The sequence below is a fragment of the Sparus aurata genome, chromosome 6 (genome assembly GCF_900880675.1).
Source record: "Sparus aurata chromosome 6, fSpaAur1.1, whole genome shotgun sequence".
In the NCBI taxonomy this organism is placed as follows: Eukaryota; Metazoa; Chordata; class Actinopteri; order Spariformes; family Sparidae; genus Sparus; species Sparus aurata.
The window spans coordinates 15836296-15948628 of NC_044192.1; the positions used below are offsets into that span (position 1 = coordinate 15836296).

At 40.4% G+C, this 112333-nt stretch overlaps 1 protein-coding gene across 11 annotated transcripts; it reads left to right on the forward strand.

Moving 5' to 3' along the window:
- The first annotated feature begins 16812 nt into the window (after positions 1-16812).
- Positions 16813-103619, forward strand: atp2b2 (ATPase plasma membrane Ca2+ transporting 2). 11 transcript variants are annotated; one of them, XM_030419535.1, is made up of 25 exons: positions 16813-17049; positions 33008-33755; positions 58245-58448; positions 62200-62457; positions 63064-63189; positions 64435-64560; positions 64998-65030; positions 67020-67112; positions 69706-69747; positions 72129-72293; positions 74132-74346; positions 74648-74890; positions 85200-85441; positions 86801-87035; positions 90947-91126; positions 91232-91319; positions 91560-91666; positions 93208-93399; positions 93601-93814; positions 93907-94118; positions 94251-94358; positions 94517-94699; positions 96087-96276; positions 96593-96645; positions 99610-99748. In XM_030419535.1, the coding sequence occupies exons 2-24, from the start codon at positions 33557-33559 to the stop codon at positions 96598-96600; spliced, it is 3663 nt and encodes a 1220-aa protein (XP_030275395.1). In that variant the 5' UTR covers positions 16813-17049; positions 33008-33556; the 3' UTR covers positions 96601-96645; positions 99610-99748. The 11 variants fall into 11 exon arrangements, with proteins under 11 accessions (XP_030275395.1, XP_030275394.1, XP_030275389.1 ...); XM_030419534.1 differs by having other exon boundaries at positions 96593-96642; positions 99610-99745; XM_030419529.1 differs by lacking the exons at positions 96087-96276; positions 96593-96645 and having other exon boundaries at positions 99610-103619.
- Positions 103620-112333: the final 8714 nt, after the last annotated feature.

The following is a 112333-nucleotide window of genomic DNA, read 5'->3' on the forward strand; positions in this document are numbered from 1 at the left end:
AGGACTTGAAGGTGACATCAACATGTCACTATTTTTGAGACTTAGGTATTTGTGAAGTTTAAGGAAAAAGACTGAAATTAAACTAAATTCTCTTTAGCTAATTTTAACTAGCACCACTTACATTTGTGTGTGATATCTGCACGTAAATGGTGGCCATCTTGAATTGTGAGGACAAAGGAAGATTCTGGGTTTATTACACATCGCAGATTTTATTTCTGCATGATAAAATGTATAATTATTTATGGAGATCGACCATTTGATACCAGTGTTTCCCCTAGGTTTTTTTGTTGGCGGGGTGGTATCCGCGGGGGGGGGCTCGTCTGGCTGAAAATGTTTTACATTGAAAATTTACATTCAGCAACTCCTCAAATCTCAAGGTAATGAATAGAACTATTTAATTCAATTGAAACACAACAGAACAACATTAACAAAACAGAAACACTCAAACACTTCATTGAAGGGCTGGGCTGTGCGGGGCTGAGCTGGACAGGTTAGGTAGGGGCTGGGATTTTTTGTGAGTCTGGCAGATCCTACAGAACATTCCTGAATTAAAAAATAAAATAAAATATTTATATATAATATATATATATTATAATCTATATAAAAATTTAGCCATCAATACAAGGCCAGCTGACTTGCTATCCTGCAAGGATCATACAAGCTGGCTTACATAACATAATAATAACAGCTGTTTAAAGTTTTGTTCCGATGAATTCGGCACTACCCAAGCCAGCCGTAGTAAGTAACGCACTTCTGGTCATTTTCACAAAAATAAAACACCCGTTGTCCTTTAATTATAAAGAAAACCATAAGGATAGAATTTGCGCTTTTATTTTATAAACAGGAAGCGAACCTCCCCTCGCTATGGCTAACTTGAAACCGCTGTAACTCTGTTTTAAATTCCGCCGGTAACATAAGGTCTTAAAGCTTTTTCGTGTGAGAAAGTAGCCGTTTAGTTCCCCGTGGTGCCGCCAGTTTATCCAAATAACGCTTGTTTGCACATTTGCTCCAACGTGGTCGGACCAGACCAGCCCAGCCGCACCTGTAGCGGAGCGGCGGAGCAGCCCAGCCCGGGTCTGCTGAGGTGATCTGCGGTCAAAACTTCACCGTCATACCGGTAGAAGAACACGAGCCGATTAATTTACCTGCAGCTTTTTGGAGATTAAACACAGGCTGGATAGCTTCATTTCAGAAGATAAATGTAGGTCTCATAGATGAAAATAAACATCTGTGGCAGCTACGTTAGCTTATTTGAATGAAAAGTGTAAAATGTAAATAGCATCCGACAGTGTGCAGAGAAACAGACAACAAGCGCGGGTTGGCGCCTAGATTTTCACGTTTTTCAAGGGGGGCGGGGGCCCGCGTTGGCAGGCCGGGCCGCCCCTCCAACAGAATGGTAGGGGAAACACTGGATGCTGATCTTGGCAATTATCTTGAATTTTTATTGATTTATATGTATTCTTCATGTATAAACTTCCTTAAGCTAGGTATGGTAAATAAATGTAACTAACAAGATCATCAACATCATATTTTATACCATGCAAATAAGAAAATCTATCTAAATACTGTTGTCAGTGGCGGCCATTTTTGAAATGGCCACCACGGCCGCCATGTTGAAAATTCACGATGGCCCGATATCCAATTTTTTTCAGACTGCCTTTGGCCTTAACTGTACCAAATTTCATGCTTTTATCACAAAGTGCACAATTTTTCAGCTAAGCCGCCCCACTATACTTGTTCCTCATCTATCTATCTATCTATCTATCTATCTATCTATCTATCTATCTATCTATCTATCTAATCTCTTTTCCAAATGTCTGCTTTCTGCCGTACTAGTATTCTCACTCTCACTTACATATCTTGTATTTCCCGACATTTTTGTAGTTGGTCCTTGCACCAGATGTTTGTGTTGGTTTGTAACATCAGTCTACTTTACTGAGATGCTTAATTTGAATTCATATGTCCTGAACAATTCAGAGTGCTGGGAGAGGGACATTGCCACATAAGCAGCGTTTACATCCTTTTTATGAAGGATGAAGACGCTGTTACTGCTGATGGCACTGGAGCACAAAAACATGGTTGGGAGTAGCAGTCAGTTTTCTTTCTTCTTCTATGAAGCATGTTGAAGATTGTCAGTAATTCAACAACTGTGTTGTTTTCACAAGTTTTAATCTTTCATTACAGCCATGCAGAACAGAACCTATTCTGCCAACTTCTGACAAAACTATGCATTATGTAGCCTAGTTTATTCCCTCCAAACAAGTGCATGGAAACATGCCTGATTTACATTTTCTGTTTCCCCCATTTTTGCTGCATTTCAAAAGTTTACTTCAAATTCACTTGACAGTGAGATGGATGCGCGACCAATATCGGCAACTCTTTCTTGTCAGTGGCTGGATGCAGCACAGCAGCCTAAATAGTGCTGTCTCCCCCTTTACTCTGCTGCCTCTGCATCAGAGTGTAATTACAAGTCATGAGTAATTTGATTTCAAATAAAACACTGTTTATAAAAAAAATATGAGATGAAATGAGCATATTTAGAGAAAATGTGTACAGGGGTGTTTTGGTGTTTTCTCAAAACTGCACGTCATTCTCTTGTAGCTTGCAGATGAGGACACCTGTATTATAACTGTGATAACTGTTTCTTGATAGGTAATGTGGCATGGCCATAACGTGCACTGGCATAGTTTCACACTTAATTTTCAGTGATGTATTATACAATTTTGACATCCTAGGTATATATCACATATGTTTGTCATATGTGTCAAAGCTTGACATGTTGTGTACAGTTTTATGGTACTTAAGGTTTTTTTTTCCACTGTTAAATACAATACCAAGGCACACCACATTAATGATACTGCAGTAGAATCTAGTTGACCCCACACTGAAATGGGGGGTGGTACTATAGATTGATTCGTCTGCTCATTAATCTGTCACACACAAAGCTGACATGCCTGTAATCAAATTTAAAGACACCTCTGGGGAATAATGCATGCTATTATTCATTTCTGGCATTCGTTGAATTACACTGATTGGCCAAAGGGAGCGCTGCAATGCTTGTCTAATTCTCTATATATCATGCCAGGGTTCTCCCTAGACCGTGGAACAGCGGCGCTGCGCCGCTCTACCGCTCGGTCAGCGCCGCTATACTCCGCGCGTGACAGTGTCGAGCGTCCGTCCGTCCGTCCGTCCGCCGTCCCCCGGTTGACGGCTAGGAGCTCCCGGCTGACGGCGATGAGCGTCCGTCCGTCCCCCGGCTGACGGAGTTGATGACCGGCTGTCCGTACGTCCGTGTCTCCCCCCCCGGACTGACGTTGACGAGCGGTCCCCCCCCCCCCGGACTGACATTGACGAGCGGTCGCCCCCCCCCCCCCCCCCGGACAGACGGTGCGCCGCTATACTAAGAATTTCTGGGGAGAACCCTGCATGCTCAGTATATTGGATACAGCTAATCTGATTCAAGTGCAGCGTTTGAAACGAAAGTTTAACATTTGCTGAATTTTCTCACTGGATATTCAGTTTCACAGGGAATAAGGCATGGATCTTGATGTAAAAAAATCAGGTGTATTTAGGTGGCTGTCTATTGTATGAGTGAGTACAAAAGTGGACTGTTGCATTCTACTCACTAGTGTTCTTGTTGCCTTGTAAATGCAATTTCTTTTAATCTTAAACTATTTATCTGCAATTTTTGCACCGTCTACAGCTTCTTTCCGATTCAAGGTTGAATACATTCTGTAAAGGAGAGCGTTGTTTCTCTGTATGTTGGGTTCCATCTCTGCTGCCCTGTCCTGCAGTGGAGAGAGCTGGCAATCATTCAGTGTAACAACTTGGCTCTGATTAATCGACTGTTAAAAAAAAAAAACATGGTCCTTGAAAAGTTCCCCTCACTTAAAAGTAACTAATTTTAGATGGAGTTTGAAGTGTGAAAGTGCATTTGTGTTTACTCGTGGATAGAGAGCACAGTGAGTTCTCCTGCCAATTGTATTGGACAGTGAGGTTGAGGCATTTCCAAAGTGTCGTACTCTGTCTGTACTCAACATACTCTTTAAACCTCCTCGCTGTCAATTGTGTGTAGCACTAGAACACCCCAGAGATTAGTTGGAAAATGCTGATCCCTATTTAAACAAACCCAAACCACTCTGGTGTCTGTTTAGCAAATGCATCTGACAAAAATGCATTCAGCATCATATTCAAGACACATCACCTCATGAATAAAGCATGTGTTTACACTTAGTAGTTGTCTGCCAGTGGTTGGGTTCCAAACACTTGGGAAATAAGGTTGTCCTTTTTACAGATGACAAAGTCAAGCCAAATTTTGTTTCAGTAGTTGAAACTGTCAAACAAGTGGTTCTTTTGGCAGTAGTCTCAACCCAAGTAGTTATTGTTAGTTGGCGAAGCTTATGCTTAAACATCTAAGTGAAGATCTAATTGTCCTTGTAAAAACTTGGTTCTGGCTAAGCCAAACTTGTGTGAACTGATCTTTCTATTCATGAATACACTTATTATAAGTTAAAAGTATTTTTGTGACTTAAGTTACATCAAAACCAGCAGTTTACAGCCAGCCATGCTAGCGAACTGTGAGGCTGGAGATTGACACAGCAGTGTTTTGGCGAGATCAACACTCCATCATGCTCAGGGTGACAGTGCTAACCTGCTGATGTATGCATGGATGATGTTTACCTTGTTCATCATAGTAGTTTACATTATAACACTTGATTATCTGCACTCCAGGAATTTTCTCACGCTGAAGTATTGGTGCAATGTAAATTTTGATGGAAAGTCAAGGGATCACCAAACTCACCAAAACAAAACAGTTCATCATGACATTACACTCAAACCCCAGATGTCAATCTCAGACCATAAATATGCGGAACCATCTTGTAGATGTCGAGATATTTATCTGGATAACTAAATACAAAGCTAGTCAATGGCTAAACTCAGTAAGATTCATCTTATACATATACTGCAATCAAGCCCGGATCCCGAACCAGGCCGTCTGGGCCGCGGCCCGGGGTCCTCGAGTTACTAGAGGCCTCCATCACTTAGTGTTTTTTTTTTTTTTTTTTTTTTTTTTTTTTTTGTGAGTGGACCTCATTGAGTGTGTGATGAATTACAAAGTTATAGCCTACCCGATTTATTTGCAAATAAAAATATGACTGATTGTTTGTTTTGCTGTCTGTGTCCGGGCGATGATGAGGGAAGGAAAAACATTGGAAAAAAAATTAAAGCGGTGGGTTAGGGGTGGGCCACTAAATTAAAAGCAAAACAGGAGAGGGATAAAAGACATTCATAACTCCGGCAGGGCATTCCAAACATCTCAAGCTTTTTCACCGCATCTAACTTTAACCAGTAGCGTAACATCATGGTGATAGGAACCGGTGCAAATATTTTTTGTGTGCCCCGAAACACAAGCGCATGCACACACGCGCGCACACACAGCCAATTTTTTCCTGCTGGGCCGATCAATAATTGGCCGATGGATGGCCTTTTATTTATTTATTTGTTTGTTTGTTTGTTTGTTCTGCTGCGCCTATACGTTTCTCTGTCGACCCCAAGAGAGTGAGAGATTGGCGAAAAAAATCTAACAGAGCTTCAGCGTCTGTCCGAGGAGGACAGCAACAGGACCAGGCTGCCTGCTGGAGGGAGGAAGAAGGCTAGCGAGGAGCCTGAGATAAACATGCGGGGATGAGTTATCAGCAAACGGGCACGCCACGAGAGAGTGTCCCGCAAAATGATCAGGGTGATGGAGAAACAGAGTGACAGCAGAGACGAGGAGTTTGCAGCGAGTGCTGGTCGGCTGAATCGTTTCCTCCGCCGCAACAACTTCACCTGCAGAGCAGGATGCCGGAAAATTCACAGAGAAGCTGGAGAAGTTTGTGACATTTTCATCCCGGATTTTTAAGAGGAAGGAATTAAACATCTGTCCCAAATAAACGCCTGGTCTGTTCAGTGATTGAAACAAATAAACACCCCGGCTATTATTTAGTATTGTACCGTATAATAACTCTCCCGGCCGGGGAGAGAGACGCATCACAGTGCTCAGCTGCAGACACAGCAGAGAGGTGACGAGACGCGACTCATCATGACTGACAGGTATCAAGGCCACTCAGCCTTACCTTACCGACCCGCCCCCAGATATTTCATTCACAAAAACAGGGCCTGTGGCAATTCTGGACAGCTGTTTTTTGTTTTGGTTTTTTTTTTTCTTCGTTTTTTTGTCTTTCTCCCTTCATGAGCCACTGATGACGTCTGGGCCCCGGTGCAGCTGCAGCGGTTACACCGCCGATACTTAGGCCACTGACTTTAACGGCATCAGCGTCAGTGAAGAACAGGACCGCTACCCGGCAGATGCCTCCACTTCACCAGCTCATCCACAGCGGGGTGCCTCGCCCTCGACTGAGACAGTGTGACAGTAACCTGTTCATCGGCGGCCCCACCTGCATCTTTGACCAGCCTGGATGGCCCGCCTGACGGCCATGGTGAGGCCACTGATGCCGCGGATGATCCCGTGATTGATCCCGCAGACAATGCTGCGGATGATGCCAGGGATGACGGCAGGGACCTGCCAGTGACAATGCTGCTGGGACCGGCGGCCCCCGAAGGTGAACCGGAAATGCAGGAGTGGTACGAGACGACTACGGATCCGGCATTGTGGAAAGACACACGCAGCGATACGATAAAGACCATTCTTATTCAGAGGGGCGCTGCAGAATTACATAATTGCAGGTCGACCTACCCAGCTTCTACCAGGGACAGAACTATTGGAGGTAAAAATAATAATACACACATACACTGTATGTGCTGAGAGTCATGTGTTTAATTTATCTACAGTTGTAGATTTTTTGCTAGGAGAAATGCCAGAAAAAAGGTCATTGCATAAGGTAGCGACTCTAATGTGTGTGTGTATTCTTCCCTCCCAAGTGTTGTTAATGTGCATTGTTTTTTTTATAACTTGGAAAACATTTTTTAATGGGATGTTTGATATTGTGGCGATTCTAAAAACAGGTTGTTTGCTATTCCTTTAAGTGTTTCTGCATATCTGAGACTGTTTTGATAATACACACATACACTGCATGTGCTGAGAGTCTTGTGTTGAATTTATCAGTCAGTGTGAATCCTGTTTAAGTACAGGAGTTTCCAACACTACATCCACACTTGTGCACTAGTAAAGCAGTTGTCTGTTGTGTTGGTGCACATACAAGTGTGTGTGTGTGTGCGCGCGCGCACACGAGCGAGCACGTATAAGGGCCTCTAAGAGTCTGGCCCAAGGGCCTCTGAATTCTTAATCCAGCCTTGACTGCAATCCATCTAGTAGTTCGTAGTATTTACTAGTAGTAGCAGTTGTTTGGACCAACATGGTCGACTGACATTGCCAACCCTCTAAAGAAACCTCAATTGATGTGAGAACTGTCTCTCAATGCACTGATCCTCACCAGTTCACTGAGGTACTGAACTGAAATATAGAAAGACTATATTGCCTACAAGAGTTCACTGACCTCGTTAGGAGTGGTGTTTTCACTCCTCAACCAGAAAGGGAAGCCAGGGTGCTCATTTGGCTATATGCATCTGACACAGGAAATGGTAAATATTTAGTGCCTATGGCTATATTGTAGGTAGGGGGATTAAAGTCTGGTTTGAGGTCATTTACTTAGTGGTGAAAGAGGGGGGTAAAACACATTTATTTTAAAATTCTTGACAATAGACTAATGTTTGCTTCAATTCCAGTGAGTCCCCTTGTGTAAGCAGTAGGTTTATCTTCTCAGTGCACCTCTGAAAATGTACTTTGTCTCATATTTGCAAAGTAACTTCTGTCCTTCCTTGTCTCTGGCTAAACTGACAGCCTGTTTGATGCAATATTGACTATTGCGCATATTTCCCCTCGAGAAATTATTGCATTTACTCTTCAGAGCCCTTGAGTCATAATCACCATTACTCAGCAAATAGTCCATATCCGTAACTGACAACGTGTTTTAATATTAATTCACAAGTACAAGGATGGAAGTAACAAGAAATTACTCCTTATAATGAAAATAATATACAAAAGTACAAAAAGAAAATACATTTCCAATCTTGCTGGAAAGACTATTGTGTTCAGCTGAAAATTAACTATATTCACTCACAATTGGCCCTGTCTATTCATATGCGTGTTCCAGTCTTTTTATAAACTATCTGGAATTGTCCAGCTTACAGACATGCAAGACTGATTAATCCTCTGCCACAGCTTAATCCTCACACCTCACCTCAACCAGGCATTAATTTCCCCTGGAAATGGGGGAATAAGAATTGAATATATGGCTATTTAGGAGGGAGTGTATGTGTCGAGAGGGAGAGGAGATAAATGTAAAAGGGGGAAAAAAAAGAAAAAACTAGGAAGCCAGGGTAGATTAATGGCTTTGGACACCCAGCTTTTCTCGTCTGTACCTCAATGAATCTCCAACCGCCTGAGCAGATTTCAGAGGCAGGCAGCTTTGTTAGATTATCAGTACAACAATGTGTGTGTGTGTGTGTGTGTGTGTATACATATATATATATGTATATATATATATATATATATATATATATATATATATATATGTATATATATATATGTGTATATATATATATATATATATAATAATAATTATTATTATTATTATTATTATTATTATTTTAACTCTGCTCCCAGGGGTCAGCCAATCCAGAACAAAGACCCCCATCAGCAAGGTTGATGGGTTTCCCCTGCAAGGATTAGGTAGCTGAATTTTACTGTACACAGTGGAATAAAAGATAAAAACAAAACCTTCCTTTTGTGTCTCCTCCTGAGTATAGTTTAGCACTGTTATTAATGATAATTTTCGTTATCACTCATTCTGACGATTATTTTTTACAATCAGTCATCTAGTCTACAAAATCCAACAATACAAATCCAAGCAACTCTTACTCTTAGTTACTATAATATTTGACAAATTACATTTAAGAAGCTTACAAAAAAAATTAAAAAAAAAATTCATTTTGTTTTGATTGACCAACTGATTAATCAAGTCATCTTTACTGCTCTTATTATTTATCAACTTAATGACTTAATCCAAAAACTAGGAAAGGTTTACAAGTTGTGTTTTTTTTGCCAATCCAATTTTTAAAATTAATTTTTAATTCCAGATGTAAGTAGAGAGCTTGTTTCTCAAATCCCAGCCTCCATGTGCAATTTAACTGTGCTCTTTGTCTGAAGTCCATTACCGACATTGGGTCGAGGAAAACTAAAAGCTCTGTTTGACATGGATGTCTCAAAAGTAAGCATTAGTCATCTTCCCACACATACAATTACTCCTCACCAGACTTTTACAACCTTCTAAAACCTCTGCGTTTGCACTTGTTGTTAGGTGTTAAGAATGGACCATGTTGTAATTCATTAATATTTCAGTGCCAGCACAACTGCTGAGCTGCCAACCTCTCTGCACATTTTCTGCACTGCCTTTAAGCCTGTGAACATTTTGTTCAGATTTAACAAGGGACATACTGACGAGATAAAATAAAGTGCCCTTACTGAATCCAGTGAAGTAAGGACTAGTTAATTATTGCATTTATATAGCTACATTAGCCCGGCGATGTTTGAGTTCAGCTTGTCACTGATTTGCTATAATGGCCAAGGCAGAGATGTGGAACATTTTAGTTGAATTAAATTTACTTTATCTTATATTGACAGTGGACATGCAATAAATAGGACATTATTTCATCTGTAAAGCAATCTAAAATGTAGTAAATCAAATTAAATTGTCAAGTGTTTTTAATGATGTGCCATCAACGCTTAGATGTATAGATTTATGCAGTGCTAGTAGGATCAAAAGCTACAGTACACATGTATATAATTGGTCTTTTATTTTTCTCACGCTTATATAATTGGAATATTGCATAGTGTAAATAGTGTATCAGATGAATTTGGAAGTTGATACCTGTCAGATTGCCAGGCGAGTTTCCAGCAACATCTTGTCTCCTTTTTTTCTTGTCATGTCATCAAGGTACTGTGCAAGCCATTTGTTTGTAAGGACACACACTTCCTATTAAAAGTTTGAAAACCTGCTTAGATTTTGAAGCAGCTTTCCATATTAATGTAAAAATGTAAAAAAAAAAAAAAAAAAAAAAAAGACAGACTGCTGTGTCTTCCTATTGCGTTTAATTACTGAGTTTGTGTCAAGACCAATTGTGTGTTGAGAAAACAAATATTTTGACATATCTTAATCAATCATAAATGCCTTAAAGAGGATTTTGAATTCAAGTAACAATAAAGAAAAACCACAAACATAAGGGATCGCAATTGCATGACAACAGCCTCATATAGGACTCAGACCAGGGTTGCTGTGCTACTCTGCAGAAACCATAGACTGCTGGCCCATCCAAGCAGACAAATTCCAACTTTTTCTCTCTGACACAACTCCTATATAAATGACAGCGTCAATTCAAAACGGTAAAGTGAGTGAATGCTGCTGTTTTTATGTACTGCCTGCACTATTTGTCATTGTGTAATGTCCCCTTCTCCTCTACCTACCCTTGCCTCTAGGTTTGGTATGCAGGAAGCCTAGCTAAAGAGAATTTGACTGAGTTCACCCCAACTGTCGGACGGTGTCTCCCTGTCTGCTAGCTCTGTGTGTACGTGGATGAAGGTGTCTGAGTTCTTGTGCGGCCATCAGGCTTGTGTGTGTTTTTCCATTAGTCTTATGGCTTATAGTTGTCCTTGGGGAGTTAGATGAAGCTCTCCATCACTCTTGGAACAAGGACTGAGAAAAGAGAAAAGGGACACAGCAGTGTAGAGAGGTATAAGAGAGGAAAATGGGATGGTATGATGAGGCCCTCACAGTAGCGTTTTGCCTGTCATGCTGGTTGATTGTATGAGTCACAGTTTGATTGCCCACATATCAAACACCCAGCTTCTTTTGTTTGTCTTCTCTGTTTCAAAGCGACGAGTAGACACAGGACTCTCGCATACAATTCTGAGTGGGATGGTGCTATCAATATTCACTGACAAATTTTGTATATTTTATGCTAAAACCGCATCATAATCTAGAGCAGATCTTAAACAGAATTGGCTCTTTTATGTATCTTTTCTTCTCAAATGTGGAGATATGCTGTATTTATTCCTCCAACAGGATTGTAAACTGAATATCTCTTGGTTTTGGACTATTGTTCCCATACAAAAAAACCTTTTGAAGATGTCACTTTGGGCCACTGGATATTTTGATGGACATTGGTCATTATTTCTAACATTCCATTGATCAAGTAATTGATTAATTGCAAAAATAATAGATTGATCAGTAATGAAAATTATCATTAGTTGAGGTCCTTACACGTATGTGGATTGGTGGTTGTAATGTGGAGTATGAGTATGCATCACCAGAACAAAATTCCTGTATTCTGGTTTAAACATAGTCTTTGATGAACCAAAAACATAAATGGTCTATTATTATTTATTTTATTTATTATTAATGCTCACCAAAAGGCACAGGGACAAATGAATGATTGTGGAGCACAAATCAACTAATGTCATCATGCAGGTCGGAAAGGGGGGAGGAAAAATATGATTGCGTTTGAGATTTATATGGTGGACATGCAATAAATCACATTCAGAGTATGTAGTTTGCATACTAATCTGTTGGTAGCGCCAACAGCTTTATTGTGTACAGTCAGTTCAGTGTATTGTACAATCAAGATTAGCAGCTTTTCTATTATAGAATACATGGCTTTTTATGGCTGCAGTAACATTCACATTAATTGCCTCCTGTTTCCAAAATATCCCTTCAACTTTCAGATGCTTTTGTATGCAAACTAGTGTCCCAGTTCTGTTCTGTGCCATCAGGATACTCGAAAAGCTTATTATACAAGGATGGTAGTGCGCATGTGAATATTTTTTATTCTTTTAAACATTCTTGTGTTTTCAAGGGTTGTTTTTCCAAGTTGCACATTAATTTATGTGTTCTACATGGGTCACATGTATAGAAGAAGTCTTGATTCGTAAAACATGTCAAAATGATCAGAAATGAAAGTTATCTCATATTGCAATTTGCAGCGTGCATGTTGCATCCCAAGACACACACAGATGTTTATCGACTCAAGGGGACAAAATATTGATACAGTAATGTATTGTTTTACTTCCTCTTGGAATACATTTTAGATCCACAGGCACCCAATATTGATATTCTTTTCTTCAAACATACCAGTGGTCTAAACGAAATTTCCTGCCAATTTGACTTACATGAGTCACTATTTCATGACTCCCCCTGGTGTAAGTGATGTCGTGATGACATCGTGATGATAAATGTTGAAGTGGGCAACGTATCGTGACAGTACTGCATTGTAAGTTACTCTATAATTTCAACCCCCACTCGGCACAGGGCTTTCATGTGTCATAACTGTCTAAGATTATTGCTACAAGGAAGTCCAGACATGCAGTGTGTGAGTAATGTATTAGATAAGAGAGAGTGTGTTTGCTGGTGACCTCTCATAGAGAAAGGTTAGAGACCTTTGGGACTCATCTCATTAACTGCTGGTGTGCATTGCCGCCAACAGACACCATCCATGGCCATATTTTACCACAGCACTCAGGAGATGGTCTAACGCTTCCGCAATTAATAAAGCTAATGGTTATTGGCTGGTGGCAAGTGACCAGGATATGAGTTGTCTGATTGACCCGTGGTAAACATGCGACTTTATGGATTAACAGATCCCTTCTGAAAGGAAATGGAGCTTTTATGTGAAGAAGAGAAGAGGCCATTTATAGAGAGAAGGACAAAGAGGATGAGTAGCCATATACTAATGTGTCTAATAGGCTTCTTGAATGACTGTCATTTAATTAAGATGGATGGCATCAATTTCTCTTAGGCTAGATACATATTTGTGTGTGTATGTGTGTGTTTTCTTGAGTGCAAAGGCGTGCCTGCAGCATCTATTTGAAATTGGTCTACCTGCAGAATTTGGGTGGGGAAAAGCTGACTTTGATATTAATGAGAAAAGTCAAATGGCTCGAGTTTTATCCACTGAAACGAGGTGTGGTATTGTCTTTTTTAGCAGCATGCTATACAACGGTATATCTCCAAACATCTGAGGTCACAAACTATCCAGTCTATCTTCCTCTTTATTAAAACCTAAAATAACAATCACAATTTTGCACTACAAGTCAAATTGAAAATCCAGGTGAGGGGTATGTCATGGCGGCAGTATGATTCATATGGGTGGAGTGGCATGGTGTCTTTGTACGGGTGGTCTTGACTCTGCAGGACTGGTACCTCCAGCTCTGGCTGCCTGTGATGCTATTGTCCTCTTGTGCTCTTTCTCCCAGGTTTTGGTGCACTGCAGCCCTGAATTCTCTGAGACATGCTGCATTGATATTCAGGGCCTGTTTCTGATCCCCATCACTGCTCTCTCTCTCTCTTTCTGTCTCTCTCTCTCTCTTTCTCTTTCTCTCTCTCTCTCTCTCTCTCTCTCTCTCTCTCTCTCTCTCTCTCTCTCTCCCCCTCCTTCAGAAACTCTCTACCCTTTTCACTACCCTTTTCAAGGTAAATGGTCGTAACAGTTGTTCCCCCCCACAATAAGTTTCCACACGTAAGACGTCCAACACTTAAGAGCTAAATTGTGCAAAGTTGGTACCAAGTTATCTTAACATAACATTAACAAAAAAAGCTAATTTCTGGCCTGCCAAACACCTGCATCTGGTTTCTGTTCAGTTCTTCTCTATTCTGTCCATCCCCTGCATTGCTGCAGCTGCTGTGGCAACTTTTTTCCTGGTCATGCTGAAGCCAAGGTGTTTTGTTTTTTTGTCCAGATAACCCAAATTTATTGAATTGATTTTTTCTTTTTTTATCTGATCAGATTGGATCAGAAAAGTGCACGGTGCCCCCCCAAATATATTTTTTGGCCTTTTCATTGTTTGGTTTATCGCATAGCTGAAAGTCACAGTAAATGGGATGACATGCAGCAAATGACCATAGGTCAGAATTGAACCCTGAGCCAAACAAACTGAGTGTGCATTGCTAGCTATGTAACATTACACTTGCTGATGATAGAACAACTTGTTTGATCATTACCCTTAAGGAGAAAACAGCATAGACACCTCATTTGCTAGCAGCATAAGGACATGTTTTTTGTGATGTCACCAGGACAGAGGTGATTAGCCAGCTCATCATGAAAATGGTGCCTTTGGAAAATGCTCTGGTTAAGATTTGTAGAACAGGGTAATGGCGTTTGTTGAGCAGAGGTACAAGCTACCATTGTGGTGAACAAACTCTACGAGAGTGGAGCAGATGTAGGAGAAAAGCACACTGAATTTGAGGATTGATCTGCAAGTGCCAACAACATAGCTATTAATGCTGACAGTGGTGTTTAAGATGTAACGCTAACCTTAACCCCTTCCACACTTTCACTTGGCTGTTCATTTCAGACCCTATTCTTATGTTTAATAATATGAGTACTTCAATATGGAAATCCCTACCTGCTTTAATGTGACCAGTGCAAGACATTGAGTCTTAATTAATGCCAGACACAACGGGATGTTTGCAGTAGTTTGAGATCAAGTTAGCAGACCGCTAATTTACAGAGTTTTATCAACCTCAGAAACAACTGCACGACAACAATACACTGCAGTAAATGGATCCAAATATAAACCGCCACCAAAAAGCCACAAATAATGCTCAGAACAGCACCAAACTTCAGCAACAGTACAAATAGGGTCTCAGCACATAGTCCGGGGCATTAAAACTCTACTGGCTTAGCTGGATTTCTACTGAAAAGCTGACAAAATTAACACTCTTCTGCAGCAGCTTCCTGTTGACGGGAAGTCCCGACGACTCGATTACCGAGTGCAGTAGAGTTCCGCGGCTCATGGATGAAAATGTATGATTATGACTCCATGGAAAAGCAATCATATGTGTCTTACCTGCCAGTTTATAACAGTTATTATCGAAAGCGGACAGGGAAAGGAACGGAATTGAGCATCTCTAACCACACTCGGTTATCGTCGCGTCGGAACTTCCCCGACCCGGAAGCTGATGGAGGAGAGTTGAAATCTGTTTTTAGTTTCCCAATAGAAATCCAGCTAAGCTAGCGGAGGTTAGATGCCCCAGATTGTGTGCTGAGACCCTATTTGTACTGTTGCTGAAGTTTGGTGCTGTTCTGAGCATTATTTGTGGCTTTTTGGTGGCGGTTTATATTTGGATCCATTTACTGCAATGTATTGTTGTTGTGCGGTCGTTTCTGAGGTTGATAAAACTCGGGAAATTAGCGGTCTGCTAACTTGATCTCTCGAGAGGGAGTCTAACACAGTTTCACGGTGTGTTAGACCATGGATTAAGCTTACACCGGAATATCCCTTTAAGGCCTGCTAAGCAAGAAAACCTGACAGCTTGACATTAACCATGACAGAATCCAGTCTTTTATCTGAACAGCCACACAGTAGCCCCCTTTTTCCTCTCTTATTTGCAAACAGTTTGCTGAATGCTCCATTTTGTGACTCAAAACTTGTCAGATAATCAAGGATGAACCCCCTTCAAAGAAGAACATTTTTGCAGAGGTACATTTACTGTACAGTATGAAAAAACTGAGACCTCTACAATACTGTAGGTATGTCAGGTATTAGCTGTCCCAGCCAAGCCTGGATGTGCACTGCTCAGCTTTGTTTAACATGTATTCATGTAAGTGGGAATAACCTCAAGTGGGGGAGTGCCACTAGAGATGCTTGTGCTATCCAACATATGATATTTACATAATACACCTGTGACACAACATGGGAGAGAGAGTGTTACAGAGTGGGAGAAAGACCTGGAGAATAATAGACACTGACAAATAAAAAAGAGAGAGGAAAAAACAGAAGACAAATAAGAGTGAGGGGGTTTGGGGGTAAGAGTTTGACACAGTAAGTTTCTTTCTCCCCTCCTACCCCCTCTTCTCCCTGCATGCTGTGACAGGATGAGATGTGGAGTAGTGACGTGACGGCAACATGACACAAAGCTGTTATCCCCCTCTGCTGTGGCTGGCTTGCTGGATAGCCAGATGACTGTCTGGGGCAGAACAGGTGCATTTGTGCATGAGTGAGACACACACACAGACACTTGCACACACAAGCAGGGGCACACCAAAGCAGTATGTCCTGCAGCTATCATGTCCACTAGGGTGAGCTTAAATGCAAGTTTGCGTGTGTCGTATGGGTTTCCCGATCTGCAGAAGACAAGAATGAGCCTGACAATGGTCCATGTCCCTGAAAGTTACCATCCCCTCCTCCTCTTTCCTCTCTTCCATCTCTGTTTTCCCTCATGCAGTTGCTACCTTTTTACCTTAACATCTTTAATTCTTCTTTCTGCCTTTGCCTCCCCCCCCCCCCCCCATTTCTCCTTTCTATCCCTCCTTCTCTTGGTCCATTTACCTTTCTGCTCCAGTGCCTCTCTTCATCTACCCCTCCTCTACATCATCTATGTTGTCTCTCTACCTCCCTCTTTTTTCTCCATCTCTCTTCCTTCTCCACTCATTTCTGGAATGAGGTTGCGTGCATATCTACAGCAGACCTCCTCCTCTACTTTGAGGGCAAAATGTCACACAGAGGGAGTAAGAGAGAGCCATAGAGAAAGAGAGAATCTCTATCTGGTCCCTTCCTTCTTTTCTTTCATGCTGCCAGCCTCTCATCCATCAATCTATCCATCAATTTATCCTCCGATCTTTCTATATCAGTCCCTCTATCCAGCCAAGGGACAGCATTTGTCAAAAGAAGAGCAGCCTCTCTGCTATGCAGCACTGATCATACACACACACAGGAACACACAAATACACACACACACACACGCCCACCCCTGCTGCCTGCCGACATGGTACAGGCTGTGCATTGAGACAGCCCCAGCTGAAGCAGTAGCAGTGAGTGTGCAGCTTAGCAAGTCTCCACACACACACGCACACCTACACTCACTCACACACACATACACACACACATACTGCACACAGCCGTGGTGGTTAGTTCACTGCTGCATGTGCCGTTGCGTTATCGTTTTAAGGTGGGAGGATTTTCACATCACAGTGATGCGGTGATAACCTTGCTGCCATGTAAGTATACACTGCTCTTGTGTAAAGTGTGAATGAATGAATGAACAGCTTATATGTTTTGTCTGGTTCTGTTTTTTTCATTCTGTTGGCGTAAACTGATTGCATGCCCGGAGGCTGTGATGTGTGAATATGGATCTGTACACGTTGGTCTGTGTGCGTGTTTTATGGATACGGAACATGATATTGTAACCCTCTGTCAGCAGGCAATGTAGCTGAGAAGCAGGTGATCTGCCACAGAGGGAGGGGAGAAACAAGGGAAATCCGTTGTTGAAATAGTTCTCCTGCAGAATAGATTCATGTTTGAAGATCTGATTCATCTCTGTGAATCTATCTGCATATAGATGATATGTTGTTGCACATTCAAATGTTATATCTGCATGAACATGTATTTCATGCATGTTGTGTAGGTCCATGCTCTATTTAAACAGATTTTTGGGAGAAATCAAATCCTCATGTCGTGTAATTGCTCTAGATAAAGATGTTCTATGTCACACCTTCTCACTCAGGCAGGCCATCTGTTGGCAGCATGAAGTCTGCGGTCGCTCTTCTCTGTCACACTTACGGACTGGTTCTGTCATAGCAGCAGGCTTCGCTGCCGTAACTGATCATGTGTGTTTGCTGGCTAGCTGTCTTCGCCGCATTAGCTAACTGACTACTTGGCATGGTGACTGGATTAATGGGGAACATTATCACCTCTCCTCCTTGATCAGTCTGCTGTCTGCTTTTCTGGTTGGTTGGTTATCTGGCTGATCACAGTCAACGATGAATCAGTAATTGCACTGGGTGGTTAGTTGAATGTTTTTGTGCGTGTCCGATCAGCTAACTGATCATGACATCAAGTGACTGATGGGGTCACTTGCTTGTTGTCTGTTTGGTTGACTTAAGTCAGATCAGTAGACAGCTAGTTAGTCAGTCTGTGCACCCCCCCTCTGCAAAAAAAGGGGAAATCCATTCGGAGAGTAGTCGTAGGCAGTCACTCAAACAACCAGTCGGCCATCTACTTAGCCACCAAGTTGTTCAGTCATTCATACATTCCTTCAGTCAGCAATTCGGTCGTTCAGTCATACATTTAGTCAGTCAGCCACACTGTTAGACAGGCTGTCATAGGAAATTGATTGTGCCTCTGTTGGGGCTGGGATGACTGTGTGACCTCAAGCATCAGCTCCACTGCACCAAGACAGCCAGACAGCTCAGAAGCAGTGTGTCAGTCCTCTTTATGTCCCTCACTCTTTCTCTCACTCCATTTCTTCATGTCCCATGGTAAAGCACACAATATATTCCGTACATGTGATGAGACATTCATATTCACTAAAGTGCACACAGAGGAATGATGAAAATGAGCTGCAAAAAAGCAGTGGAAACAATTCTATACCATCTTTCCCAGTATCCTCTAATACATCATGATCTTAACTCAGTTTTAGATATGAAAACCACACAATTATGGTGTTATAGGATAGTGGTATATTCCAGTACTCTTTCTAACCTCAGGATGGGTAAAACAGCCACCACGTGTAGTTTACATTTCCCCTGTATAACTGTATTAGTACTGTATAATGAACTTTAACCAGCTGACCTCCTGCAGTTTTGAAATACCAAGGTCCCTTTTTCCATGCAAAAGCATACTATGCACACACACAAAAATGTACGTCTCCAGCATGTGATGCTCCTGAAATGCGTCATGATATTTTAAATGTGATTTAACAGTCATTACAAGAACAACAGATGTTGACATGAAAAACCAACAGCCTACAAAGAAAATCCATACCTTGCTCTGCTCTGTCATATCTCATATTGTCACGAGAGAATCTGTTGGCGTCGCAGTACATTAAAATTTGCTGTGTCATCATCACTTCTGTGTAGCATAGCGACAAACATCGTACTAAGGCAGACTTGACAGTCAGTTTTCCACCCCAAAAAATCTTTAAATAGAAGACTTGAGCCAAGGACAGATTCAGTAAGTATTGATTTATTTCTTCTCGTCTTGTTGGTAATAACAAATGACAGGATGAGAATGATAGATGATGCATGGTATCATTTTGAATAGCTCATTTTGATTTTGTTAGCCTGTAGGTAGAAAATAGGAGGGGAAAGAAAAGGAGAGGTGTGGAGGGGGAGGGGGGGGGGGTATAGTTAGCATCTGAGAGGGAGAAGGCTGTCGTGCTGTTTAAATTCAATTCTCGCTCCTAATTCAACCTGATGTTCAAATGTAATGAGGTGGACCTTGATTCTTTTTTACTGACCTGAATCACTAAAGATAATGGCTGGTTATGTGCTGTTCAGATTTTACAGTCCAATTGAGGAAAATGTAAGATTTAGGGCTTTATAAATAAAAATGACTTAAAACATGTAATGTGCTTACCAATACCCTCAAAACCTAAAATTACCAAGTGGATTGCCTGCACTCCCCCAAGAGTCATCTGGACTAATGTTATATGTATTTTACTGTATGTGCAACTTATAAACACCAAGTTATATAGTGTATATACTTTTAGTTTCAATGCTCAGACATTTTGCTCTGACACCAACCTGTCAAAAAGAGGTTTCCTGTTCTCTTAGGAGATAAAATATTTTGGATTTTAGAAAACCTTAGAAAATGTTACTCAGATAAACTCAGCTGGGTTGAAAGGTAGCATGTGAGCAACTGTTGGCATGGAATTGACATTGATACTCACTTGCTTTGAGTGTAATGTCACATTGTTAACCATAATTTACAATAATAGGGATCTCTGTTTCTCGTTAATGTTATCCAGCTGACTTGAAGTCACACACACCTGTTATGTCTGAATCTGACAGCATAGAGTGTGTTTGTGCATGTGTGACACAGACACAGTGACTAACAGCTCTATAGAATTATATTTTTTGTGTGCTACCTGGCGAATGGCTGAGGAGGTTTTTAGAGTCGTCATAAGTTTGAGTTGCTCCTTAACACATTTATACTTTTCAGTGTGTGAGGGTAAACACATTCACTTTTTTGTAGAAGTTGGTTTAAAACATTTTTTTCCTTTCTGTTCATGCAGTGTGATGGGAAATGAGAACATGGGTGGTTAACCTTATTGGGCATGTTTGATGAGCAGGTGTAAATGGCATAGTGCTAGTTGGATTCTCAATTTCATCATGAAATTAATTTCAAATTAACCTGGAAGAGCAGTACATACCATTGTCTCTTCAATTGTCATTTTTCACCTGTTAACATTGAAATACACATCAGATACAACTATTATTGAGATAAAGGGGTTGTTGGAGTTGAGCAGCCTGTTTTCTGACACAGTTTCTCTTTTTATACTACCACTGGGGACACCAGAGTCAGAAATGTTCAAATCATACAAGCAGTTGTTGATTGGATGTGCTACACTTTCACAATAGAAGATGTGTTTTGACATGCGTTTCAGCGTCACTGTTTGCATTTGGTTCCTGCCTAGAGCAAGTGGTAAATCCAGTAAAAACTGATGATATCAGCTTGTTTTACATCACCACCAGCTCATACTTTGACAACATGTGACACATTATAGCTATATTTGCACTGCAATAAAAACAAACCTGTGTTACTGTGCTGTACTTTTTTGTTTGCCATTCAGTCATAGAGATTTTTCCACCTACAGTGTAATTGCAAATGTTAACTGATGTTTCTAAAATGGTGGTTTAAAAAGGTAGATACATTTTCATGTTAACAATCCGTGATACAACATGGGCTGATTACATGACACTTGTGATAAGTGTGATGACATGTGGTGTGAAAAATACTGATTTGATACAATGATACCAAACCATAAGGGTACCATTAATCTTAAGGTTTGCTGTCTTTATGTAAGGAGCACCTAGGCAAGATATAAAATGACTAGTTACCTGCTCACTCCTTTCAAGTTATTTTTTGTACTCCTCTGCTCTCCTCCTTGTGTCTTTAGCCCCCTCCTAGCAGACTTAACCTGCATGTGTTGAATTTAATTAGACCAATGATTCCCTCATGATTTGAACAGGCTCATCTGGAGCAAGGAGAGGGCCTCAGCAGTCTTTTTTTTCCTTCTGTCTTTCATTGACCTTGCTGCAGAAAGTTAATGTGTGTGCACACGCGTGTGTCGGTTTGTGTCTGGGTTAGTATTAAAAAGCAGAGATGTGTGATCTCCCTTAGTAAATAGATTGAAATAAATGCATGGATGGGTGTATGGCTGAAATGTTTGATATATTATATAGCCTTTACCTGTATACTCAATCTACTGAAAAGACAAAAGAGTTCACTGTTAGTCAGTCCTCTAATTTGTGACGTGGATGATACTTAATTAAGACATTCAAACTGTGTGACACTTAGTCATATGCTTATCCATTACTGCTTTGGAACATCTGAAAAATAACAGAGTGCAGCTGTTGCTAATTCAGGATGAAATGGGATAAATGTGTTCTGGTGGACTAAAATGCCTACTGGTGAGTCTTTTGTAAGCCCTCTCTTTTGTTCTATTAACAGCAGATAGACGTGCTGTACTGTGTGCATACTGCAGCCTATATTACACCATTTCAGTTCCTCCTTATCTCCCTGTAGACAGCTGAATTCAAAGCTAGTTTATCTTTCTAGGCCTTATGCCTGTTGTCCTATTTTTCAAAGGGACCTCGAACATCACTATCAGTCCTTTTCTTCCCATGTCTGAACCAACGCTTCTCCTCCAAAAAACAATGACACAAATTCTTCACAAGGGCCGGGAGTTTGGTTGGTCCTGTATGCTAGGGGGCAGCATCACACAGAAAGTTTACGGATGCCAAATCACTAACACGTCAACCCCCACCCAGCATAGGATCCTAACACTCCAAATGTTGCCCTGTAGGAAGAATCGGGCATTATATAATGAACCACTTGCAGGCAAAGCGGCGGGCAGGCATACAAGAGGCAAAAATTTCAAAGCAAGAACAGGCAGACAGGCAGGGTTGTTTATTTAAATGCAAGTAGGGAAAGTGGTTAAAATAAAAGAAGTCAATGTAGACAGTAAGAGAGGGACAGAAACAAACAGATCAATAGGGCAAAAATGCTACGAAGGTATCAAGTTAGAATGGTGAGAAATGTGCTGATTTAGTGACCGTCCTTCTGGTATGACTGATGTTACAACCCAAAGCAGATGATGTAAATGTTATCTGATTTGTTAGGCCAATTCTGGCCACTTTTTGCTTATTGTGGCTGATGTTCAGGATCAGACAGAGCCGGCGTTAGTTTGGAACGATGTCAGACCGTTGGCACAAATTACCTCGTAGTGTTGAGGATTAGAGGCTTTATTCACTTGCCTTCCAGTCCATCTGAGAGCATCAGTATTATTTTGTTTAGTATCAATATTGTTTTGGGCAAGTCTTAACAGCTTGATGTAATGGATATTCTAAAATCCTAAAGGAGACAGTCAAGGAGAGCTCAGGGTGAGAAAGGGGGAAAAGTAGAAAAATAGAGCCGACTGATATTTCACCTCTTTGTTTGTTTGTGTTATATTTTTTTCACTGCACCACAAGTGTGTGTTTTTTGTGATGCTTAGGAGATGATGAAGGGGTTGGAACTCGAGTAGTGTGTTATCGCCATCTTCACCTTGTCATCGGTTGTGTGCTTTCCACATCAAACTGTGTTTGTGTGCTATTTCTGCTCGTGTGTGCTGTTTCTGCTCATGTTTGACAGCTGAAACGTATCAATGTCAGTCAAAAAGTGTGAAATTTAAAGTGTGTGATCCAGTCATTTCAGTTGATTTTATTTCGGTACCTTAGTAAATGGTCTGCGAACGACAAGTCAAAGCGCTGTACAATACATGCCACATTCACCCATTCATACACTGATGACGGAGGCTGCCATGCAAGGCGCCAACTGCTCATCAGGAGCAATTTGGGGTTCAGTATCTTGCTCAAGGACACTTTGACATGCAACTAGGGGGAGCCGGGATTTGAACTGGTGACCTTCCAATCACTAGACGACCCGCTCTACCCACTGAGCCACAGCCGAGAGTATCTCGAGACTCAAAATTTAATCTGCAAATATGGATGTACTTTTCTGTTGTTTTCTTTTTAAATGCCTTTCCATGAGTGCCCAATTAGTTGCACAAGTTGGACTTCTTCTGTAAGAGGCTGTATCATGCGTTTTGATCCCTGGGTGTTTTTACGAACACAGATTAAGCACCTTGTCATGCTAAAAAGCAAGAGACTGCTTAAATTTAAAAAAAAAAGTTCACGTTCTAGGAACAGATGAGTAATCTGAGGTCAGGACCGTGGCCCAGGGGGAAATGAAATGGAAGACGATGGGGGTCAAACTCATTTAGTTTTTAACAAGTGGGTTTTGTTTTTGCTGACACAGATAATTGCTCTGGCTAATTGGTATACATGTAGGTAGAACCATCATGAGTAATCTTGTTATACAGTAAGTGGATAAGTGCTCACCAAACCACAAATATTATCATCATAATTATGATAAGTGATTAGCAAGCTCTTGACATTGGAAACATTTCTGAAGGTAGCCTGAAAACACACACGTATTTTGTTTTGTATGCAAATGTGCGGGCTTGTGCATGCCAGCACTCTTGTGCGTGACTTTGCAGATTTCTTTTTCAGTGACATTTACAGAGGGAAGAACATGGCTTCCCAATAGAAAAATTGTTGTGGGCCAGACCAGGTCCACACCAGCTACATTTGTCTGGCCCACATACCATGTGGAATGATGGTGCTTGGGTGGTCTGCTCCTGGCCACATATCAGCCAAGAGTGATCTGAATTAACCAGCAGTGGCCCAAATCTGGGCCATCATGCGAGTGAGCCAGATGAGGATGTCTGGTACAGTTTTGCTATGTGGGTTAAGTTCTTCCCCTCCCTTTCATCAGCGCATACTGTTCGTAACCTCTTCTGACCATTTTTCCAGCTGCCCAAAAGACAGTGTGGCAGAAGTTACATGACTGAAACAAAATGAACTGTGTTTGACATTAATCACTTTTCATCTAAATTCCCTATATACATGCTATGCTTAGTCCAAACCTAGATGGAATTAGTGTTGGAAGAAAAACAAAATCAGTCAGTCTGTGTGTTAATACTCATGCTCATATGAGTATTCAGAGCTGTTTGTATACCATTACTATTAGATCATGGATTCAACCCAAAACCTGGACTTGAGATTCAGTCTCTGCCTCATTACACACAGGCTTTGAGCATTCAACCTCGAAAATGATGATGAGTCAGTCTGTTTTGCAGGACTATTCTTGGTTAGAAACCCTCTTAAGCAAGTGTCACACTCAGTGCCATTACTATGCTGTGAGCCATATTACATGTGGACTGCACCATGTGTCACGCTGTGTGTGGATTAGTAAAATCCCCATGAGCACATTTGTCATCCACTTGTTTGATGCATTATTCACTGAAGGTAGTGACTGTGGTGGGGAAACAGACTCAGGTTTTAGGTTTGACTAGGATGCAAGTGGTTATGATACAGAGGCTGGATGGGACTGCGGAGTACAAAGGGACAACAGGGGAAAAGGTAGACCCTTGTGCATTTTTCTTACGTTTTTTGTGCGCAGTGTTTTAGCTGAGTCTGCCAGACATTGTGCTGATGACATTTTTTTCTGGCTCTAAGGTAGAGATATGTATTTCACCGGGTAAGTGATAACACTGACCTGCTGGTGGTTCCTTGTCAGAATTCTTACTCAGGCCACCATGAATTTCTGTACCAAATTTTCTGGAGATATTTTGTTCTAGTCTTAAGTAGTAGACTGTAAAACCAAGTGACCTAATTGGACATCGTCATTCCTTTTTATCTGCTTGTATGACTCAAAAGGCAGACTGCTCTCTAAATGAGTCAATATTAAAAGGTATACCATACGTTAAGTTTTATCACACTGTATTCTGTCAGAGGAGACAGCATGGAGTCCCACCAATTTAGCTCTCTGAACAAGAGTCCCGTCTTGTTCCCCTTTACCTGTTATGTACTTGGCTCTGATTCATGAGTACTTTAATGCTTTACTGCGCTGTTTGGAGTGTAAACAGTGAAATAATTTTTTTATCTTCTTGGCTTTCGTTACAGGAGTTTCAGGAAAGACTTACAGTACCTGTTTCTTTTCCCCCCCAAAGACGAGATCAATGTTATTGATATTTTTTCTGAAAAGATAAACTCATCCTCTTTATCCTGTAGTTTCTGATATCAAGTTTAATTCTTCTGCTTCTATTACTGTTTATTGTTCATGCCTTTCTTTCACCATACACACATAAAAAAAACTAATAAAACTACTGAACAGCCAAGCTTTAGAGAAAGACATTAAAGATGGAAAATGTTTTTCTTCATTCCTCTCCCCTCATCTTAAAACCAGGGCTCCACTCCCCTGAGTTACTGTGCGTGGTGATCGACAGCTAGATGACATGGCCTGGAGGGAAATTGGCCCAGGAGTCTAGTGTGATTTGAGAATTCAATAACAGATAGAAAAACTGCTACTCCTCATTTACAGGATCATCTCTTACAGAGCCTGTTAAAGCACCAAAGCATCCTCAATACTATTAAACTAACAATACACCACTATTCATTATTAGATCATTATGCTCTGACAACATTTGGGTTAACTAGTTTTTCAATAATTATCTCTCTTTCATGCTACATTTGCTTCTTACATTTCAATATGCATGGCTATAAAATGCCCATATTTATTCGGTAACAGTTGTTATTGTGCATCCACATCGCCGCTCCAGGCAGGATTGCACTCTCCATATCTGACTCCACAGCCTGACAATCTTGCTTACGCTGTATAATGCCATTTATACCCAGGACAAGTATTCAGGTGGCCATGAATACAGTAGAGCTTCTTATGACAGCAACAAGGACAGGACAATCAAAGGTGGTTAATTGATGCAAATTATCAAACAATAAAGCACTTTTAATAAAAAGATGTTTCATTGAAAGGAAAAGAGACAGGTTACAAGCTAATTTGCAGGGGAATGTTAAGCAACGAAACAAAGAGCAAGGTGACATGCGCGTTCTAGCCAGGATCAGTGTTGTGCGCTGCAGAGGCAGAAAAGCAAAGGAGGCAGGTGGAAGTATGGAGAGTGAGGGAGAGATGAGTTGCCCACAGTGGCACAACTTAACACATGATCTAAGCACTACTTGTCCTCTTCAGGAAAGGATTTTTCATAGATGTGAAACATGGGGTCCATTAGGGCTTCTCTATTTAGACCAAAGGCGTGTATCGCTCAGTGTCTTGTCCTCCATCCTGTAACCCAGTCAGCTCACAGCTATAGCATATCATCACCAGCTCTCACTTTCTCGCTTACAGATCTCACTCTGCAGTGACACACAGCAAACCCCGCAGCTATCAGGGTTGCCTGGCTTTTCTTTAAAACTACCCTCACAATCTATAAGCCAACATAGGCTAAGCACACATACACATGGATGTATGTATTTGTACTTGTCTCTTTTTCTCTCTCCTTCTCTCTGACTCATCCCTCTCTCTCCTTTTTTTCCTTCTCCTTAGTCTGATATGAGTTGGAGCCGCAGTCCTTTTTCAAGCTCCTTCATTCGTTTCCAAAATAACCTTTTTACTCGTCAGAGTCTGTCTGCTGCGCTTAGTTAGCATGACAACTGCTTTCAACCCAATTACAGAGCACTGATGGTGGCTGAAAGGAGGCACTCCATGTGGTTGTTATATAACAATTCACCTCAGAGACAATGTCAGTTAACGCGCCTTTGGATAATGTATTGCAGTGCAGCTGCTATCTAGTGTGTCTGCGTGTGCTTGGGGATTCCCTTCACATTGTCCAACTGCTCCTGCTGCATAGCTGATATTTATTATTTTATTTCCCATGTGTTTTTTGTAGCCTTAGACAAATTTAGTATATCAATATATCAAAAGAATAGAGAAAGAGAGAAATATACAAAGACAGCTTATCCAGTTTATTTGACTTCCCAGGCATCACTGAAACATACACAGTATGTGCTCCGACACACTGTTGTCAGGTCATGCACAAAGTAAGCCTTCATTTTTTATTATCTCTGCCTTCTGCACCAAGAACCAATCAGGGATCATGGACTTCACTAACATACACAGGCAGCAAGGAGAGGACAGACAATAATCAGCACATTCACAATCTAATCTACTGTAAATGCTGTTATTGTGAAGCTTCTATTTTTAATATAACAGTTAGCTGGCGATTTCCATTTCTGAGGCTGTAGTTTGTGGTGATTTTGTGAAGATTTCATTACATCATAAGCTGTCATAAGATGTTATTTTGTCCCTCCCACATGAATACCTTGTGCAAATAAGAATGTGATCACTGCCTTTGAACATGTTCTGAAATGAAGCCCTTCATGTCATGACACAAACCCATGAGCATTGGCAAACCTGTCACCAGAAATTATCATGTGCAGGTGTGCAGAGCAGCAGTGAAGTATCCTGTATTATTATTTGTCACAGGCAGGGGGGGCTGTTTGCCAGTGCTGCTGCTGCTGCTGCTGCTGCTGCTGGTGGTGCAGTGGGCACAGCTCATACCTCAGCTCTGCCTCTCTGTGCTCAAGGACATTTTGAGACAGACAGACGGAGAGTGCGCATGGATTCGCTGTGGAGGACAGAAAGCTACCCACTGCATGTCAGACCAGGAACTTTTCATCAAAGAGAAAGCAGCAATTATGCTAGAGCCCCATTTCATCATTAACACATGTTCATTATAAACAGAACGCAGAACATAGGGATCCAGCAGACAAATCTCTAGACACAATACACAGAGAAATACAAACGAAAGGTAAAATCAGTGCTAACGCAGAAGACACAATATTGAATTGCGCATAATGTATAAATATGTTCAAGCCTTTTCTGAAGATGAATATAGAGACTGTGATGATGATGTCAGAAAGACACAATTATGTAAAGCTGCCTGATGGTATTTTTTTGCTGTAAAACATTATAGAATATATTGATATTAAAAGGGAACCTCAAGCTAATGACTTAAAAGTATACCACGGGAAAATAGTCAAGGTGACATCTGTGTACATCAGTGTACTGTATACACCTGTGTTTTTAGAAATATCAACTGAGGCTGCCAATGTAACACTAACAGAATACAATCTGCAGGGTTTCTCTGTGGCATTTAGAATGACTGATTTCCGTTTAATAACTAAAAATATACCATTAAAATGAAAAAAGCAATTATTTAAAAGTCTGAAAAAAGCAATAGTTGGAAACGATTCCACAACATATTGTTTTGTACAGACGACAACTGTTTGGTAATGCTGCATTGGCTTTATGTCAGCAGCCCATTTTGTTGATCCCTTTGTATTTTTTTCAATAGTTTCGTCATGCGTCAAACGCTGTACAGTATGGTGGTCAGATGGTCTTAACATCTGGCCACAGAGCGTCACAATTTGATATGGCTAGATCCCATATGGTGCTCAAGTTCATAAAGTCCAATTAAGTGTTTGTACACTTGAGGTAAAAAGCTGTTAATTATTGCAAAATCTTCACTTTTTCCTTGAGTGTTTGATCATGTGTCACTCATTGCTCACTGTCAAGCCATGGGGAGCATGCCAACAATTACGATGACAGACTGGCAAGTAGGCATCGAGGTAGACAGCAGGGAAGTGTTTTACTCAGCTACAGATAGACAGATAAGCAGGATGACCACACAGAGATTGATGGGACAGTATACAGACGGATAGACAGCTACAAAGGCAGGTATGGGAGCAGTAGTTATGGAAATACTGGACACAGAATGTTTTTGTTTTTTTGCAAGATGCTAACAAAATCATGAAGAGCTCCATAACCTCAACACTTGCTCACCCTTTGATGTTGATTTTTTTCAACAGTGAGGAGGAACCCGTTTTGACACACTGGCTTCATCATGGTTTTGTCTGTGAATGCATACAAAACACCAACAATAGCACTACTTAGAGCTGCCCTCCTTCTCCGAGGAAGGAAGAAATCAATTTTGTGTGTACATATATGCATGTTAGTGTGTCTGTATATGTGTGTGTGTGTGTGTGTGTGCATGTGCATATTTGTGTGTTTGCACTGTATGAAAAGGAGAACATCATTTGCTTTGAAGTTACTGCAGCTCAGTCTTCAGCAGTGCTTTTCACCTCTATTTTACCCTTTCCCTGGCTCTCTCTTTGCTTTCCCCTCCTTTCGTCTCCGCCTTTCTCCATCTTTCATCTTTTGTCTTTTGCTTTCTACGTTCCTTCCCCCCCTCCCATTTTCTTCTCTCCTTATTTCCCTCCGACATCTCAATCTATCTCACTCCTGCGCATGTCATCGTAATTTAAAGATAGGCAGCTGCATGCATGCAGAATATAACACCACTGCCGCCAGTCACTTACATCACTAACATGATAATGTGAAGCTGGAAACACACCACCTTACCTTTTTTGTGTGTTTGTAATAATGGTAAACAATACATAAGGGAGGTATCTTGGCGTATAATTATGTATTTATTTAATTATGACTTTTATGATCACCAGCGTTATTGGTTTGCAGCCAATCTGTGTCAGTGCTTCTGTGCAATCCCAGCTCAGATATTCAACAGTCTCAACTGTCTAGGCTTTCCAGTCTTGTATCTCCAGGACCCAGAGCCCTGCTGGTTTCCATTTTGCCCAGTAATATGCTCGATTAGCTGCAAAAAACAAGCTAGTAGGACAGAAAACCAGCATTACTCAGTACAGGTATATCAGTATAACGAGTGATAGATGCTTGTCCCTCTGGTGTAGTTCCTCTCCTCAGCCAGCCACTTGATTAACCATTCAGGCACACAAATACAAGTACACACACACACGTACACATTATTTCCTGGGAGAGCATTTGTTTGCTTTCATTTGACGGTTTTGGAGGATCTGGCCGGCACAGATGTCTGCCTTGGCACACAAAGAGTTCCACCAACATTGATTGGACCTGATCGGAAGGAAAGGGGGACAGCATAAAAGGTTGGAGAAAAAACAGAGAGGAAGATGCAGTCTTGCCACATGCTTTTCTCTCAGGCTTAATAAATGGAGAAACTATCCAAAACCAATTGAGCTGAAATAGATGAAGGCTTACTTACTGTTTGATTGAGTAATTATCAGATCTATTACATTTGTAAAGTTAGCAATACAGTAGAAATACTCTGGTATAAGTAAAAGTAAAAGTATTCATTATGCAGATTTGCCCATTTTCATAATCATATTGTATCTGTGTACTTTGGATGCGTTAACTTAGTTTAATGTTGCAGCTGTTAAGCTAGGCCTACGTAAGTAACTACCTACCTTAATTTGAAATAATCTATCATAAGTAATTAATTCACCACATTTGGTGTTTAATAATTACAGTCCTCCATATCCATACATAAGTCCATCAAATACATGTTGTGGAGTGAAAGGTAAAATATTTGCCTTCAGAAATATCTCTCAAGTATAGTGACTGAGTCGATTTGGTAGCTATCTATAACTGCCTTATCTGCTTTACAGAACTATTTAGCAGGTTTGTTAGGTCGCACCTGTCCAGGTGACATTGGTAGTTCTGTCTAACTTTCTCACCTCAGTAAGAGCTGGAGCTCATTAGCAGCCAGGACTGATTCCTGCGGAGCTACAGATGTGTATTCACATGTTGGCAGGATCTTTCACCACCCTGCTGTGACAAGGTCGGTGCCCCACTGTTCCTGAGTGCACAATTGTGTCTGGTACTAGTCCCATCTGTTTCTTCCCGCTTGATATTTGCCACCAGACACGATTGCTGATTGTGTCAATGTGGTTGATTTAAGGAGTACGTGCCACCAGTACTAAGAATTTAAGTATGCTCAGTACCTTAGTGCTGCTGAGTTTCATCAGCTGCCAGGTGAACTTTCTCTTATTTCCCAATGCTATTTCCAAACAGGAAGCAACAGCATCATTGTGTCTTCTAGTCTCTGGGAATAGTGGTACAACAAACATCTCCTAGCCATGAGAGACAAAAAAAATATTAGTATTTGTGTTACTTGCCCATTCTGTGACTCTTTTAGTGAACACCAACAAAGTGCAACCACTTGCAAACATACCATTGGGTAGGTCTATTATCTTTTCTGCAGTCTGGACATGTAGCAATCTTCAGGAACATGTTACAGGTTCACACAAGCAAGTCACAACAATGTAGCTGCTTGCTAAAGCTTGGTTTGACTTTTGATTTACCATGTGCTATACTTACCACAGATAATCTTGAACCCCTCAGTGTAATCTGTACACAAAAACCATCCAAAGAGTGAATAACCAAATCACTCGTTGTATGATATAGTTAACGACTCGTATGGCTTTAACTGAATATACCGTGATTCAGAGTCCATAGGTGGACCCCTACTTCATAGGTTCATTCTATCTTTGATGGCCTCCATAGAAAATATATTTTAGGTATCAATATTGTGCATTTCAGATGACACAGAGATAGTATAGCCAGCCAGCTTTTGTGCTTTACTGTTGATTTACTGTTGCATTAAGCATGATGCAATACACTGGGGCTTTGATTTCGGGTCTGAGTGGGTGGGTAGGGATGAAGGGCAGCAGTGCGGATGCAGAGGTTTCCTTTGGACATCACTGATGCCAGTGCTTGAAAATGGATGCAACCATGCAAATTAGTGGTGACGGATCAATAGGGTTTTGGTTTTTTGTATTGCAATTTTACTTACATGTGTTTTTGTTGAGGTGGGTCTATTGTGAGAAATTGGTGACTTAAAGGTCTTACTGATGACATTTGTGTGTAGACAAGGAGGAGTGCCACATTTAGCGGCAACAGAAAGACGATGCTAATGTTTCTCCATTGTCAACTAATTTTGTTGAAAGACTAACAGACAATAAATTGTTCCATTTAGCATAGAATTGAAGGATTGAAGGATGAATTGAAAAGCAAGCCCGTGGAAAGAGGCTGTGCTGTGCTCTGGTTGTTTAGCAACAAATACTTCTGTATCTTTTGCAGATGCTTTACTTGATTCAAATTTTATTACAAATATCCTGATCACTGGTTTTCATTTTGAGTCGTGATTCTTCAAATACTCCAAATGTCTATCAACCATGTTTGAGTAATAACTATTCATATTATAGTATCTATAACACTGATAACTATAGTGCCCAGCTGTTTTAGGAAATTAGATAACCTTTATTATGTAAAACTACAATGGTTTTAAATATTTAAATCTTCAGTAAGGGCAATTGTCACAGAGAGGGTGGGGAAGCCTGAAAATGATCCATAACCCTAACCCTTGGTATTGGTCTTTTCATAGAAGTTGTCAACAATTGAAAAAAAAAAAACACGCCTCACCAAGATATTTTATCCATGTTGGTAACTTACTTACAATTAATGTAAACTGCAGTAAATTGCAGTGCAACACATTAACACCGTAGAAGTCTCTTCTCTGAGCTGAGCGTAGTCCTCAGGTGAGAGGGTGGGAGACACTGAGTGAAATCATTAATGCAAAGCATTACAACACAACAGGCAGAGAGCAATGGATTACTGAGATAGAGTGACTGCATAGGATAGGTCACTTACTGTAGAACGAGAGAGGACTAGTGGTGAGATAGCAGCAGCAGCAGCAGCAGCAGCAGCAGCACCTCCACGGCTCAGCCCATCCTCCCTGTGACAGCGCAGCGTTACGTGCTGCCTCTCCGCTCTGTCGTCAGAGCAGCCCCAGCCTCCCGCCCGCGCACAACTCCTCTCCGCTCTGCACCAGAAAGGAGCATCCTCTTCTCTCCACCCTCCCTCTTTTTCGTATCCTCTCTCCCTCTCTCCTCTGTCAGTCGGTGTGTCCTCAGAATGAGGTTAGCAGCAGCAGCAGTAGATAGAGACAGCAGAGCCACAGTTACTGCAGCAGCCGGGAGAGGCTGTCCTTCAGCCGTGCACCATCTACCGCTGCATTCACCCCTGCCCTGAGAACGCAATGCTCATCCTTGTGCTCTCTCTCTGTGTTTTTCTCTCCTCCTCCCTTACCTTCTGTCCTCTTTGAATTCATCTCTTGGATTCATCTCTCTCTCTATCTCTCTCTCTCTCTCTCTCTCTCTGTAGCAGTGATGGGGAAGACCACCATGTAGAGACAGAGAGGCAGCGGAGGCAACAGCAGAAAAGCAGCAATGGGAAACCACACATGGAGCGGGTCTGGACTGCAGCCGTGGTGAGCCTGAGACCTACAGGACTTGCAACCACCATCATTGCCCTTCTCAGGACCTGACCACTGGGGCTGTCCAACGCTCACCTGGATGACCCCCACTTGTATTTCGTCATCCCCTCCTCTCCTTGTTCTCTGCTGCTCTTTCTCCTCTTTTTCTGTTTCTTCTCGTTGATGGTTTTTAGTCTACTGATATCTGACAGCCTCTCCTGACACAGCGAAGCTGCTCATCGATTTATCCCCGCGGATTTTTCCCCCCTTTTTAATCTCTCTATCTGCCTACAAGTGGCATTTTTTTCCCCCTTTTTTGGTTGTTGTTGCCTGCATGATACCTATTTTGGATTTTCTTTTTGGATGAGACTAAGCTCATCTCTCTATTGTGCAAGATTTTTTGATTGATCTCTAAGCAATAACAAACACTAACCTAACTGACTTGACAAGCTGACATCATGGGGGACATGTCCAACAGTGATTTTTATGCCAAGAACCAAAGAAATGAGGAGAACCATGCAGCAGGCTTCGGCTGCTCGCTCATGGAGCTGCGCTCACTCATGGAGCTGCGTGGCACAGAGGCGACGGTCAAGCTCCAGGAGGACTACGGGGGCGTTGAGGGACTGTGCAAACGACTGAAAACCTCACCCACAGAAGGTGAGTCTGTGTATGTGTTTGAGTGGTGTGTGTGTGTAATTTGTGCACTGGTGTGTATTGTATGAAGGATCTCATGTTGAGGAATGTGATCTCCTACTGTATGTTGAACAGATCATAAGACTGATGGCAGATCTTCATCATATTTAATTTTGCCTATGCAAAGCACCTGGACAAATGTGTAAGCACAGCATCAGAACAGCAGAGAGGGGGACTAATGAAAATTATTCTTTGCCAGCTAGTCTTAGACCTCTTTAGTATGCATAGAAATCTCTCCGGACAGTTTAACCCCCCTCACTCATTCCCCCTCCCCCATGCAAAGCCCCCCTCCCTCCCCTGTCATTCTCACATCCTGTCAGCCAATCAGCCATAGCCTTAATAAGGAGCAGGTCTCTGGGGCAACATGGTGGAGGTTTTGGCCACGTGCTGTTGTGCAAATGTGGACTGGGCATGAGTGGAATGAGAAAGCACAAAATGATAAATAGGAAACAGGTACAGCACCTGCTTCCATTTTTTTTCAGTTAAACAACTGGAGAAGATGAACATGGCGGGTATTTTCTGCTTTTTATCCTAACAGGTGAACGTTGGTGTAGTTATAACACTGCTTTTCTTCACACAGCCAACCTTTACTTTATCTACATATTGCATTAAAGTAGGATTTTCTATTGCTTCATCCCAAGCTGCATCACAAGGAGCAGATAGAAAACAGACATTTCTAATAGCTTCATCCATTTATTGAATATTTATAACAGTGGTGAAGTCATTCACCTCCCCTGATGTAGGGATCATTGATCAGTATTCATGTAGTGTCACCTGTTTGACATCAGAGGTAACCTGTAACCTTATAGGCTGATAGTCACAAAAGATCTTGTTCCCTGGTCTTCTCATCCAATAGCACCACTTCTAGCTCGGCTGGTGGTAATACCTGCAGTTACCTAAGACAACAGCAGAGTAAACTACATAATTTAAGAGAATCTCAGAGTTGAATAAAGAGCAAAACAAATGGGAGGAAAAAGAAGCAAAGCACTTATGAACCTTGAGTAGGATAGGAGATGTGGTGCCTATTGCTCTTCCCCATATTTGCAACATTAGTGCGAAACAATGCCTGCAGTGTTACAGCAATACTGAAATGAACTTGAATTTGAACTAGCAATAAAATTATCATAACAGACATAAAATTATAATTTCATTTTCCCATTCTCATGAGCATCCTGATTAGATGCAGCAACATTACGTTTTCTCAGTGCGCTAAATGCTAATCCAAAATCACAGCCTGCAGACTTGCAATAAAACTTCCATCAAAGTAATTAAATGTAGAACATATAAACAGGACTATTGTAATTATTAAAATGCTTTCTGTCACTGGTAATCTGGTTTGTTTAACCCAGCATTTCGCCAGTACTACATTACATAATAGCAAACTCAATGAATAGCATATGAACATTTACTTTCTTTAAACATTAAGAAACATTTTTTTAAACATTAAACAGTCTAATATTAAATGTTAGCCAGTGGGTTTTCGTATTTTGATTTAAAACAACCGCACTCACATAATTCTGGATCACATTGCAAAATTATTGTTCCCTCTTGTTGATATGCCCAGTGGGTAAACTAAAGATAATAATCACAAAAAGAAGGAAAGAAATGAAAAAATATTTCTCTGAGAAGCAATTCAAAACGTATGTAAATGTATCGCTCTGTCGGCTGTGTTATTCAAAACACCCCGATCTCAAATGTGTGTGTGCCATTAATTATTTTGGCATTTATTGGCTTTTGAGAATGCTTTGCGTATTTTGTGCAGTACTCCCTTGAATAAATCAGGTGTTTTCATATCATAGTTTGTCATCATTTAACAAGTCCCCTGGTTTTGGATGAGATCTTGTAAAGGCTTCTCTCCTCTCATCTCTGGCTATAATTATCAATTGTTATAATGAAGCTCTCACTGGAACATTCATAAAGTGGAAACTGAGTAATGGTAACTGGTGCTATTTGCATTAGTGATCCCAGGTGTTTGTTTTTATGCTTTGTGAGTCCCCTTGTGTGTTATGTAGTTGCTCCACACAACATATGTTACCTCAGAAATATGATCATGGTAATTATCCCTGAGGGTATTCTGTATTGCTTGCTGTCATCATGTGTGGTGTGTGTAAGGTATATGTGTCCTAGGGGCCTGCGTTTGATGGTAAGAGGCCCTGAATATGGTTGACCCATTAACCCCATATACTGTCGCTCATACTAGCCCTTGCACATGATACTAACAGTTCATGAATGGTTATAGGCCATTATGCAGCATCAATGCATAATGGCTCTATAAGTATAGAAATGCAACCAGTGAAGGGGTTGCGCCCCTGGCCGCATGCATTTAGAGTCAGCAGGATGTAGGCTCCTGCTGACTCTACAGTACATAAAACTTGGCCAATGTTGGTATTGTGATATTAGACTATATATCAATATAAAATATTATTTTTTTTTTTTCTGGATTAAAGACTGCATTATAGTAAAGTGAAGTAATTTTAACTGATCTGAACTGTTCTACTTGTTCTAATACTCGCTTTACCCACTGGTTATATTTACAGGACAAATTATTTAAAAAAAATCTCATCAAGTTAATATTTCAAGTACCAGTAGTCATCCCTACGGTATAGAATAGAACAGAACTGAAAATCGATGTTGAGGTATTTGGTCAAAAATACTGGGATATTTACAGCTCAGTTGTAGTATATGGCAATCACTGTGTTTCCAAGCAGAGTAGTTGGTGAATGCAAGAGATTGAGTGCTACGCTAGCTCCCGCATGTGATTCACATTATACACATGACTGCTATGAAGTCAGAGAATAACACGGACAAAACAGTAGCCCTGATTTTGAAAATACATCTGTTTACATTATTAATGATGTAAACATTTCTAGATCCTAAAGAAGCTTCCTTTCTTCCTTCCTTTCACACATTTCTTCAGGCATTACTACAACCACCAAGGATGTTATGTTTTTACCAGTGTCAGTTTTTGTGGTTGATTGGCTTGTCAGCAGGATTACACAAAACTACTGAACGGATTTCCACGAAACTCCGATCTCATTCAAAAATTGTGAGTTAGGGTGTTTTTTTATATGTTTAATGCATGAAATGCAAGGATCTTGATGAAAGAAAAATCAGGTGAATTTGGGTAGCTGGCATCTATAGGTGAGTACAGGAGACTGTAGGCTCAGTGGAGGTATGCGCTGTACTGAGTGCCTTTCTAATTATGTTGTTCAGTCCAAGTGTTTCATGACCCCAATGGATGAACAATTTTCTACACTCAAAGAGGTGAAATCTAATACATACATTTATGTTAAAACATAATATGGAATTAAAATTCAATTTTTAGATCAAAATTAAAAAAACATATTATGACGATGATGATGATGATGATGATGATGATGGAATGAATGGCAATTAAGGGGCACATGTAATTCTATAACATGTTTGGATTCACTGTTTCTTACCCTTTAGTTTCTCAGTAGCCTGCTCTCTTGCACTATATACCTGCCCCCAGGATGTAGTTACCTATGTGATGCCTTGTAGGTGACTGTGGGGTGAAGAAGCTAGCATTTCCCTCAGGCATTCAGCGGGTTGATGGCATGAGTCATTCAGAAGCCAGATGGGATGTCAAGCTACAGCTAAGTTTCAGAGAACCGACGGCAGGAAGCTGCTCGATGTATGACCTGCTTCTCTTGATTTGGGAGAAAAGACAGTTGGTGGGTGCTCCCAGTGCAGCTGTGTTCTTATGAGACTGTACAGAGTTGCAGCACATCGGTAGGTCATCCTCAGTGGGGGGGCAAGAAAATGGGAGAGAGTGCTCAGGGCAGAGCCGTTTCTTGAGGGTTGGGAGGATGAAGAGGTGCTTAGGGCATCGATAGTCTATGATGTTGTCAGAAAGTGAGGGCAGGAGGGTACTTAGTGAGCTTGTGCGGGAAAGGAGGAGTAAATATAGATACATGTGGAAACCACATTATAACAAAAAGTCCATCCACTTCACAAAACTGTGGCGATATTTTCATGCAGTGTAGGCATGACTGCAAGTTTGTATAAAATAAAGTTGTATTGAAAATGAAGTAGTGAATGTTTTTAATGTGTCACTACAAGCTTACACTACATTTTAAATTATGACAATCAATTCTGAGATTGTGTTAGCCATATGCTGTACTGTATGCATAATAGTGTTATCATCCCACCAGCACCTCTAAAAGACTGGCCTCATTACTGTCTTTTTTTTAGACCTTTTTTATAGTTCACTCTCTGCAGACCTGCACATCAGTGTGACTTAACACGCAAAGTTGATGGAATGACGGACTATCTCATGCATGCTGAAAGGAGATAGCACTATACTTATTATTACTGCAAGAACTGATTAGGCAATATGAATTCAAACTATGGTAAAATTCAGCAATTTTTGTAATAACTTATAGTGAGCCTAGGACTGTGCTATTTTATTTCCAACCAACTAAGATTTCCTAAGTTTCATATCCTCACACTGGGCCCTTTTGGTATTCAGTACATTTTCTTTGCCCTTTACAATATCAACAATTTTCATCTCAGTCTTCTTACTACCTCCACCCTCTTTCCAACTGCCCTTGGCCCCCATGTTCCCCTGATCCGACTCCCACACAACATATTGTACACATACCTCCACCACCACCGAGAACATCACCTTCCCCCAACCTCCAAAGGCAGTTGCACTTCAACACCACCAACTTTGATTGATTTTGAAGTCCATAAAAGACGCTTACCAATGTTGTGACCTCACCAAAACATTAATAACATTTACATCTCCACCTCTACTAGTCTCACATCCGCCATTTTCTTTTCTTCTTCACACCAAAGATGAAGTGAGAACGGTTATTTCAGGCTTGCATAGCTCTGAAAGTCTCTATCTCTGTGTATTCAGTGGCATGTTGTTTGGGTTTGGATGGCTATATACTCACATAGTTGATGAATGATCAGTACACAAGATGAGCACCTCGAAAATATCTGCTTAATACATGTAAAATGTATGGACAGCAGTCACCTATGACGATGCATTCTGCAAATGGGATGGGAATTGTTGTAAACTCTTTGTAGAAACCATTCATATATATTTATATACATAAAGCAGCTTCAGTTGGTTTCACAGTGTGATGTTTGTTCTAAAGGTCTTCTCCAGGTGTGATTCACGAATGACTGATCATCCTGCTACAGCAGCAGCTGAGGCTAAATGGGTGTTTTGAAAGCAGAAAATAACACGATTACTAAGAAAAATTGAATCAGTTAAACTATTGGCCAAAACCTATAGAACTGTTCAATGATTGTATCTGGAATAGTGAAAGATTTTTGGAAATGTACTTTTTCAGCGTAAGAAATTTTACGGCAAATAAACCCCTAGTAGATGCAAAATTGCCATTTTAGCACTTTGATTTTTGCATGAATTATGTAAGTAAGTGAGCCTCAGATGCTGGGAGGTAGATTTTGTTAACCTTGGTCAGAACCAGTCCACCATTTGGTGGCATCTATCCTCTCCTCTAACTCCGTATTTAATCTTTATTTGTCAAATGAATTTCTACAAATAAATCTTAAAATGTAAAATGGGAAAAATGTTTCCTCCCATTTTGCAGCTCTACTACAGATATCGTCTCACTTAAATCATATCACTGCCGACCTACCTTTGTCCTGCCATACCTCTCATTCCTGTCCCCTCTAGACCTCCTCCTCATCAACCCATCCACCTGCCCCTACTCTTTCTCTCTACCTTCAATCCCACTGTCTCACCACACCTTACCCCTCCTCTGTATCTCTCCTTTGCTCCCATTTCTATTTTGGTGTGTTGGTCGGTCGCTGGTATCCCAGCGGGCCAGTGTACAGCGTAGCCTAAATAGACCTGCTCTACATCTATAACCTTCATCATCTCTCTTTTCTACTCTCACTCTAACAATGTAACACTGCTGGAAAAAGTAGCACACTGTTTCTAAACTTATGTCAGTCCCTAAACTATATAGAAAAAAAGATATGATCAGAATAAAGACTTAATATTTGTTTGATTTTGATTAAATATTCTTTGTTGAGATGAAGACAATACGTAACATCGACTTTCATAAGACAACAAATGTGACACAGCAGTTACTTTGACAATAAGATGACTCACCTCTAGTCACCGAGCACAGCAGGCTCTGAGAAGTGTGAAAAATATCTTGCAGAAATGCCGGTGACAATCAGTTGATTGAGGACAGTTGTATTTACAGCAGATCCCTGAGGGCAATGCACCTGAATTGCTTTATATGGCAGTAACAATGGGTGGATGGTGGCCCGATGATACATCATATGTGCTGCCTGTTTTCTCATGGGAGGATGTTGTTGATGGTTCCTGTGCTAACAGCTGTCATTGAGGTGAACACTTGACTTGTTTATACAAATGTGACTCGATACCACACATACACACACACACACACACACACACACACACACACCAACTACAGGCCCTAAATGTCCGCACAAACTCAGACACATCATCGTGACTCACATACTGTGCAACTCTATTGATCTGTAAACAGCGGTTTAGATGTTTGCATCAATTTTGTCTTTTGTGACATTGATGTCAAGGACACAGATGAAGTGATTTGTATGTGTGTGTGCGGATGGCAGAAAAATAGGCAGAGAACAATAAGGGAAACATTTGACACATTGGGAAGCAGTTTTTCAACTTTATTTTTTTCTATTCCACTGTTACCCCCTCCTGCAGGTATAGTTGTCCTATCTACATATAATTGTAGTTCCTCCTGTAATATAAAGACTGTGCTACGATTACTCTTCTCATTCCTCCTACATATCTCACTCGCTGCATTTTGTACTGCTCTCATGACGAGGCCTTTATGAAATCTATACATAACTCAGGAAACTGTTTGCCCCACGCTTCTGTCATCCGCCTCTTCACTCCCTCCCTCTTCTCCTTTCCTTCTCCCTCTACCCTCTCTGTGACTACAGAGTCTGGTTGAAACACCTCTCCTGCTCCCCCAATTTCTCTTTCCTTTCCTTTTAATTTGTCTTCATTCTCACCCAGCGTCTGCCTGTGTTCCCCATAATATTTTGTTTATCCCTCCCTTGAAATAAAGTCCACATTCCCATCTGGGTGCTTCTGCATTTCTGTACCTTTCTTTCCTCTTCCTCTCCTCCATTCTGTTCATCTGTTTGTCCCTCATCCCACGTCTCCTCCTTGCTCTCTTTCTTTTCCTGCCGCCTTCCATCCCTCCCTCCCTGATGATCATACTTATCGCGTCCTCCAGTCGCAGCACCACGAGCGCGTTCCCTTCTGACGCAGTCTATTTAATCTCTGTCCCACAAGGGATCTCTCACATGGAGCAGCCATCTCTTTAATAAGGACAATTTCTCCTTCTCTGCAACTCCACTCTTCCTCTTCCTCCTTCTCCTCCTACTCCTCCTCTCCTTCTCTCCTCTCTGCCCTCCCCTCTCCTCCCTTCCCCTAGTGACTCTGTAAAAGGGATGGAAGAGGTAGAAAAGAGAGAGCGAGTGAAATAGGAGGCAGCGAAGAAGAGAGAGAGAAATGGCTCTCAGAGGACAGATTATAAATGATACACAGCCATTTTGCTCTGTGAAGGAGCAAAACCACATCGTGGGCAGAGAGACACACACACAAATACACACCACTACTCACACAGGTGACTCCTCTGTAGTGTAGTAGCAATGACCTTGAGGCAGGCTTAAGCAGGGTTGTGGCACAGTAGTCAATCACTCTGCAATAGCACTCTATCTGCAATATTAAGAAGATTAAGCAGGGAAAGGAATGTGAATGAAGCGGTTCAGCTAATAATGTACGTGTCTTTGGTATGTCTTTAAAAAAGCCTGACTTTATAAATGGTTAACAAATGTTTTCTTAATGCCTCTATGTCAGTAATAACCACTAATCAGATGGAATGAACTCACATTTTGAGTTGTTACATGTACAAACAAATGTAACATAATGATCTCTGGTTGGTGCATATCTTGTGCCAAGGGTCTTCTACCATTGATCTTTACATACAATCCACAGCACTCTGAAACTATAGCAATGGTGACAAAGCATTTAGTGTCCTGTGTATATGTGTTTTCACCTGCTGCTGATGTCTGACTCTCTGTCAGGCTGCACGCCTCTCGTGTCGCCTGCCGTGTCCTGTCATCGCTGAAGTCGTGGTCTTGGTCAGAGCCCCTGTATCACCTCTACTCTGCATCCCCTGTTGTCAAACTGACATCCGTCAGTCTTGGAGGCTGTATCCAATCCCTCTGATCTACTTAAAGTTCACTGAAAACATGAAGACAAATGCCCTTTTAAGAATAATTTACTGTACTTACGTTTGAATCTGCGAGCTTGATAGCCTAGTGCATAAAGGCCCCCACCCTTCATCAATGATGTGCAGAATTGATTTAAATAGGAAGTCATGAAAGCATGCACTGGCTGCCAATCCACTAGGTTATTTAGGCCATGCTGCATCCGGTTAAGCATTAAAAAAACAAAAAAACATTCATAAAGTTGTTAATGACAACAGACAAACCCTTTGTATGCCTTACTACAAAGTATGCCTTGTTGGGAAGCAGTGCCAATTTCTTAATGCGGCATAATACAAAAAGATGAGCAGGTGTAGGGAAAAAAATTATAATGGCTCGCGAACATTTCCACTGGGAAGTGTTTTGAAGTGCAATCACTTCTCAGATGCTTAGGCTTTTATACCAGGGTTTGATTACTGTCTCTGGAGAAGTACACTGTGGGCTGGTTTCCCAGACAGGAATTAAACAAGGTCTTGGACTAAAACAAAATTTATATCCATTAGATGTCCACGGAAATGCATCCTAGTCTAGAACAAGCCTAATTTCTGTTTGAGAATTTGGCCTTTAATGCACAAATTATCTGAATCATGTACCACTCTTCATCAGTAGTGGTATTTTTGCAGTACATTAAGTGCATTTTTTTTCCTTATTTTTTTTTTTAGAAGACATCAGTCCAAACAGTAATTGAAATGTGCTTATTCATGTACTGTTTCGTAGCAGTTTTATTGAGGCAGTGCAAACTTTCTTCTATTAAATCACATCTTGTCAGAAAGGCTGTCACACATGCACATGCACAGACACATACACAAATCACACACGCAGATTGTGGACATGGCCGGCAGTGAAGTCAGCTGTCCCAAGAGATGCCTGACTGAATTAAGAGGACAGATGCCAAAAACCAGACTCTATTGGCCTGCTACCATGGAGCCTGGTGCTGACTCACAACAGTACACAGTATGTCTGCCCATGTGAGTGTATAGTACAATGTAGAGAGTACACACTACATGTGGTTGCCATGGTAGATTCCAGAAATGAAACTGAGTGTAAAGCAACCCAGTGCTGACAAAAATATATATGTACTCAGTGGACTTTCCCTGGGAGTCAAAGGGTGTAAAGAAACATCAACCTCCACCAAGACAGAACGGGCTAGAAATTTAAGATACTGTTGAATTTTACGTTTTCAGTGTAGTGATCCCCCCCTTTTCTCATTGTTTTTATATCGGACTACTCTTTCTTTGAATTTGGAGATTGTAAAGCATTGTTTTCAAGACTAGATATTAAAGATGTTCATCCTTGAAATTTAGTGTTTTTCAGTTGGGGAATAGCATTTTACTCAAGGGATCTTGAGGGACAGGATAGGTCTCCCCCACCACCACAAGCCCTACTTCTCCACCAAGTTTTCTGTGGCCATCTCATTATTTTAGCTCCTGCCTGCCTGATAATACATTCCTTCAGTGAATAGTGAATAGCTCAAAAATACAGTGCCATAGACTGACATCTCGAAAAGCTCCTTAGTCCCAGGTTGCTGTCACACATCTAAATCCAGTTCTTGTCCTCTGAAATGTCCTGTATCTGAACTGGCTGCTGGAAGCCACAACTATGGATAGCGAGTTGACAGGCGTGGTGATGCTTTTAGCTGAATATGCAGAGTCCCAGGCTATAACCGGCTTGTTTCTCTCCATGTCAGCTCTTTTCCTGAGTTGACCCCTCTCCTTTCTCTTCTCCCGCTGTGGGGCAGAACAAGGGTGGTACCACTGCTGCCAACACAGACAGACAGCATTTCCTTCTCAAGGGCACATATTCCAAACAGTCTTGGACCAGATCCAGCCCTGTGTTGCTCAAGGGGGCAAAACAGCTATCTCTCAACTTTGAGTTTCAGCATACTGTAGAGGAAAATAATCCATAACATCACAGCGGAACTGTGATCTGTTCCGAAAGAAAAACAGAGACATGGATACTGCCTTGTTCTTATGGAAAATGTTACTGTTTTTGTTTTTTGTATCCACTAAATACACACAGAATAGTCAGTTCAGATATGAAGACATCCTCACTGGGAAATTTTACCCACAACCCTTGATTAAAGTAATTAAGTATTTCCTCAAAAATACCTCATAATTGGACTCTAATTATAATGAAACCCTATAATTCTGGATGCATATATCTATGTTGGGGTTTTCAACAGGTGAAATATGCATTCTGTATGTTCTAAGCGCTGGATTGTAGGCAACTGGACTTGCTTCAGTTTCTTGAAGGCATTTCACCTCTCATTCAAGAGGCTTCTTCAGTTCTAACTAGCTGGTGGGTAGTTGCAGGCTTTAAACCTTGTGTGGGTGTGTCCTTACAGAGTTGTTAAGGTCGCATGTTAGCCGTTGACCCGACCGGCATTCATGTAGGTTGTTGGGGCCTGGTGGGACCAGGTGTGAATGGGTGTTAAGCTGTCTGGGGAATGAACTCAGGACAGCATTGTAAGTGGATGGGAAGAAGTGTTGTAGGCCGCCTCTGCTCAATGATGGTAATTTGATGTAGATGGATTCTTTCAAAGGAATGTCCCATCTTCTTCAGATGTAACTGGACAGCAGAGTCGTGACCTGAGGAGTTGTGCCATTCACTTATAGAGGGGTTGTTTTGTTTCCCATATGTGCAAATCTGTGCAATCCTGGCTCTATTGAGCAGCATAAACTACATTACTCTGCTAATGCCAGGGTGTTTTGTCCTTAGGGTGGAAAAGCTTCCTCCTTGGTGTGTTACTGGGTTTAAAGTGAACAGAGATGTGGTGTTTATTGAAATTCTTGAGTTTCTCAGATATTCCTGGGACATGAGGAATGTCAAAACAATGTTTTTCCGTTCTCTTCCTCTCTGCCTGCTCTGAATCTGGACGCAGGGTTTAAACCCTGCAACTCCCCACCAGTTAGTTAAAACTGAAGAAGCCTCTTATATGTGAGGTGAAACGTCTTCAGTTGCCTATCATATTGCACTTATAATGACCATGACTGGCAAGACTGAGAATCTTCACCAACATGTTGTATTCTGAGGTAATATTCTTGAGGTAGTATTACAGAAACAGTCAACAGAATATTGTCCTTGTGATGGGAATTGTTTTAACTATTTTCAGACATCTTTTATAGCAAATGATACAGAGATGAATTACATAATCCAGTAGTCTTCCAGTCTATCGCAAATATTGCACCATTGCAACGAGCACAAGTATTTACAGGGCATTAATATGACCCTGCAAACACCGACTGACTACTTTAGCCTTAAATGAGTGGCATACGGAAAAATCAATTGTGCTGAACGCCATGTAAGTACATCTGGTTCATGTCAGGAATATTAAAGGAGATGCATCCATTTGTTCAGCAGATGGAACTTGGTCAGACGGGGTTTCATGGGCTCAGTCACATTACAGTTCAGTCAAAATGCTTGGCACATGCATGGATCAATAAAGCTTTAGCTCTCCACTGTAATTTCCCTGCAGTGTTAGCGTTTGTAAACTCTGTTTGCAAGAATGTGTTGAATGATTGAAAGATAATTTTTATTCTATGATACACAACGGGCATTAATGTTCAAATATGTTGACAAACTTACATTCAATGATGCTGAATTTCTATTGTAATTACTGTTATATATAAAATTTACCACACAGTGATCAGCACCTCTCTTGCTGTTCCCCAAACAGTGTATTCTCCTTGCAGTTCCAAGCAGACAGACAATAAGGGGCACATTAGTGTGTAGATTTCCCTTACCTGTCATGACTATTTCATGACTCTCTCTGGTAGTTTGAATTTTAATAGCTGTCCTTATTGTGTCCGGAGCTTATCTGAGCCCCTGGGCGAAACCAGAGACTGACACCCAGATGGGAGACAGCAGATAGAGCACTGTCACTCTCCCTTTCAGCCTCTTGGCCCTGAACGCTCTCCCTTTTCATTCCCAAGGGGGGGAGGGTTGGCTGAGCATCTACTGAGCAGTTGGAAAATGTTTGTGTGCAGGCATGAGGGAAAATACAAGCTTCTAATCGAAATGTTTGGCACAAGCCACAGAGCCACAATGTCAGGTTTATGTTAATTGCATTCTTAAAATTTAGATTTTTACTTTTCAATGAACACCTAAGTGGGGAATTATTTAGCTTGAACCAATAACTTTTGATTCAGATTCAGTGATTGAGTTAATTGGAATGTACATTAATTTATCAGCTCTAAATCTTTGGCGTTAAACTATTCTTTTATTCCTGCTACTGGACTGCTAGACAAAAATACTTGTATGTAGGTTTGATTTGTAGCCTTGAATTGGGAATTCAGATATACAGTTGAGTTCTGTGTGACCACTTTCACTCACAAACACATAGATGTATAACTGGAACCTTTTTTTTGTAACTGCAAACCTTTGTACAAGTCTTCGCTATGCACTCAGACATTAAAAATAGTTGGCGCAAATATTTTTGTTCACAAAATGACAGCTACAGATGTCTTTAGTGAATAAAAAACATTTGTATTAATTCTCATATTTTGATTCCATACCAATCTATTTTCCATCACAGCTTCTATGAAGTAAACCCTAACCCAAAATTTTATATCAGTGACATTTCATCTCTGGTTAGAAGGACTGGCTGTAAATCAATAGGAATTGGAATAGGAATAGGAATCAAATAGGAATTGACTGAATTTATGTTTACTGGGCACTGAGTTGAATAACATTGATGACTAGGGGGCGGCTGTGGCTCAGTGGGGGGTGGCTGTGGCTCAGTGGGTAGAGCGGGTCGTCTAGTGATGAGTAGGTCACCAGTTCGAATCCCAGCTCCCCCTAGTTGCATGTCGAAGTGTCCTTGAGCATGATACTGAACCCCAAATTGCTCCTGATGAGCAGTTGGTGCCTTGCATGGCAGCCTCCGTCATCAGTGTATGAATGTGTGTGTGAATGGGTGAATGTGGCATGTGTTGTACAGCGCTTTGAGCTGTCGTTAGACTGGAAAAGCGCTATAAAAATGCAGACCATTTACCATTTACTAGATGAATGAGAGTATGTATGGTCAGATTGGTTGATTGATTGAGTGAATGGTTGAACAGGCTGGAATTACAGGGTGAGGTAACTGACCCGGTTACACTTTGCCCTTATCACCAAGCAGCTGTGTCTAAACACGCTCGCCACTCTCACTATCTCTTTCTCTTTCACACATACACACACACACGCACACACACACACACACACAGAGGCTGTAAACAGATGTCTCATTAATGTTGTGTCCACATCTAGGGCAGTTGGGCCAGCTAACATTACAGTGTTTGAGGCTCAGATGGTGGAGGAGATAAAACTAAGTGACTCATAAGTTCAGTAAGAGAGTCATATTTTCTCCATTGTTTTTCACTTTAGACTACTTGCAGTAGGTTGAATAAGCACATTTAAACACACACACAGATGCGTGAGCTCAGTTGTTTCCACAAATGATTCTGACACAATTTTCTAGGGACAGCATCTCTTACGGACACCATTTCTTGTCAAGACTCCTGCTAACCCATTTTTGACTGGTCAGGTGACGGGAATTTTAACTTCAAGAGAAAATGGGAGTGCTTGGTTTGATGCAATAGATCTCCCCACTACATTACATTACAAACATAACAGAATTGTTGTCAGAAAAGAATGACATGGCAAAGAGGCTTGATCTTAATATGATTCATTGTGCAGCCCTAAAGCACACACGCATGGTATATTTAAATGTGGGTCACATGCACCCACACAGGCACCCTGGACGTCACCTATGCACACAGTTTTAACACGATGATAGCTGTTTCATGAATTTTGATAAGGACCATATGCACCAAAGCCTTTGCTCTAAATGAGTCACTGCCAGATTGTTTCTGATTTTCTCTTCCGTGCTGCTCTTGATGTGCTACTTGCCAGGCCTCCAAAAAAGATTTCTAAGAGGTGTAAATTAACCCTTTGGGGATTCAAACTCTGTCATGAGCAGCACACACCAACCACATCTATGAGTTTTTGTGTCGCTGCGTGTTTCTTGCATAACATTACATAATCAGCTTTTTTTCCCACAACATTATAAAATGCAAGAAGAATCGCCATAGAAACAAAAGAGCATGTGTACTTAAGGTCAGAACATAATAGCTTGTAAATTTAAGTGGGATGCATTTCTTAGTGTTTTAGACCTAAAGTCTTCATCTAGCCGTCTCTGCACATATATGTTTGCCAGTACATAAGTATACTTTATATACAGTATATAATCTAAAGTATGAATAATAAGTAATAATCAGTTATCCTGTGGAGAGAGTGGCATGTGTGTTTGTGTGTGTGTGAGAGAGAGAGCTGTGAGCTGTGTTCTCTCACTCCACTCTCTCGCATGAGTCAGACTCAAAGAGCACAGTGCGTGACAGCAAAACTCACCCACTTGTACAGCTGCCCACACAAACTTACACACACACACACACACACACACACACACACACACACACACACACACACACACGCACACAATTGCATATATTATTTTCAGCATTGCCACATACATTTAATTTAGGCTGTTGGGAGACGATTAAAAACTGCAAAGCATTTCAGCCTTTTTATAGAAAACACCAATTATGCGGCATCTCAAAAGAGTTCAATGTAGGTTCTTGTTTTGATAAAGAAAGACCTAAAAAAAAATGAGACCAAATGTTGCTCTAAGTGGTCAGCTGGTTGTCAAAATAAAAATGATTAAGCTTTGGATGTTCGCCATGTTCAAATGTGACAAAATCCTCATGCCTGCCTGGCAATGGTTGATAATAATGAAGCCCAGGCTACTTTACAACACCATCAAACTACTTTTTTTGTTTTCATTGTTTTGCTTGACAGACACCAAGAAATGACTTGTTTTACATTTAAACCCAAACACAATCTCCATCCTACTTAGACTTTCTCCCTCTTTATACTAGGTCATCTGACATTTATTCGTGCTATTTGTATGCATCGATTTTTCTTACAACTTAATTGGAAGGATGGAAATTTGAAATGCTGAAGTCAGGTTTTTTGTGCGCAGATTATAGTGACTGGGCTGCTGAAATAGTCAAACGATTTGATACTATATGATGGGGTTATCTGCAAGGAGTATTTCTTAGCCTGGACCCCACTCATGTACAGACACGAGAGTGGTGTCAACTCTCTGCAACATACACAGATGAGTATATTTTCCAATATGTTTAAATATTACTTTGGGTAATTTTCCTGTAAAAGCAGCAACCTTGCCACTGATTCTGTTTCCAGTGTTTGATTGTCTTAAATATAGCACAGCACATCTGCAATATTATGTGACAGTAGTCATTTTTTTGCGATAAGCAGAAAGCATAATAGGTTGCAATATGGTGTCATACACATATGAACATTCACACACATAGAGTACATGCATGATGGGAAGGACATGGTGTCAGAAATTGCTCAGTGTCACTTTCCAGTCCATTACCTCTTAGATGGGCCTGTCCGTAGGGGAATAAATGATAGATCCGTGTGTTTGTGTGTGTGAGCATGCATTTGTGAGCACAACCCTATGACTTCTCATGAGATGAGATTTTCTCAGTTGTTTGTTTACATACAGTACAGTATTTTTTGCTACACTGATGTAAAATTAGCTCGTCCTCATAGACAGAGCATGCGTGCCCTCGTGTAATTTCAGTCCTGATGGGATGTGGAACGTATTGAGAGTCAGCACGCAAAACCACATTGTAAGCTGAGCGAAGCAATTCATCTTCAAAGTAAAGACAACACCAAATAAGACAGTGCTAAAATTACACTAGAATAACCCTCCATGAACACGTGACAGAGGTTGAAACACCCCTTTCATGCTGTTTTAAATGCTGCAATAACATCAACCCCCTGCTGTGTCCCCCAAAACATCCAGCCCAACCATGATTAAGTGAGAAAAGGGGCTTCCTTTGTTTAATTAGGCCTTCATCTAACAGTGAGTGGACCTGCTGTACTGCTGGGTGTGCCCACCCACCCCCATCACCCAAAGATTAAGTTACATTCCCCACCATCTTCTTCAAATAAAGCTGTTCGTATAAAACAGCATGTTTAAGCGGCTTCAACCTAAACTCCAATCCAGTGACTTATATTCAGTTTTCTCCAGACGTTGCCCCACCTCGTTAATTGCAATCAAATGTGTGTAAAATTTGTATGATACGTTTGTATGCGACCTGGCTTTAAGTTAACCTGACGTGCCAGATGGTTTGTTTCACACAACCATCTGGGAAGTTGTCTTTGGAAATTGCTTGGAAAAGGGAAGGTAAAAAAGGGAAGATTATCTGACAAATATGATCTAGCAAATCCTGGTGCCTCACAATGCCTCACAAGGTGAGTTCAGAATGCCATTGATGTGGATGTCACAGAGTCCTCTGCTGGAAGCAGAGGCTGTAGTTTTTTTACACAGAGATCACGCAAATACTGCTGCAACGAAAACCCCTCTGTACACAACACAGGCCAAATTAATGCTGCAGAGGTACCACCCCAGTGTGTGGGTTTAGATGACATCTCTTAAACAAAAGAGGACTGACAAGCTGAACCTCAAAGGTTGATAATGAAATGATTTCCTCAAATGGCCACTTCAAGCTGGCTCTAAAAGTGAATCAATCCTCATTAGATCCCATGTTAAAATGCCTAACTGAACTGCATAAACAAACATCTTTACAGCCTGGTACAAAAACAGTTATGGTTAGTTATTCCCTGTTCATGACAAGTATACAAGGGGTGAATGTGTATGCGTTTTAATAATTTAGATAAAATGGAAGTTTCCCCTTAGCCAGTTCGAGTCACTGATCCTGACCCCTGGGCCATAGCTGTAGTACTGATGCCTTTTGGAGAATTTGGTCTGGCAAATACTGGACAAATGATGTGGTTTGCTCAGCGGTTAAGTAGACTTACTGACTGGAGTTGAGGGACAGATGCTGGTGTTTTGGATTCACAAGCAACCCTGTTAGCATTAACCAGCAGACAGCTGCTGGAGGGTATAGGTGGGTGCAGACATCTGGAAGAATGATCAACCTGAGTCGAGTTTATTTTTCAAACTTTTGGGGTGTGCACAGCGAGCTCCAGAGCTGCTGAAATCCTCTGTAATGTACAGTAGCCCATTCCCATTTCAGTAACTACTTTCTATCTGTGTACTTTATGAATGTACAGAGGTGATGGGGGGAACAAAAAGACACTGGAGGATAACATGAAAAGCCAGAGTCTCCGGTGGGGCTGACTTTAGTTGGAAGCAAAACCGAATACAAACACAGACACATAAATCCTTGCTGCCTGCTTGTACTCACTATCTCAGGCAAATCTTGCTTTTTGGATTCAATAAACTGCAGTCAAAATCGCCTTTGTAAATCAAAGAAACACAAATGATCCCAAGATCACTCCAGTAAGGGTAATGCAAAGTGAAATTTGCCCCTCTTTCTGTGTGAACAGAAAAATTAGCCTTGTAGATTCCAACTAGGTGGTTTTGTTTCAGGCTTTATCAGGCACTGCCAAGATGACGACAGCTGGAGCCAGTCACTTTAATATTCACTGGCTCTTCAAAAAACCAATGAGTGACACGTAAAACAACATTGTCGACCTCAAGGTTGAAGTTAGCGTCAGGCAGCACTTGCCCAACAATAACAATGGCATAAAAATGCAATGACAATCATTTACCGTCCCTGTTACATGGCAGATGATTGGATCCTTGGAGGGTTAATTTGCTGACATGTTAATTTACCGTTCTTCCTCTGTGAGTTAGATGATAACTGCAGAACAACAGTGGTACAATCCTTCCTTGAATAGGTTATGTAAAAGGGGCAAGGGGGGGAGTGCCTTGTCATACATGGGTAAGCAAATCTAAACTTTGTAGTTGACGTGAGTGGACCTAAATCTGTTTTTTACCTTCCTCTCTCTCTCTCCCAGGTGTTATGAATGCCCTGACATTTTTTTCTATGCTCTGTAGTTGTTGTAAGGCATTAGCATTGCAGTTATATCTGTTCTATGTAACAAACACAAACCCTCCACTTGCATAGCATATCTCAAAATGCACAAGAAGGTTTTAGTTTTTACTGTTTATTTCCCTCTCTTGTCTTTGTTAGCACCTTCCTGTTATTGTCTGAATCTTTTCACACTCCTCTCATCCCACTCCCCTCCCTATCCATGTCATTTACTTATAACTTATACTTTTAACATCATTCTTAACAACATCTGCCCTTCTCTACTATATTCTGCCTTGTTCGCACAGTTACAAAGCTCCGAGTCTTTTATGGGATAAAATGGTGTCATTATGATGGAGGTCATTCTCAAGGACACTGTGACACATTTCTCCATCACTCCATCTTCTAATAAGAGCTTGATAATTATCCACCTTTTAGCTGCTGATGGGTTATTATTCATAGAGTTACTCTACATCCAGCATCCCCTCTTTCTCTGCTTCGGTCCATGTCTTCCTTTCTCTTTTTCTCACTCTCTTGTGCTCTCAGAGTCACTCCTCAACACCCTCTGTCTTCCCTCTTTATTCTCTTTCTCTTTTAAAATGGTGAATGCTGAGACTACATATTGAGGCTATTGATTTGCTGCTGGAAAAGCATCAATAGTTAGCGTCATTATGATGTTGATCATCATCATCATCGTAGAACCCTGTTGCCATGGTGACTTGTTTTGGACACTGTGGCACACAGGATTGTAAGGGTGGAAAATAAGTTCAGACAGGCAGGCAAGAAGACGTAAAGCCAAACGGAAAATACAGATGCTGTTTGTAACAAGCTTGACATGTTAGAATGTTGTTCACACCATTATGTGAAGATTTTCTTTGAAAAATATAAATGTGATGTGTTTGCTGCTCCATAATGACGCATATATTTTACAAGGACATTTGAAGGTCATCACATCATTTCCTTCTTTTCTGTCTTTTCTTTGTTGGTACATACATACATACCTGTGTGCACAAACATACACATGCATGTAGGCTCTTGGACACAAAACACACACACACGCGCGCACGCACACACACTTACTTCCATATTCACACATTCTCCAAGGTTCAGAGTCTCCGGTATTTCCACTCAACGAGTGGGATGCATAGTGTTTCCATGGAGATCTATTTTTAGCCGTGGACAAAAAAGGGCCAACTGTTAAAATATGCCATCATGTTCCCTCTGACAGAAAAAAATCCATTTCCTCTCATGCAGAAAGGATGCAATAAAGTTTTTTTTTTTCCTTTTTTTTTAATGTCCCTGTCTATTTGGAAACAGGATGTTGGGCAGGTACCATTTATCAAAGCCGATTTGGATCACAGATCCTGCTGTGTTTGACAGATCAGAGCATTACCAGTCATACATTATAGAGTAAGAAGAGTGAGGAAGAGGAGGAGGAAATGTCTTAAGATAAATAAATAATAATAATTCTAAAAATCTCATTAAAACATTTCACAAGGTTAAAACATTATTTGTGAGGAAGTTAGTTGACAGCAGTTTTGATGATCAGTTAAGAGTATATTCAAAAAATTACAAATATTTGCTGATCGTAGCTTCTCAGTGTGTGTATATGTTTAGAAATGTTTATTTTTTTCTTTTATCTTATATAATTAAAAAACTTTCATTGAATTGTTTTGAATAGTTTTTCCTACAAAACAAATAATAAAAAAATGCCACTACAACTGATAAATCAGACAAATGATTGACAAATTAAACAATCAATCCTGAGTTGCATCCCAAATTCCAATCTTTGTATTTGTATATGATATAGTGCCTTATCATCTTTATATTAGTTTTGTCACTATGCCAAACTTCAGAGTGGTTTTTCTTGGCCCTGAACCCAGACAGCCATTTGGGAGTCTTAGCACCGATAAATGTCATAATCATAAGTTTTTTAATGAGCATTGGAAATTCAATCTTTATCCATCTAATACTCACAACCAAATATGGCCAAATGTGGTTTATCATCGAGCATGTCTAATTAGCTAGAATTCAGTGGAAAGTGGAAATTATAGAAGAGTGATATGATGGCATGCAACCAGATTCATAAAGTAGATTGAAACGTGGGATGCATTTCTGATACACTAAATGGCTTTTACTTCATCTGCTGAGTCACCAGGATGCCCACTGTTTGTTTTAAACCCATCAGCTGACAATTTAAAAGGGAACTGCAATCTAACGCTAATGTTAGTGCACTCATTTTTATAGGTTGACTCAAATTACCTCTCCAAAAGGCTTTTACCATTTGAACCTTCATTACAACACTTACAATAAGCTTTGATAAAATACATTACGTGTTATACCGTAACGGGAGTTCGTTATCCGTTCCCATCTTTCGCTCCTGTACATTTGCTACGTGTAGTGTACTTGTTCAGGCTTCACTACTTGCTAATGGACCTTAAAACACAGACTTCTTCTGCAGCCGGCCTTAATCCTCTGTGAGATTTTGGTGACTCATCTGTGTATCGCCACAGTGTTTCTGTCCTCTCTCTCTACCTCCTCAAAAGGCTCTGCCAGAGCTGTTAGGTGGGCTGACAATATTTAGCATACAATATTTCATAATCTGGCAAATGAATCTTAAGCAGCCTTGCAATCAGCGATCCAGGAAGGAATGATAATGTAGCAAAGGATTTTCCAGGAAGCACAGAGTATTTAATGATTTGGGAGATTGATTACAGCATAGCTAACATCTCAAGGGCATTTATAGTGAACAGAGTTAAAACATTTAACAAGGTTAAATGTCATGCTGAACTGATGCACCAGCTCACGCACAGGCTTACATATCGCATGGCAGGAATGGCTAGGAGTGTGAAGTAGGTTGTATTTCAGTGTGAAATGATTGCAGCCATTATGCAGAATGATGCATTTGCAAGATAGTACTGGGTACTTGCCTCTGGACAGACGCAAGAAATGTGGATTATCATATGTATTTGTTTTCAAGATAAATATGTGGATGCAGTATTGGGTAGAAATACTGTATGAGTAAATGTTGTATTTGATGTGCACCTGACCTAGCTAAATATGTATGTATAAATTTGTGCCCCTGCACTTCTGTGTGCATATACTGTAAATGAGTGTTGGTATATATCTGACAAACTGGAACTGGCTAAAGCCTGATCATAAGAGCTCCAGTTTTACTGTGTGATAGTGCAAGCAACCACAGGCATGCTTGGCCAGCTTTATTACACACACACACATACAGACACACAAAGCACTTGCAGATGGTCACGACTCACAGATCCATACACACATGCACATGCACACACACACTGACACACACAGACATGTTTGTGTGTGATGTGATGCAGGGTGCTGTGGAGATCAATGGGAGAGCATGCTATGTCCTCACACAGAGACAATTAAAAGAGAATGGATAATGAGGCTATTTATAGACTGATCTATTTGTAACCAGGGCATTCTCCTACGTAGGAGCTGGGATTTTTTTTTTCTTCTTTTGAGCTTGTCCTCCTTCTGTCCTCTCCTTCTCCCTCCCTACTGCGTTATCTCTCTTTTACAAGCAAGTGAAACAAGTCACTTTTCTCTATTTTATCTAATTTCCTTCTGAACATTAATTTATTACACAACTCTGTCATTCTCTTTTCTTTACTACACTTTCTCTGATGCCAAACGCAGATGGATCATCGGTTGTTTCCTGCAGAAGTCATCTCATAGTCATAAGCATGCGAACCAGTGTCATGCAGCAGTGATGTTATCAGGTGCAATCCAGGGCCACTCCTGGGAGACCCAGTGACGCACCATGCATGACATAATGCTGTGGTAATGTCTGTGGTTGTAAGGGGGAGAGAGAGAGAGAGAGAGAGAGAGAGAGATACGGTGAATAGACACTGTGCTTGTGTGTGCACTCAGCAGCCAGATAATGGTGCCACAGTGAAAAGCAGCTAGACAGAAACCAATAATGTAGCTTGATAGAACTCTTCGATGAATAATTATTTTTCTAAGGATAAAGAGCATACATTTACGTTGCTGTTATTACACTTAATGCTACCTTGAATGGATGAATATTTGATGTAGATTCAGTGATGATTCTGATTCGCTGATTCTCAGATTCTCAGTGCAGCTGTAATAAATGTGTTTTAGTACGTGAACATTTAATAAGTAAAATAGCTGGAATTTGAGATAAGGCCCATTATTGCAAGATTGTGCAAATAAGATCTATAAAATCAACATATTATATACTCGGAGGTTCTAATTTGATTTCTTGAAAAAATTATCCAGACTCAACCCTTTTTGCTCAGAACATAATTTCCTGGGATTTTAAATTGTCCCCATCACAATCTTGCATAATGCAACTGTTCATCATCATCATCGAGTAATGAGATGGTCACTTACCAAGCAAAAATGTCAGACATTTGCCAGTAACATTTCCAAATGTGAGAATTAACTTAATTTCTTGGTTTAATAGAAAAAGAAATTTAATATCTTTTACATTTTGTGCTCTTTGATCACATTAAAGAAGCAAATTTAAGATGTCACCTCAAGTGCTGGAAAATGTGTAGTGCAATTTTATGATATCATACATCACCAAATAAATGTTTAATCAGTTAATCTGAAAAAGAGAAATCAATATAATTTTACTGCTGTGACAAATCAGATTTAATACATGAACGTGTCTTAGTATAGTAAGAACAGTTGTTGCGGAAAAGTAGCCTCAATTTTGAACGTTAAAGATACAGGATCAACCAGACTCATTCTTACATTATGTCTGTATTCAACATAATGTTGAATGTAATTATCAAACGACTGGGGATTTATATTTTTCCAACAAACCACGAGATCAGGGCACAGTATATCGGGAATCCCAGGAACTGCACATTCAGAAGGCATTTCCATATTTGCCACTAATTGCAACAAGGATAAATATGCATTAACCGATGGATTCCTATCCTGACCGTTTTAGTGTAGTGTTTGGTAGTATTATAAAGAATGTTACATAATGGTTATCAACATGAAGTTAAAATTTTACAATAGCTGCACGTGAGAGGAATATTAAATGGCATTTTAAATTCAGTAGAAGCAGATAAGCGCACAGAGGCTGCTGGTGCAAGGCTGTAATTTTGTGCTTTGGTGATAGTTTTAAACAGGTCAGTTTTTCTCCCTCCCTCTTGAGCTGGTTTGTCATCAGTGAGATGGCCTGCTGCAGGTTGACTGCCAGGTTATCGTCAGTTTGACATTTTGAAGCTGTGCCCTTGTGCACACTCAGTGTGCCCCATTTGTGTTGCGCACTTGCTCTCTCCCGCAACTGAGGATAGACCAGTTTGCTCTTGTTCGTCTCTTGCCTTGTCATGCCAATGGCTGGCAAGCAGTTGTTTAACAAGTCCTTTCCCAGCCCTTAGGACACGGTCTGAATTTAGGCTGCTTTGTGTTACAGTGCAATACAATGTATTCAATGTGTGCTTTTTCCACAGGCGCCAGCCTATGCAGCTGTTGCATTTTTTTTTAAACAATGTACTATGAAGGTAACTGTAGGCTTATATATTGTCTAAACATATTCCAATACGTTCTTCAATATGTTGTTCCTGTTGTTTTGTGATAATATTTCTCAAGAAATGGGATATCAGGAAATCTGCTGTCCTGGGATTAAGCCTTACTACCTTCAATAATGCATATCTGAAAGAAATGAAATGAAGGACAATTATACATAGTTAGCTACTCATTTGTGGTTATGTCATTTAGATTACAATGTTTAACCTATTGCGAAAGCACTACATCTGATGTAATTGAACCTTTTGCATCATTTTATGCGTAACAGTATAAGAATAATTTTCTGGACAGGAGTCTAAAAGTAAATTGTGCCTGAGGCCAGTGCTAAATTCTACAGATAAAAGAGCCAAAGATATTTGTGCACAGTGGTTCATGGTGTATGAGGAGGTGGATGAGGTCAAAGCACCAGGCCCTCATCTCTGGAGCAGAATTATATAAGGAACGCAGAGCCGCGGCCCACAATGACTCAAACTGATAATTAGAGATGGTTTGTGTGTGGTGTGAGAGTGAGGAAGAGAGATGAAGAAAGTATGGAAATAAAGTCTGAATACAAAGCTGCAGAGTTTTGAAACTGTAAAAGGAAAGGTTTCCACCTGTGCTTTTTGAATACTTTTTGTGATTTGGATTAGATATGTTGATTTTCTTCAGTCAATTGTCGAAATAAAGTGTTCTGATCTAACTCTTGTCCTCTTCTGTCTGTGTCCTCCTCTCTTAGGACTGGCAGGTGCCCAACCTGACCTGGACAAGAGAAAAGAACTGTATGGTGCAAACCTGATACCTCCAAAAAAGCCAAAAACCTTCCTGCAGCTGGTATGGGAGGCCCTGCAGGACGTCACCCTTATCATCCTAGAGCTCGCTGCTCTGATCTCCCTGGGCCTCTCTTTCTACCACCCTCCCGGAGATAAAGGCGGAGGAGAATGTGAGTGACATCACTGTGACATCACACGCTCTCTTTTGACTCATTTCGAAGTCATGAGACAGACTCAGGAGCACAGTTATGTCTGGTATCTGCACTATTGCTGAGGCAAATGGCTATAATTGGCACTGGTCCACTGACATCACTTCCTCTGACATAACTGAAACTAGCTGACACACTTACATGTTCATGTATGCACACATACTTTTTAATTGGTGAGGCAGGTCACACTTGGTTTGTGACCTGCCGCAAGAAACCAAGTGACTCATGGGGCATAGGAATATTTTGTGTGTGATTGTGTGTGTGTGCACATTGTGATGGTGTTAAAAGTGTGTATTAAAGGTTAATGAAGTGTTGAGTAGAGAAATAACCTTGAGCTCCCAGTGCCCATACATCAGCCTTGTGAGCCGTGAAACAGGAAATGAAGACAGAGACCATAACGAGCTGCTGACTCAGCAACATCAGTCACTGCTCCCAGCATTATCACAGTAATGGAATTCAGCTGCGCAGCCGAAGGGACCAGTCATCAGTTAAAGGGGCTTAAAAAGGTAGAAATACCTGAGAAAGAAGAAGTAGTTACCTCTGCCCTCTTTGCATGGGTAGTTAATCAAATAATTCCCAAGTTAGAATTCCCAATTCAGCAGTTAGGTGGCTGGTTAAGAGTCAGTGAGTAAATAGAGGATGCACTCAGCCAAGTAGTTAGGTAAATGTATTGTTTAATTGGCCAGTGCTTTTCCCTTTATACCTAATTTTCTTTGCATCTTCTGAGCTGTAGTCACCAAGTTGAAGTAAAGCAGAGAAAGGCCAAAAAGATTGTTATGCTGATAACTGCTTCCATGTACAGACACTTACGGCCGAAAAGGTGCTAAGATGAAAGTCTCTGCTCATATGAATGCATACAAATAGATGTGAGTAGCAGTGTGATTCGGAGAGATTTGAATGCATACCACTTAAATCACCTTATTCAGGAAAAGAACCAGGGAGGAGAGATGGATATGAGGTTACAGGGATGTAAGGATGCTTTCAGAGTGGCTCCAAGAAACAAAAGAGCCCAACTGAAGTACATTTTTTCAAGACCGATAAGAGAATAAATGAGTTAAAGAAGGACGATAATGATATAGTGATCAATAGTCATAAATTATATAATGAAACATTTATAGCAATGATCATTCAAATATTGCTTTTAAAGAGCAACACTGATGTAAACTATAGTAAGATGTTTTACGGCTGACTTCGAAGTCATGAGACGGCCTAAAAAATGGAACAACACATCTCAAAGGGTTTTTTCCAAAATGACAGTAAATCTTACCGGAAAATCCTTTAAAAAGTGACTATAAATTTAATACAACAATAATACAATAATAAGTATTTAAGCTTAAGGTAGAAGCAAAATGGAAATGAAAAATCATCAAATTGGAGCTTATAAAATCTATATAATGAAATGTCTTTTTAGCAAAAAATCACAGCATCAACACATACATGCATACACAAGCACACATCTCTCACTCACTCTTTTGCTGTTCTGTTTATTAATAGGTCAAAAAAAAGAAGCTGGGTCCAGAAATAGACGGTGGTGGGATGACTTAATTCTCATTTACATATGAATCAGCGCGGCTGTAGTTGGATGAGGAGGCTCTTAATTGCGTCTGTATCAAACACACGACATGCAAATGAACAAAACCCTGAAAAACACAAAGAAAATACTGAAAGTAGACACAGAAACCAACATGGTTTGGCAGTGTGTCCAAACCAATTTGTTGAACTGCCTTTGAAGCTTATAGACATGTATTCAGGCATTTACAAGGCACCCAGTTGTGGAAGTTACTCAGTCAGCTGCATTAATTATAATATTTTGTGCTTTGTATGGCCTGGGTGTTTGAGAGCACAATGCTGGCACTTCAGCACCACGGACAGCTACAGAATCGCTACATGGTTGTGTGTGTGTTTTGTCTGTGAGAGAGCAGAGTTTGTGCACACATTTGCATTTACTTGTCTGAATACTAAGAGGTGTATAATTAGAACCATGGACAGCATTTACTGTGCTACTATCAATATGCTGCAGTGACCAAGCAGGACAGGCTGAACTCCTGTCAAATGATTTACTCCCTAAATTACTAGTCTTTGGCTCTTTCGGTTAAAAGAAACCAAAAAATTATCTTAATGGAAGTAGATTAGTTGTAAATCTCTAAATAATGAGCTGTCCCTTATCGAAATCAGGAACTCCCTGACAAAACACGATTAACTAAGGAAAATGCCATTTAAAAATTAAAGACTTGGATATTGGACAATGTAATATAACTAATGGCATATAAATAGGCATATACATACATTGTAAGGAACAACATTAAGTACATAATATGAAATAAATTGTGAAATTAATGTGTGTACTGCTGGTCTTCCAGAACAAGGAGGGTGTGTTACTTGTTTCAGTGTATCCACTAACTAAACATCATACTGATAGTAAAGCTTCTATAGTTCACCAGAAAGTCCAAAGTGTTTCTTGGAGTCTAGTTCATGGTTAAACCAGACCATGCATATGTAATGTCTATTATATGAGGTCTGCACTAGTTCCCTTGCGAGCTGCAAGTGTTTTATAGTCCAAAGCAAATCACCCCACTGTGGGCTTTTGAAGTCGGCTAGCCAGGAGGGCACAATGGCTCCTAGAGTAATATATGAAGCAGCACGAGGAGGACTGGGAATAGGCCTTGTTTCATTCCCAAATATATCCCAGTCTGTGAGTGAACAGCCAGTAAACTGCAGGGCTTTCATTTGAAGTAGAGCAAATGATTCAAGAGGCGAGAGGAAGTGAATTCTCTGAAGGTCATTTCAGCCAGAGTTCATTGGATTTCAGAGTTGTCTTTCATAATGCACCCATTGTTCATAGGCAGAGAAATTGCACATATGCTTGTATTTGTACAATACACACATGCACACTTTTGGCACACACAGTCACAGTCGTGTTCGTCCACATCTTTTCAGACCCTAGTTTGAGTGTGTACTTTGATTACTTTCCCTATGTCTCTTTATTAGGCAGAGTTCACACTTCACATCAGTAACAAGTATATATACCTGTGTATTATATTTTTGATTTAATATCTAATGTGTTAGTGTGTGTTGACAGAATACTAGGGGTGAGACGATACGCTCAGCTCATGAGACAAGACGAGACATGGTATTGGGTTCACGAGAACGAGACGAGATTTTAAGAAAACTACAGCGTTGTCTGGTTTGTTAGTGTTTTCTTCACAGGTGCAGTTGATGATTTGAGTACCGAGCTGTGGTGGTGCTGTATATGTCTCTGCATCGTGCTCGTATTAGCCGCGGTGTACGGCATTATTTTCATACAATGCTTGCATATTGTCCGTGTCTTATCAGTCATTCTACTGCCATTTATCAGTGGTAATACCAGTATTTTCCAACGTCATTCTGGCTGCTTGCTGCTTCCCCTCCTTCTCCTCCTCTTCTTCTTTTCCTTCTCCTTCTTTAGGTTCTGGCAGGCTAGACATAGCAAAGGCGCATTACTGCCCCCACAGGTCACAAATAGAAGTTTGGATAGCTCACAAATCTCGCGAGACAGATTTTTAACGCGACAAGAAATATCGTTTAGTTTAATCTCCTGAGATCTCGTGGCACAAGATCTCGTCACACCCCTACAGAATACTATGTGCATGTATGAAAACACAGTGTGTTTGCAAATGTATGACATGTAAATGTTTTTCCCCCCCTTCTTCCTGTCACTGTCACCACCGTGTAGCGTGTGGTGTGGCAGCAGGTGGGGTAGAGGATGAGGGCGAGGCGGATGCCGGCTGGATCGAGGGTGCAGCTATCCTGTTGTCGGTAGTGTGTGTGGTGCTGGTGACAGCCTTCAATGACTGGTCGAAGGAGAAGCAGTTCCGTGGGCTGCAGAGCCGCATCGAGCAGGAACAGAAATTCCAGGTTGTCCGTGGCAGCCAGGTCATACAGCTGCCTGTGGCTGACATAGTGGTGGGGGACATCGCACAAATCAAATATGGTAGGTGCGAGGAGATTGTCAAACTGTGTGTGTTCGAGAGAGTTTACTCAGTTTAATTAAATATCTTCTCGGTGAAAATTTGTAGCTCACAGAAGTTTGAAAAATGAACTGTAAGATGCAAAATACCATGGAGCTATGAGCTCCCCAGAAAGTCTCATTTGACACAAAACCTTATGCATTAACTCATTTTTAATTTCAACCATGGCCTTGATTGAAACATCTGAGAGTTATTTGTTTCTTCTTCTGCCTTGATTGGCTTGTCCATTGTTCTGACTAAAGTCATTTTCATGGTTCAGTAGCTGAAAATAGACTTCCACCTCATTTCCATTGGGGGATTAAAGTTAAAAAGTCTACCATAAGCAATTAAAGATATTTAAGCCACAGTGTGTTAATGTTAAGAAATGAATTAGCTGCAGACAGACACTTACAGACGGTAACATGTGCACATCCCGTCTATACCAAAAATATACCACAGTGGTCATTAGCTAAAACTCTTATGAGTCGTTAAAGTTTACTGAACTGTTTTGCTATGTGAGGTGATATCAGTCAATCCCACAAATGTAGATACATCTTCTGAAGATAGAAACTGTATTTCTATTTTTGCAGGTGATCTTCTTCCTGCTGATGGAGTGCTGATCCAGGGCAATGACCTGAAGATTGATGAGTCATCACTGACCGGAGAGTCCGACCATGTCAGGAAGGCTGCAGACAAGGATCCCATGCTGTTGTCTGGTATGTTGCTGTGATATCTATCATGTTATGTTAAGGTGGGGGAAAAAAATGAGGAGACTCGACTGCAGACTCTACACATTTCCTCTTACGATTCACATGTTCACCGCCTCTATCAAAATGGCTTACTTGAGATTGAAGTTAGCAACTTCAAAAGTCCCATTAAACACACCGGCATTTCTTTACATCTTAAACAATACATGCCAATTTTCACGGAAACTCAATACAAGCAAAAAAAGCGAGTTGGTTTGTTACACCTTCTAGTCCTACTGCCACAACCCTGCATTTACATCCACTGCCTTCAAAATAAACTACAGAAATAGAAATACTAAATATTTGCATAATAATCAGAATCTGCTGTGAAAGTCATGGTGTAACCTCAGACAAAAGACAAAAGGTTGTTACTTATAATCTGAATTTCAATACAGAGGACAGCCTCGAAGACACTGTTTTTATCTGCTTTGCCACTTTATTGCTTTAGTGTGTAGTATGCTGCAGCAGAGACTAGAATTTGCAGCTGTAGGATTCTTAGAAATGAAGAATATCACAGATAACAGAAACATGGGTTAATCTGATCTCACATCTTAGTGTTTTTTTCCTGTGGATAATTAGCTGTGTGCCTTTTTGCTGCCTTCTTTAATTAGCCTCTCACATTCACCCACAATGACTTGCTCTCTCAAAGGTTAATAATGTTCTGTATGTGTGTGTGTGTGTGTGTGTGTGTATTCTGTACATATACACAAGCATAAAATTGGAGCACAGTGTGCACATCTCTGTGTGACACATTTTTACAGCTTTTGGCTCACTACTCCATTGGATTTAAAATAAAACTGTCCATTAGAATAAAGTGCTGACTTTTGGCTTTCATAATGTTTGAGGAACTCTCTTTGCAGGGTCGATTGTTGGAATTGTTGCCTTTATGATATATGCAGTAGTTTCCCAAATTTATGTTGGTGTGCCAGGACAAGGATCATACATGTTGAGTGAATATAGAACCAAAGAAAATGTTTTCTCGAGAAATACGGTACTATACTTTACCATGACACTTAAACACATTGCTAGCAAATAAATAATTACACTACCCACAAAAATTATTGTGTGTAATTTCACCCATTATTCATAGGAATGATGAGTTTGGATTGTTTTTCGGAACCAAATAGGTCAATTCACTAATCTCAGTATTAATTCAGTTCCTCTAAGAGCATTTTGAGATGGAGGCTGTAACATAACACTGTGCCCTTTTTTTAGGCACCCATGTGATGGAGGGTTCAGGGCGCATGGTGGTTACTGCCGTCGGTGTCAACTCTCAGACCGGAATCATCTTCACCCTGCTGGGGGCTGGCCCAGAGGAGGAAGAGAAGAAAGAAAAGAAAGGTCAGATCATTACTTTATTAAATCATCACCTTTTACAAACATGCCCCATAAAATCTTTCTGCTGTGGCTTCAGGAGTACTTAGGTAATTTGTTTTTTGTCAGCGTTGCTTGGCAACGTACCCTTGAAAAAGCTTTTGTCGTTTCATTACCTTATGTCCTGAAAGTCAAACTGCGTATGTTCATTGCATAATATCAATGTTTTTAACTGTCGTTATCAGAAGGGTTTTAAACACTAAGCACACAAACGTCCACATGCTTAACTCATGAGCTGTATGAACCTTTTGTAGGTATTTGTAGTACAGTGCTTTGCTGAATGTGTGTTAATAATGTATGAAAAGAGTATTGGTGGAACACTTGTAAGCTGCAGTATCCAGGTTGTCTGTAGTTCAGGTGCATCATTGAACTTACTCTCTTATCCTTACAAATTCACCTCGAAGGAGGGGCAGTAGAAGACGGACACCAGAATACAGGTAGAGTATCACCTTTCTCTGACCCGTGGGATTGGTACTTGATCCTTTTCTACCTTTAACCCCCAATGATCTCCAGTAAACCACCGTTACGCCTCACCCCTTTTCTGTAGCCAAGCACCCTCGCTCCAGTTTAATTCCTCACTTAAAAAGAGAAGCCCCATCATCACAACACTGCATCTTTTTAAGTGTTGACAGATGACACATTTCACATGCATAATCCTCTCCCTGTTATAACGAGCACTGCACTCATCAAACTAACTAGCCAGCATTCAACATCGGTCGTGTTTCATAGACGTATTGAATTCTATGAATAAACAAAGCCTGTCAGACTCATCTCATTTCTGTGTTACAGAACAATGACATGAGAGCGACAGCCTTGCAGGTATACAGCACATGTACCAGAAGTAGAGAGCTGACACTATAAGCTTTTGTAAGATGTAAGAACATCTCACATATGTACATACACATATTTAACAGCAGTAGTAATGTGTTGCCGCTATTACCAGTGCCTCTTGTGACAACTCTGTAAGTTTCCCAGCAGCTTGCATGGATAGCATCCTATATGTTTTGAGGCATTTTGCTTAAGTGCCATCTCAGAATTGTCACATTATACAAGGTAATAGTAACAGGTCATCGTATGTGGACGACGCTTTCTTCCTCTGATCTAAACTCTAACAAATGCTTCATGTGTTCTTGTTTAGACTTGTAAGTTGAGTCATTCAACAGGATATGATTGATCTGGTGGCAATTATTTTGTTGTAAGTTTAATAAATCTGATTCTTGATTCATGATTTAGAGTTTAACTCCAAATTGGAATGGAATATGTTTAACTGGTATTTTCTTACAAAATGGATCATATCATACAACCTACACTCAATACTTCACGTATGACTGGTCTAATTAGGGCAACTTAAACAATTGAGAGATACAATTACCCATAGGCAGCTGATAGTTTCGGCTAACTGCAGTCATATAAGTCTCCAGGACTAAAATCGTCAGGATGCTGTGTGAATGCAATTGCTTTTCAAATTGTGATAAAACTTTTAAACCATTATGAATCATGTTTTCGTTGATAATGAACTCAGGACACAACTCAGAAGGAAAAATGAAAAGCAGTTTCTGACCTTTGGTTACAGTTTTTTCTCCACAATTAATCACAGTTTATGTGACTGCTGTCTAAAACATGAACAAATGATTGCGTGATTTGCTTTTGAAAACCATAACAGACTTTATGATTTTCACTAGTAAAGGACATTAGCCTCATCACTTAAGCGGTTGGCACATGTGTATTTTCCTGGCTAATACGTTTTTGTTTACTTTGCAGGAGAGTTTACTTTCAGATTGGCTATGCAACACCTTTTAGCTTATTTGTTTCAGATTTTCTGCTCAAATTATGATTTTGTGATGCTATATGATATTACATGAATAACATGGTTTGAACGAACTCCACATTGCAGCAAATTAATAAAAACTACAACGAATATCAATGCAGTATATCACATAGAACATAATATGATTTACTCTGTATTGTTAACTATACATGCAAAATTACATACAGCACATTACATTTAGTATATCGTAACAGATATGTATAAACAAAAGGTGGCATTTTCAACCGACTTACAGTTGGTTTGTCTATTTTGTAGCTCTGGTTGCACATTTTTGGTTATATTTCCATATATGTTATATTCAGATTTCATGTTTCATGTCTGTTCAATGTCACAGTTGTTTATTTGATTGACACAACACTCAGTAAATCACTTTAATGACATACATAAGGTGACATCGATAAAAATACATCACTAATTTCACAAACTAGACTTGAGTATTCAGATACATATGCTGAATCTCTTAAATGTGCTATAACCATGTTATTTCTGTTCATTGTCTTTTGTGTGCATGTGCGCGTGTATGTTTGTGCGTGGACGCCTGTGTGCGTGCGTGTGCGTTTTTGTTCATTTGTGTTCGGCCTTCATTGTTACTGGCTAGACTGCTCCCATCCCCCTATCCACCCCATCGCAACTATAGCCACGGATGGGGCTGCAGGCATTAATGCCCCTGGCAGTGCCAGCCTAATTAATGGTAGGTTGACAAAACCTCTGATCTCTGACCTCTTTCTGTCATGACTTTTCACTCCTCTTACCTTCTCCATCCTCCAACTGCCTCCAATCATGGGAGCTCACCTTCTGCTCTACCTTTTTTGTTCAGTTTTTGGACCCTTTTGTACCCATGCTGTCACTGCATGTCCTCTGTAGTCGTAGAAATTAGTCTGGTGTTTCTTTTTCTTCTCTTCATGCTATCTTTTGTCTTGTAACCTTTTAACGTACAAGCTACATAGCTGTCTCGGAAACGTTTGTAATTACTTTAGATATATGTATTTTTTGGTTCATCTTTAAACTCATTATTCTTAAAAGTAGTCAAAACCTTTTGAGCCTTTTAAGCACATTATTCATAGAATGATATTTTGTGGAGGTGTGTAAGGTTAACACTTATGAAGTCTTGCAACATTTGAAGTGGGTTGTCTTTTAAGGAATTTTTCTACATTTTGGGAAATACTATCATTCTGTTTCTTGCTGAGAGTTAAAATGAGAAATAGCTTGGCTCATTTTCCTATTTAATAAATCAAACTAGAACAAACAAGATGTAATCAGTTAAGTAGTGAACTTTAGAGGCCCTGGTAGGTGGATTTTGTTGCCAGTCTACAGAGGTAGGTTCTATTTCCAGTCTTAATGCAAAGCTAAGCAAACCAACTGCTGGTGGTAGCTTCATATTTTTGTGGTATCAATCTTCTCATTTATCTCTTGGCAAGAAAGCAGATAAAGAAGCCTCTCAAAATGTATTAATACTCCCTTAAATCGTGCCTATAGTGGCTATTGTGTTCTATAATGATTGTCATATTAATTCATATTTCTGACAGTAGATAAGACCTTAGCTGAAGAATGGTGGCCAATCGCACTGCAGGGCCATCTCTTTCGTTGGGTGTCCTCTGAGATCACTTAGTGCAAATCTTCCATTTCTGTGTTCGCTGGACAAGATGCAAAAAGATTAGCTTCATTCATCGAAGCACTGGGTTCTCTCTTATCTTATCTTTTTTTCCCTTGGGGAGCAGCCGCAAAATGTTTGTACTCAAGGCAGGAGGGGCGTGATTTGCACTGTAATGATGACCTTGTGCTGTCCTGGGCTGGAACAGAGCAATTTGTCATCTTCAGCTTTATTGTGACTCCAGGGAACTGACTAATGTGGAAGTGGAGGTGAAATGAGTCATTTATTCTCCACATACATGCCGAAGATTCTGGAAAAATTCTGCTCTTTCAGCTCTACCTGAGTCTTTTTATCTGTGACATTTAAGTACAAAGCACTTAAAAAGACACATTCTGTGCAATTTCTAGCCTGCCTACCACTGAGACAAACAGAGCATATCTCTATAATTATAGCCTGGGCAGATAATGGGATCAACACTGCAGTGTATGATAAATGGTTTCTTAATCATGATGTCTTGTTTTGGAATTATTGTGTGTACATTTGGTTTGAAAGCACATGAATCTTGTAACTTTTAGTTTTATGTTATTATCAGCTGACAGGACGATATATACTGTATTATATATGATATACACTGTATGTGTGCTTCAGCTCTCAGTAGCTCGAATAAACTAACCAACAAGTTGATTCTATAATTTAAAACTTTGTTTGAATGAAACACACATTTAAATTAAGTTCCATCGTCGTCTAAGCAGAATCCAACAGCATCATAAATTCACTGTCCCCGAACTTAGATTTCGATTTTCTTCCAGTTGTTCTTATGTAACTTCGCAATGTGGGAGGCTTTTCCTTCAGGCTCTGTCTCTCTCTCTCTCTCTCTCTCTCTCTCTCTCTCTCTCTCTCTCTCTCTATCCTTCCCCTCTCTCTCCTTCTATTTGTCTCTCTCTTTATTGTTCACATCTCCAATCTGTCTTTCTCTAAGTATGTTATCTTGCATGTGCTTTCTGAATTTTTTCCTCTTATGCATGCTGTCTCTTGTTTGTTTGTAATGTGTGTGCGTGTGGTGTGTGTCCGTGGTGTTCTCTCCTTCACCGTCAGTGTTCAATGTAATGCTCTATCTACTGTATGTCTTGATATCACATTTTATACCCTGACAATTTGACTCGTATTGTTGATAATGTGTGTGGAATTACCTGTGCTCATATCAGTCAGGATAATATATATTTTTTTAAAGTGTGTGTAGTTTTAGTTTTTTTTGTTGTAATTATTCAGCATAATATAAATGTTACACACGATAAATTTTGGTGTCAAAATATTTTTGTTTCAGAAAGAACCCATTAAGCATTTTTAATAACTTGATTAGTTGCTTGTGCAATAAAATAAAGTCTATTAAAAACTCATTCCCTCCCACTTCATAGAAGAAAATCTGCACACTAAGTATTCGTCGTTGACTCTTGGTTATAGTTTGTTTTATTAATGTCTTGCAGGTAGCTGTAGCCTAGATACATTAAATCACTTACACATCACAAGCCTTTCTATGTGACTGTCACAGAGACGTTGTATTAAAAGTCATTTTCCTGTCTCCCTATGTGTGACTTTTGGTTCTCACTGTGTGTGTCGTGTCTGTGCTGATAATTTGTTGACTTGTCTGCCTTGGTTTTTTTTGTTGTTACTGTCTTGTATGTCTCCATCATAGGTAAAATGCAAGATGGCAATATGGAGAGCAACCAGATTAAAGGTAACCAAACCATATCTTTCACTCCTCCTCCCCTGCCTTCTCTCTTCCTCCTCCTCCTCCTTCTCCTCCTCCTCCTCATCTTTTCCCTTCTATGGTGTGTGGTGTAAGCTCTGGGTCAAATGCAGGTGGAAAATCCTCCACTGCTTTATTTATTTCAGCCTACATTATATTCTATACTCTTAATACCTTCCTGTCTCTTAGATTGTCATACACGGCTAATTTAGCGTAGAGATTTTAACAGAGTCTGAAGCAAATCCTAGAGAAGTGTTTGACCCAGGTTTTACCTCCAGTCATATTAGGGTAGAAAATCCCTCCTTTTCACTCTGTCTGTCACTGATGCGTTGTCCCTGGTCTGTCGTTCTGTTGTTGTTCTTGTTGTGTTGTTGACTTGGCTTGTTCTCTACAAGAGAGCAGAAACCTGTCCCACAACTGCCTCACAGAGACTTGCCTTTTTTCCACCCAAAACACCCAAAAGTGTCCTATTGGTTCCCTCCGCAAGTTATATACCACTCCCTTGTACCACTGTTTCATGAAATGTATCCCAAATGATTTGACTTCAGTTATCTGGGATTAAAGGCATACTATCACATTTTCATGGTGTAACTACCTTAAGACTTATTTTTATTATTGTTAATCTGTCAGTTGAGTCTCGGTTTGCTTATTGTGTCTGACAGTCAAAAACAATATCGTTTTCAAGATAAGACAGAAGCAGAAAACTCTTCATACATTCAGAAGCTGTTATCAACACCTGTTGATAAACAGACTAATATTTTCTCAGACATTCAAAGATTTAATATTGAAAATTAGTGACACCCTCACCACTCTTTATTTGGTTTGTTTAACAAGCAAGTCTGCTAGTCCATCTACCAGGTCTAAGCATTCATGTCATGTCAAAGTATGTTTCCTTTCTTTAAAAAAAGCATGGCAAGATGGAAGAACAGACACAAACTGTTTCCCCGGCAAAAGGGCTTCATAGACTTTAGCATGACAACCACAGTCCCATTCAACAGCTAGAATCTAGACCGAAATGTAGCTTTCACAAGATGAACCTTTGTCCTGAGCTTGTATTACATTAGTGTTTGCTCTTGTTCTTGTACTGAGTACAGTTGGATACAGACACTTTCTGTCTTGAGTCATGGGGGTGGAGGAAACAAAATGCACAACCAGACAGCATGACAAATGTTCAACATTAAAAGGTTTTTTGTGAGTGTGCCTCATTGTTACTGGGAAACTGGGCTGAAATGATTCTTGGCAATGGGTTACATTACAGAGAAGCGCAGTACTGTGTGTGTGTGTGTGTGTGTGTGTGTGTGTGTGTGTGTGTGTGTGTGTGTGTGTGTGTGTGTGTGTGTGTGTGTGTGTGTGTGAGAGAGAGAGAGAGAGAGAGAAAGAGGGGTAGAGAGATGGAGATGGTGAGGTAATTGGGATTGGTTTTACAGCCAGAACAGTGTTATATTAAAAAATAATGAATAAAGACATACATGATACACAAATGTATGATCACATTCATGTGTCATGTTTCTACTTCATTAATTGGGGATTTTCAGTAATGATTTCCTGCCATTATATTTATGAGAGATGAGCTTTCAAAAATGTTGAGTTAATTTTTCATTCTGTTGATAGTTTCTTATGCAGTTCTGTGATCATAATATTGCCAGAACACAATACTCCTTCTCCTTAGATGTCTACACTCTTTACTTCTCCGAGGTCATGTAAGACTGGTCTGCACAGTTGTTTTCAGAGTAAAATGAAAACACATTAGAATAGACCTACAGATTTTTGTTTTTATTGTTTTAAACTATACTTTTATCCCCTTTCCCTTCATTTTTTTTTTCATTTCTTGACTGGTATTTTTTTCTTTTGTTTATTCTTGTATCTGAAGCGCAGTGAATTTTCCTTTTAATGCGTCAAATGTGCTGCACTGTATATAAGGTTTGGTTTTCCTCACTCTTTGCAAATACTAAGCAAGTTTCTAGATTATCCATGAACATGAGTTGGGCCATGGGTGTAGGACTACTGATTTATTCCTGATTTACCGTAGAAATGTGTCTGTGATAAGATATTGTGAATGATAAACACAGTGTTTCCTTTACTACAGCAAAATAAGGCCTACAGTATCTTCAAATTGTACTACATTTTCTGTATGGAAACAAAGTTCACCGCCTCTTTGATTTCACCATGAATACATGCAGGGACATCTGGTCATGGGTTGTCATGTGATCTCTTCTTGGTTGTAAATCTAAACTGTATGTCTGAATGTGTTCGAGCTAGTGTAACACCTGAGTGTAGAAGCCTGGCTCCTTGCTCCTCTTCACTCCCTCAGTCTAATCTACACTTCTAACGCCGGGGCTGTCTGTTTTTTTTTTTTGTGGTGTTTACAGTGAAGAAGCAGGATGGAGCAGCTGCCATGGAGATGCAGCCTCTGAAGAGTGCTGAAGGCGGGGAGTCCGATGAGAAAGAGAAGAAGAAGGTGTCCGTTCCGAAGAAGGAGAAGTCTGTGCTGCAAGGGAAGCTGACCAAACTGGCTGTCCAGATTGGCAAAGCAGGTACAGCAAATTTCACACAGACAAATCAATTACTCAGTGAGGCAGTAAAGTCACGGACAAAAAGGTACTGAACCATCATCCTGTCCATCAAAGCAATATGTGGCAGTGATAAGAGTTACTGGTTGCTTAAAGCAATCAGAGCAGTTAAGAAGAATGCTGAAGTGTTTGAATTATGAAGAAAAGCCTGTTCATTTTAGTTTTTTTTAATCACCTCTCCTCTAGGGACTTGCTGAATCACTGTACTGGGAACAACTGAGACTGCATTATGCACCTCTTACACTAGTGCAATTTTACAGTCGTTCCATTACATTTATTTACCGCTTTTATCCAAAAGCAGCTTACAGTAAGTGTGCACCATCCGTGCCATGATCAATTGTTTGTAATGTAATTTGAAGCAAATTATAGCAGCATGGAGGTGATGTCTAAAACACTTGCACTGGGTCTGTAGCAGCAATCATTTTTAGTAACAAGTGCCCACATGCCAGCATGCCCACACTGTGGGTGTCCTCCCAGCAGCGAGATAGTAGGATTATTGTTGAAGATGATAGCCATGATTATTACATACCTAAAATACTTCATGCAAATATGCAAGGGCTTTTGGACCATTCGGGAGGAACTGTGTTTCCTAAAAAAAATCTACAAAAATCCTGCCAAGATTTTCTTTGAGGAGCTTTTTTTAATCTTAGTAAAAGTTAAGGGTTTCATTTTTCTTTTTCTTTTTTTTTGAGACTCCCTTGAAGAAGTTTATACAGTGTGCTGTTACATCAGACTGTTGGTCTGAGTGATGGAATGAGGACGTGGTGTCAGAACAATAAAATCCCATGGATGGATTAGCATACAGGCAACATTTTAAGATCATATGGCCTTCCTGCGGGTCTGGCAGAAAACGTTTGTACTTAATACACTTCAGGGCCATGTGTGCCCATTTCTATGTCACTGTGGCTTATCTGCTCTCTGTCCGCACTTAATAAGCCATTGGCCAATTAGTTTTCAGAGAGGGAATATAGACTGCACATATACTTAAAATGTGAATATTGTAAAGTTTACTGGACTTGGATTTTTACTTTGCATGTTAATGCATCAGCCCCTGATACTGTAAAGCAGCAGGTATCACGGTATCACTACTGTGTATGAATGCACAAAATCCACACAAGCCATCATACTGTCATGCAGGGGGATTTATAGGTTATCGGAAGGAGGGTTTGGTCCAGTCTTCTCCCTTGTGGAAATTAACAACACCCTAAGGGAAGTAAACAGTCAGCTGCAACTGCAAGATTATATATCCACCAAGCTAAAACTAATGCCGCTTAATACAACAGTCCTGCAATAAATCCTCCATTCATGAAGGTGATAATATTCTGTTTTTTTGTTAAAAATATTTGTGGAGGTGTTCAATTGTATTTTTTTATACACAGTTGTATTTATTCTTTAGAAACACATCCTAAGCATAAACAAATATCTGTTTATATATATTTATTTATATTATTTTTTATATATCTGTCCATATCTCTCTATATAAATATTACGTTTTATAGTTGGTTCGATGTTGGTTTGAATAACTTGTTGCCTCCTTTTGTGATGAGGTTGACAAGACTGTTATATTTTAAGTTGACAGGCTTCTGGAAACAAGGCAGCCAAAACTCTGACACTGGCACACATACAGTACATACATACTGTATAACTGTTATTAGTCAAACTTAACAAACATAAAGTGAAACTCCACTTAGACTCAACCTTTGAACTATCGAAACACAAACATCAGTGTCCAGTGACAATATTAAATCTGTTTAACCAACTTTCATTATATATCATACCTTTTGTATGATTTCTTTTTCCAGGATTGGTCATGTCGGCCATCACAGTCATCATCCTGGTCCTGTATTTTGCCATTGACAACTTCGTGCTGCAGAAGCTCCCTTGGATGACCGAATGCACTCCCATTTACATCCAGTACTTCGTCAAGTTCTTCATCATCGGTGTGACCGTGTTGGTGGTGGCCGTGCCAGAGGGGCTGCCGCTGGCTGTCACCATCTCCCTGGCTTACTCTGTCAAGGTGAACAAACACATGCAGTGCTGTGTTAAAAGCGTATTTAATCCAAAGCAGCAAACAAAAATAAAATCCTGATGAAGGCCAAGTATGCTAAGCGTGTTGCCTGATCAGCTCACTCAGGCCTTCATAAAGGTCCAATTTGAGGGCAGGGGGTTCCCTGCACCTGACACCTAGGGAAACCAAAACGTCACTTTTTGATGACCTAGGACAACCATTTAGACCTTTAAGAGTTTAAGTATTTTAAGATATTTTGACCCATGCATTGCAACAGATCCTGATCATCACACTTTTTTTTTTCCAACAGAAAATGATGAAAGACAATAACCTGGTGCGTCACCTGGATGCATGTGAAACGATGGGCAATGCTACAGCTATCTGCTCTGACAAGACCGGTACGCTAACCACCAACCGCATGACAGCTGTGCAGTGTTACATTGGAGATATGCACTACAAAGAAATCCCAGATCCTGGAGCTCTGCCACCCAAAGCACTGGATTTACTGGTCCATTCCATCTCCATCAACAGCGCTTATACCACCAAGATACTGGTAAGCCACCCGTAATTGTATTCATTGTTGCTGTAAAGGCCAGTCCTATCAGCGCCACTACAACCAGCACCACATACACTCCCTCCATTTTATAATGCACATCATCTGTAGCTCTCTATAAATCCTTTATGGCAATATTTAACATGATCTATTACACTAAGCCCATGTAATTAAAAAATATTTTAAAATGTAGGGTTTACTGTGTAGATTTCAGTCCCCCCCCCCCCCGTGATAATAAAACCAAATTATGACGACAGCAGCCGTGAAACAGTGAGACCATTCTGCAGTGCTTCTTCTTGGCAAAGCAGGCAGTTTTTGTCCTTGGCTGCTGCTTTAGATTCATCAGGCATTCACTCAACTTGTCACCTTTAGAACGGTTGTGTAATTTTGTCTTATCTGATATTCAGAGCATAGCAGACTGTAATTGAATCCAATCTGTATAAGTGCTTTAGATGATCCCTTGTTTACAGTGAATGCAGTGAAGAGAGATTTTCTTTAAGCCAATTAGACCTGTATGCAAGAAGAACTGGATACATGGATAGTTATATGCAAAAATATCTAGACAGATGGCATGTTACATGCTCTAAGCACTGAATCGGAAACCTGTTTGTGATGATATTCCTTCAGGCCACAGGTGTGACACATAATAAAGCACTTGGCAAAAAATATCACTCAAAGGAAAGATTGCCAAGATCAGGATGTCTTCAGACTGTTAGAGCAACATGGCTGAGTAATAATTTTCCTGGCATGACCATGTACCTGTATATACACATACACCATTGGTGCCTGTCTGTGTGTCACTATCCTTGTAAGCCCCTGTAGAGTCTATTCATTGATGGCTGACCAACTGAAATATGCCCTTATGGAACTTGCATGGGGAATGAGCTGAGCAGGCGGGACATCTGCGTTAGAAGGATCCCACAGATTTCACTTCCTACCCCTCAAGGCACGGTTGCAGTCTTGGAGAAAACAGAGCGCTGGTCACTTGGCTTCTTAGATGTTGAGTTACATATTTGTGTCTGCTCCGATGCTACTCAGTTCGAGTTAGCTAAGTCTTCCTTGAAACACAGTAGATACACTTGCACAATGCAGTTACTTCTGGCGTTCAAGAAGCATAATTGTGTCTCCCACTTTATGCTGTTTTAAAAGTTGTTTTAATTTCCACAGAGCACCTATGTAAATGTATTAAACAGTCACAATGTACATGGCATATTTATTTAATTATTTAACCTTACCTGTTTGTAAAGAAAGCTATGCAGCATGGGCATGTCTCCACAGACAATGTTCCTATGTAAAAAAAAGCTTTTCTTGTCACAGTCAGTTCAGATCTGACCTCACACCTGCTTAGTATCTGCTGTCAATAATTCAAATAGAGTTCCTTGATTTAATCAGTTTATCTTACAGTTGCACCTTGCTTGCTTTCTTCCTCTTGCCAAATACATGGTATTGTACACCCAGGCCTCCCTAAAGTTTTTGCGTTTCAAATTTAGTTTACCCCCTTTTTTAACCCTGGGTTTTTATAATTTAAATCCGCATTTTAGGAAAGAACACAACATCTCCCTGTTCAGTAGAGGAATGTGAAATTATCTCTGTTGTTACAAAGTTTACACAGATACAAGTCAGTATTGTCAAGGTCAGACATTTTAGGGGGCATAGACATAAGAAAAACACAGTCTGGAGTGGTGGAGATCTTTGAGTCTAGTCTGAGACAAGCCAAAGCGGAGTTGGCGGAGTCCAATTTAATATCTGTGTTATAACTTAATAAATCAGTACAGTCCTTTTGGACTCCGAAAAATTTGTAATGTCACAGGAATATGAAAACTACTAGTGGTGCATTCATTTTTTCATCACATAGTGTATATTGTATGCTGAGCAGAAACCCACTGATTTGAACTTAGATGAGCGAAGGGTGCATTCAGAAATACAAACTGAGACGTTTTATATGTGAATTTGCCTGAATAGTGTGTTTGCTAAATTCATGATTCCAACTCGAGAAAAAAGAAAGATTTTTAAGAACTAAATATTCCTGCAGTGTAACACGATAACTATGAATGTCAGATATTTTCCACAAATTTGTGGACAAAAACATGTCTTAAATGAAAATACTTGGTTGTTCGGAGGCAAAGACAAACTCTAGAAAACAAGAGAGAACAGGGCAATGAAAGTATTGTGGTTCTCTAGTGGGAACTGACGGTAACAGATTAGATTGGTGGCCAAGAAAAAATATTTTTATGTTATTAAGGTATGTGAATGCTGTCTACATGGTTCAAACTGTGATTTAGTTTTGCTGATGGAGCAATGTGCTTACCTCAGTTTCCCTTTTTCCACAGCATTTCTTTTGCAAGATGTGCCACATTAACAAGATGTTATCCCTTTAGAAAAACCTGGAGGAATGCATTGCAGCATTACATCAGACTGTTGTACCTCCATAGCTGCTTAGCTCAACGGAATTAAGCAACAGCAGAGCTTAGACTTGGTGGATTAAATGGCACATTTAGTCTGTTTTATAATCTCTTCATTCATAAGAGGTTACCTCATGCACCAAAGTAGAAGTCAAACTTAGGTTAAACTTCAGATGATATCAACTCAGACACCTGGACTGGTTACCTTCCCTCGAGAGTGATCTCCTACAGCATTTGTGCACTGCAGCTTGCAAACCACATAGTTCCCCAACTGACCACATTGAATACATATGCATTAACCCTTATGTACAGTACATACATTAGTTCATCCAACCAAGCATAAATAAGTAGATGTATATGTATAATAATAGTGCAGAACCCAAAATTTAGAGCATAAATAGTGGATAATACAATACACGTCAGCATGGATGTACTGATTTACTGAGAGCTCTTATTAGAATAAAGAAAATGAACAAAGGAAAGCAAGATGGAGAAGCACAGATGTAATTAAGAAATGAAGTGAACTCAGAAAGTAGAATCCAAAAGGGACATTTCTGAGGAATATTTAGTGCATCCCCCTCTTCCTCCCCCAGCCACCCCCACTCCCTCAGCACCACTCCGGTCCTGCAGTATGCTGGCTGGTGTGTTCTTATATAAGAGGCCAATCCTGTGGGATGCCAGGATGGCTATGGAAGTCTTTGATGGCCACCACACAAAGGCACAAAGGCAAAGAGGCAGGCTTTGATACCCATATCAGTCCCCCTACTGCCTCTCCAGCTTCATAATACAGCTAGTGGTATAGCTTGACGTCTTCTGTCAGCACACACAGTCTAAAGTGGAGAAGCCTCATCCTCGAGGGAGAAATTCATACACATTTACACAACATATCCATGCACGCATACTTCCACTGTACATGCACATGCTGATAGATATTGTATTCATTTGCACACGTGAAAAGCATGCATACAAATATGCACACATGCCTTGGATGTCTTTTGCAGATAAGTCAAGCATGCTGCAGTATATAACAATTTGTGAACAGCATTCAGTGACGTCAGTATACCCACGTCATTTCAAAGGGAACATGCCTCATCCCCTGTGGCAAGAACCTCACAGCATTGAGTTGCCTCATTGAAAAAGCCCTTCTTTTACCATCTTTTTCTCTCAACTTTCACATTCTACGTTTTTTCATCATGAACATGACACACTAACTCTGTCTACAAGAAGGCTGTGTGTCTAGTGAGAAATGGCAGTAGTGAAATGTAAATGCATAGCCAGTTGCACACAAACACACACATCTGTCATATCAGGAGTACTCACACCATTGCAGGTATTCAGATCACAGGTGTGTGTTCTCGCAGCACAGCGGCGTGTGTTTAGCATAGCTGTGTGCGAGTCCTGGAAGCTCAGTCTCATGTTGCTTCAACCACCTGCTCAGGCCATTATTCCGGTCAGGGACAAGAGAGGTAGATAATTCACACACAGGCACACCTATGCAAACACAGATGGCTTTAATTGTGAGCGATAGGTGCTTTGGGAAAAGGCAAAGACATTTACAGAAGCTCGGTGTTTTAGTTAAAGGGATTGACTCAACAGAATGGGCCTGATGTCGAAGAGAAGATGTTAGAAAAAACAAGATTCGGTTCATGTTCTATACAATGAGCGAGATATTGTTTGTAATTTAAATCAGCAGCCTCATTTTCACTCAGTACCGAGTAGTGAAGCCCTGATATAATTGAATTTGGCTCACAGTGTCATCTGGACGTTGCGTGCTTGTCTGCCCAACATGGAGGAGCAATGAGAGTGTCTTTGTGCCTTTAGCTTGAAGCACCCAGTGTCCCCATGGAATAATTGTGGACCCAGAAAGTGAAAAAGAGATCAGTGAAGGATGCAGAAACAGAGATATCTTTAGCAGAAGTATGTCCTATCTTCTCTTGTACTCTTGCTCTGTGTTCAGCACTTGCTTACCAACTTGACAGTGTTGCTGAGATGGCAGTGAAAGAGAAGTCGTCATTACATTAGAATGACAATGCTGTGATATCTCAGAGGCTCAAGGCTTACTGGGTTCCCTGCATTTTCCACACACAACATGAATGATTGCATACTTTCATTGTGTCTGAAAGGTTTTGCAAGCATGTGTCAGTTATGTACATAACATACATAGAAAATAATTAATTAGAGAATTTGGAGTCAGTGGTGATAAAAGTGTACATTTGTAGGATTATTTTACCAAACATTTCGAATTGTATGTAGTTGTAAGTAACACGTAAGTGAATTTTGTGTTGCCTTTAACAAATCTCTGTAGTTAATTTTACAGTAACCAGTTAAACCTGCATACCAGTCTTAATTTACTTAACACTCAAGTAAATGTAAATCCAGCAATGTTACACATTAAAGCATGTTTACAGGTCTTGGGGAGTACCACTGATTATTTCAAAAAGTAACATAAAGCCATTTTTGGCTCTATATTTCACTCAGTGGCTAACTTGCATGGTGGGTAATATGAGCACCATATTTGAAAAGCAGGTTTTGAAAAGCAGTCGACTGGTCTATAATTGCACTTCTATAATGCCATCAAACTCATAATGGACAGTTTCAAAGAAAAAAAAGAAATATCACCTTTTGATTCCAGGCATTCTTGTTCCTTTTCAAAAGTGACATTACCCACAATGCAACCTAGTCACTCAGTGACATCACTGGAGGCAATAAATCAGATTAAATGCAGTTTCCTCTGGAGCCACAAAAGGCTTTATACTACTTTTTCACACATAAAGAAGTACTCCCCAAGACCTGTAAACACACTTTGATGTGTAAAACAGGTGGAGTTACACTCTGTGAAATGTTTCATCAAGTCAGGCACCTTAATCTAAAAATGTTTTAGTATAGAGTTTTTACAGCTGAGCAAAAATCTCTTGTAATTGTTGAAAATCACAGTATTTTTCTCATTTGAGCTCAGGTGTCAGGACAGTAGAAACATTTCTAAAAGATGTCAATAAAAATGAAGAAGGCCACAAACTGTGAATAAATCAAACTACCCAAAAGCTTCCACAATAACAAATGCATGTTGCTGATGTTGGCTGAGAAATACACAAAACAAGGTGTACAGCCTCAGAAGAAACAGAAATCCCTCTGCCATGTTACTGAGTAGTGCTGAATGCTGATGAGACCTGGTTTTGAATCTATTGTAAAATTCTCTCTTCTCTTAACTCTTAATAAGCTAATTAAATACCTCCCAATCACACATCGGAGCCAACGCCCAGGGTAGAGAGGTGTTCTGTTTAGCTATCAAAATATGTGATGACAGAATTTGCAACTGCTGAAAAGATGAAAATAAAGTTGCTAAACTAAGACAAAGGGGAGCTTAAATAGTGGCCAGAGTAGCAGCACAATTAAAATCCATGTAGATACCAATTCCTGTGCATTTGTTTTTAGCCCCACGAAGGGATAAGATTGATATCCTCCTTGAAAACTCTCACTCATCTCACAAGCTGACAAGCACATGTTTCATTATAATATAGAAATGGATTGAGGTATCCATTTCTAGGTAAAAGTAATGCTATAAAATGAAGGCCTTATTAGTACTGGCACTGTAAGGGGGGTATTATTCAAGCACATTTACACAGATTTTATATTACACGTTCTGACATTAGGAGGAAATAAAGGAATGAGACCTGAAAGCAAATGGGGTAAAATATGTATCAAAGAAGGAAAGGGAGCCAAAGCAAGGGTAAGTGCACAAGAAAACATGAAAGAAAATGGGAAAATTATACAAAAGGAGGAGAGAGGTACCACACTCATGTGACAAGTGTCCTCATCATGGACTGGAAGGCTGTATTACTGCCCTCCAGCATGCCTTCAGGCCTTAGCCCAGTTGGCTGGTACGGTCATGTGGAGAGCTAGAATCTCATCCACTCCTACATGCATAGAGGGAACAAGAAGGCAGGTGGAGGAGGAGGAGAAGGAGGAGGAGGAGAGATGCCGCTGCAAGAAACTGGGGACACTGATAGTGACGAAGAGGAGAATGACGTTCAATGCTAGGAGGGATGTTAGGGATACAAACGGTTGAGAGAATGATAGACAGAATAGAAAATAGAAAATCAGGGAGAAAGACAGAAGAGTAAAAAGGTTGGGTTAAGTTGTAAAGAGAAGAGGAAGAAAATGAGGAGAAACTGAAGGAACAGGAGGGATGGATTAAGGAGAGCCGCAGGTGGAATAGGAAGTAAAGTTGCCAGCTCTCCCTCTGGCATATGTCCTTGCCTGCGGGAACACCCAAGGACCATGGAGAGGGCAGCTGGTCCTCCGCCACGTCAAGGCCAGGACATGCCAACCGTAGCTCAATCATGCCAACGTTGGGTGTCCTATGCCAGCAACTGTCCTTGTGCGTAAGGCCCACGTCAAGCTAAACCTCTATGGAATCTCTGAGAATTAAAGGCAGCACTGTTTCTGTGTGCCTTTTGTTTATTTCTGCTCATCATTGCTCTTTCTCCTACCTCCTGGATTGTTTATGCAGCTGCTGTTAGTCCCTGTGTTTTCCGACAGAGTGGCGTTTGGGATGTGTTCCTTATTCAAAATGGGTGATGAATTTGTATGATTAAAAATATCATGGTTAGATTTTGGCATCTTTCAGCTAGGCAGAGGAGTTGTGGCTCCTTAATAGACCAAATAAGCTTAAGCATTTTTAAATGTAATTTGGTAAATAACCACAATTCTAATATTTCCTTAACTTGAGCAAAACAAAAACAAAAAACAAAAAAACAGTCAGCTCTAGCTTGGCGAGGCAGTGTTTTTGCCATTTTTAGTGTTTCAACTTTAAAGCACTTACCATGAACCATTAAATATATAGTCATCAGCACTCTTAAACAGTCTTAAGTCTTAAACGTTATCTTAAAACTGCATAATACATTTTGTTGCACTGTTTCCAGCTTGTCTTTTACTTTAAGTTGTTTAGGTTAGTGTTTGTCCGTTGCTGGGAGCCTTTTCTTCCAAACACTTAGCAGACAGTGCAGATGAGGCTATTTGTTCCATCCCCTCATTAGCCAATGACAGGCAGTGTCTTCCTGATGTAATCATTGGTCATTAGGGAAAGGCATTAATTCTGTTATTTACCGCAAACTCGGTATAAAGTATTTATACTCTTGACTGTGTCTGTGAGACACACAGCTGAACATTAACCAGATATGTCCAATTACTAGGTGAACATGGGCCAGCAGTCTGATTGGGTTTTAATGATTAATGAGATTTTAGCTGACTTTCTCTCCAACCCTCTCAGCTGGAACCTCTGGCTCATAGCAGCTGCAGCTAAATGGACAAATAAAATATATCTGAGCCTGAATAAAATCAATAATCATTGTTTCTCAAGAAATTGTGGTTTGAAAATATTGAGCTGCTTAAGCAAACGTTGAAAGCAGATGTATTACTCATTCGCGTCTGCAATGTTCAACCACATTTCGACGGACTGCTTAAAAAACAAATAGAAATGACTCAATTTAAAATTACATAGCCCAACATTTTGCTTCAAAGGGCTTTACAGCCTGTACACCATAAAGTTCAACACCCTCTATTCTTAGACACTCAGTGCAGATAAGAAACTTCCCTACGGGACAGACAGACATGCAAAAGATGTTGCATGTACAGAGTAGACAAGGACAAAAACAGGAAAATCACACCATCGAGAAATAAATGGAAATTCAAGGTAAATAGATTTATTTTGCTGCTGTATTTTGTTAGTGTTTGAGCATTTGTCAGTCATCGTAAAAAGGGCACATTAAAACTGTTTATTAGCATTATCTATCAAAACCTCGTTAGCAAACGGACAAGAGCAGTTCATTAGACGGAGAGTGTGAGGGCTACAATTTCAACAAGCCATTAATGTGATTAACTGCACTGCCGATACAGAATCTCCCTCAACAAATTTCTGCAAGTGCCGAGCAAAGAAACCAACAAGAAGAAAGTACAATTCAGAAATGTCGAAATGTCAAGCTATCCTTTTAAATCTAATCCTGGTTGGAGGCTTGTTTAGACGCGGAACAGCAAGCCTGCAGTCAGTCTATTTTGGGGCAAATAGCACAGACCGAGGTGTCTGTTTAGCAGCAAGTCAGAGGCATTATGTTGCGTGTGCTTTTGACATGCCGTGTTGTGTGTGTGTGTGTGTTACAGAAGGTGAGTGTACCTGACATGCTGTTCTTTAGCTGTGTGTGTAGGTGTCAAGTACACTCTCGGTACTATATAGCAAGACCCCAGGGAGACTAGTTTACAGCTCAGTGCCAGCTAATGGGGATCCGAATGAACCAAATGTGACCGAAAAGGCTTATCTTCTACTATCTATCTTCTACTTAATCTGCTGATTAACACTTACTTAAGCATAGTTTAGCAACACATTTGATTGATGTTGTCCAAATTTTGCTCATTTCCTTTTATCAAACTAAAATGAATATCAGGATTGTGTGATTATGTCAAAAAGGTCATTATAAATAAGGACAGTAAGAATTACACAATCTCAGACGTGTCCGGACCTATGAGTATCAGTGTCGTTATGATGATCTGTGTGTGTGTGTAAACAGAAAACAGTGCTTTTTCCACATAAATATGAATAGTCACACTATATGCTTTATTGCTTGTATTACCGTGCGATTTGACAATTGGGGTAGTAAATGGAGTGAAGCTCGGGGAAATGCCGATAAATAAGGACTGGGAATTGATGAAAAGGGGAGACACAGAAAGACTCGAGGACATTGTGAAGTGAGATGAGTGAAAATCCTGTCAGAGAATCGGAGCCAAAGAGTAAGAATCCCCAAGTGGCGGAGAGAGAGAGCACCCTCACTTTTCTCCCCCAAGTCTCTCCTTCCAAGTATGCTTTGCCTGGTGTTACCATGGTAACACTGAGTCTTCCACAAGCTGACCACATGCACACGCTCGCACACTCGCACATACAGTAAGTGTGTGTGTGTATGCAGTTTCACACATTTACTGTAGCACCTGCACAGCCTCGTGCACAGCTTCGTACAGACATGCACACAAGTTATATTGAAAAGGCTCGACTGATAACAAACACACTCCAGCTTCGAGAGGCAGAAAAAAATCACAGCAATTTAATCAGCAACAAACTTGACAGTTGATTGTTTTTCCAAGCAAAAAATGAGAAATCTCTGGTTCCAGCTTTTTAAAAAATTAAGGTTTGCTGCTTTTATGTTTGTTTTGTGACATTAAATTAAATATCTTTGGGGTTTGGATTGTAAATCGGACTAAACAAAAAATTTGGGCATGTCGTTTTCTGATGTTTTATTGATCACACAATGAACAGCCTAATCAGGAAAAAGCCAGCATGGTCATAGAAATTCTGTGCCCATCGTTGCAGTCACGTAGAAATGTGGATACTGAAATTTTCAGTGAACCGGAGAAAAGCACAGCTCCAAATGTACAATTAAATATCCAAATTTAACAAATGTCCAGATTGCAATGGGCTGAGCCGTATGCCTGAAATAAGAACATTCTCGAATCTGATTCCATCTATCTCATCTCCTACCCTCCCACACAGAGCAACCCCTTCACCTGCTAGCCGGTCAATTATCACTAGCAGCTATTTCAAGCCTTACATTGGTCGCACTGCACTGAAGGAAAGAGAATCTCATTGATTGAATAGAGCACAGAGCAAACAGCATACACTATTTGTTCTTAAGTTGTGTTCAGCTGAAGAATTGAGAGTCTTTATTTACCGTGAGAGAAAACACAACTATAAAATGGATAAAATCATAAATGTGATAGTCCTAAAATGGCTTTAAATCATCACAACAACTAATGAGAGAAAGAAAACCACAGGAGGAAAACAAGCACCGTATATCTATTGCACCAAATATCAGGATGAAAATAGACCTAAACATTAAAAAATCTCTTCCTCCGCCTCTCTCCAGCCCCCAGATAAGGAAGGTGGTCTGCCAAAGCAGGTGGGCAACAAGACAGAGTGCGGTCTGCTGGGATTGGTCTTGGACCTGAAGCGGGATTACCAGCCAATAAGAAACCAGATCCCAGAAGAGAAGCTTTACAAAGTCTACACCTTCAATTCTGTCAGGAAGTCAATGAGCACTGTCGTCAAATTGCCCGATGGGAACTTCCGCATGTACAGCAAAGGAGCCTCTGAGATTGTCCTCAAAAAGTGAGTCTGGTTTTGTGATGACAATGAGATAACTGAGATAATGATTGCAGCATGCAACCTTGTTCTACAGTACTATGATATAATCAAGTGCTGATTTTTTTACCAAATGTATAGCAAATCAAGTACATAATGTGCTTGAGGGTATAACCTCTTGCAGTAAGCAGTGAGTGTGGGCTGAGATTCCACTAGAAGGTCACCCAATCGTGACACTTGACAGTACATTACAACGGCACAGCAACAAATGAGTTACTGTGAGAAACAGACCAGAGGCAGTTATCAAGCTTCCTCCACAAATTTAAGAAAGGAGCAGAAATTGACATTTTTTACAATGATGGACATTAAAATGAAACATGAAATTAAAACGAACAACAATGTCCTGTTGGTTTCTCAGTCATTGTCAGCTGAACACAGTTAACATAAACACAGATATGGATTAAAATAGATTAATTTCAGCTAAAATTTAAGGTTTTATGCATGTTTGTATCAAATTTGTGTCATTTTTTTTGTAAATGGCTTACAGTAGGTGAATTGGACTCAGATCTAAATGTTGCACTTAGCATTATCTTAGCTATTGAGCTTATGAGAAATCAGCTAACTGTTGAGCTACAAGCTCACCTCAGAGCCCATTTAGTAGCTGTTATTCAGCTTTCAGTTATATCACAACTTTCGTCAGCAGATGGAGTTAAAAAATCAAAAATATTTTTTTTGATCTGTGAAGAAGCGTGATGTTGTTTTTAAAGCAATGGTTCTTTTCTTTGGGAAACTGCCCTTATTCATTTTCTTGCCAAGAGTTACATGAGAAGACTAACACCACCCTCATATCTGTCCGTGGAATATTAAGCTACAGCCAGCAACCTATGAGCTTAACTTAGCACAAAGTGGCAGATTGTTGTTTTCAGACCTTGGTTTCTCAACAGATTAAACAAGATGGATTAAGTGGTTTAATTTGTGGGCTTAAGGGTTGCTGGTAGGTGTACTGCCTTTGGATAGAGTTAGGCTAGCTGCGCCCCCCTTATATAAGTCTTTCCCTAAGCTAAGCTAACCGGCTGCGGGCTGTAGCTTAATATTAAATGCACAGATATGAAAATTCTTCTCACCAATTTCTTGAAAAGAAAAAGGGAATAAGCATAATCCCCAAACTGTGAAGCAGTTCCTTGAAGTGTGCCTATTTGTCCAGCATTGATGAAGCACTGATAATGATAACTTAGACCAAAAAATATTTTCTGTTAATTCAAAGTCACAAATTCATTTAACATTCAATATTGTATTAAATGGATGCATCGGCATATGGAGTTTTTTATGCTGTGTCACCTTGCCATACTTACTCTGACGATCCAACCACTTCACCCTTGATCACAGATGCAGCCATATCCTGAACGAGGTTGGAGAGCCGAGGCTTTTCCGTCCACGGGACAAGGACGAGATGGTGAAGAAGGTGATCGAGCCAATGGCATGTGATGGCCTGAGGACTATCTGTGTGGGGTACCGTGACTTCCCCGGTGATCCTGAGCCCGCCTGGGACGATGAGAACAGCATCCTCAATGACCTCACAGCCATCTGTGTTGTTGGGATCGAGGACCCCGTCCGACCAGAGGTAGGAGGGAGTGAGATGTTTTGGTAGCATTCTGAATGTGGATGTCAAATACAGTGTGCATGCAGCTGTACAGCATCAGCGGCTTGCTGGCTGGTGTGCTCTCATCAAAACGTTTATCTAAAGGTTTAACATAATAATGAGATCTCTGTCCTTTCAACAGTTTTAATATTTTCAAGATTTATCCATTATCTCTACTGTTTCACTTGTGTATGCTGCCCAAGCAATGATACAGTGCAACTGTCCAAACTTATATACGTAAACTGTGAGGCATGACATGGGTATAGATATGAATACATTTAGATTACTTTCTAAATTGAACCTGAAATGCGATTATTAATAAGCCTCTTAAAGCACTATTTGTGGGTCCTCGATTTCAAAATCATGTGATTATTAATAAGCCTCTATTCATTTGGCAAAGTTAATTCAGTTTTTTCCTTAAAAGCCCATCATTAGACACATAAACAGTTGTTTGGAGTTTAGTTACATCAGACCAGCTCCTCTCATCACTTGCATTAAATCGCTTGTATATAAAAAGCTGGAGCAGCGGGGACAAAGAGCAAACAAAGCAACAAGACTGTGGCGACAGTAGCAGCCTGCAGCTGGCAGGGAGAGATCAAGTGTTATTTGAAAGACTTGACATTAGGGTGCGTGTATGATCAATTGCTTCACTGATGATTATTGATTCATGAAATGCACACTCAAGACTGACTGATGTGCGCTGCTCAGGTTTTGTACACTAATAATTTATTTTAATGTGCAGTTGCTGCTTGTGTTTACTGTATCATACAGATAATATTTTAATACACCGGTTTGTTTTATTTGATCTTAAAATACGCAATTTCTGGGTGAGACACGGCTCTAGAAAAGTATAGAAACATAGTCTACTCTACACATATTGAGGTGTGGACTCAGACCATAAGCAACTCTTGAAAAAGGTCTTCTGACCAAGCACATTTAGTATACTTAAGTACTGGTGCCGCTACTTTACTTACTATTTTTAATTACTATTTTTATTTAATACATTAGCTCCAATATATTTGTATCTACATATACATTTATGAGGGGAAAGTATCCGTGTACAGTAGGAAAACTGACCTGTCTTGACAGCTTGTGTGCAGGTACAAGGAAGCAGGAAGCTAACTGACTACTGCATTATTCAACTTCCTCCTTTCATCTTTTTTTCCATCCCCCTCCTCACTCTGAAACCCATCGTGTTTTTTTCATTTCCACCTCTCTCCACACTGTAGGGTTTAACTTTCACCCCTCTCTGGTTTCTCGTTTTTCTTCCTTTGACTTTCTCTGCACCTGCCTTCCTCTCTCCTCATGCCTTTATTGTCTCATTCTGTCGGGAGCCAAGTTATGTAAACAGCTGAACAGACCAAGATTAAAATAAAATCATGTTCAAAGTAAATAAGTCCACAATCTTAGGAAGAACTAGTCTAGTGAGAAGCTTTTTTTTGTATCACAGTGTTATCAAAGCTGAATATTTAAACAAACTGCAATATAGATTTGTCCAGAGAAATGGAAATAAAGAGTAAAAGTGGCAAGAAAAGTTCAGGACAAAACATACACACAAACATATCCTGCAACATTTGTGGATATATTCACTTGCATCACTCGCAGCAGGCTTCTGGCACAGCAGTCATCTAACATCTGACATTTTCAATAACTGGTGTGGAAAAGCAGTGCTCTGAGCACCCCTGCACTCCAGTGACATCTTTCCAGATCTCTAAGTAAGGACCAGTTAATAGTGGAAATGAGATGACTTTCCGTTGTGCTAAAAAGGTCACACAGAGTTGCAAACATGTTTTTGGCTGGTTTATGAGTCGCCCAATTTCTTCCTCCAGAATGTAACTAGCAGCTCTGTAGGGTTGCCCCCAAAGAGACCAGCGAGGAGAGAACGAAAAGAAGAAGGAAAGATAGAGGAAGATACACAGATTCAAAATCAGACTCATGTCAGAGGGATGACGGACCGCAGGAGAAGGAAGACGAGTAAGGAGAGAAACAGGAGGAAAGCAAGAGTGTAACCAGATCCGTATTAGAGACACAAGAGGCTTGTTTTCCAGTCTCACCCACTAGCCTCCTACCCTCTCCCTTTGTCGGGCCAGATTGTATTTTTAATAAGCCTCCACTCTTCTCCTCTTCTTCTTTCCCCCTCTCTCTACCTCCTCTTTCGGGTGACCAGTCAAGTAGAGCAGTGGGAATCTGAAGGAAAGGAGAGTAAAACAGACAGCAGGGATGACAGATAGGCAGACTGGAACTTGATATCCTGATAACAATGACTTGGTGATAGCAGGCTGTAATATCTTGCTCCACTTGTAACAATATTTACTCCAAGGGCTTCTATGTTATATCAGATCACATTACTTCAAACTAACTAATGAATTAATTTGTCTGTAATTGCTTATCATTTACCACAAAACCAGCGTCTGTATATATACTGAAGTTAATGGCCACTAAGCGCATTTGTATGAATAATATTGTCATCACTTTCAGGATATATCCGACCAGAAACACCATTTTTGGGTGAACAAAAGGACAACATGCTTAAACAAAGTTTGTGTGTACAGTGGAGAGAGTCAGCTTACTGAATAAAGACTCTTGATTTTGCTACTGATGGAGCAGGTTTAAGTATTTAGCATTAAATCAGAATTTTCACTTTTTGCACATAATCCTGATTCAGAGCTATCTATGACGATCCATACAACAGAATTATAAGATGTGAAATTCATTTAGTAGAATTACATGATATGTTTTTGCATGTTTAACCTCTACATGTATGCCATTAAAGACCCGCCCTTCTTCAGTGCTTAATCAGCTCCCTTTAAATTAGTAATATCCCTCTGCAGCTTGATTCGACAGTTTAGTTTTCAATATGTTTCCACATTGCTGGGGATGTTTTTTTTTCATTTTATGTTGTACTTTGCATGTGTGTTTATGAGTACAAGCGTGCTCCCATGTGTATGTGCAATATGCCCAAGTGTCTGTGAGTGTGAAGTGGAAACTGTGCATATTTCTGGCTCTGTGTGGTGTGTGTGTGTGTGTGTGTGTGTGTGTCAGAGAGAGAGAAAAAAAAGTCTTAGGCCTGTGTACATGTGCAAATGGATGTGAGTCGCTGTTACTGTATGTGTGCACACGTTTGTTTATGTGTGGGTTTGGAGAGCAGTGCTCGCCTACATTGACCTTTGTCAGGAGGAAGATGTGTTTCTGAATAAATACTCTGCTTTTTGCTCGCTGGATTCAGCACAGATCAATCTCCATACAGTAAAATCTCCCCATTATTCTACTCTAGACGACTATCTGGAAGGAAATGAGCTCAGATATGCTTGATTATACTGTGTATGTCATTTATGCAAAAAGAGATGGAATACTGTTTGGATAAAAATGTTTAATGAAACTACTGGTGGATTTTTTGTGGTATATGAGAAACTTGTATGTGTATATTGTTTGTACTACTATGTTATAATCAATCAATCAGTCTGGCTTGCTCAATAGATTATCTTCTCTGTTCTTCTCAGCCCAACTGAGCTGGTGAGCTTGTTGGAGTATTTAGCCACAAAGAGACAAATATTTGTCTCCAGAGTTGGTGCATACCAAAATAGGGCTCAAATGACTGATATTGGACTAATATTCATCAGGTTGCGAGAAAGACAACTACATATCAATGCTAATGTTGCTCCAGATGTACTGAATGTTAACATAGCATGTTTTGCTAAGTTTGTTGAAGAAAGTGATAACATTTCAATTTTGTATGATACAGGACTTAGAATTTCAATGTTGTATTCACAGCGCTGCCCCTAAGTGTCTGACAACACAAAAAATGACTTGTACAGGTTTAAGTTATTTGTGTGATGACTGTCTACACACATAACCTAACTGTTTTGTGCACATGTCTATGCATCACTCTTTAGGTGCCCGATGCTATCATAAGGTGCCAGCGCGCCGGCATCACAGTGCGCATGGTGACAGGAGACAACATTAACACAGCCAGGGCCATAGCCATCAAGTGCGGTATCATCCACCCAGGAGAAGACTTCCTCTGCATCGATGGCAAAGAGTTCAACCGGAGGATCCGCAATGAGAAAGGAGAGGTACAGTAACCACTGTCAGAGTGAGCCAGAGAGGCTGAGCTCAGGTAGAAGAACTTTCCTGAGGCTAAATCACGAACACCTGTCTTTTCTTTCTGTTTGTGTTAGGTGGAGCAGGAGCGGATTGATAAGGTTTGGCCTAAACTGCGAGTTCTGGCCAGATCATCCCCAACCGACAAACACACACTCGTCAAAGGTGAACAAATCTCACTTTTTTGTATTCATTACTGCTGATCTTGGTTTAACATTTGCAGATGTTTGGGATTTGCAAAGGCAGTAAATAACCGCTCCTGTTTTGATAAAGATTGCTTGCGTTTCAGGGTGCTTTAGTCAATATATGAAACCTGCTGTGTGTGCTGCTTTGTTTACGTGTGTGTGTGTGTGTGTGTGTGTGTGTGTGTGTGTGTGTGTGTGTGTGTGTGTGTGTGTTTGACAGGCATTATTGACAGTACTATGGTGGACCAGAGGCAGGTGGTGGCTGTGACAGGAGATGGGACCAATGATGGACCTGCACTAAAGAAAGCTGATGTCGGCTTCGCCATGGTGAGCAAACCCCATTATCTTTCTTTATTTTTTCGTTTGTTTTGTTTTTATCTCATACTTTTACTGCCTTGCTTGGTTCCTTTTGAGGCTGATCTTGGTCAACATTTGCAGATGTCTTCTTCACCTCTGCAGTATTTAGGGTTTCTTCTCAGACACACTGCCTCTGGCTGCATAGATGAGGAGCTCCCCCTAGTGGATTCCTGTGACCACACAATTTCTCTGCAGTACATTATACTTTTCCAGACGACAGAAAGAAAAAAATTACAGTACTGATTCTGTTCTCCTTGTAACTTACAGGTTTATATTTATTTGTTTTATTGCTGTGGTGCTATTTTCTCATTTTCTGCTCCCTTCACAAATTAAATTGTTTTGCTCACCCAGGGCAACATTTCCTCCTTGGTCCAATAACGTAATGCGGTGGTTCCCAGGCTGTATTGTCATGACTCCACAGCCCTGTCAGATGAGCTTAAGTACCCCTTCATTGTCAACGTCTGTCTCGTTGTCTAAGGGATTTTAGACTGGTTGTTAGTTAGCTTTATTAATGAATTAAGAGTTGACATAGTTAAGATAAGTTGTCATTCAAGGGAGTGATGGCAGTGTGGATGTTTAGGCCTAGTCTCTCTATTTAATGATTTTTTTTCAAACAGGTTCGGCAACGTTCCGCCTGGTTTGGCATAAACTTGTAGCTCTTTATTTCGACTTGTGCTCAAACTTGTTATCTACCTCTTATACACACAGAGTCACAGCATGTTACATTACAGCTGACTAAGGTTTGATGAAGGTTTGTCCACTGTAGCTGTAGCTGGTAGTCAAAGGTTTCCTGTGGAGTTTCTGATTACAAGTAGAGCTACTGAGCAGACTTTTTTATTTGTGAGTCCCAGTTTTGTTTGTCTCAGCGCCCAAGTGCCCGCAGGTGATGATATAAACATTTCTGCTGATGGTTTCACACTGTTCCACTTACCTACAAGAGGTGGTAATGTGTTGAGAAACGCAGCAATGCATCAGCAGCTATTGGTTGGGAAACTTGCATATAAACAGAGCAGGTTTTAAATCTTCAAGAAAAAATGGCTTTCTAAATGTTTGTGAGGAAAGAAATGTATTTATGCTACTTGTCAGAGCTCAAGGATGCATGCAATGCCCTTTGGTGAGTAGCTCTGCATTTATAATGACTTTTGTTTGTTTTCATTGATTGTGCTGACATCGCTGCAGTCTGTGATTTTAACCTCACATGGATTAATTGAATAGAACACACTTACAAACATGCACTTACATGTAGGATGTCTTTTAGCACATCAAACCACACACACACACACACACACACACACACACACAGATATCTCAGAACTGACTCGGGTCCACAGTCCAGCTTTGTCCAGTGTCTGCAGAGTTCATTTAGACAGATTTCCATAATTGTTTTGTGCGCTGGGTCGGGGAAGAGGCAATATGATGCAATAGATGATCATCAAATTTAGTAACACGATGGCTGTGTACTGGCACGACCTAGTTTCTTTCTGACTGCACCTTTTTCTGCACTCCTCCAGGGTATTGCTGGCACAGATGTGGCCAAGGAGGCATCGGATATCATTCTGACAGATGATAATTTCAGCAGCATCGTCAAGGCGGTAATGTGGGGCAGGAACGTCTACGACAGCATCTCCAAGTTTCTTCAGTTCCAGCTTACTGTCAACGTTGTGGCCGTCATAGTGGCTTTCACTGGCGCCTGTATCACACAGGTCAGACCATGGAGTATATACTATACATGATCACATTTACTTACATACAGTTTTTTTTACAATAACTTTACAATTTACTGAAGAACAGGTGGGGGATAAAGGATCAATTAGATGATAGTACTGGTTAGTAGTTACTTTATCCTCCTCTGGTTGTTTTGAAGTTATTGGTTTTGAATTGCATTTTCCGATACATTTCCACAGGACTCTCCCCTGAAGGCGGTGCAGATGTTGTGGGTGAACCTGATCATGGATACTTTTGCATCTCTGGCCCTGGCGACAGAACCTCCCACAGAGTCTCTCCTGAAGAGGAAGCCATATGGTCGCAACAAGCCTCTCATCTCCAGCACCATGACGAAGAATATCCTCGGACATGGAGTCTATCAGCTCATCATCATCTTCACACTGCTCTTTGTCGGTATGGACTGCAACTTGGCTCTGTAGTACACCAGGGAGTTCTGCACCAAAGTTCATTACTTATACTAATAGTTTATTTTGTTCCCGCTTCAGGTGAGCAGATCTTTGACATTGACAGCGGTCGTAATGCTCCTCTCCACGCTCCTCCATCTGAGCACTACACTATCATCTTCAACACCTTCGTCATGATGCAACTCTTCAATGAGATAAATGCCCGAAAAATCCACGGAGAGAGGAACGTCTTTGATGGCATCTTCAGGAACCCCATCTTCTGCTCTATTGTTTTTGGCACCTTTGCTATGCAGGTAGACAGATGCAGAATTAATTGATTTGATCAATTATTTATTTTGAGTTGATAATTCAAAAGTTAGAGTAATTAGTAAAAAGTGTTTTTTATGTACTTTCATGGCTTGTACTTGTGCTTGTGCTTTGTGCAGATTGTGATTGTGCAGTTTGGAGGGAAGCCATTCAGCTGTCAACCTCTGGACCTGGAAAAGTGGATGTGGTGTGTTTTCCTCGGGCTGGGAGAGCTTGTCTGGGGACAGGTAACATGCAAATCTGTTTCTCTTTCTTTCTGTTTTCCCTCAGTGCTTGTTTTTCTTGGTTTAATTCTCGTTCACCATCTATTAAAAATTTTCTCCTCTGTGCTGGAAGCTTGTCAGCTTGCCTTCTGACACAGTATTCTGTCTTCTCTGTGGGTCAGGTGATAGCCACCATACCCAATAGCAGGTTGCGCTTCCTGCGGAGGGCAGGCCAGTTAACTCAGAAAGATGAGTGTCAAGAGGAGGATGTGAATGAAGAAAATGAGGAGATCGACCATGCAGAGAGGGAGCTGAGGAGAGGACAGATCCTCTGGTTCAGAGGACTCAACCGCATTCAGACTCAGGTGAGGACACAAGAACTCCGTTCCCATGTTGTGATTCGCTGTTTCATTTCACAGAAAGATTTTACTGGATGGATTCTGGCAGAAAGAAAGAATATATGTTAAGTTAAACAGAGTTACTATAAACAGCACTTTTTTAACAACATGTAATAATAAAAATTGATGGTTATGTTTAGGCGCTCAAGCTGCAATTAATATCAACAACATTTGATGCTTTCTGTTTGTCTGTCTGTCATATAATCAGTTTTCAGTAGGAACCGCCTCATTAACTGACATAAAGGAAGTACTAGACTATGTATAATGTTTTTCATGTGAGTCTATAACAGCTTTGAAGTAATTTTATTTGAAGATGATTTATTTAGGTTCATGAAGATGCAGCGCTCTCACTCTCAACTGAGGCTATCACCAGTGTGGACCTGTGGAACATAGATGGAGCAAGTTTGGGGTTAAACACAAACGAACAAAGTTACTGAACTGTTTCTCACTGTGACTGTAACTCTGCACACCGTTATCACTGTGATACATGAGACAGTTTGACCTGTATGTTGGATTTAATTTCATCTCACTGATGTGTCTCTAATGGTTCAGGGTGAAGCTATCCCACATCAAGATACCGTGAACCAGCATCCTACAGAGGCAGCCAAATATCATTAACAGATAATAGAAATACAGGTTTTCAGTATTAGAGTAAAACTGTGGTTTCGCTATGGAATCAATAGCCAGACCGACAGAAATAAAACCCAAATTGTACTAAACTGAAGTTTTTTTCTATAACCTGTAAAGTAAAGTGAGTGGATACCTTGAAGGATGTAAATGACTGCCTCTGTACGCTATACATCGACTAGCAACTCTTTTAAAGGGTCAGCTCACCCAAATTAGCAAACTAATTTTCTATCTTACCTTTTTTATGGTATTTAGCCATGCAGAAGGTTTTGGTTTTATTTGTGTAGGTTTCGAGATTTCTTACATCAAGAACCGAATACAAAGGAGGTGAATGTAAATGTAGTGCTGTGGTGATTACAACATTGGAGAAATTACAGTTAAAATGTTCAGCAGAAGCAACAACAGAAGTTTTTTTTCTTTTTATTTGTCAATGCTGTGAGCACCTCAGTTAAAAATGAATTCATGTCCTTTGTCTTTGGGTGGTGGCTGAAATCTTTTAAGGTAAGAAAAGACGTATTTTCTAATTTGGGTGAACAAACCTTTTCAGTCAAATTCAGCATTTCGTAGATGGGATACTTCACCCTGACCTTTCGCTGTCCCCCCTCATTGAGACACTTTGTGCTCCCTCTACCACCAAAGTCACCCAGCCAGTCGACCTGTGTTGCCATTTAGTCCCTGTCACTCTGAGCAGCCATTTGTCCTCTCCTGTCCCGCTCTTCTCCCACAGATTGAAGTAGTCAACACCTTCAAGAGTGGCACCTCCTTTCAGGGGGCAGGGGCTCTGAGACGCCAATCATCCACCACCAGCCAGACCCAGGATGTAACCAATGTTTCTAGTCCTAGTCACGTGTCCTTGTCCAATGCCCTTTCCTCTCCTACAAGCACTACTGCTGCTACTGCTCCTCCCACTACTGGCCGTGAGTCAGATCTCTGTCAGTCTGCTTCTCTGCTCTCTTTACTTCAGGGGTGCCATCATGTCATGAACAAGAAGTTATTTTTCTCCTCACTTTGTATGGCTTATTATTCTTGAATTCTTGAAGCAAATTACTTCACAGATGGCATCCCTGAAGATTGTTTTTTTTTTTTTTCTTTCTTGCTATCTGCTTTTTTCATTTCCTCTCTTTCTTCTGTCTTTTTTTGCTGTTCATACTGGATTTCAAATTCATCTTGATATCTCCTCCCATGCTTGGGTGTACTGTCCTCTCATTGGTGAATGTGTGTTTGTTTCCTCAGAGTGCTAGGAGCGCAGGACTAAGGGTGATACCCACGGCGTGACATTTCAGGTTGTGAGTTTGTCTCCCTCTGCTCACCTCCCCCACATCCATCATCCCACCCTCCAATCCTTCCATTTTTATGTATTGACAGACCTTGATGTGAACTAATTCCAGTCAACTCACCAAGGGACTGAGTAAACATTCAAGTATACGTTGCAATGTTGTCTTATTTTGTCTGTGAGTTTGTATACTGACGAGGCAAATCACACTGAATTTAGCCGAAGCAAATTTTGCCTGCTATGTCGTGTATTCTCCAGCTGACACATGAGAATCAAATGTTCTTTTTTAAATGGGGAACCCAAATGGTGCAACTAAAATCTATCCATAAGGGAGGACTGTCAGTATCAGGGATTATCTCTGCTCTTGTCCACCGCCATCTTCTTTCTCTCTCTTTTACACCGAGACACACACTCTGTCTCTTTATCCACTTGATGAAAATCAGATGTTAAACTCTGCTCAGGGTGTGCGGACAGGAGAATTCCTATTAAGCAGTACTGCACCAATAATTCATCCCGTCTTTGTCGCTTCATACTGTCGGTGTAGTTGACTGTCATGTTGCCATAGTTACGGACATAGATCTGCAGCACCAGCGACAATAATTCAACCCCCCACCCGTTTCTGACACCCCATCAATGTTACTTGTCAGACATCCTGTCACATGCACTCATCCAGACAGGCTCCTCTTATTATTTTTCTTTGTCTGTTCTGTCTCCTTATACCTTATTCTGCCACAGTTAGACAGTAGCAGTGCTACAAATTTACAGTATATACAGTATTCATGTAATGAATCATATGTTTGTAAGTTTTAAAGCAAAACAGTACACTGGGGTGCATATTACATTATTATTTACTAATTGAATATAATAAAAGTGCAAAAAGGCATTTTGTTTTGTACAGCTACACATAGAAAAATAGTTTTTAGATATAGTATATAATATTATAATAGAAAAATATTTTTAGATGGACAATGAAGCAATTTGGATTCAAATTTTCAGTGGTTGAATGATTGATCAGAGAGCAATTTTAATCAAACCACTAAATTGTCAAAGTCATTAATCAACCAAAAATGCGCAACATTCACTTACTTTGTAAATGTGAGGATTTAATGTTTTGCTTTGAGAGAGATCACCTTCAGATTTTGGATGCTGTGATGAGCATTTTTCAGTATTTACAGGCATTTGAACATCCAAACACGAATCTGACAACTATTCAGCCATCAGAATAATCATAAACTGCAGGCCTAAAAATATACTGATACATACAGTACATATATTCTCACATTAGTGATCCTGAATAACTAATTTTTACTTAACATTTTTTAGATTCACCTCAATTTTAGTATGTACACTAAGGTTCAAGTTATTTGTGCATGTAGATTGATTTGCAGTAGACAACAAGGCATCCACCTGGATGCATGTTTTAAAACAACACTGACAGGAGACAAACATAATAAAACATGATAAATGTACTAATAGCTCCACTAATCAGTACTTCTGAGAGGAACATGAAATAATTAGCCACTTAAAAAGCAAACAAATAAGATAAGATTCTGTTTTCACTAATTAACTTAATAGTTAATAAATAAACATTGCTTCTAATTTCATCCAAACCATCTGTGTGTATTTTATAGGTTTGTTAGCACTGGAATTACATTTGCAACAATAAACATTATATTAATATGGGTTCAGCTCACAAAAGTCCTTAACAACAACACACAATATAATCCTACAGAAGTAGTTTTGTGAAGTCAACTGGAGCCTTGTTGATGCAACCACGATGACATGATGTCCCTTTTGTATGTTTCACATAAACCCCAGTGTACTAATATAGTCAATCAAAATCAATTCTCTTTGAACGCATCAAAGTATGTTACTAGAACTAAATTTCAGCAGATTTCTTACATGCAGACAATGATTTGATTAAACACTTTCCAACACTGGAAAGAACTGATATACAGATACTATCCTTTCTAACTAATGTGTTTGGGGCCTATACTTGAGTGTTTACTTAGATGTGCATGGAGTTGAAAAACATGCTTTGACCGTCAGACCTCTGACAGTAAACTTATTATTTTCATTATTCACCTCCACATGTTTCGTGTCAGAAGTCTGTGTGCCAATGTCCACTTCTTCACCGTCCTGTTGTCTTGTTGCATGTGGTTTGTGTTTACTTCCTGTGTTCATAATATCTGAACCTACCGTGTTTGCTCGTTGTCCAAATGCCACTGTTTTGTTTTTGTTTTTGGATGTGTCGTGAATTTTTCACTGCAATGCTTGTGTTGAACCAACGTCTTCATGCAGCCTTGAGTTTGACTGTCTCCATTGCCCTTGTTTAGGGCTGTGCTTTACCCACCCTGTGCTATATCCGTGTGTTCGTGTGTCCCATTCAGAGTCTGTGTGGATATTTCCCCAGACAGTGCTCTGGTACCTCAAGAAGTTTTTAAACCACCTGATTGGATCTCTCAGATCTAACCTCCTTCCTTCTTACTGACCTCGTCCACCAGATTTCTTCAAACTTGCATGTGATATTCTCCTTTAATTTTTTCTGTGAGCATTCCATTTATTAACGTGGCTTGTTTCTAGGTATACAGCACATTGGACTAAAGCGTATACTTACAACGAGCGTTTGTGTTGCTTTGGTTTTTCTTGAAATGTATGATTTTGTTGTGTTTATTTTTACGATTGTGTTCCTCACGGCTTTTCTTAGTGCACGCCAAAATATTGAGTGACTTGTGAACTGTAGTCATCTTGTGTGAAAAGCAGAACACAGACTGCAGTTACTTTCTCTCCTGTCCCTCCTCCTCCTCGCCTCAACTGAGAGGTTCTCTCCTTCCCCTCTGTCCCTTCTCTCTCCCAAATCCTTCTTTCCTCTCATCCCAAGGGTCCCTCCAACCCTTCCATTTTTAACTCTGGTGTCACCTCTCATTGTCTTTCTTCTCTTTCCTCCCCCTTTTTTTTTTTTTTTTTTTTACGACAGATCCGTGTTGTGAATGCATTCCGTAGTTCCCTCTATGAAGGCCTGGAAAAACCAGACTCCAGATCATCCATCCACAACTTCATGACACACCCGGAGTTTAGGATAGAAGACTCAACGCCCAACATCCCCCTCATCGACGACACAGATGATGATTCCGCTCGGAGGAGGGGGAAGTTCTCCAGCCAGCCCTCGTCCCCCAACAAGAATAACAATGCCATCGACAGTGGCATCAATCTCACCATCGACACCAGTAAATCGGCCGCTTCCTCCAGCCCCGCCAGCCCTCTTCACAGCTTGGAGACCAGCCTCTAACCATGATCTTAACCTCATCTCTTAATGATATTTCCTTGCAGTCTGGGGGGACCTCCTCCAATTCCCCCAGACCTTTAACTGCAAACCTTACACCTTGTCACCCCCCCAAATTTCACCCAGCTCAATTCTCATTTCCAGCTCCTCCCCTTAAACCCCACATTTACCACAACCACAGGACAGGTCCTGTGGCAAAACCTCCATCTTTGCTCCCCTTAACCTTGAGCTCTTAAAGCTCCCCGCTACTCTCGAAGTGGAGAAAAATCTAAAGTAATATGGCAAGGTGAAAAGAAAAACAAACTTAACATACAATCAAAAAAGCTCAACAAAGCCACAAAACCTACACAGCCATCCTGCTTTTGTGGTTGTATGTGTATGGTGGAGGCAGTGGCGGCGGTGGTGTGTATGACTATATGCGTGTTAGCATGTACTGTATTAAGCGTGCCGCTGACTGCACATATGTATAAACTGTGTCTTTAGTGGCACCGGGAGGAGGACGCTGAGGAGGGAGACACTGCGGAGGAGTAAAAATCACAAAACAGGACAGACTCTAAACTCCCCTTACACTCCCTCTCCTCAACAATAACATTGTCAATACTGATAATAGTTTAAATTAAATCGAACAACATTGTTATTATTCTGATTCTCATTCTGATTATTATTGTTATTATTATTGTTGCTCCTGCATGAATGTACATTACCCAAGTTTTATTTAAAAGGGTTTTGATTTTTTCGGAGTTCTTTCGTTGTGACGGGCTAGGCCTCGCGGTGGACTACTATTTTAAAGACAGCTTCTCTGAGTTCCTGGCCTGCAAAGTTCCCTCTTCTGTGTGGCATGAACATGTACCCGACTGTAAAAATTTATTTCATCCATAAACAGAATTGTGTAACGAGGTGGTAGGGCTCAACTTGCACAGTAGTTTTGCACCTGTCGGAAAAGAGGAACGCAAAATAATATTGATGATGATAGCATTTATGGGATATATTCTATAAATATAAATACATATAAATATATTTAGAGAGAGTTTATCTTTGTTTGTCGGCATGTTGCCTTGTTCCTGCTTCAATGGCTCAAAATACTTTGACTTATTTATGTCTTAAAGAGAATGTAATTTGTTTACAACCTCGTAGAGATAAACTTCCTGGTTTGTAGAAGGAGAGAGGCGAAGCTGGAGCTCAGAAGGACCAGAGCTGTGTTGATGTGTTAATACTGAAAAACCATGTGCTGGAATTTGCCTGCTATCTTTTCAAATATTGTAGATATTTTTAGAGGATTGACAAACAAAAAGAAACCAAAACATAATGGGATACATAGTAAATGTGGAATCTTAGTATTACGCTATATGATTGTTGGGATCAAGTTGGAGTGGCTTGCCTTTTCTTAAACGGAGGCCTCCTTTTTTGTGACAGAGGGGGAATATTTAATTCTTTTTTCACTTCTTCTTCTTCTCTTTTTTTTTATTGTGTTTTTTTTCTGTGCTACAGCGCTGGCCTGGGGTCAGGGCTCAAGTTAAAGGCTGATATCAGGACCTTTACAGTGAACTGTCTCATAGATAAACCTGCTTGTTCAAAGGACTTGATGTTTTAAAAATATGTGTGACCATCGAAAAAGGCTGCGATCGAGTCATATTAGAAAAATCTGCAAAGTTATATTTGGCTTATCTGTGTGTACGGAAATCAGACATTTGTTTTCTTTTTTTGTTTCTGTTTAACAATTTGGAATATATTGTGTTGTTTATTTTCTATCAAATTTTTTTATTTTATTTTATTTTTTCGGTTCCCTTTTTTTTCCTCTCGCAGAGGGACACACGCAGCCCCACAAAGCTGTTGGCATTTTTAACATCTAAGAAAAAAAAAAAAAGGAAAAACTGACAAAAAAAAAAACAGATTACAACAAAAATGGAATGTTGCTTTGACTCTTTTTCTATATATAAAAAAGACGATCCTTTTCTGCACTATCTGGTTATGAATGAAAAACTTCTGTGGTGTAATTCTAGATGTGCTTTTGTGTGTTTTAACCAAGCTTGTCTTCCTGCCGTCACAGAATATACAGTACTCTAGCATCTCAACTGTACTCACTAGTTGTAAACTATTTATTGTGCTTTGACCAATCAGACATTACCAGAGAGAAGTTACATACAGAATGCACATTTACCCTGTCTTATTGCACTCAGAAGGACAAGGCCACTTAACTAGCCTGTACTATTGTTATTTCTATTACTAACCGAAGTCATTGGCAAGCATGACGTGATAGGCTCATTATGCAACTTGAAAAAAAAATTGACGGTTTTTCTACTTTTAAAAAAACTCCTATACACTACTACAGTATATACAATCATTTATCAAGCATCTTTTTTCTTTTTTATATCCTCCTCCTCTGTCATTTCCCAGTCGATTCGTCCATCTGGAGAGGGTGCACAAGCTTTACCAGTCAGCTCAGGCGTGTTGAAACAGTCACATGGACCATTTGAATAAAAATCTGTATTATTTAAGTTGGGGAAAAAAAAAAAGAAAAAAAAAACAGTCTGGATTCTGATCTTCTGCTAACAAGCTGTCGGTTTATTTTGTTTTCCTTTCCAAAGTTTTAACTTGACAGTTTATTTGTTTATTTGTCTGTAAAAAAAAAACAATAAAACAGCATTTTCAATAATAATCATAAAAAAGACTTAAGCCAACATTCTCAAACCACTTTTACATCCAGGAGGACATTCAGCTTTAAGAGGATGCAAAGACGACAAGTTCAAAAATAATCTTTGTAAATACAGCAATGAGTCCACTGAGGACAGAATAAACTCCAATGCGGACTGGTGTTGAAAAACAGGAACTCTTCCTGACTACATCTACCATCATGCACCACGATGAGTCATACTGCCGACGCAGATGTTTGGCTGTATGTAATCGATCACTGCTCCTGTCAGAAACACACAAAACATTGCAATTACATCCAAATGATAACACGTGTTGTAACAACCAATAATTATGTTGACGATGACACCGGCAATGGTGATGATGATGATGATGATGATGATGAAGATGATGATGATGACAATGCTGATGATAATGATGATATCAATGATACTTCTTGCAATATACTCTCACCTGCCTCGATGTACTGTATTTAGCAGCATGCAGTTTGTGGAACAAAGAAAAAGAGAAATGCCAACAGATAACTTTTTGGCATACTTAGCCATTTATGGGTAAGTGATTTAAGTGTTCATCTTGTTTTTATGATATTTTTTTTATCTATACAATAATTGTAAATAAAGAACTCAATGTCTTTGTTCATTTAATACTATGCAAAAAGTCATGCTTTTCTGATTGTTACCCACCCTTAATCCTAGAGTGTGTTGCTGGAATGTTTGTGGTCTCAAAAGTCAGTGAAAACATGTGATGTAAATTATTTTATAGCTTGAGGAAAAAGTTAAATGATGATGAAAATTATTATTATGATACCGTGAGGAGGAGGAAGATGACGATAACGGTGGTGACAGTGATGATGATGATGATGATGATGATGATGATGATATTCATGATGATGATGATGATGATGATGAACTGTGACTCTTGCCGCTTGACTGTCCCATTTACCACACTCCTGACAGGAGCGCAAGTGAAAAACATAATAAAAACAAAAAAACGAAAAATCACTAAATAAATCTCCCAGAGCAGCATGATCCAGCATGGTGTGTCCTGGCCCCGTGTGACATGTCCTGTTCTGATTCGTTGTGCTTCACCTACCAGTGTCCACTTGACTTTGATTGTTTTTCCATTCTCATTGGTCTGTTGGCAAATGGTCCTGCTTGTAGCATATGTGGGGGAGTTTCAGTTTCGATCATATGATGATGTAATATACCTAAAACAAGCGGGTCCCAACCTTTTCACCTCATGAAATGAGGCATTTCTCCTGATGGCGATGATCATGTAATCTGGCTGAGGACTCTTGTTGCATGTCACTCTCCATCTCTCTCCCCCCTTTTTCTCTCTGTCTGTACTGTCTTCTCTCCAGTCGGGATGTAAAAAGTAAAAAAAAAAAAGAAAATGTCCAGTACCATTGAGTTCCAGCAAAGAGTGAATATGAGATTTTTTGAGCACAGATGAAGTAAAACTGTCCAATGTTTCATGAAAAAAGGGTAGATAGATAAAAGACCTGGACTTCACCTCAAAGTTAAATTTCAGTCATTTCACCCTCATTTTGATGGAAAGTCTGCCGAAGTTTCACATTCCATAAAACATTTCTGGAGCTTCAAAATTGCTGTGAAGCTCCAGAAATGTCTTGTGGATTACAAAACTTCACCCGACTTCCCAGCGGCCTGAAGGTGAGAAGATAATGACAACATTTTTTTTTTTTTTTCGGTTTACTTATCCTTTGAGTGCCGGCATAGTGGTTCTCTGAGCTAAATATGCTAATGCTGCATGCTAATTTGCTCAGAATTATAACATCTTGTTGCTAAGCAGATCAAATGTTTCCCATGGCCACCATGTTAGTACAGCTGAGGCTGATGGGAATATCATTAGTTGTGCTGTTTCTGGTGATGAAACAAAGTATTGGACAAGTCAGGGGATCACCAGAGTCAGTAGGATTTATCCTCTGGGGGAACATGAATGTGTTTATAAAATGTCATGGCAATCCTTTAGTCGTCGAGATACAGAAAAGCAGCTCAGATTTATCTTCTGTATTTGTTTAAACTTTTATTTATGTAGGGAAGTTTTTTGTCTTTGTGCAGTGGGTTCCTTTTTCAAGAATGTCCTGCTTATATTCACTCAGGTACAGACATTCACATCTGAAGCTGTCCAAACTGGAGCACTCAAGGATTAGGGGCTTTGCTCAAGGGCACTTCTCCAGTGGAAAAAGGGAGGGGAAAGCATTTGTCTCTCATTTTTCCACTGTTCTTATAGTACATCACTCTTAGCCTACTCAACATCTTACTATAGTGGTCATATTTAATGTTGTGCGATCATCACACCCACACTGAAGTTGCTACATACACAATACTTGTCACACGCTATGAAAACTTCTCTGAGATGTTGCTGTCGTCAGATTAAAAGCAAAATTCCTCCCATTACATAAAAACTACTGATGCCTGCAGCTTGCTAAAGTAGGCTTGTGCGGGATTGATCCCGCCCAGTTTTGATGGGAAGGACGGCGGCGGTGGCGTCTGAAGAACATCATAGCACTGACTTAATCTTCTTTCCATTTAATTTGAAATGGGATGGCGTCTGCCGGCACCAGTATGACTTTAGATTCATTTGAAAAATGGAAAAGCGTTTTGCACAAATATGCTGAGCGTGTTGAGTGACGAGCACAAACTGTTTACGCGTGAGAGAGAGAGAGAGAGAGAGAGGGGTGGATGGATGGATGGATGGATGGATGGAGACCAACCGCCCAAAACTCTTCTAGCATTAGTGAGCAGTTTAGTCAGTGGGGGCACGATTACTGGATATCTGAGGGAGAGAGAGAGGTCGTAGAGGACGTTTTATCTGAATGTAAATGTCCACTGGAGGGCAGTATTTCACTAGATAACTGAAGACAGCAGCACATACGGCCCCTGTAAAGTGTCTCTTGAGCATCAGTGTAAATCATAAGACAAGGCTGTTCTGATTCAGCCGTTTCGCTAAGTGAAAAGCACTCAGACATCCTAAGAGTTCTGTAAATGAAATCCTTGAAAAATAAGAAGTCCTGAGCACCGTCAACTCCTTGTTTTTTTAATCTGATTCGGTCTTCAGAACTTTTGATTGAGTTGAACTTCAGGGTTCAAGACGAGACGTGACGACAAGAAAAAAGGGTAACGTGTCGCTGTGCCCGTACTTTAGCCTTCATGTTTGTCTGGGTCAAGTTCAGATTCCGAGCAACACAATTTGATAATATAAAACCTGTATTAAATGTATTCTGTGGTACCTTTGGGGCAGCACGACAAGCATTCATAAAGTCATTACTGTAAACATTTAAGCAAGCAGCTTCTGTCTGATAACTCCAACAGACAGAGCAACATTTGCATTTATATGAAGTCATGTATCTGCGCCCCTGATGGATATAAGTCCACCGCTCACTCTCTTTTTAGCTCTTCGCCTACTCCTGAGAGAAATATATGGTTGTTCGCTGCAAAGAAGTCCTGCCCGTCTGGACCAGAAAACTGTTGCAAGCCAGAAAACCAAAGCAAAGAGCTGAAAGATGCAAAAACACTCTGTAGAGCTGAAGGGAAATGCATAGTCGAGTTTGTTTCCTCGAGTGGCCCCTTTTAAATGACACATGATAGATTGGTGTTTAAAAAGGTGGAGCAGAGAAGCATCAGACAGTGCTGAGAAGCATGTTATCACAAAATGATGGGTATCCATTCAATAACGTACATTAGCTTTTAAAAGAAGGGTGCTGTGTGCTCGATGAAGACTGATCAAGGTCACAGTCGCCCTAATGAAGACGCAGGCTGTTTATTACGAGTTCCATCAGCGCAAAATAAGATGTGGATCATCAGCTGACCACCACCAGTAACAGAGACAAGCTCGGAACATTGTTAATGAGGCAGAAATAACTAGGTCAGTGTTCAGTCGTGATGGATGATGTGTGCCTGCTGTTCGATAGACGGCAATGACCGTCTCTCATCCCTCAAAACTATTCTAAACAAGAATAAACTGGACACGTGTCATTAATGCAGATACCTCTAGGAGTCACCACAGTCAGAAATGTTCAAATCCTTCAGGCCTTAAAGAATACTAAAGATAAGGGGAGGGGCCAGTAGGTAGGTTTTTATGACTATGAATTAACTGTTTGCTGTCTGTACAACAAATATTTCCCTTTACGAGCTGCGCTAGGGGCAGGAAATGGTCTAAACTTCCGGTCTCCCAAGTGGGTGGGGTTGCAGTCCAGTGACACAGAAACCGGAAATGATTTCTCATAAGTGCAAGATAAGTGCGCCGTCTTACCCGTCCCACAAATGTTAGCATGTCTGGCTAACCAGTCGGTAACAGCTGTAACCATTATATGATCTAAACAGGTCATGTTAAAGCACCATTAGGTAACTTTTTAACCTTAGAATAACAGCTTCAAAAAATGTGTTGATGGCCCAGTGTCTTGTAACAGGGTGAATGGTGCCACCCCGCCCCATATCACTTGTTACGTACATGTTTACCTCAAGATACAATTTTTCAACATGTAACATTGTTATGATGTACTGAGTTCCATGTTTATTTGTGTTTATGACAGCGGTGTTGTTGCATTAAAGCCTGGCTCATGATACCACAATTACACAGTAAGTTATTTCCCCTGGTCCTTCGTGCTGCTATAGCTGGGTCTATATTGGATTTCAAGATAACGGCAGCGGCTCCATTCTAACGGATGTGTGGAAGTTTAAACTCCGACATCTCCAGTCAAAAACTTTATCAAAGATAACGTCACGTTTGCCAAGCTGGTTCATTTTTCATCCTCTTGAAACATTAATAGTGAAATGTGGGCTAATGTGTGAAAATGTGAGAAATAAAGTGTCTACTCTGTTTCTGGCTTATCACAGTACTCGGTGAACTGTGTTCAACTTCATAACAGGTTTGGCTCAAACAAGCCGTTTCTTTATTTGCTGACAGGAGGACGTGGGCATGAAGCTTAATGAAGTAAGAAATAATGTCTGAATTCTGGTTTAAAATGTTCAAAAATGAACTGAAATGATCGACACACTGTGAAGAGTTAACGGTTACGACGTTGTGTCAAAGACGTGTATATATTGTGTTTCTCTTTAAGTTAGCATGCTAATCAGCTGTTGGTGTCAATGTTAATGTCATGCTAATCAGCTAATTGGGTGGTCCTGGAGTCGGCTAATATGAGCTTAGCAGCTAATGGCTGCCACAGTTAACGTTAATGGTGAAATGCTGCTCTAGTTGTTCGAGTATGAATTTGACAAGTTGCCCATTCTTACATATTGCATCACCTATCACTTGAAACTTTGTTTAAGCCTATATATTTATTTGTCAGTGACAAACAGACTTTCTAGATTCTGCTCCTGGTTAATTGGATTGGAAAAAGGGAGGGTGTCTGAATTTGCCTACAATTAGTTCCAAATTTAATAGTTCCCTCCAAGAATCTTCTGGCAAGGCTTAGCTTGACCTGACCCTTTAAAGCAGTTATGTAAGATGTACAGAGGCAGACATGCACGACGGCATATAAACAAAGGATCAATACACTAAATGCTGCTGTTGCAGGTTTTATTTTTTTCATGCACCTATCTCAAACACAAAAAAGGAGAACGAGCGAAAACATGAGACATCCAGAGACTTCAGCCCATTAGCATTAACCCTTGGTTAGCTTTAGCATTAGCCTGACAGCGTGTGTAATAGCATCAGCATGCGTGGCTGTGCCTGCTGGGGTGGCACAGGCTGTGAATATAGAGTGGGCTCCCACAGCTCGGGAGATTAGCGTTCGAGTGCATTCAAGTCCATGTGCGAGGGCCGATTTCCAGGAAGAATAGCCCTTTATTGGGCCCCAAGTTGAATCCTGCTGCTTCCCTTTGGCCCAATAGAAGGCTGCAGTAACTGACAGTCCTTTACAATCAGCCAACACTGGTGGAGGTTTCGAGGCTCTCATTCTTTTTTTTTTCACTCTTTTTCTCCAATAGGATTGATTTTGAAATTACTCTTTCTCTGCCCAGTGTGTGCATGGGTCGGTATATTTGTGTGCATTCGTCCGTATACGTGGGTTTGTGTGTGCGTTTGCACTCACACACATTCACACACGGACATACACGCACACGTGCACACGTTTGAATGCCAGTCTTGGCAATTGTCTTAATGGGATAAGGGGAGACTATGGTTCCTGTTGGGGGGATGGGACTGTGGGAATGACATGGGAAAACACACACACGTTACATTTATGGCACGACCGTTGTCGGGTGATTCAAAGCAAAAAAAGGTGATACGTGGTGACTCGTTATGTCCCAAATACACCTCAGGGCTGCGAACACTCCAGCACACTAGCCAAAGGAGAGATGACGCACCTTTCAGCAGGACTGCAACTCTTTTGCAAAACAATGTAACCATAAAAAAAAGATAATGACTTATGTGCTCAGTGTTAGAGTGCACTCATAGCTACGAACCATTGGATCTTTTTCTTGATGTTTTGTTATATGTCACACAGTCAAAAAGTAAAATAAAGGTCATTTAAGGAGAATTAAAAAAGTGACATTATAGATAACTGAAGGTGGGGCTGGTGGGGGTGTTGCAGTGACTGGTTCTGAACAGTAGGGGTCATCTGTGGCATAATATTCATGAAGGCCTTCATGCCAACAAGCCTGCTCCAGTATCTCATCTTCTCCCAGCCTTTCTCAAGGAGATGGTTTAGATGTAATATGAAACAACCTGCCGTAGGTCAGGTGGTTGGAAATGTCGGTTTGTAATGTCTGCTGTGGAAAACTGAAGTGGAGCTCAGGGAATCTGAAGGAGACAAAAAGACGTCAGCTATCTGAGAAAACAGCTGCAGCTACTGAGAAGAGGTCAAAGGTCATCGACCAGGAGTCAGTGTGGACGGCCAAAGAGAGATCAAGGTCCATCCCTGATTGGAGACGGCCCTCCATTCATGACTACTGGTTATACATAGATCTTGACTAACAAGTATTTTTATTATAGATTCATCTATTTGGTCTTCAAAAGATGAGAAAATAAACTGTCCATCACAATATCCCAGAGTCCAAGTTGCCTCATTTAGGTTATATTTTTGTCCCAGAAACAAATACCTGAAGATATTCTTTCTTTGTCATGAAGAATGATACAAAGAAACCACCAATATTTGATTTAATTTCCTAAATAAATCAAAGCTATCGTGCAATGTATTATCTATAACTCATTGTATATTATGTTTATTTAAAAATTCCCATAATTGTCTGAGTAAAAATGTCCTCTGAAGAAAAATAGCAATCCAGCAAATACAAGAAAATAAAAAAAACACACAATGATATTCAAGTTATTAGCTGCCAAAGCATCGGGAGTATCAGCACAAGAGATCATTGTTTCTGGCTCCAGCTGACAATTAACATACTTTTTACTATGACCACAGACTTATTGATTATTACTCTGATCATGACGAACTGAAGTAGATTTGTTTTTAAACATTAAAAAATGACTGAAAAACATAAATGTCAAAGAGCTCATCTGATGTGATCCAAGTCAACTGAGTTGAAAAGACAATATTCAGTTGATAACGACAAGATACAGTCACGTTGTGCATCCACTTCAGATGTGTGTGGCTAACATTTTTAGCTTAGCAGCTACCATTGACGATTTGAGCTTTAAAAAGGGTGTAAATAACAAATCAAATCAATTTAGGATCTCATGGTTTCTGGCAACTTAGTAAAAAATTTGCTTTTTGGAGTGTATTTTTTCCAGTTGTCCCTAACCATGGCCTAGTCATTTTTGTATCTAAAAAGATCAGTCATCATGTCCGCCAATGGCATCACAATAACATCTGCTCTGCAAACATTTATTTTTGTTGTTAGAAGAACATTTGTGTCTGCGCGCCATTTCAACCAGTATCTTATTTCACCAGTTGCCTCTGACCAGACTGTGGAAGGACTTAAGAAATAGACTTGAAACAATGGATTGAAACTTCTCGGGGTTGGATGATAGATGATTTCAACATTTTAACTCAACTCTGGGTGATAGAGCTCCAGCAGTCACATTGCTCCTGAAGTAAGATGCATAGCCTTGGAACACACACATACTCAAAGTTATACACCACGTACGTACGCACACACAAACATGTTGGCTTGCCTGCTCACGCCCAGAGACACAATCCCACTCTATTCTCTGGCGGCGGCAGATGGACAGGTGTGTGATTACCGTCCCACCTCAAAACCTCACAGGTATTATATCCCCATTCACCAGCTCATTGTGTCGATACTGAGATGTCAGCCTGCGATAAGTGAAATGACAAATTCAGAGGAAGATGTGGGGGTGTCATATTTCCCAGACTGATCAACATTTCATCTTGCCGTACAGACGAGCTGAGGAGGGGGAGTTGGATGGATGACAGCGAGGGAGAAAGAGACCACCAGCAGCTATTATTTGTAGGATATCTCCAGTTTGTCTTCATTACCCATGGTCCATTGCTCTCCAGGATGTACTGATAGCTCATGCATCAAAAGGCTGTCTGCCAGGTGAACATGGAGACAGATAGAACTAAGAATAGCTGGATGTATAATTGCACATCAGGTTTAATATTATCAGTCTCCCATGAGGAATCTGCAGGGTAAAGGGCTTGAATGCAATTATTACCTTGGTGCTCGTCAAGCCAGTGACTGTGAGTGAGAATGACAGTTATCAATACCGACACTTATTCAGTCTTAATTTGGCATTTCTGTGAGGAAAGGGACTTTGTTGAAGCAGAAAACTATCCAACATCTGAAAAAGCAATAAAATATTAGCCTTTTGTTAAAGCCCCTGTACGGAGTTTTTAACTGGATATAGAAAAGTCTCTGGTTTCTGCTGATGTGTCTCTGTTACCTACAACAGCAAATGAGCCCATCAGCGTGAAGATACGCTTTTTCTAAGTAGTCTAATTCTATACCTCTGAAAGGCATTGGTCGGGTCGGACCACTGACGAAACGATTTACGGCAGTCAGACCGGAACTGACGACATTCAGGATACGGCATAGCTGTTTTGTTGCTACGCTAGCCAGTGCTAACCGAGCTAAAACTTTTGTCAAAGCTGATAATGAGACAAAGAAAAGAAAAAGAATTTGAACCGAAGACCAACGAAAGGCCAAGAGGGAATCCGATCGAGCTAGGGCTAAAACACGGATAAACATTGGCGATTCCTTCCAGAGATGGAGAGAGTTGCGGGGCTTGAAGGGAGGGTCGGATCCAGAATTCGCCCGATTCCTCCTAGACAGGTTTATAAGTTTTATTTCATTTATGAAATGTAATGCGGGACGTAGTTTACAGCAATACATGAATTTATGTTGTTACAACAAAGCTGGCTAACGTTACCACTAGATTAGCTCTAGATACTACACTCGTGAAAAAGACAACAAACGTCTTAGATCACGCATCCATTTCAGCTGTGTGTATGCTCCAGCCCAGCCGACCTGCAACGATGCATCGGTAATATCCTCTGTCATTATAAATGATTCAGTTTCTTACTTAGAACAAAACATCCATCACAATCACTGTGACTTTGCTGTAACGCTAGCTCTGTAGCACCGTGGGTAATATATATAGCTGGGAAATTGCAGTGCAACAGCAGCATTACTTTGTTTCACCGGCGGCATATTATATTAAGTAGAAATACAAATAGACACATTACCTCGTCCATATGCACGCTGCAGATAGCTGCTAAAAAAAAAAAAAAAAGTTTTCAAAGCAAGTCCCGTCGTCTTTCTGACGTTTCCAAAACACATCTACACGCGCCGGCCAGACAAACGTCTTCACGACAGTGGGCGCT

What these genes read in the sequence shown, in the direction of transcription:
- atp2b2 (XM_030419529.1), top strand. Translation starts at nt 33,557, where the DNA reads ATGGGGGACATGTCCAACAGTGATTTTTATGCCAAGAACCAAAGAAAT. An exon ending in AGAGAAGAAAGAAAAGAAAG is followed by an intron (nt 64,561 to 64,997) that starts GTCAGATCATTA and finishes TTCACCTCGAAG; the next exon opens with GAGGGGCAGTAGAAGACGGA. An exon ending in TCCGCAATGAGAAAGGAGAG is followed by an intron (nt 91,127 to 91,231) that starts GTACAGTAACCA and finishes TGTTTGTGTTAG; the next exon opens with GTGGAGCAGGAGCGGATTGA.